Genomic DNA, 117,552 nt, shown 5'->3' on the forward strand with positions numbered 1-117,552 from the left:
GGCCCGAGTTCCTGCAGCATGGCACAGACTGGTACGGAAAATTTTTGCTGGGAGGTTGATGTCCCAGGACTGGTTGGGAGCCAACGGTGCAGCGTTGTTGACAAAACCCAATCTTACAGCACAGTGTGTCCAGTGGGGACATTAGAGGAGAAAATGTGACCTCCTTTGATAGAACAGTTCAATCTGAGACCGTGGAAGTTACCTCTCAGAAATGCCACAGGTAATGAATTCCACCCACAGATTTTTCCATCATCCGTATGACCTTTTCTCATGTTCCTGGGTGAGGAGGCAACACCCAGCTTTCAGACAATATGTCAGTTGTAATATATTACCAGCAGCACGACAAAACACCCATAAATAGGACTGCCGTGTCATGCACGCAGGGCGATCTGTAAGACTGCCAGGTACCTGCAGTGTGTACAGCTTGACATGTGATTAACAAACTGTCACGGTTGGCATGTTATTTTTGTAATGCGGCCTCGGTTTAATCCAAGTCAACAGGAAAGGCTTGTTCTGCCTTTGAGTGGCGGATTGAAGTGTTTTCATTAAATAAAAAGCCGTGGCTCAGAGGAGATTTTTGTTATGATACTAAAAACTGTGTTGTTTCACATGAGAAGTGAGTTGACACTGTGAGTGAAGCTTTTGTTTCTGACTGACTGCACATGGGACAAAGAAAATGTGGATCTTTTGGGGCAGCGGTCAACAACCTGTGGGTCATGATTCCCATAAGGGGTCATGAGATAAATCTGATGTGTCATGGGATGACTACAAGAAAGGGAAGCAGAGGAGACATACTTCTGCAATGCAAAAGTACATTAGTTCCCACTAATAATTGCTTTTTAGCCTCAACATTGTCATTAATCTAAGGACCTAACTACTTGATGAATAGCAATAAGATTTTGGACAAACATTCAGATTTTCAAGAGGATTTTAGCAGCTTAAGACACGAGTTTGATTGAAAGGAGGTGAGATAAATGTCACTTTTAACTTTGTCATTTTCCTATACTTCCATACAACGTACTATAGTCTCATCAGTCCAAGAAACTGTAGCTATCTAAAAATTATTTAGAGGCACCATAATTCAAGTGAATACTACTGTATGTACTGTACAGGCAATGACTGAAGTAGAGCAAGTTAGAGTTGAGCTGTTTTCTTGTTCTTCAGACACACTGACTGTGATTTATCTGCCTGTGAAGCGCCGCATCTCCTCGAAATAACCTGTCAGGTAACTTAATCTGAGATTAAAACATCGATTCTATTTCTGGACTAGATTTACACCTCAGAGGAAATGATTTCAAAAGATCTTTTTTTCCCCCTTTCTTGTGAATCCAACCTGTATATATTTGATAAATATCATCCAAGGAGCGACAGATGAAAGAGCTTTCAGTGACAGATGAGGATAAAAAATAGATTTTAGCTTGTGCACATCAATCACACATCAAGGTAACCTTCGGTGCAGAAAGTGTAGGGATCATATCGATGTGGCTGATAATTCCCACTCGTCTTGTCGCTCTATTGTCTCTGCTCCATTTTGTCTTGTCTATTCGATGATCTGAATCCTCATTTAGACGCGAACAGCAGAGCTTTGGTGTTTGTTGTAGAGGATTTGATTGATGAGGATGCAAAGACACACCCAAAGAAGTGTGTGTCTTAATGCATATTAAAGCACTGAGGAAACCGGATAGAGGACACATAGCATTAACATGACTATCTGCTCATTATTGTGCAAACTGCTGAATAAACTCACTGTTTTGCAATGAGGTTTCCAAAGAAATAACAACTCCTGAGCTTCCTTCCTTTTTAACCTTTTCTCTCCTGCTCATCAATGCTCCTCGTTCCAGCATTCGTTGCCCGAATCTCTGCTGCCCATGTGCCATTGAAGATGTCATACAGACTTTACGTTGTTAGAGTTTTGACAGTCAGGATAAAGTAAGAGGATGTGGAGCCTCAGTGAAGCACAGCACAGCTAATGCTGCTGGAACAAACATGACGCACTGTAGTCTTAAAGTCCTTCACTGTGGTCTCACATCCCAACAAAATCAAGAGAAAACCCCACTGTTGACGGCCATTCTGTGGATGTAATGAAACCACTGATGGCACTCAGACTGTTATTTCTTTGTCCAGCCACTGTATAGTCAACAATGATCCACATAAACATCCTCATAATAATGTTTCCACTCTGAAGAGGTTTTGGTGGATGTCACCAGCCTGATTATTGAACTGACAAAGGGAAGTGTGTCACGCTACACTTTTCTTCCCCAAAACAAACAGATACTGTTTCTGCTGCACGCCAACTTAACAGCTCCTCTGCCTCCTCCCCGACCGGTTTGACGCCAGAAAAGCCACGCGTCTCTGTTGTCACTCACTCGACACTCATATGTCAATCGGCACTTTATTTGCTTCCTCTGCTCGGCCCAACTGGCTCACTGTCTGTCTGTGACAGTTTCTTCAGATGGAGGACGACACATGCCTGTCAAACTCAAACAGGTTGGCATCTGCGCCAGTACCACATAAACAAGTGGAGAATGTAGACTTTTGCAGTGAAAACCTCATGAAAACTGATTTAATTAAAGGAGATTGAAGTGTTTTCTGAATTACCAAACTGGCATTTACAGCTCATTGGTTGTACTGTAATGTGAGCTGGGCTGGATGAACCACTTGTGGCTTTTGCTGCTGTTAGACAGGAGCCAATTTTCAGATTTTTATTGACAGCAGCCAACAAAATCAATACAAAGGAAGGTCCTTCAAAACAAGAGTGTTGAAAGATGTGGTTTTCTCTGCTCACACGGTAGGAGTGGAGGAAGTAATAGGAGGAAGAAATGTGAGTTGTTGCTACAGAGAGGACACAGACACACCCAGGTGACCGTCCTAGTGGCACGTCACCTGGATAATCAACCTGACTGACACAGTCACACTGCATTCTCGCTCACACACACCTGAGTGTTGCAATTCCCTCTGAATTCACACTTTCAAGGTTTCACTCGAAACCTTGTAAGCAACGTCGCCAAACCTGGCTCTGACATGTGATGTTGTTTGTCTCCTCATTATGTAACAGTTCAATAGATCTGATCAAACACAAACTGCTGTTCAGGTGCAACAAGGATTCAAATAAACCAGCAGCTCATGAGACAAATAACCCCGAGAAGCAGAGATAAAATGTCTGATCTTTGACCTCTGGACTTTTGAAACGTTGACAGAGAGTAAACCAGCTTGGCGCATATTTGTCGCTTGTCTTTGATGTTTAAAACTGCACCAACAGAAGAAAGCACTGGTTCTAAACTGGACTTACGTGTTGTGACTATGTGCTCATTATGTGTGTTTCAGTAATTAGTGTTAATTGCTACGTGTTTGAGTATGTAGGCTATAAAGTGACTTAGCTTTTGGACTGAGGGCTTCCTGACAGTTCATTCTCACTCATGTGGCGCCACCTAGTGATGTTGTCTTTCTGGTAGCACCAAATGCACTGTGAGCTGTTTACCACTGGGGGTCATAGACAGTCTACTTGTAGAAAATCCTTGTGTCATCATGTATTCAGCTTCTGCCTCTGCAAACTCTCATATCAGCAGCAAACACACTGGAATGTAAGATAAAAGTTGTTTTTTTTCCTTTCTTTTCTTTCAGCACATCTATTCTCCAACCTTTGCAAATTTAATTGTGCTTTTCTGTTTCCAGGATACAAAGCACATACTTGCTTCAAATCAAGCATCGGTGGAGATACTATGAAGGAGAAAAAACAACCAAAAATGATAATAATCCAACTGTTTTCATTAAAAACATGCAAATTAGTATAAACTGTGTGTTTTTCTATTCCAGGGGCCCTGTAAAGCTTACATCGCCTGCTGCAGGATCTGGATTACCGCTTTCTGTATGTTTGATGCAGCAAAGATTGTGTACAAACCAAAGTCAAAACAACCTCAGTGAGTGATGAAAGTCTTTGTTTTGAACTGAACAGAGAATTAAATGTTTGTGGACAGTTCAGAGTGTGTCAGATAAGTCTGAGCTCACTTCCTTTGATTGTCTGACTCTCTCGTTGTGTTGCCCTGAAAGGCAAACACAACACCGCCTGACAGAGTAAAAACGAGGCTGGGGGTTGGCATAGCGAGGTGGGAGACCGACCTTGACCAAGAAAACCTGGCATCAATCTTTCGTGTCAGCAAGCGTCCAACCTGATGAATGTGTCGCTGAACAAGAGTGAGGCTGAACTCCTGCCAGCTCCAGAGGCGCTGTTCCGTAGCTGACCATGACCTGCAACCTTCCTGTGCAAAAACAAAACTCCCCACAGGGAATCCAAACATTAAACACCACATCAACACAACACATGTTACAGTCCCCGTAGTGAATCTCTAAAAGCTTTTATTAAAATCAACACAACAGAACCGCCACCCTCAGTCTCTTTCACCCAAAGCCTCCAGCATCAGGGCATCCCTATCAGCCAACCAGACAACCTCCACATCCCATATTTATTCACATTATCCAACACAACCTTTAGTCATTAAACCTCTAATCTCACATCGCTGTTGTTGTTGTTGCCAGTGAACAGCTTTCAAACAAATGCCACAAAAAGTATGTTTTTCTTTGAAATGTAACTTTAAAAAAAGATTGAAACTGCATAAAATTGAACTATCTAAATATCTAAAAATTGCACCACTTCTGCAAAGGAGTAAAATGGAGGAACTCTTCACTACTGAAAAGCACAAGGGGAGTAAACAAACTGAGCAATAAACACTACTGTCAAAAAGTTTGGGGTCACTTAGAATCATGCTTATTTTTGAAAGAAAAGCATTTTTTTCTATGAAGACAACATTAATCAGAAATCCAGTCTAGACATTGTTAATGTAAATGACTATTCTAGCTGGAAACGGATGATTTTAATGGAATATCTCCATAGAGGTACAGAGGAACATTTCCAGCAACCATCACTCCTGTGTTCTAATGCTACATTGTGTTAGCTGATGGTGTTGAAAGGTTAACTGATAATTAGAAAACCCTTGTGCAATTATGTTAGCACATGAATAAAAGTGGGAGTTTTCATTGAAAACATGCATGGGTAACCCAAAACCTTTGGACGGTAGTGTACATAAAGGTATTAACCAAGAGAAATTGCAAGTAACATCAAACAGCAAGCGTTTTAAACTGAGTAAGACTGTGTTTCAACTTTCAATTTGTAACTTTTTTGTAAGAGTAAGACTGTGCAGTTTCTTCTTTAAAAGTCACACAGCCTGTATCTTATAACGTGTGGTGGCTGTGAAGACCCAACAAGAACAACAAAAAGGATGACTGCGGAGAAAAATGTTTAACTGACAAAAGGTGAGACTGTTGTTAAAGAAACTGTGTTGTAGACAAAATAATTTGCAATAAAGTTTAACCTTATTTGTGGCATTGCACCAGCCTCAGTCACACGGTGCTAACTGGATGAGAAGATGGACTGGTGGCTGGTCAACTAACCTGAATGCTCTCCTATTGAACACTGGGTTCCCTCCATGCTGAAATGCAATCTAGCAACCAGACTATCAAATCTCTTACAGGTGTAACACAAATGAATAAGACCAGATGCACACACGCACACACATACACACACACTCGGTGAATGTGTCTCCAGGTTCCAGCTCTTGTTTCACTGACTGTGAAGCACAATCAACAGCAGGAAGGAAAGGCAATTTCAGGCTTCAGCGACGAGAACACTTGTCTGTATTTCAGTGTCATTCTTGTTTAGGGTGGATGGAGAAGTCAGACGTAGTGTGTGTGTGTGTGTGTGTGTGTGTGTGTGTGTGTGTGTGTGTGTGTGTGTGTGTGTGTGTGTGTGTGTGTGTGTGTGTGTGTGTGTGTGTGTGTGTGTGTGTGTGTGTGTGCTCGCTCGTGCATGTGTGTCTCATTTGTGCTGACTTACACCATTTCCCACCTCCTTCCATCATTTTGTCCGGCCATTTATTGGAAACACATGTTGCCGGCGCTGTCTGTGCATCAATACGCTGTCAAATCATTTCAGTGGAGTAATCTTTGCTGCCGACAATTGCTGCTGCTTTTGCATAACACTGATGCTGTGCGGAGGGCACGCTGACCTGACGGAGAGGGACTTCTTCATGTGCTTCTTTCATTTATCTACTTTTAAATGTAGCCACCCGAAGATTTGTCTGTTGCAACTTGTTTAGAAGCAAATTTATGCAGTAAAATGCACCATAATATCTCAATGCCATGGCCTAAAAACTTTTTTTCCCCTCAACAACTTCTCCAAGGTTGAGCCTCAAGATTAGATAACTCTGGTGTTGCCTTACAAGCCCCCGTATCATTTAAGTTTATAACGTGCTCTAGTGGAGCATGCAGTGTTAGACATTTTCAAATTATTAAATAGCTGCAAACTTTCCAAACAGTTAATTGTTGTTTCAGTTGAATCCATAATTTACCCAGAGTGCAAATGAAAAACATTGAATATATTTAACTCGAAAAAACATTCACACCCCAGACTATTCAGATTCTAGAGTACACCCGGGGCCGTATTTGTGGCATTAAAAGTTTATTACTGTGAATTTCCTTCTATGAGCTTTTGATAAAGCAGCAGAAAGCAACATTTAGTTACAAAGCTAAAAGAGGCAAATAATTATCTTTAAGAAAATGGAACCTGTTGTTTCTTTTGTTTAGGGAACATGAACATTTATTCTAGTGGGATGAGAGCAGTTATTTGACAAGGCGGTCATTTTTATGGCTGTTTATCAATATAATATCTCTGTTGTTTCTCTTAGTGCTTGGACCGCGCAGGAGTACAAATAGGGGAATGCAAAAAGACAACAACTGACCAGTCATGCTGTGACAAATGTTTGAGGATTTTCTTCCATGGATCAAAAAAGGAGAACCCTGCCGCTTGCCCAAAGTGTGAAAGTTGGCAGCTCTGCATCATCTGTCACAGTTTGTGCCAACGGAGCAAAGGAGGAGGACAGACTTAACCAGGCAGGAACAGTTTGAGAGACAACTGCTGTTAAAAGAAAATTGTCAAGCAGGCAAACATGCTGCAGAGGAACACAGCTGGAGGGACAGGCAAATACACAAAACAGTCCAGCGGACGAGTGGGTTTAGAGAGGAGGTGGGGGCTGATTGGAAGATTGGGAGCAGGTGAGGTGGGTGTGTCAGACAGGTGACAGGGAGCAGAGTAGAAATCTGAGGACAGCTGGCGGGTGGACGAGATGATAGAGGAGGCAGTAGTGTGAAAACAATGAATACAAAACAGGACTCAAATTGACACCAAGAGATCATCAACTGGTGAGATTACTGTATGTATACAAACTGGGGTGTGCAGGTACAAGGCAGTGATTGGTCGAACAGCTGCAAGTCAGTAGATGACTGGTTCCTGGCTGATGACAGTCTATGGTCCAAAACATGGTGGGTGGGTGTGTGCATGTGTGTGTAATGTTTCTGGACAAAATCTGCTATGGTTTGATGAATGTCACTCACTGGATTGTGTGACACCCAAAAGGATATTAAAACCAGAATATGTGTATATCCCCAGAACGTCCACAGCGCCAGAATGTGTGTATGTGTATGTCCCCATAATGTACAAAATATCAGAATTTGTGTATGTCCCAATAACGTCACTGACACTAGTATGACATACGTCACTGGTATGTCCCCGGAACATGTGCACTGCTGAAGCTGGTCCCAGCTCATGAAGCTCGTCTATAGAGACTCTAGGTTGTATCAGTGTCCCCAGTTGATGCACTGTACAGAAAAAAAAATAGAACAGATTATTCACCTGTTACCTGTGTGTGTGTGTGTGTGTGTGTGTGTGTGTGTGTGTGTGTGTGTGTGTGTGTGTGTGTGTGTGTGTGGTTGGGGGTGGCTATGTGCATTTGTGTGTTATCCTTTAGGTCAAAATCTGTTGTCATTTACTCGCTGAAACAAGAATGTGTGTGTGTGCTTGCATAAATGTAAGACAGAGATGTTTAATTGAGTTAGAGGATCCAGCTACAATCCTGGATTAATGTCCCAGTGGACCATATAAGAGGCAACAGAGGGGTTTGACCCAGTTAGACACACACACACTCGGCAGACGCAACAGCACACAGACTAAATTACACAAAACTGCAGCATAAATTGATGAAGAAGTCTGTGTGGGTATTACTGCTTTGGTGATTGATTAATAGAAACAACAGAACCAGGTGTCCAGTCAGCAGGGAACAACTAATGACTAAGTGGAAGTCTGTGTGTGTCTGTGTGTAAATATGTGTGTATGCATATGAGGGAGTTTGTGAATCCACTTGTTACCTTAACTTCAAACTCAGCGATGCATGTTCCTGTGAGATCTGCATTGCAGCAGTTGCCCCTCTAAAACACACACATGCACACACACACACACACACACACACACACACACACACACACACGCACACACACACACACACACAGTCTTACATCATCATACCTGGTTGAATAACCAATGATGCAGTTAGTGAACTGGTTAATGGGAACAAGCACCGTACTTCACTGGAGATTCATCTATTTTTATGAGGAAGCAAAAAGCCGTCAGCTTTAATTACGGGGGTCTGTGAGGAGATCTCACATTACACAGAAACCTATTAAACATCAGAGGAGGAATCTTATGGAGCTGAGTAGGTGTCAAAAATGTCAGGATATTCCTCTTCTAAAAGTCATATTTCTGAGTCGTCCATGTTTTTAATGTGTGTGTTGTTGCTCTGAAAGAGAAGGTCAGTCAGCCTCCAGGCTTGAAATTAACGCGATTCTGGACTTTACAGCACCGGAGAGACTTTTTTCTACTTTTTTCTTCCTGTATTCTCTTCTTTCCCCTGATTATGGCTGATGTAAGTTTTAATGGTGTTACAGTTTAGTGCTTGTTATGAGCCCAGGGTTGACCCAGGAGCTCCAATAAAAACATGAGTGCATTCTTTATGCACTCCCGGTCCTTCTCTTGTGCTTCCTGTGTGAAATACGAAGCACTGTGAAGACGAAATGATGTAGTCGTCCAGAGAGGTCATTTGGAGCCTTCAGCAGAGGAAAACACTTATAGGGTTCAGTGGAGGACATGGGAGGAACATGTTTTCCTTCTTTACACTGAAAAAAATCAAATGAAACATGCAGAACTCAACAAGAAGGGTTTTTATTTTATAAAGAGCAGCGTTCAAGTGGCTGATTTCCAACTGCTATTGAATAATCCCTAAATTACTGAGTGATGTTGTGTGACTGAGGTTGATTCACCTCAAATTATCTCCAAATTTCCCCCCTTTTGAGTGCCAATTAGAAATAAATGAGACAGAAGCCTAAAGCTCCCCCTCATTTTATTACAATCTTTGTTTCTGCATCCACACCCACTCCACCCCTTTCTTTGCAAATGCCAATCTCTTATGTAATCATGCCTCACTCACACACACACACGCATGCTTTAAATCATTTCTCAGGTCCTCACTGTAATAACAATTCAATATTTTTATAGCCTTCTGCTATTAAATAGCTCGAGCAGCCCTGGCCGACCCTGAGCTGTCAAAAAATAACTTCAGCCTTGCTGTCTCCGCTCGCCGTTATCCAACTCCTCTGGGAGAAGCTCCCGGTCTTTGCTTTTTTGATGGCAGGACACGGGCTGTTTAGAGCACACTGTGGACACCAAATAACAGGGAAGCTCAGAGAGAGAGAGATGCACTTGTTAAAAAAAAGAAAAAAGCAGAGGGGGTCAGGAAGAGGAGGATGGATGGAGAGCAGGGTTTATAGACTCTAAAAACAGATGCTCCCTTGACTGGCCCTGTCTCCCCACATTAGTGCAGTGTACCTCTTCCCTCTCCTCCTCCTCCTCTGCCAGCGCTTCCTCCTCTGGTTGTTTCTCTACCTCTCACATATACCGCTTACCTCCTGATGTAATCTCTATCTCTCAGTCACTTCTCCTTTCAATGATGCTGTTTTAACTTGCTCAAAACCATCATAAAACCACTCTCATAAAGACATAAGTGAAAAATCATGATGGTGTCACAATAATCTCAGCTTAAAATCCTACTAGTTTGTAGAACAAATCCCATGAAAAAGTCATGAAACTAATACAGGCTTTTTGTTGACATTTGATAGATAGATAGATAGATAGATAGATAGATAGATAGATAGATAGATAGATAGATAGATAGATAGATAGATAGATAGATAGATAGATAGATAGATAGATAGATAGATAGATAGATAGATAGATAGATAATTTAACCCCCTGGACAAATTGAAGCTCACACCTGTTAAATTCAAGATAGATCAATGAAACAATGTTCAAAAGAACATGCAACTAACATGCAAAATTGTGGTGGTTGAAGAAATATAAATAAGGTGTCAGAAATGCGAGTATTTACAATAAGGTACTATTAGAAGTACTTGGGTACTACTATTATAAACTATTAGATACATTGTTATGTATGTCAACACTTCTGCAGTAGTCAAGACTCCTGAGGGCAACACAGATCTCTTCTCCATAGACACCAGAGTACTTCAAGGAGACCCTCTAGCTCCTTTCCTCTTCATCATATGCTTAGACTATGCACCGAGGAATACAATCTTGCCCTCCGGTGCCCTGACCCGAAAGCATCGTCAAAGTAGAAGCACCCTGAAGAAGTTGTCTCAGAACTTGCATTCGCAGATGACCTTCTGCATTGGGTAGAGCGAGAAACAAGACAGATTGGACTCTTCCTGAATGCTGGAAAGACAAAGTTCATGCACCTTGACCCATGTACCAGACATTGCATGCACTAGATGTGTCAGAGATCCAAAAAGTTGGTGATTTCCTTATATCTTGGGGGCAACGCCAACACAGCACATGGTACAGAAACAAAAACTGGTAAAGCTTGGGATGCATTAAACTCTCCAATTAAATCGACAAACAAAATGAGAGTATTCAAGGTTTCAGTGGAATCCATCTTGCTCTGTGGATCTGACTCCTGGTCACTCAGACACTCTCAAAGAGAACTGATGGGACTTATACCAGAATGCTACAGATGGTACAAAACATCTGCTGGAAATCGCAACTCACTGACAAGTCGCTATATGGCTCATATCCACGCTTGTCAACCAGCATTAGGCAACGTAGACCAGCCCTGGATGGACATGTGGTGAGACACAATGAAGCAGCTGATCGTTGTTATGGAAACCTGATACTGTCAGAAGGGCTGGCAGGCCTAGCACAACATTAAGGAAGGTGCTAGAAGAAGACACTGGTCTGAAAGGCAGAGAACTTTCCTCTGCAATGCTGGACAGAGGAAGCTGGATGAAGAACTTTATTCATGTCACCGATTCTGTCGGATGCAACTGACTGACTGACTGACTGAGATCCATTGTGAACTTGGCCGCTTATTCGACAGATTTTGGCTTCCTGACTTTTCCTCTTCAGGCAGTCACCATTTTTGGCTTTTCACAAAACATCTCAAAAACTATCCAATGAAATGTTATCATCACAGTAACCATGGTTTCCAGACAGTGTATATTGACTCTGGTGATCTCATGCAGATGATGAGTCTGTTATCCACTGACTTTTCCTCCTACTCCACACTGATGTTGACATTTATCTTTTTGAGCAAAACATTCGTATTCCCACCGGGATAAGTTTTAATCATTTTCCTGATTCCCCTGACTATTATGTAGCACTATCGATAAATACCCACAAAACTAGTGACATTCCCATTAGTCTCAGCTGTACTTTGTGTTTCTGTTTAGTAAATGTGAGCATGCTGATATGATGAACTCCTGAAGGATGAATACGGTAAACATAATTACCTTATTAATATTGCATGTTATCATTAATGTTAGCATTTAGCTCAAAGCACACTTGTGCAAAAAGGAGCATAATTATGCTGCACATAAGAGTACATGAATATGGTGAAGTTTCTTTGTTTTGGGCGCAAATTGTCAGTTGCAGAAACAACATGGAACATGGTTCTGCTGCATTGCATGTGATCTAAAGAAAAGATTACAGGAATTAAATTAGAAAACACAGGCAAACAGTTAAAAGGAGGAAAGAGAAAATGAGTGAATAAATAAACAAAACTAACCTAAAGAGACAGGAAGTTATGGGGATGGGAATTCTTAAGTGTGCAGTTCTCAGCAGTCACACTTTAAACTTCCCATGAACTAGTGTGGAAGGAGTTGCAGCCTTTATTTTGGCAGATGATGAAGATGTTTCACGGAACATAACGTCCAGAAGCGCTTTCAGCCACTGTCATAGCAGCAGCATTTGTGGTAATATCCAAATTGAAGGAATCCGTTTCTTTGCAGCTGACATACCAGTCAATCATATTGATGTTTTTAACAGAAAAAAATTATTCTGCTGATTATTAAATGTTTAAACTCTTTGCCGGAGCTGATCTGAAACATACCAAAATCAATGTGCGGTTCAGAGTAAGTGTGCAAAAGTTGCTTGTTTTGTTGATGCATGCTCAAACGAACTAATAAAGCAGAAATATTTTCCTTTTGGACTTGTTTTTCCATGTGTTCTCTCACAATCCAGAAAGCCTGTATGTACGTGAAAGTGATGCATCTGCTGGCAATAATGATCTTAATCATGAATTAATTAACTGCAGGAAAATAATCTTTATCAAAGGTCAAGTATTTGGCTTCTTGTTCAAGAGAAGCACTTGTCTTTGGAGCCTCCTACTTGAAAGACTCTATTATTATAACACACTAACACGTTAAAAGACACACTCTGCTCATCCTTTCTCTGTGACAGACAAAGAAGCCCTTCGTGACTCACGCTGTGTTGTTCAGAGTTCAAGGACCCGCAACAACAACATTTATGGCCCCACTTCTGACACACTGTAGCATTACACACTGTCGATGGATGCCTGTGTGTGTTCATGCACATCTGTACAGTGTCTGAAGACAGTCACGGTGTTTGCATCACCTCGGCCAACTCAAACATTTCCACAGCTGCTGTTTTAAACTAAGACCCCACATTCTGTTTCCCACACATCTGTTTGATTTAAAGGAATATCTGCAGGAAGGAAACATTCTGTTCATGTAGTTGTAGTAGTAGTACTACTAGTAGACACACACACTAAAACAAACTCCTGGTCAAAGCACCGTTGTGTCTCCATGCTCTTGAAAGGTGTGGAGATAATTTAAGAGTTGTGCTCTCCTGCAGTAAAGTCCTTGACCTGTTTCGATATTAGAATCATGCTGGTAGTTTGATCTCACCATGGTGGCAGGAAGCAATAAGTCACCCACCATTAACATGTCACTGTTCAACCTTCATCATGTCTGATTTTGTGAGCACACTCAGGCGCGCATCCTGCAACTGCACTGGCAACCGTGTCATCAAAGTTGATGTAAAAGATGTGTATTATGGATTTATGATCCGATTCAGGTGAACAGATGAGTTAAAAGTCTCAAGACAAATGCATTTGGTTCTTATTCAGACATTTTAAAGGTCAGTAAACCTGGAATCCACCAAGGTCACTGAGGCACAAAATGTTATTATTCATGAAGTGCTGATGGCAATGAACAGGCCTGCAGAGTGTTAAACTACAACTGCTTGGCTGAATGTTACATAATTCTAGTTTTTTTTTTCTAAAATGTTCTCATTCATCATTTCTCAAATGTGCAGTAATCTCATCGTTAACCTGGAGGGATGGAACGTTTTCCTGCAGCTAGATTTACACAACATGACAGCGTGCTGCCCGCAGCCTTCGCCCGACCAAAATAACCATCTGCACTGAGTTCTTTGGGACACGTGCAGCATAATTCACTGGCACTTACCACTAACCAGTAATACAGACACACACATGCATGCTCTAATCTGGGTCACTACACTTACTATGAGAGAACGACATTATTTAATTTCATATAAAACGACAAAACATGAACCAACTGCAGCTCATTTGTTAACGTGTGAGTCAACTTCATCAGCTCGCATGTTTGCATGTAATTGCGGGTGCGTGTACGTGTGTTTGTGCTTGCGTGTGAGCAGTTGTGACACCAGTGACATTTATGAACGCTCCATGAGGAAAGGTTAGGTCATTTATGTCCTGTTTGCCCACCATGTATGTGATCTGTGAACAAACACGTCCAGAAGGCTACAGCACATAGACTCCACACTGAATACAGCGCTGCACTGTGTATCCACGAACACACAATGCAAGCAGAGGTGTGGGAGGAGAATAAAACTTGCGTAAGCATTTGAGATCAGGATGCTGTTGTGTGAGACACTTCAGTAACTTTGGTGACTCATATATCTCCATGTTTTTAAATGCACTATAACAAGTCAGGGTGTGTGTGTAAGGATGTGTTGTGTATTTGAACAGGGTGTAGGATTAATTCTGCTCAACCTGCAATCTGCCTTCTTATGTCACATAAAGAAATTAAACCTCCAACCTAAAAGCACTTATTCTGCGCTCACATGCAGCTTGTCCAAATACGTCTGTGGCAGTTCCTTTCTAGTCACTATGACATTTACTCACTGGTTTTTCCCATATCAATAATGCAGGATTATAATTGCTCCCCTTTGAAGTGGCTGTTTAAATAATCCAGGGAGGATTGCTCTTGGCATCCCATTTTCGGCTCAGCGAGAAAAATGAGCCGCTAGAGGAGAAAGAGGAAAAAAAATCCTGAATCTAGAGGTTGAGGCTGAGAAGACGTGTTAGCAGCTACTGGAGGTAGTTAGCTTTAATCTTGCTGCCTGGATATGTGCTCTGCTGTGATTAGTGCATACAGTGTGTTCACATCACTGGGAGGGTTACATAAAAAGAAAAGTTGGTTCATTGATCTGTGATGTTCGGTGCAGTCTACGAGTAGAACAGTAGGTGCTCTGGAGTTCAGTCTGAGCTCAACTTTAATGATTTTAGAATTACTTTCAGCAAAGTCCTTCGTCTATGCTGTATAATACACAATTCAGGTGGTGAAAGCAGTGAAAATAAGCATTTCAAATCTACATTGCATCTTGGTATGTTGAGATATTACAGTGGAATCTCTTCTGAGGTCAAATGTATAAATGTTTAAATAAAAATTCTCCTGTCAGTTCTAACTGTCAACAAAACCCGACCTTGACGTTTTTCTCTGCAGTCAGACCACACTGTACTGTAGCTGCACTTGAACTTCACACTCGATCACATCATTTATAGTTAACCAGACAGAAAAATGCACCTCCAAACTACAGAATAGATCCCTTCTGAGCTCAATATGCTTTGTTTTGTAGCATGCAGGCTGGAAAGGTTGAGAAACTCCATTCATGCTTACTTTCATGATACTCAAAACAAATCCCTTATCTGAAACCCTCAGGATTTTTCTAATTTTTCTCATTGGACATTGATGAGTAGAAAAGTCATGTTTTTGAGGTCTAGCTTTAATCCCTAAAGCATGTTATGTGTTGCATGAATATATCTCATGGGTATAAAGTTATCTCTCCAATATACAGGGGCCCTGTTGCGGTCAAAGTTCACATACAGTGCCAGTGTATGAGGGGATGGAGGAGCATATGGGATGCTAATTAAAATGTATGAAAGTGCATGAGGATGAGGAATGAAAGGAAGATCAAAGCAGTGACAGGCGACTGAATAAATGATCATCGTGTTGTTTTTTTTTTGTTGCACAGACTTACTCCTAATGAGCATGTGTGGAGTAGTGGTATTAAATAGTCATCCTCAGTGCGTCGTCTGAGTTTGCAGTGCCAGAGCTCTGACTACAGCAGCAGCATATAGTATTTTTACAGAATTAGAGAGAAACTGAGCTGTCAAATTGGTTTACAAGCCCAACCTTGACAGCAAAGAGATGAGAGGCTCAGAAAAGACAGCGGTATCAAAACAGAGCTGAAGCTGTTTTCTGCCCCAGTTCTCTGCCTCCCAACCACACTGATTCTACTCATAGACAAAGAATTCAATATTGGATGGGCTCGCGAGCGCAGACCAGAGCTGGAATCTGAGGGAATAAAGTGTTTCATGCTACGCTGCACTCTCCTGATTTGACCATTATAGAAATATGTAAATAAACCTCCGCAGAGGGCCGCCCATGCAGGAGGACTCTAATTGGGGACATGACAGAGATGTCACAGTGCTTGATGAATTTTTAAAGGGCCACAACAAAGATAATGACATTATTCAAAATCCCACGTTGTTGTTTTTCTCCTTTTTTTTGGCAGATTCTTCGAGCTTCATTGTTTATTGAACAGCTAAAATTCATCCACTTGACAAATGAGGCATGAACGATTCATGAGTCATTAAACACAAAGGTTGGACGAGTAAACGGTGCTTTATGTTGAAACTGAAGAAAACAAGAAATGCAGTAGAGGAATGTGGTCAGGTTCATGTGGATAATTTTAGAAGCGTGGCTGGAAGCTCTTTGACGTTTCTGAATCACGCCGGGGCTGAGGGTCGAGCTTTGGTCAGGTGTCTGGCGTTGGATGAAGACCCTGAAGGAACAGAGCATGTGTGAGTCATATGATCCAGGCTTTCGGTCCTTCACGCAGACATCCACAGACACACCAAGGCGGATTGGAAACAAAGGCTTGCAGTGTATTATTTCTGCTGAGGCATGACTGTGAGGAATTCTCCAATAATCTGTTTCATCTTGTTTTATGAAGCTGTTACACCAAACCATGCGTACACTGTGTCAGTTGAATTGTTTTTCAGAGTCCCCCCTCTGGGAACCCTGTGCCTGTTCCCACAGTGTCAGAGGTGCTGCTGGAGGCATATGTGTGCTCAACTAACACAGCTGTAGCACACACACTAGTACACTGTAGCCGACTGTAGCTGCTAACAAGGAGAAGCAAACACAGCTGAAGTCTGTCTGACGCCAGTAAAAGTCTGTTACATCATATTGATGCAAAGCTTTATTAGGAGCTGTTTAATCAGTACTTCAAAGATTTTAACATCTGCATGAACACACAGCTACTCTTAATAAGACTAAAGAGTCTGCAATCATGTCTACAGCTTTGAGGAAATTGCATGACAGTGACAATAGTAACTTGCTAATGTTAAGCAGGTGCAATGTTAATCATAGTTAATGTTTTGGGTTTGTGTGATGACAATATTTCTTAGCATGAAACTAGTCTGCCATAGCTGGACCATTCTGTAGCACAGAAGAGTCTGGCTGCACGTTATTATCATTCTACTATAGAGGGAAAAAGAAACACTGCAGTTTGTTTGTGTTTCTTTAAACCTATGACAATCAGCAGAGTGAAGCCCAGGTTGCAGCAGTGGTGTCCCCTCAAAACAATGACAGGGGAAAACTTACACACAATGTCATTTAAATGGTTGATTTACAGGGGGAAAAAGCTGACAGGTCTTAGGTAAGTCAGCTAGATAGTTTGCCGGTCGGAGATTGTTGTTGTTGTTTCCTATAGTAAAGAGGATTTTTAAAATGGCAACATGTAGGCAAGTACACAGCCAATGGCAGGGTTATATCTGCATACTGTTGAGTCATGCTAGTTAGTATGAGGCACAAAGTTGAGCTGAGACTGCTGACAATGAAATTCCATTTGTGGGTAATTATTCATAAACTAAATCTGATGCTAGCACTAAAAGAAAAGTGAGTAGATCACCAAAAGTTTCAGGATTTATCTTCTGGACACTGAGGCTATATGAGGGTACTTCAAAAAGTTCCCATTTTGGGGCATGCCTGTATACAGTAAAACCTTACTTCATTGTCCACAAAAACTCAGACATTTGAAGCAATCAAAGAAAAAGAAGAGGAAAGCTTTGATCTGGCTGCTGTTGCTCTAGGACAATGCACCCATCTACACAGCACAGGTAGCAGAAACACTCAAATGTGGCTTTAAAATGTTGCACGCACCAGCCGACCTGCATCGTCTAACTTCTGTTTCCCACACTGAAATTGTGTGGTCACCATTTTCAGAGTGATGATGACGTCATACATGCTGTTGAGGAGCATCTGTAAACTCAAGATGTGATGTTCTTCTAGAAGGCACAGCCAAGTTTAAACATCAGTGAACCAAATGCGTTAAAGCTAAAGAAGACTTAGTTGAACAAATAACACAAGAGAATTCTCCTTCTTTTGCGTCATGTTTTCTGTTGAGGTTGAAAACCTTCGTAAGTATGGCATTTCATTGCAATCCACGGACTCATTGTCAAAACTAAATGTTGCTAAACCACAAGGCGGTGCTCAGAAAAGTAGAATGAGGATGAGCAGTAGTCCTCTGAGGAACATTAGTGTCTGAACAAAGTTTCTTCACAACCCGTCCAGCAACCATTGAAACATTTCTGTCAAATGACTGACCATCATCCTTACAGTCTCACTGTTCACATTGTGAAACATATTTTAACAGAAATATGAGAAAAATACCCTGAGCAGGCGTTTTCTTTTGTTGCACAAGCAGCATCCTCCTCCCGGTGATTATGAAATAAACAGCCTTGTCTTGCACAAATCTCACCGGCTGCCGAGGGCAAGGACTTTTTTTTTTTTTTTTTTTAGAACCCACTCTTGAGCACACAGAGATCTGCGCTCACATTGCGACAACACACACATTCTTCGCATATTGTGTAACAAGACAATAAACCAGCGGGGCTTTAGTGATGCTGGAAAAATAAGTGATGCTCTACCCACAAACATCAAACCCAGAAAATGTTCTGCTTTAATCTTCTGCAGTTCGAATCAATAAAAAATACATAGGCCTGAATAAAAATCTCCACCCACTCTGCTCTCATGAAGTGGACTCAAATGGGAACCCACTGGGGATAAGGAGAGGCTGCAGCACATTTGCACGTTTCATTTCAGCTGGAAATCATATTAGCATTGCAGGCTGCCCAAGCCTGGAGTTGAAATGAACCATGGAGATGATTTAAAGGAGAAAGGGATTGAGGAAAGAAGGGCCGTGGTGGTGAATGGAGGTGGCAGAGGGAAGAGACAGAGTTCACATGTGGCGGTGGCTACAACAGGAGATGAGGTGGGGAGGTCGCTGGAGGGAGTCGGATTAGAGAGCAGAGGTGGCTGACAATCTGAAGAGAGAGAGATGAGCAAGAGGAGAGTCAGGGCAGAGGCGGAGGAAAGGTGGGGGTTACGTACTTGGCATTGGTGCAGGGAATAAATTGGTATGTTGTACGCAGAGGAGAAGAGGTCAGTTGGAGTTCAGCAGTGACAGGGCTCCAGAATATCCTTCTCCTCGGGCAGGAGAACATCAGACACAGGCATATTCTGTGGAGGCTGCAGCGCAATAAAACACCATCAAATAAAGGTCTTTAAAGGCAGATTTCTGTGCTCCTTTTTAGTTTACTTTGGTCATAATGTTGTAGACGACTGGTGAAGTCACATGAAAATTATAATGTTGCCCTGCAGAAGTATCCACCTTAATGAGCTCTTTAATGTCACGCTGAGTCATAAAATATTCTTAAAAGGAGCTTAAGTAATCAGTGGGAACCTGACGAAACATTTATCTTGAACCACAAGTATATTAGGGGCATTTTATAACTTTATAAGTAAATCAACAGAGGAGAGATCACAGTAAATGAAGGCAGTTCATGGTTGTTGCATAACTGTTTAGAGCCATTTTTTAAAAAATGGTAATAGAAATTAAATTCTTCTTATTAAATAAAAGCCCTGTTATGTGCTGGACTAATCTTTTCCCCCAATGTCAGCTGGAACAGGCTCCAGCTCCCCATGACCTTTTGCAGGATAAAGCAGCTAATGGAGAGATTATGAAATAAATTATTCCAAGACATTATGGAAGTTGGAAAACATTAAATTATCTTTTATTTTTAGCTTTCTTTTGCCCCTTTTTTTTTTTCTTTTTTCAGGCTGAAGACCTCGCGGACATCAATCCTTGCATTCTTCTAACAAATTAGGTCATTCAGGCGTTTCTGCAGCTCCTCTTTCATGGATGAATCAGGCAGGTGGCAGTCCATTGTGGTGAGAAGAGAAGAAACAGATTGTGTTTCCAGGGTGTGTGAGGCGACAGGAGGAAATGGGCGGAACTTCTCCACCTGAGAGTTCAAAGCAGGAGCTCACCTGTAAGCAGCTGCAAGTTTTAGACGGTATGCAGCAAGATTTTTGAAAACATTTGAATGATATTTTGTGTTTTATGCAAAAGTCAGACACTCATGCTTTTGCTCTTATGGACAATGCATGCTTTAATTTTTAAGTTTGCATATGTTTGGACTGCCAACGGACTCCAGGTACATACAGGAACAAAATGCACGAAATGTAAATGCCTTTCAGATGAAAGGACCAGTAAGATCTGAACTCCCTTTGATGTGTGGAGGATCACATGATAATCTAAGAGTGTGGCTCCACCTGAGATGATGAGACGAGATCCAAAGAGCAATCGCAGCAAAGAAAAAATAAATAGAAGCACTGTACAAGATTTTTTAAAAAGTTATCATGTAGGTCCTCAGGGTTTTAACCTCCTAGGGCCTGGCATCCACACAAGTGGACATCTTTTTTTTTAAAAGAGTGTATTGTTCATAATAATGCTAATAATAAAATAACTATAATAACTATAATATTAAAAATAACAACAAAAATAGTGACAATGTAAATATAATTAAATATAATAAGCAGATATTAGAAATTATCAGATTAATATATTTACTGGTTACTCCTTATCCCAGATGACTAGAAGAAATCTAAAATGCAAGTCCAACCAAAGCTCGGGTCTTAAGAGGTTAAACCCTCTTAAAACGAAACATCAGAAAGCAGATTAGTTGTTTAGTGTGACATTTAGTCTAGTTTATTTGTTTCGTTTTAACTGATTTTTAAAAAATGACATACTTACAAGTTGGAATTCACAAGTCATTGTTTACACACCTTTATATTTCCATTTTCTAAAGTTAAAATACAGGAGGAATAATCTTGAGAGGACTGTAAAGTTGGACTTCTTTTGTTGTCTGTGCTCACTAACTTTTACAAACTCCCTAATAACACAAGACGTTAAAAGGCACATATTTTATTTTGAAAAGAAGACATAACATAGACATAAAAGTTTGTCAAGGAATAGTAACTTTTGAAATTCTGAAAAATAAAAACAGCTGCTGTAACTACACAAAATAAGAACTGGAGTTTAAACAGTCGTTCTAATAAGAAACTAATACATGTAAAAATATATCAAATATGTGTGAAAAATGAATTTTAAAAAGTGCTGTTTATCTTCTGTTGTAGTTTCAATTTTATTTAATTTTGTTTTACTATTTTGTGCACAAAACATCACAAAACTCAATGTTAACAGAGAGATAGTAGCTCTGTATTTAAAATTAAGAACTATATCAGCATTTCAGCCAAATAAACCGCATGAATACGACATGTGACCCAACATGCACCCTCCTTTGTCTTTACAAACACAAAGTCTTCAGGCTCAGAAATGACCTCATCGGTGGTCGCAGCCCCCCCTGGCGGAGCCCCTGCCCTTCCTTCCGCGGACCTAAACCTTCTCCGTGCTGGATCAGAAGCGGAGCCCCGCCGGAGCAGCAGAGTGATCCGCCTCTCAGAGAGCAGACCGGGCTCTGCCGGTGACAGCAGCAAACGCACCGAGTCCGAGCAGCAGCAGCAGCAGATCAGCAGCAGATCCACAGAGCTGCTGAGGTCTGGACGGCTTCAAGGAGGGAAAACAAGCAGAACTACAGAAAGAAAAGAGGAATCCACATTTTTTTTCTTTTATGTTTTTTTTTTGACGTGTTTATGTTTTAGAAAAGTTGCATCTGAGCACAAAGACGCACCAGACTGTTGGAGGAGATACTGGCGGACGGAGTGTTTGGAAAGAACAGCTTGTTTGAGGTGAGTGGATCCCGCAGCGTGCAACAGTGATTAAGTGCATGTTGTGTGTTTGAACAGTGGACTTACTGGCTTTGTCATGAAACTGGTTTTAGTCAAGAATGGGGGTAACTTATTTCCTGTAATTTTCTGCAGAATATCATTAATATTAGTGGAGATTTGTGCCAAAATGTGTGTTTAGATTGCAGTTGTTTAGTCCAAAGGCATGTTTAACTGGGTATTGATAGTTTGATTTGTCTGAGTGACTAAAGTATTTGAGTGTAATCTGTACTTGATCCACTCAAAAGGTTGCTTTTTCCCCCCACTTTTTCCAACATTTGCCTCTTTTTTTTCCACTCTGAATTTACTTCTTGTTCCTCTAGAGCTGGTATGTAGTGTGTGTTTGAAGAGTGTAATTCCTATGAGAATGTCCAGAATAAGCGCTGCTCTGTTATCTCCATCCAGCTGTTTCAGTGAACGAGGGCTGCCCCTTTACAACTGGCACCACTGCAAACCACTTTTCTTGTTGTGACAGTTCCCCCCCCCTCTGTCTCGATATCCGCAGCTGTTTTTTGTTTGTACGTCAGAGACACAAGGAAGCGGATGGGGAGAGGATGAAGAGAATATGATGAAAAGGAAAGGTCAGTCTAACAGAGGGAGAGAGTGAGTAAAAGACCTCGGGGCCATTTGTTTTAGGCCTCCAAGGCCTCCTTTAATTTATGGATTGGCTCTGAGTTGAATTGGAAACACCCCGGATCTGATTGGGACCATAAATAATCCCCCCCACGAGAGCAGATCTAAACACTGAAGGAGCAGCGTGCCTGAGATTCTCTCCATCTCTTTCTCATCTGTGGTGAACTCCCTCCCCGCAGATGATCGATGGCTTTGGATGTCATGTTGTCACAGCTAGAAGACTTTGGCTGAATGCAAACATTAGGACAACCGCACACGAATGCTTAAAAATGTGAGCTGGCGAATGCTCCGCATCACGCTCCGTCCTCTCCAGCACAGAGTGAAAGCGTTGCGGCTCTGTGATGTTAACTCAGTGCTCCAGCATCACGCCACCTCGCCGGGAGACCCTAAATCATGCTGCCCCGTCAACACGGCACAGCTCGGGCGGAGGGAGGGAGAGGAGAGGAGGAGGACGTGATGCTGAAGGATGGTTTTTATCACATGGCTCCCTCACAGGACGAAAATCCCAGAGGGGGGCCGACATGTGAGGCAGCAGAGCGAGAACATGAACAAAGTCGTGGTCAGTGTGTTTCTGGCTGCAAGTCAACCCACAACAGTCCATTTTTTCCTCTCTCTTTTTAACACAATTAGGAAAATCTTTCTGCTTCTGCCATCATTGTTCAAGAGTTAACCGTCGTGTTGTCCTGCAGGTCAGACTGAGCAGTTTTACAGTTTGAAAATGCGGGAAAAAAATATTTTCACAGTGTAACTTCTGATGTCCACATTGTCAACATTTTTGGGGATTTTTTTGAACATTTTTCGGTGGAAAAAAAAGAAATGTTAAAAATATTTCTTTAAGAACATTCACAAAAAAATCTACCAAAATCCTGCGAAATTCGTTGGATTTTGGTTGATTTTTTGTGAATGCTCTTAAAGAAATATTAGAAGTTTTACTGATAAATATGGAATCACTTTAGATAATTTTTAGGATTTTTTGGGGAAGATTTTTACCCATTTTTTGAAAATATTTGCAAGAATTTTCTTGCCAAATTTGGGGGATTTTTTTAAAAATAAAACTTTCAAGGGAATTTTAAGGAATTATTGGAATTTTCTTCCCGAACGTTTAGCAAATTTTCAAAAATTGGGGGAATTTTTTTGCTGAACTTTTGGATTTTTTTCAGACAAGGAAACAATATTTTTTAGTGCCCATAAATGAGGACAACAGGAGGGTTAACAAGCAACAACTACAGCTGAAACATTCCAGACACGCCTACTGTCCAAAATGTTTTCCAGCTTAATTTGCTCATTAGATAATCTCAGCGGAACATACATGTGCACGCAGGGCCACATCTGTGCACGCAGAAGCGCTCTTACGTAACAAGCGAAGGAAAAATCCTCCATTGCGTTAAACTGATAGAAAGAAAGAGAGCAGCCGGATCCACACCTGTGCTGATCAGTTAGCTAAATGCATCTGCAGCCGTGTGGGGGTTGAAATGATAAAAGCAGCATGTCAGCATATTTAATTCATTGTCATCCATCATGATGTAACGCAAACCCCAAAAGCCTCACACAACAGAACTTCTCATACCACTGCATACCTCTTTTTTATTAAACAGGACTCCAGTGACGTTTGGGAGAAACTTTCAGTGAGGTTTTATGTGAAAAGTCTCGTGCGTGGAAGCATGGAATTAGGGAATGGGGCTCAACAGATTCTTGGTTTTACATGTCAGAGTGTCAAGTCTTTTTGATGTTAAGCTGTAGTTCAGTGTGTCGTTTTTAAACACAAATTCTAGATACGGTTCGTGGGAGTAATGTTGCTTCTAGGATTCAGATTCCCGTCAGCTGCGATGTGTCTAACAGCGGGCGCGTCGCTGAGATTTCCGTCAGAGTTTCTTGCTGTCAGCCCATTAAAACAGGACAAGAGCGAGAGCGCGGCAGGGGAGAGACAAGCTGTCAGTCAGACCAACACACACACACTCACACAGATGCACAAACACACAAACACAAAAGCTGCCCTTGTATGTGGGACTGTAATTAGTAGCTGCCTGGGCTTTCAGTGACCTTTTTTTTTCTGCTTTCAAAGGTCCGGTGTGGGCTTTAGCAACATCACTAATGGCTTTGCGTATACAGTCCGTTCATGCAGTTTTCACTTCCAAAGTCACTTCTTAAGCTATTAATCATCAGGTTAATTATTTGCACCAACGCTTTCAAGTGCAGTTTGAAGCTGTCTGCTTGTCGCGGATCTGTCAGGTCAGAGTGGGCAAACAATAAGTCCGCAGACTCTCAAGGCTGACAGTGAAAAAGGATCTCGAGTGTTATTTTTTTTACATGAGTCATTCTTATGTTGTTAATTTGTAAATGCATTTCATCGACTTGCATTCCAGAGATTTCACTGTGGCCAGAAATAAATAGAGCAGCATGGACTATTCATCTTGCAGAAAACACTGATTAATCATCTCTGTCGTGAAGATTGCTTTCAGAGTTTAGCATTTAGAATTTCCTCATGTTAGAATAATGTCTGCACTGTGAAAGCAGAGACAAACTGTTGCCATAAACAGATAGACGCTGTGTGCTGTCTAGGCTTCATACTGACATGTTTCTCATTGCTGTATGAAGTTCAGAGAAATTGGTTAATAAATCACATCAATTTTTAATGAGATTTTTATTATCGGCTGGTTTTACTCCGTGTTAAATGGCAGTGTGGGTTGTTTTTCTGTATCATACGTCTTCTTTTGAGTTAGTTCTCATGTCATTGATGTCTCCCATAACAAGAACTGCGCTTTTTTTCTTTTCCAGAGTACTGAGCACTTCACTGTTCTGAAATGAAACAACAGATTTAAGAACCTTCTCAGAGGCCCAACTGCAGCAAATCTGTAATATCATTTCATTTTCTCATTAAATATTTAAGGACTTCTGAAGGTCTTTCCACAGTTAACAAGTTTGATTCGATTTTGTGTACTTTTGAGTTATTGATTTGGTCGAATGATTGCAGTGTGTGGAGAAATGCTGTAATTGGTGAACAAAACTCCCATCAACAAGTGACACTGAATCAGAAAAACATGTGGCGACTGTTTTGGGTAAACAATGGAGAGAGAAATCCCAGTTTGCCATCACTGTGCTGTAAATTCTTTTGATTGAATTCTTGATTTGAAGCAATTTTTTAATCATTTGAAGCCATAATACCAATCGCCTAAGGGCTTATTTGAAATTTCTGACTCTACATGCCTGACAAAACAGCAAAAATTCTTACATCCTGCCATTTACACACTCTGCCATTTTCAGTCTGGGTTATTCAGACTTTTAACACTACGCAGACTGTAAAACGTGTTTCAATAGGTGAGTGATTGCAATATATGCCATAAATTGTTTAATTATTAGGTGTATTCTTCTGATTCAATCTCAAATGTAGCGACCTTTGTCTTGAATTGAAAAAGAAAGAGGGAAGAAAGGAAGGAAAGAAAGAAGTGTGTAACCAGGGGGCTTATTCTGTGTATAAAGTGGAGTCACAATTGGCTCCTCTGACTGCAACACTCCAAACATTTGTCAAGCCATGAATATGTGCAGGCAGCGTATCCATCAAGCCCCAGGAGGTAGGGTCAGGTCTGCAGGAGGACGTTAACCAGGTACTGCAGTGATTTACTATTACACTTGTATAAAGCTGCAGGAGTTGTTTGTAAAAAAAGAAGGTCAGAATGGAAGCTGCAGAGATGCACTGACATATTGTCTCTGGAATACTACACCCTTAAGTTGCCTCCTCCTCCCTCCTTTGCAACTCATTCACTCCTAATTAGACCATTTCTGCCTGATAAACAATGAAGAAATCTTCAGCCCAGTCCTAGATAACCTCGATCACATGACCCTTGCTTTTGTTTTGGACTTTGGAAAACTCCAGTGGCACAGGAGACAAGTGTTTCCACAGACTGAGACTGACTTTTGACCCCTTTAAGTTTGAGATGCTACAGGCGCTGACTTACACATCTGCACTGTCTATTTATCTGTGGCTGCACAGACTGGGATGGACGACTCCTGCTGTTGGTCTGTCATCGCCAAGCAGCCTCCAGCCTCAGCCTGTCATTACCTCCTTTGATTTTTGCTGAAAAAACACCTAAAAGCAGCCATAAGATGCCCCATGAACCTACACACTGCCTTAGTATTATCATGTGCCTGCAGAACCTATTCCACTGTGAAAGGAAGCTCAGTATGTGGTTTTTTTTTTTTGCACAAGTAAATTGCAGTTCAATTAAGTTGCCGTTGCAATCTGATAACTAAGATGGCACGCAGAGATGGGCTCTGAAAGCCCTCACGGTCTGTAAGAAGAGACGGAATCAATGCCGAGTGGAGCAAGTCTGGATATAATGGACATTAGTGGGCCGCGCTCTGGCACAGATCACATTAGAACCAGGAGTGTTGAAGTCCGCCAAGTGCTCCAAACATCCATTAGTAGGCCAAACAAAGTGTCTTTGCTCAACACTCACGTTTGTGATCATAATGTCCAGAGATTTTGCTTCTCTTAGCTGCTGAAGTTGCAGTTTGGAGTCTTGTTATTATGCATGTTGTCATGCCTTTGAAGGCATTAATAATTTCATAACAGTTAAAAGGTCGTGTTTTCATTGTCAGCTACCGATGTTAGCGACGTGTATCAGTTAGCTGTTGTATAAGCATACCACAGAGATGTTGATTTCATATGTATTTGTATGTTACAGTTACCACAAGTTCAAAAGATGCCTTCATTAACCCAAGAAAAGAAAGTCTTGTGTGTGGAGTATCTTTTGACGGTTCACCGGCTGTCTTGCAGAACAGTTACGTGTTATGAGGACAGCACAGTAAACAAACGAAAGAAAAAAGACGAGTAAAGACGTCTGAAGTAGAAGACGTCCTCTCAGCGGGTTCAAGCAACACTGAGCAAACATGAGTTTACGTTCAGGAAGAGACTATTTGAGAAACTATGAGCTGCAAAATGAAGCAGATGCAGAGCATTGTTCAGGCCGACCGTTGCACCAGCTAGGTGGTACAGGACGACCGTTGCACCAGCTAGGTGGTACAGGCCGACCGTTGCACCAGCTAGGTGCTACAGGACGACCGTTGCACCTGCTAGGTGGTACAGGACGACCGTGGGAGCAGCTAGGTGCTACAGGACGACCGTGGGAGCAGCTAGGTGCTACAGGACGACCGTTGCACCAGCTAGGTGCTACAGGATGACCGTTGCACCAGCTAGGTGCTACAGGACGACCGTTGCACCAGCTAGGTGCTACAGGATGACCGTTGCACCAGCTAGGTGCTACAGGACGACCGTTGCACCAGCTGAGTGCTACAGGACGACCGTTGCACCAGCTAGGTGCTACAGGACGACCGTTGCACCAGCTAGGTGCTACAGGACGACCGTTGCACCAGCTAGGTGCTACAGGACGACCGTTGCACCAGCTGAGTGCTACAGGACGACCGTTGCACCAGCTAGGTGCTACAGGACGACCGTGGGAGCAGCTAGGTGCTACAGGACGACCGTTGCACCAGCTAGGTGCTACAGGATGACCGTTGCACCAGCTAGGTGCTACAGGACGACCGTTGCACCAGCTAGGTGCTACAGGATGACCGTTGCACCAGCTAGGTGCTACAGGACGACCGTTGCACCAGCTGAGTGCTACAGGACGACCGTTGCACCAGCTAGGTGCTACAGGACGACCGTGGGAGCAGCTAGGTGCTACAGGACGACCGTGGCAGCAGCTAGGTGGTACAGGACGACCGTTGCACCAGCTAAGTGCTACAGGACGACCGTGGGAGCAGCTAGGTGCTACAGGACGACTGTTGCACCGGCTAGGTGCTACAGGACGACCGTTGCACCAGCTAGGTGCTACAGGACGACCGTTGCACCAGCTAGGTGCTACAGGACGACCGTTGCACCAGCTAGGTGCTACAGGACGACCGTTGCACCAGCTGAGTGCTACAGGACGACCGTGGGAGCAGCTAGGTGCTACAGGACGACCGTTGCACCAGCTAGGTGCTACAGGACGACCGTGGGAGCAGCTAGGTGGTACAGGACGACCGTTGCACCAGCTAGGTGCTACAGGACGACCGTTGCACCAGCTAAGTGCTACAGGACGACCGTGGGAGCAGCTAGGTGCTACAGGACGACCGTTGCACCAGCTAGGTGCTACAGGACGACCGTGGGAGCAGCTAGGTGCTACAGGACGACCGTGGGAGCAGCTAGGTGCTACAGGACGACCGTTGCACCGGCTAGGTGCTACAGGACGACCGTTGCACCAGCTGAGTGCTACAGGACGACCGTGGGAGCAGCTAGGTGCTACAGGACGACCGTTGCACCAGCTAGGTGCTACAGGCCGACCGTGGGAGCAGCTAGGTGGTACAGGACGACCGTTGCACCAGCTAGGTGCTACAGGACGACCGTGGGAGCAGCTAGGTGCTACAGGACGACCGTTGCACCAGCTAAGTGCTACAGGACGACCGTGGGAGCAGCTAGGTGGCACAGGACGACCGTGGGAGCAGCTAGGTGCTACAGGACGACCGTTGCACCAGCTAGGTGCTACAGGATGACCGTTGCACCAGCTAGGTGCTACAGGACGACCATGGGAGCAGCTAGGTGCTACAGGATGACCGTTGCACCAGCTAGGTGCTACAGGACGACCGTTGCACCAGCTAGGTGCTACAGGACGACCGTTGCACCAGCTAGGTGCTACAGGACGACCGTTGCACCAGCTGAGTGCTACAGGACGACCGTTGCACCAGCTAGGTGCTACAGGACGACCGTTGCACCAGCTAGGTGCTACAGGACGACCGTTGCACCAGCTAGGTGCTACAGGACGACCGTTGCACCAGCTAGGTGCTACAGGACGACCGTTGCACCAGCTAGGTGCTACAGGACGACCGTTGCACCAGCTGAGTGCTACAGGACGACCGTGGGAGCAGCTAGGTGCTACAGGACGACCGTTGCACCAGCTAGGTGCTACAGGCCGACCGTGGGAGCAGCTAGGTGGTACAGGACGACCGTTGCACCAGCTAGGTGCTACAGGACGACCGTTGCACCAGCTAAGTGCTACAGGACGACCGTGGGAGCAGCTAGGTGCTACAGGACGACCGTTGCACCAGCTAGGTGCTACAGGACGACCGTGGGAGCAGCTAGGTGCTACAGGACGACCGTGGGAGCAGCTAGGTGCTACAGGACGACCGTTGCACCGGCTAGGTGCTACAGGACGACCGTTGCACCAGCTGAGTGCTACAGGACGACCGTGGGAGCAGCTAGGTGCTACAGAACGACCGTTGCACCAGCTAGGTGCTACAGGCCGACCGTGGGAGCAGCTAGGTGGTACAGGACGACCGTTGCACCAGCTAGGTGCTACAGGACGACCGTGGGAGCAGCTAGGTGCTACAGGACGACCGTTGCACCAGCTAAGTGCTACAGGACGACCGTGGGAGCAGCTAGGTGGCACAGGACGACCGTGGGAGCAGCTAGGTGCTACAGGACGACCGTTGCACCAGCTAGGTGCTACAGGATGACCGTTGCACCAGCTAGGTGTTACAGGATGACCGTTGCACCAGCTAGGTGCTACAGGATGACCGTTGCACCAGCTAGGTGCTACAGGACGACCATAGGAGTAGCTAGGTGCTACAGGACGACCGTGGGAGCAGCTAGGTGCTACAGGACGACCGTTGCACCAGCTAAGTGCTACAGGACGACCGTTGCACCAGCTAAGTGCTACAGGACAACCGTCGGACATAGAGCAACCTCCACCACCACTAGATGCCGGGTCCAGGGCTACCAGTAGACGGTCCCATGCATCATCATCAGGGTCTTCAGCCGGTAAGGCCTACGCCAGAGCTCAAGCAGCCAAGGCTCAACTAGCATTTGCTGAAAAAGAGGCTAGCATAACAAAGCAAAGGGCCGAGTTAGATGCCAGCCTCCATATTCTGAAAGCTCAAAAAGCAGTGGCTGCAGCCGAAGCAGAGGTTGCTGCCTGTGAAGAAGTAGAGGACCCCTTACTGAAGCTGAGCCTCTTGATACAGTACAGCACACCAGTGTGAGTTACTCTTATCTGAAGCTTCAGACAGACCACAACAGCTGACTGAAATGAGAAACAGTCAGTCAGCTAACCAGCTGACAACTGCAACCCAGTATGTTCCTGCTCCAATGAAACCAGACATAAAACAAGAACAACAGCTACCTGATGGTACATACACCCATCTGTTGAACCCCCTAGCTCACATCTTTCAACCTACAAGCAACAACTTGACTGACACAAATGGAGCACAAGAATTTGCAAGGTATCTCATCTGCAAAGAACTAGTCAGTGCTGGCTTACTGCGTTTCACTGACAAACCTGAGAACTACTGGGCATGGAAAGCCTCATTTGTTAGTGCAACTAAAGACTTAAATCTGTCAGCTGGAGAAGAACTAGACCTGCTCACAAAGTGGTTAGGGCCAAAATCTTCAGAGCACGCCAAAAGGATGCATGCAGTACACACCCTCAATCCTTCTGCAGGTGTGAAGATGGTCTGGCAGCACCTTGAAGAGTGTTATGGCTCCTCAGAGGCCATTGAGGACGCACTCTTAAAAAAGATAGAGGACTTTCCAAGACTATCGCACAAAGACAATCATAGGTTAAGAGAACTTGGTGACCTCCTTTTAGAATTAAAGTGTGCCAAAACAGATGGTGCACTACCAGGTCTTGCGTATCTGGACACAGCTCGAGGGGTGAGACCAATAGTAGAGAAACTGCCCTTCAACCTACAGGAAAGGTGGACAACTGTGGAGACACAATACAAAGAAACTCATAGTGTGTCATTTCTGCCTTTTCCAGTTTTTGTGCAGTTTGTGCAACAACAAGCTAAAATGAGAAACAATCCAAGCTTCGCTACATCCAGCTGTAATTGTCAAGCTTCTACATGCACAGAAAAATCCACACCATACAATCGCAAAGCCACTGTGTCAGTACACAAAACAGATGCTGCAGATGAAACTCAAAGTGGTCCTGAGCAAAGGAGAATAGAGGAACCGGATCGACAGTGCGCAAAAAGCCACATCCGCTCAGAAAATGTATGTTTAGAGACAAACCTATCGAGGAACGACAAGCCTTTCTCAGAGAGCATCGCATTTGCTACAGGTGTTGTGGTTCAGTTCAGCATATTGCAAAAGATTGTACTGTGGCAGTTAAATGTATTGAGTGCAACAGTCCCAAGCACGTATCAGCACTTCATCCAGGTCCAGCTCATGTCCCCAAGGGTACCACATCAGAAAGTGACAAACAAAACAAAGGTGAGGAGCAAACAGAGAACTGTCCTCCTGTCACCTCCAAGTGCACAGACGTATGTGGTCAAAGTAACAGCCCACGTTCTTGTTCTAAGATCTGTTTAGTGAAAGCCTATCCAGAAGGTCACAAAGACAGAGCAATTAACATGTATTCAGTGATCGACGAACAAAGTAATAGGTCTCTGGCTAAGACGGAGTTCTTTAACCTGTTTGACATCAAAACCACGCCTGCTCCATATACACTGAAAACCTGTTCAGGAAAAGCAGAAACCACAGGAAGAAGAGCAGTGAACTTCTTCATACAATCCATGGACGGAAAAACAGATATCTGGCTAACTCAATGTTAGCAATGGAAGAAGTATTCAGATCCTTTACTCAAGTATAAGTACCAATATAGCAATGTATACATACTCCATGACAAGTAAGGGTCCTGATTTGGTCCCTCTAACTGATATATTATTATATATGACATAATTACATCATCACTGTGTCTGGAGCAGGTTACTGTCATATCTGTGGGAGTTTGGAGTATTTTATACACAGTGTTATATACAGGGAGAGGAGAGAAGTCTGAGGGGTGGTGGATGATTCATGTGAGAGGAAATGAGAAAAAAAGATTCAGGTTTTTGTACTTGATATTTGATTTTGTTGGGAGATTGGATCATTTGAATATTTATTGAAATGAAACCATGTGAGAAGTCTAGAGGACAAAAATCATGGTCAAGAACTCATAGAGATCTGAAATGTGATTTTGACTACACAGGAGCCAAAAAGGTTGGTAACCGCAGATTCAGTTTCCAACTATATGACATATTTAAAAGCTTGCTATAGTATCCATTTTGTAAAATCTTCATCTTAAATGCAACTTAAGCTGACAGATAAATGTAGTAGAGTAGAAAGTATTTATTTTCCCTCTGAAATGTAGTGGAGTAGAAGTATAAAGTTGCATGAAATTTAAATAAAAATACTTCAAAACTGTCTTTATGCACAGTACTTGAGTAAATGTTCTCGGTTACTTTGGAAGGTATGCCTGCCATCATCATACAAGGCAACAGTTTTCATCTGTCTGAGCACACTGCTGCGTTCCTGCCTTTCTCTTTCTGAAGAGAAGGTAAAGTGGCCTCATATGTCACAAAGCATCACTTCAATGCTGTCAGGAGTTTGATGTATGAGGACCGAAATGGCCAGTGCTGAAACAGCAGACCACACACACACAAAGATACACACAAAACACAAGGTTGATGGATGACACGAGTATTAGGTCCAGAATTGAGACTCATTGCCTGCTGGCAGACGAGTGATTTTGGGAATGTGGGAGGTGATGACCTGCAGCTGCGACAATTAGATGTTTTTATTGGTAGTAAAAAAGCCAATTCTGGCGTCTCTGGGTTGTTGTGTCAGAAGATGTCCCTCTCTTCGCTGGAAATCAGAGCAGAATCCGATTTCAATTCAATTTACTTCAAAGGGGCTTTATTGGAATGAAAGTTTCCAAGATGGAATGTTGCCAAAGCATCGAAATACAACATGTCCAAATACTTAAACAGTACACAATAACAGAATTATGAACAATAATACAGCTTTAAAGTACATTTATTTGAGTTAAATATGCGCAGTGGTTATATGCATTTATGTGTCTGCTTGTTGATGCATGTGTGTGCTGGAGGGGTCGACTAACAGGATGATTTCTGGGCCAATGCACCAATTATTAGTAACCATGGAGACCGATCAGTATTTATATGAGGAAACAATTTTTACAGATTTGTAGTACAAATGAAAATCTTGGAGACACAATTTAGAACAATACAAATTCCAGCATAAAGTTTACGTGTCCGTTTATTTGTATTTTAAATATGTTAAATTAACTAGCCATTCAATTTTGCTGTTTTTTGCTCCTGTCATGTTTTATATAAGGTCCTCATCTCGATGCAAAGCACGGCTAGAAGTAGCTAAATCTAGTTGGAGCTAACATTTTATTTTGGTAAATCTGTACAGGATTCACATAGAATAGAGTGATGTAATATCATGACTTTAAGTTTAAGCTTGGTTAAGTTTTCTGATGGAACAGCATGTCACAGTTGTGTAGTTTGAGGACCATTGGAAAGTTGAAATTCTGACATTTCTTTCTGTTTTTACACTTTGTTGCTTTTCTGTCTGAATCAAAAATTACTCTTGTAACTTGATAAATATTAATGCACCTTATTTCATTATTTTACATTATAGTAAGAAGGATGTCTCTGTCTCAACCTCACTTGTCCAACTGTAGCAGCTTGTTTTTGTTTCTTTTCTGGTAAATGTTTGTGTCTTCCTCCTTCTCTTGTGAGTTTGTGCTCTCTGAGCCCTGCACTTCGTTCAGATCCATCTCTGTTTTCTGTCCCCGACTGTTGAGAGATATTCTGCCAATTTCTAATCTCTTTTTGGGGCTAGATAACATTCTAATCTGCTTTCTTCTTTCCAGTGTTCCAGACAGGATTTTTTTTTTCTACGCTGTTATAATTTGGTTTACTCTGATTGGTGTTTGGAAAGGAGTGTTGTTGTGATCCTGGACAGAAAGTGTGTCTGAGCAGGGGGCAGTTAGTCTTTGCTCCAACTGACACTGGCGACTCTTTTCTGGGTGATTTAAGGTGATTAAAAAATGTGAGCGCTCTCTTTTGAATGTTAAATAACAGTGGGAATCTAGTTCTAGTTCTGCTTTATGTGCATTTATTTGTCTTTTTCTGTGCACAATGGACTCGGTGACACTATCAAATATGTGAAGCCAGAGTTTACTTGGAATCTTGAAATAGAGAAGATCTCTAAATTACAGTCCTCTCTGTCCTCTGTCAGAGTAGAACTTTTAGTGTGACTAACAAAGCCCTGCTTCCTTACAACTGTGAAAGCCATTGATTACGCTGCTGGTTGATTTGCCTCTATTGGAAAGCTGATTTGTGCCTGCGAGGGAAACAAAACATGAGTCATTGATCCGGTATAAAAGCTCATCAGGCCCTGCTGGTGTGGTTGAGCTGCAGTTTCTTCAGTAGCTGCAGAGGAGATATGATTGTGTCTTGACAAACACAGCACTATTTTTTTGCCAAACAACTACATCAGTGGAATTGAATCAGCGAGTTTTTGGGCACGTCACAGTGGGACACCTCTGAGCTAATAACGTAAGCAAAGATCTGTTGACATCCAGTTGTTTGGACATGAGTTTGATTTATAGATTAGAGTTCCTCCACCCTCTTGGCCAGCTTCTTCCCCTCTGTGTGTGTGTGTTTGCTTGGCGGAGTGAAGCCAACTCGGAGGATGCATCTGCCAGATGACCCCTCTGCAGAACCATGCAACACCCCACCCCCTTCCTGCATCAGCTGGCTAGCCTGGGTAAACTATGGTCGGCTTGTCTCGTGGAAGCGGACATGAGAGGAAGATGGGGGGCTGGGATGTATTAACCATGACAAAAGTGTTTACATCATGACCCCAGTGCATACTGCATCTTTCTGGTGTAACCTTGGGATCGATGCCTCCGTGTAATTGGTGACAGATGTCCCCTCATGCCTCCATCGTTTTCCTTCTCATACACACATGTTGGGCCCCCTCTGTTCCCAGAATTCTTCCGGGAACCTCTGGGACGCCATCCCAAATGTTGGTAACATAACTCCCTCCACCCTCCGGTCCGAGCCAGCCCTCATCCCTCAGTTTGTGAAGCTGTCCCGTCACAAGTGGATTGCCAGTACTCAGCTGGCCTGGAAGCTGTCCTGCGCTTATGAAACATTTGGCAGGTTTTAAACTTAGTTGCAGTTTTTACGGAGGGATGCTGTCGGCCGGTTTGAGCTCAGTCGGGGCTCAGACTGACGAGAGCCGAATCCTGGAGGTGTTTGCCTTTTGTGCTGCGGCGTCTTTGTCTGCTCTGCATTATCCTGCAGAGAATTGGTTATGGAGGATTGTGTCCATCTGCTAAATGAGATTTCTTGGAAACGAGAGACACGGTGCGGATAAAAAAGAAGAAGGACGGGGTTTGTCTTGTGGCTGATCAGCGGAAGAGTGAAACCAAGTCCTCAGCATGAGATATACAGTGTGTGTGCGTGTGTGTGTGTGTGTGTGTGTGTGTGTGTGTGTGCGCCCGGCTGAATTTTTAATGTACTGTATCAAACAATAAGACCAGTCTTTCTTTCTTTCTTTCACATGCACGCGTCCTCAAGCCTCCCTCAGCTTCCCTCTGTGAGTTGACATTCAAAAGAGGTATTGTCCAAATAAGCCTTTGATATTCATATTAATATTAACAGGCTGGATCAGCGTGAAGCTCGCTGTGTTCGGGGTCTCGATGCCCCCCTGGCCCCCTCTCAGGGCCCAGACTGACGGCAGACAGAAGTAGGTCAAAGTTTAGTGGAGCGTCCTGTCTGAGCAGTAGGATTGGAGAGGTGGAGGGGGGTAGAGGGTCCTGTTGGTACCAGGGACCTCCTTCCTACATGGTGAGGTCGGTTCTCTGTTTAACATCAACGCTCAGCAGAGCTCAGTGAAGTTTAACCTTTTCAAAGTAACAGCCTCAAAACTTAGAAAGGGTTAAATTGTGAGTTAAACTTAATAAATGCTAATAAAACAGCTTACAAATACCCTACATATCAGAAATTAGCCTTTCTGATACATTAAATTGTGATTCGTGAAGCCGACATACAAATTCTGCCTTCAAGAAAAGTGTTTCATCATGTAAAACAAAAAAAAATGATTACAACCCATGAATGAAAGTAAAACCTGAAGGATGGCTGTTGTTTTTAGTACCATATTGGTTTAAATAGTCCACTCCCTAACAAGAAATTACAGAAAGAAAGCAACTACAGAAATGTTAAATATATGCTTCTTGTAATTCAAAAAGAGTGTCACTACTCCATATTAAAATGTGTAAATCCTTTATTATACGTATCTATTCTGATAATGAGGGAATAAAACCAAATGTCCCAGTGATTATAGGTGAGGGCTGCAATGTGGATGAACTGGACTCACCATAACAGTCCGGCACAATGAGACTGTCAGTATCAGTTGAGCTCTCAAAGACAACATACGTCAAACACAATGATCCTTTGCTAAAATGTGAGTTCATACACTTAAAACCCCAAATATCCTTTTTATTTATGTAGCTCAGACTCATGAATAAAGTGTAGATAAATCCTTAACCTTTTATTAAAGGCATAATAAACACCCTTTATGAAGTAACTCTGATAGTCATCCACAAAATACCACAACTTAGAGGGAACACATTTTATTTAAAGGTGCACTTTGTAAAGTTTAGTGGTACCTAGTGGTGAGGTTAGAAACTGCAACTAAACAAATACTGCTTTCTTTCTAATGGTGGGATTCACTTCAGTGTAAAAAGCGTGTCTAGAGCAAGTGTTTGGTTTATTGAAACAAGGTGGCACAACATGGTGTGCTAATGCTAATGCTAATGCTCGTACGAGTACAAAATATCTCCTCCCAAATCCTCCACACTGGTCCTTTTAACACTTGTGGCTTTGTGAGGCTCTAGGTTGCTTTGATCTAAACGCTAATGGTAGCACATTAACCTTCTGATCCCTGAAACCTGTTGGTGGGTTTCAAAAGCATGTTATCTTTAACAAAATCTGAAAAATTACAGTGAAGAATTGTTTTAACTTAAACTTAAAGTTTAAAGCTGTTACAATAAAATAAATTTATTGTGCATATTTCGTTTAAATATTTCCCAAAAACATTTGGCCTAACTGTGAAAAAAAAGATTCTGTACTAATTGGTGCAACTATGAATCATCAAGAGCCATGTGACAAAAATGAACTTTTTTGGCTGAACTGCAGGCTGTGTTTACACAGATTGGATAGAAGACAACATAACATTTTTTTCTAGTATTGTAAAATGAACAAGAAATTCAACTTTTTCTTTTTATAAACTTTAATGCACAAATGACTTTTTTGAGTTTTCTCTACTTCTCGTCATGGTTGTGCTGTTATCTTAGAGGTGCAGGACTTTATATCGCAATGAAAATGAGCCCGCAGTGAGTAAAAATGTAGCACAATGAACTCCCAGAAGCTGGAGTGTAGAAGGTTGACATCCTAGCATGCTTTTGTGAAACAGGTATAACAAAGTACAGAAGAAGTGATTTTAAACTGAAATCATTAATATGCTATGCAAAGACTTGCGCTTCCTTATGAGAAAATCAGGTCATGCTTATGTGCTATATGCTTCCCAGCATTAATTAAGTTCACTCTACTGGTCATGCTGACCCCTGTGAACAAAGCATACTTCGACAGATTAGGATGTCTGGATGACTGAGTTGAGGAAAGGTCAGACAGTTGGGTTAGAACTGAGAAGAGAGGAGCTGCAGAGGGGATTTGGGGAGTTTCAGGCCTTTGTTTTGAGTCTAAATTCAAAGTACTGCATTATAATGTCTGACATGTCACTGTTGCACCATCTTTACAACACAAGAGTCTGGCATCTGATACCAGAGAGTATCTGGAATATTTATAGTTGTGAGTTGTCGGGTTTTTTTTTTTTTTGAAGAGGAATATGCCCTGATTCTTTTGTTTTCTTTCTCCCTGTCCTGGTTGGCTTGCGTTACATAAGAGAGCTTTCGAAAATCGGATGCTATCGTTGATGCGAGGTAAAGGAAGAGGAAGGGATGCAGTTGTTCTGGGAGTATCTTCACAATTAAACCGTGAATTATATAATGGCTCATCTGCCATGTCCCAAACTTCCCTCTTCATTGTCAGCATGCTGGGATTTGCTGGTGTGCGGAGTTTAAAGACGTAGCTCCAGTCTGCTGTCAGAGATCAAATGGATAGATTAAGGTGGAGACGGAGCGGTTCGGAGAGGTAGCGGCGGCAGATGCAGGGATGAACGGATGAAATGAGGCCACTGTCATCCTGTCTCATTTACTATGCAGGGTTGGGAGGGGATTAGCCTCACTTACATAACTCCATCTCCCCCCTCATCATCCCCCACCACCACCCTCCACCTCCCACCCTTAACTAGCCTATCTCCCCCTTTTCCCCACCCCTCCACGCTCTCCCCCCTTCTCTTCTGAGATCACAAGATTGGTGTTGGCCTATTTGTTATTCCAATGTTTTTTTTTTCTGTCTCTTCAAGACAAGACAAGGAGACTGAAAATGGTGAGACCACAAGGAGGGGAGGTGATGGAGAGAAGGGTAAAGATCGGGGGAATGGAAGGAAATAGAAAACAAAGGCAGACCTTTATTGTCAGCTATGGTAATAAAGGTCTCCAGATAAAGCGAAAGGAAAAGAGGAAAAAAGGGGGATGGGGAGCGTTTGGAGTGGATGAGATAGTCTATTTATAGTTTATCCCTGCTGTTGGGTTAGACCGCCTGTCCCAGTGCAGCGCAACTCAGCATCCATGTCAGTCTCCTTTAGCGCTACACACACACACACACACACACACACACACACACACACACACACACACACACACACACACACACGAACATTTACCTTTAGGGTGTAAATACAGGCTGTCACAGAAACGTGTGCGCTGACCTTTGCTCCTGAAGTTAAAGAAAATTACACACAACAACTGTGTGTGGAGGTGCTAGAGTTAAATAGCATCTGACATAAACATGGGTGAAATCACACGTGTCTTTTCAACCCATTCGTACACTTTTAAGAGCAACACACAGAGTCCCAGAATGACTTTACTACTTAAATTAACCGCACCATCTCCCTTGTCCTTCAAGTTCCTTCTTCTTGTTCGCACATCATATTTGCATATCAGTGCGCCTCCTTTTTTTTTTGTCCTCTCTCAAAGCGCATGCGCAGGTGAAGGCTTGAGAGAGAAGAAACGTGTTCACTCGAATCAGTCTACGACTCTGAGGACAGCCTTGTTTGTTGTACCTGCTGCAGGCAAACGCAAACACGTAAAATTCCACTCACATAGTGAGTCACAGGAATTTTGTGTTTAATTTTAAACTAGGAGCTCAGTGTTTCTGCAAATATTTTTAGGGTCTGAGCACCAAGGGGCGAAGGACCCTCTTGGAACCCATGGGTTTCTTCTTTTTATTTTTTCTTCCATTTTTTTGAATCGTAATGGTTAAGGCCGAAAAATACTTGAAAACACGTGAAACTTCACACACACATCAGGACCAGTGAAAAATTTTATATTTTATGGAACTTGCATAGGTGAGAGCCAAAATGGCTCAATAGCGCCACCTGGAAAATTTCAAACAGGCTCTACGAGCAGTACGTGTCACCTACAGTTATGAAATTTGGTAGGTATAAGTAACTCGTCAAGATGCCCAAAAATGTAACTGACACCCGTGCCCAAAACGCAACAGGAAGTTGGCCATTTTGAATTATGGGTCAAATTTTGGATGATTTTGGACCAATTTTTGCACATTTTTAAAAGCTATAAACTCAAACAGGGTAACTCTGACAGCTGAAATTTGACCAGGATGTACACCAGTCATGGGTGATCAAAAGTTATCAAAATGCTCCACAAAAGTCAGAGGTTGTGGAAATGGTGGCTGATGGAATTTCGACATTTCGCCATGAAACAGGAAATGCTATATAACTAGCCTGTACATGCTCCAATCTGCCTCAGACTTTACATGTGTGATCCGAATCCAGCCCTTATGACATCCGTGGACCAATATACAGTCACGGTGATAGCGCCACCTGGTCGGCAGTTTTGATATGTCGCCATCAAAAAGGCCATAGGTCAAAATACACCTGCGCCACCTGGTGGACATGTTTTTTTCATGTTTTTTTCTGTTTTTTGCAGTAGCATTAGAGTTTCATTTTCATGCTTTTTTTGGTGCAACTACACAAAAACAGCTCTTATTTTCTAATACATTTTTGAACACTGGTGACTCATTTGTCTGCAAATTTGTTGTAAAACCAAATGTAATCTTTTTTTTTTTTTTTATAAAATCAGCCGATTGTGGGAAACGTTGCATGGGAAGTTATTAACATTGAACTGAAGGCTGGCTACTGTATGAGTTCCTGGATGATTCATGGAACAGTCTCTGGGTTGCACAGGACCTCGTTTGTTTCTGCTGTTCCTGCCCCTGGCTCACCCCGTTCCAATAACACACTTGCTGTGGCCGTGGCAGAGGACATACATTCATGAACGTGCATAAATGCAAGCATTCACTGCACGCACGTGTGCAGGCGTCTCTAGAGACACTGACAATATATAATCACTCGTGCATTTTCAGTCCTGCCTCATACTGTGGAGTCAGAGCTAGGAAAACATCTCTTTTTCCTTCAAGTTTTATTTTTAACATGAAAATCTTTCCGTCTCCTGCAGCCAACATGGCAGCAGCAGCAGCTCTCATGCTGTTTGCATTTCAGCATTCTCTGCATTTCAGGTTAATGCGCAGATCAAGTGCAACCAGATGCTGACAGGTGCTTGAATGTGTTTCTGTGGAATATGTGCAGATCTCTCGTTGCCCTGCAGCAACTTTTCCATGCTCACCACTGCTTTTGAGTTGAGAAAGAGGAGATCTGTGCATAGAAATATGTTTGAAATAATAGGAAAGGAGCTAAAGACAGAGAGGCAGAGAATAATAAGAGGGAAGAGAAAGTGAGTGAATGAAAAGCGATGATCCACATCCTCCAGACAGACAAATTGTTACAACAACCGTGGCAAGCTGACAGAGCTGGAAAAAGACAAAAGCCAAGACAAAGCTTTTTGGCTCACGCTGCGGTTGAAGCGCTGAAAGAGGAAAATGAAAATGTTCCTACAGTCTTTGTTTCTCATTCGGTAATTTTCCCCAGCTCACTTTAATTCCTCGGCGCGATCACCTTTCGCTCCTCCTGCCCACGTCTCGCTGTCTCCCCACAGAGCGCCCTCATTAGTTATCAGCTGTCCGCAAACATGCAAGCTCATCGCTTTTTTTATTTTGTAGGGAGATTTCATAGCAGAGGTTGATTGTGTGCAGCTGTGGCCGAGCGTCAGCTGCTGCTCTTAAGATCGGTTACAGAGATAGACTTTACTCACCGCTGCTGCTGCTGTTCCCCCCCCATCACAATCTCATGTCAGCTCATCTAATCTGGCCACCAAGGAAGACGGCTTAAGATCTTACAGGAACATTACAGGGCAGAGAGAGGTCGAGAAATGAGAGCTGGACAGGAGTGTATCAATTAGCCATTAGACTTCAGGGAGGATGAGTACTGTACACAATGAGGTCATTCTCCTCTGGGAACGGTGGACAGTAACTAAATATTACTGATATAATTCATTTTTCCATTTCAAATTGCGTTATACCTCAGCTTCCTTACATTTCATAAGTAACTCTTGTACTTTTACCTAGTTAGTATTTATTTTTTATGCCACACACACACACAAACTGATTAAATAATGACTTTCCATCCGTTTCGGCTCGTAACCTTTGCAAAAAATTCTGTCTGTTTGGGGATTCTGGTCACATTTGACTTGAGTGGTTTTCCCTCTAAGCTTCTCAGATGGTTTCATTTGAATAACTTTTCAACACCCAAAGAGATAGAAATTGTGATTTTTTTTTCACTGTTAAAGCAAAGATTAGAGCAAAGTTTTATAAAATAAACACAAATTTGCGTAGCAGATCTTTGTGTTTGCTTCTTGCCACCTCTCATTAGTCGTCTTTTAAACCCTTAGATTTATCTTGTAAACCACATGGAACGTCCTACTGGGTTGGGAATGACTGGACTGAACAATTAAATCACAGTCTGTATTTAAAACAGATAAACTAGTTCCCCTTCAAGCAGAATGCTGCATCAGTATTAACACTTCTAATGATGTGATATATAATCATATTACATTTTTCTGCAGAGTGGTTATTTTTTGCTAATAATCCTTTTTTTCTTTTACTGAAGCACAGGACATTTAATTGTAATGTGGAATTGTCATACTGATGTTTAAGGACTTTTATTACTCAGCAAAGGAGCGTGGCGGAGTTATGTGACGATCGGCGTTGTTTTGTCCGTCTGTTTTCTGTCTGTTAGCAACATTGCTCAAAAACAGGAAAATGGATTTTATACAGTTAATAGAAAACAAGTGTAGAAACACACTAAAAATCTTTTTTTCCCTTATATTGGCTGCACCTGTGGAAAAATGTTGGACATACTGATTCGATTTTATTTTGTTGTTGCATTTTTTTGTAAAGTTTTTAGCTTTATTTTAAATTGAATTGAAATCTTTTTTTTTTTTTTTAATTCATTGTACCGGCATCATATTGCTCAAGAGACACTTTTGATTTCTCTCTGCTTCTAACTGTGGTTGTGTTGTTTCCATAGATGTGCAGGACTTTATATTGTACTGAAAAATGACCCCCACAGTGAGTAAAAATGTGACAGGAGCAGAAACACCAAAAGTCTGTTTGGGGTTCATAGGGTTAAGCAGAAGATCTCAATACTTCTTCCACTGCCATCCTCTGATCTCGGTTCCTGCTTCTCTTCAAGGTAAAAGGCTGGATGAAAGGGAAGCACATAATTTAATCAAATAATTAAATCAAAGCAGGAAGATCCAGTTGTTTACAAGAGGTACAAAAATAGGTTTATCCAGAACAACCACAGTGTCACATCAGTTTCATGAGAACAGTCACTATTAGAGCTGCAACACTCAGACAGGCTGCCCTCTAGTGAACAGTGTTGGATCTACGCTGAGCCTGACCTGAGCTCCTTGATCAGAAAGTGAAGTGCAAACTAACAAGACTGGAGTTTAATATATACAGCAGATAGACCCATCAGAGCAGCACGGGCAAACACAGTTCCCACCGGTTTTTTCTTAACCTATGAGATGAATGGCCGTAATTAATCATGCCCATTTGTCTTCAGTTGTAAGTCTGGAGGTCAGTGATTAAACCTTGCTCTCTGTATCGTAGCCAAGTCTTTCTCTCTCGCCCTCTTCCTCCCTCGCTCAAAGGATCAGAGGGAGAGTTGCATTTCTTTGCTGCTCTGCTCTGCTTTTCATGGCTCTGATGTTGTCTGCCACCAAATCCCAGCTGAATAAAAGTCAGAAATTGAGGCAGCAAATCATGTTTTATGTATGTGTGCTTACACAATGAAAGCAGGCTGGAAAGTGGGCCAAGCATCACACAGGGCATATTATGGCAACAAAGCAGCTTTCCACTTTCTTGGAAAAATGACAGCGGCAGCTGGCAGAGTGCCGGGCACCAACTATGATATGAGTGTTCAGTTAATGACAGCGTGAATGGAAAGAGATACATAGAAACTGCATTACCTGGCTGCTCTGTTCCTGAGTGTTTTACTGTTCCCATTGGTTCTATTCTGGTGTGACTTTTCTGTTGACTTGTCAACTCCATTATTACATAGATACATCTGAGATTGAGCAATAATGATAATAATACTGTGAAATGATAGAAATTATCCAGATTTTTTTTAGATTATATTGAATTTAAAATGTCACATTGTCTCAGACCTTTTACTATCACATTATTCTGGTTAGTATTTACTTGAATATTAATTACGTGACTCCAAAAAGTGTCTCACCAGCAGTCGAAAATCCCGAAAATAGTCATTTTGCAATCTTACTGAGAACATGAAGTGAGTGAGGACAATATTTTCTAGTGACACATTTCTAATCATTTGTTTCAGTCTTATATTATGATTAGTATGGGCAATGATGCAAATAATGGGCAAGATTAGCTTTAGGGAAGTATCACTTTTACTGAGTTTTTGCATCATTGTCATAAAGTATTGAGATTTATGTGGTATGTAATTGACTTTAGACAAAAACAGACATTCTCATCTAAAGGGCTATTACTGAGTCAAAAGAAAATAAAAATTGCAACAATTTTAATACACTTTATAAATTTAATTTATGTGAGTTCAAGAAAATATATGTGTAAACTTCCTGTTCATTATATATTTAATATCTTTGTGTTTTGTACAGTTGGTCAAACTCTTAAAAATGCCAAGTATGAGCCAGGAAAATGAACATGGCTCTTTATAAACACCATGCCACATTGATTTACCTGTGTTTGTCAGATTGTTTGTTTGCAAATTACAGCAAATCAAGCAGCAAAATGCTATTACATGCAACAAAGCAAACTTTTCTTCCCTGTTCTCCCTCCCATCCCCTCTTCCCATCACCAAATAAGTATGAGAAAAATGTGTTAAAACAATAAAAAATAAGATGAAAGTAAAGTTACCAAAAACAACAAACACAAAAATTGCAACAGTTTTAATACATTTTGTAAATTTAATGTATGTGATTTCAAGAAAATACATGTGCACACTTCCTGTTCATTGTAAACTTTGTACAGTTGGTCAGACTCTTAAAAAGGCAAAATATGACCCAGGAAAATGAAGATGGCTCTTTATAAACAACTTGCCAAATTGATTTACCTAAGAAATAATTGAAAGATTGCAAAAAATGACAATAATGCCAAAATCCTATGGTTAATGCAATGTAAAATGCCGTAAACCTTCCTGAATTGTTGCCACCCTCAGATCTGTCTAATGTGTGTGTTTCTGGACTGAGCTGAACACTTCTCTCTTTCTCGTTTCATTCTACAAGAGTCACCTTGGCAAAGATTTAACCACGCCTCCTGTGTGACGGCAGCTACTTTCCCCTTCACCCTCCTCTCCTCCTCCCTCATCATCATCATCAGCGTGCTGTACTGTAGCTCTCCGAAATAAGGAGGCACAGCAGAGACCCGGAGTAACCCAATAACTATCTCGCCAGAAGCGCCGTGATTAACAAAGTGAGCCAAAGGCGGCGATTCACACGAGCAGCACAACCTTAATGACACCCTCTGCAGAAGTGAATACTGCGGCACCCCGCGGGAGAGCAACCCTGAATCACAGCGTCATTGTCCTGACAGAGAGTGTCGTCCCTGCAGTGAGGGCATATGCTGCTGTTGCGATGTAATCTATCTATGGGCGATCTAAAGGCTTCATAATCTCTGTCTAATCTGCAGTCATTGGTTTACATCAGCCCATCATACAGAGTGAGATCTCATCTCCTGATTGCAGTGTATCGAGTGTGTGTGTGTGTGTGCGTGCGTGCGTGCGTGCGTGCGTGCGTGTGCATGGGCTCTGAGTGCAGCAGAGATCATTGCAGCATCACAGGTCATGTCTTTTGGCCTTGCAATGGATTTTATGAAAATTAAAAGGCAGACGGTGCCTCTGTGTGTACACATTTATGTGCATGCAGTACATTTCGTATGTCTGTATTTGCAAAGTGCCCTTTCTAATAATCTTTACTTGTTTTCAGCCGTGCAAGCGGCAGTTTTTCTATAGAATGGCATCAGGTTAAAGAGGATGCAACAACTGAATAAACCTAACCCCCACCCTGTTATCTCACAAATTTCACCTCCAACCCGACCCCCTGTGTCCCTCCAGGAAGGCCTTGACCCCCCTGTTACTATAGATTGATACCTCCCCCCCACTCTCCTGCTTTAGCTCACTCACAGCTGTTTTTGGCTTTCTGGCATTCACAGTAACAACTACAAGGCACATGGCCATCAAACCAGGTCTCAAATGGCTGAAAAACAATAATCATCTAATGGCAGAAATCCCAGAACCTGATTGCCACTTTAATCAGTCGTACCTTGGCCTGAAGCCTAACTGACCTCCAGATTTCATAGAAATCATTCATGAATTTGCCAGATTCACTGTTGACAGACAGAGCGACAAATGATTTAACTTCATGTTTGCTCCATATTGATAATATTTGAGCTTCAGCTACCTAAAAATCATAAGGAAATCTAAATGTTAATTAGTAATTGTGTGTTTTGGTGTCGTATATCAGAATGAAATGATTGATTTAAATTAAATTATGCATTGCGTTTGTTTTCCAACTTTTCTGATTTTGCCTGCATTGTATTGGACAGGAGATTTGATGCACTCTGATGTTTCTCTACCTTACAATCTGGGGGTAATTTCATTAATATTTAGGCACATATACCTCAAAGTTTGACCCGGATTGCTGATTTTCTTTCAGCCAAAACACAACATCAAACCCCAACTGACATGGTTTGTGGTGAAGATCTGTCAGAGTGTCTGTTCCTTTTCTTACCGTCTCTCTGTTAGCTGTGAAAGAACCCAGTCAGCATCTGTTAGTGGTTCCTGAAAGCAGCTCTGAAGCTCAGCCAGGGAGCTGGCTGATGTGGCAGGACTGACCCCTGCGCTGGGACACCAGGGCCAAAATCAATAGTCGTATCACTTATCAGACAGTAACAAGCTGACTGATTACCTCATCGGCTAGAGAGTAGTGGTGTGGAGGAGGCAGAGAGAGAAAGGGTGAGATCAGAAGATTAAAAAGTGTAAATTAAAAAAAATAGGGAAAGGTTGAATGGATTCACATTGTTTGTAAAAGAAGATAAAAGTGCACAAACTTGAGAAAAGAGCTGATCTTTTCGGTTACTGGACACCAGAGTTTGTGCTGTGATGCGGGATTTGGCGTTTGTGAGGTAGCTGCAGGTTTAACCCTGAGTTTATAACAATGCTATTAAATTACCAATCAGTTCTCTTGGAAAGTGGCATCACCTTCTCTAGAAGATCCAGTGGAGCTCGGTGCATGGATATGTTGAATGTCTCCTAAGAGGGCAGGAGTTTTCAGAGCTGCAAGCCATTTCATTGTTCTACAGGCCTTTTACAGCGAAATAATCCTAAAACAGAGAATGATTAAAGCACCAAAGCCTTGTACTTGTTGACCTTATAAGATTTGGAAGTAAGCCTTCTTACCTGTGTGAAGGATGTTTTTATATTTGTTCTTTACTTGCTCCCAAGACCGTGTAACACCTCCGGGGTCAGAGCTGGAAGAATAAGGTTGAAATTGTTTTATACTTCATAAGATAGCATCTAAGTGACACATTAATTTAATGGAATACAAAATAGTAATTATAGGCAGACCTACTTGTGCGTTCTACAGGGCAGTGATATTAATAAGCCTATAAGCCTATCTAAACTGTTATCTTAAGATATTAATGCACAAGAAAATTTTGAGGGAAAAGCAGTAGTAATTTGCATATGATGAGGAATTTCTGGATTATGTCTCACATCTGAAGTCTAATAAGTTTAATACTGATGAAGTCATACCGCCCTTAAAACCAGTACAAGAGAGTTCAAGCTGTTTTAAGATATTAGATAAAATATGAAGATTTTATTAGTATGCTCTACTGTTTTGTGACATTTTTCTTTAACAACTTTCTGCTTCTTTTTTTTCCTCATGTCATTTCTATGAGTGGCGGTGTAGTCATTATTGGCTTTCTGCAGTTTGTAACCTTATTTAGAAGCAGGAAACACATGCAAGAACTCAGTCTCACATTCCTACATGTTCACTGTGCCAGATTAGAATTTGCATTTAAAAAAAACAAAATATTTTCATTTTTATGATAGAATTTGGGTCTCTGTTCAGAGGTTTCTCTCACAAAGACAGGCTTTACCTTCCTGAATTAAAGATTCCTTCAGATATCTAAATCCATCACCTGCCCAAACCTGCCCAAGTACTGACTATCTGAAGCAGAACTGGGTTCCTGAGAATTCTTGGTAAATTAAGACTTCTAAAGAGATGCATAGTTTACCAAGTAACTTTGGCTCTCTTCACTCAGTTAGAAAAAAAAATGACCTCCTGGAATAATTGAGCTTTTACAAGGTTATTTTTGTGGGAAAATTCAGCGTAGACTGTAAATGTCAGTGCAGCAGAGTTTAGATGGTTTGACTTCAGAAAGCTTTATCGCAAGTTTTATTTCACTGTATTGTTTAACCCGTAAACACCAAAACCTGTCAGTGGGTTTGAAAGTCATGTTATCTTTAAAAAAAAAAAAAACAACAACAATTTAAAGTACACCATTTAACAGAGCAAACAACTGTAAAAACAGAAAAACATTTTTAGATTTTCAACTTTACAAAGGTCATCAAACTAATTATAAATGAAAAATAATCAGACCTAACCTTTAAATCATGGTATTTCACCAAAATGACTTTATTCTAGCTCTCTATTTTAGATAAAAATGTTCACATTTACCAGGTTTTGTAAAACGGAGACAACACAGAAGCCATTAGCAACTGAGATGTGACCAACAGTCATTTCACCAATATTCAGGGACTATCTGGGTGAATAGGTTGTGTTTACCCAAGCTGATAGAAGACAAGAATGGTAACAAATTAAAAATGTAAGTATTAAAATATCTATATTATCTAGAGCCACCATTTTCCCAGTATTAGTAGTTTTATCAACTTTTTTTTCCCCTTTTTAATGATTCATGCAAGTATGACTTAACAAATTACATTTTCCAGTTCTGTTTACTTCTAGCCATAAATAGTGCTGTTTTTGTAGAGAAGTGGGACTTTAAAGCAAAAATAACTAAATTAAATCAATCGGAAATACAGTCTAGACATTGTTAATGTGGTAAATGACTATTCTAGCTGGAAACAGTTGATTTTTAATGGAATATCTCCATAGAGGTACAGAGGAACATTTCCAGCAACCATCACTCCTGTGTTCTAATGCTACATTGTGTTAGCTAATGGTGTTGAAAGGCTCATTGATGATTAGAAAACCCTTGTGCAGTTATGTTAGCACATGAATAAAAGTGTGAGTTTTGATGGAAAACATGAAATTGCCTGGGTGACCCCAAACCTTTGACCAGTAGTGTATGTGCAAGTAGCATACAGCTGATTTAGTCAGTGAAATAGTAAAAATTGTGTCCAGAAAACTAAAAAAAAGTCAGCTGAAAGTCACTTTAGACTTCTTTGTAGCTTCATTAATTGTGTTTTCAACAGGACCAAGTGCTGTGAAAAATTAGCGCACAGAAAGTGAAAATGTGAAATGAGCAAAAAAAAAAAAGTGTTTGGGATTTGGAGGGTTAACTCAATATACTGCCTCGGTTTACTCCCACCAACTGTATACCAACAACCCAGCATCAAACGGCAGACAGACAGTTAGTAGTTGGTGTACAAGGCAGAGCATTTGCAGGCATTTATTGTAGGTTTAACGCATTTTAAATGTTGCGAAAATCTGTGTAATTTTGATTTCACGTGGTAACATTAATGCTCTGTGTTTCCCCTCAGGACAGAGCGCAGAGGAAGTGGCCCAGAGAGCAGCGAGGTCCTGGGATGAGAGCTCTCTGCTGTTTCCTTGTTTCCTTCAGACCTCCAGGAGGAGTAAACTGGGCGACACACTGAGGTAAAGAACCACACCAAAAAATAAAACCCCCTCTGCAGACAAAAGCCTTCTCTGATGACGTTGACCTTCAATATTTGCTGACTCAGGCATCCCCCCACTCCTCCTACCGCTCTTGTTCCTTCTCTCTTTCTCGCTCTCCATTGCAGTTTAGTTCATTTTACCTCCCGTCTTGTAGGGAACTGGATGCTGATCAATGGCCTGACTTGATTTAGGCTCAGTTTAGAGTGACCTGCTGTGGTCACTTTGTCACACAGACACACTTTTATGGAGATAGAGGTCTTGGCCTCTTTGAAGTGTCTGGTTAGGGATTAGCTTTGGAGATGGATAGCGGTGGGAGTGTGTGACACAGAGGGAGGAGGGGACGAGGGGTCAAGAGGTCATAAATTTGTGGCTGAGTCCATGTTGTTCCATATGGCAGCCGGGTGACATAAGGCGAGGAAGGTGTGTCTGTTTACATCTGTCGCAAATCAAATCATCCTGACCAGAAAACACAATTTTCTCTGCACCTTTTTTCCTACAAGCTTATTATAAAACAATAAGAGTTATGACAGCCTGCAACGATGTTTGTTGGTGTTGTTTCTCGGTGACCAGCAGTCACACAACGCTGCATCCTGACATTATCTCCTGATCATTTCTATCAGCTCAAGGCCTCGCAGTAAAGGGCAGAGTTTGTAAGATATGTGGAGTGATAATAATGTGTGGTCAACACAGCAGCAGCTGTCTTCTCCTCTCCTTTCCTCCATATCCATTACATTCTGCTGTCTCCTCTGCACTTTGTTTTCCTCCAGTCCAGCTCAGCTTGTCCCAGCCCAGCTGTCCCCTTCCTTCATTATCTGTCCCGCAGCACTGCTCACCACCTGCGTTGGAAGGTTACTTTCAAAATACAGAGGATTCAGTTTAAGTCCTACTCAGTGCTTTATTTTTGTTGGAACGTTTCTTTAAAGCTATATTAATCTATGTCTTTACATTAACAATGGGTAAAATGACTACATGGAATATTAAAGGGGTATGATGAAACAGAAAACTGATTTTTTTACTACTAAAGTCTAAACGAGACTTTAATGAAATATCACAATTTTTAGTTTAGGTTTTGTCAAGCTTTCCAACAGAACTGCACATCACAGATGAGTAGTTCAAGGATTGCTGGCAAGTTCAAAAAAACAGCTAAGTTTCTGGCTAGATTTTATTCTTAAATGGCAACATGTCTTTCAAACCTGCCAGGAGATTAGGTTTGCGTGGGTTAACTTCCAATGACTGTGCTGAACTTAAGTTAAAACTCTCAGTGCAGATCCATTCATACAATCTACATTTAATTTCTCAAAACCTAAAATACACCCTTATTAGGAAGTCATGTGGCCTGACAAAACAGCACCCACAGCACAAATCAAATTAAAACCAGTCTGTCAGTGTAACTTCTAGTAACTGTATTTAGACGAGCTCAATGTGTGTCTCAGCAGTGCATGAGCTTGATCTCTCATTTTTCACAACCACTCTGCCTGATAAAACATAATTTACTCAAACTTAGGTGAATTTCTTAAAACTGTATGTAGAAGAGTTTGTTGACATCTAGTGTGCACAGCAAAATGAGCAAGGAACAATCCCTGAAAAGAAAGATTTGACTGCAAAACGAAACGCATATTTCGGCTACAGGATGCATGATATTGACCATAAACAGATACTCTGTTGGCAGTGTTTTGCGAATGTTGCACGGCTAATTTGTTGGACCAGTTAGTAAGTCACCATAAACTCTGCATGACAAGTTCAAAGCCAGATCTGAATGTCATCTGAAGGAAGAAAAAGTATTTTAAATGTTTTTGCCAGTTTTACACCATATAAGAAAGCTTCCAAATGACTTTTTGTTTCTACTTTGATGCAGATGCAGGTCCCTACAAAGTCACCTCAGTAATTCTAGAATAATAAATTCTTTTCAAAATTGTTCTGCCAAGGAACAGGGCGGAGTTATGTGACGATCGGCGTAGGTTTGTCTGTTTGTCTGTCTGTTGCCAACATTACTCAAAAACTGAATAACAGATTTGGATGAAATTGTCAGGGAAGGTCAGAAATGACACAAAGACCACCTGATTAGACTTTGGCGGTGATGCGGCTTATAGTCTGGATCAACGAATTTGTTGAAGATTTCTGTATCATTGCGAGATAGCAACACGGCATCACTGTAACTATGACAAGTGAACCCTACATCAGCTGCCTGCTGACAACCACATGATTGCGATCCTACTACAAATCCACTGCTGCAGACATATCAGGACTTATCCGTCAGAAATCATACAAGGACTGAGCAGCCTTAGCGTTTTGTGCTTTCCTTGTTATTTGAGCTATCTGGTGAAAAATACAGTGTTTTTTCATATTGCAGTGTAAGTTGTAGAAAAACAAAACATCGTCAGTTTGGGTTTAGGGTGACTTTGGTTTCTTCCAGCTGTGTTTGTGTGATGTACTTGACCATGGAAAGTGTGTTACCTGCAGTAGATCATGGTTGGCACACCTCCAGTTTGTAGAAGCAGGCAGAAGGACCAGCATGTAAACTAAGAACAATGAACAGCTATAGAGGGGTCAGCAGCAAAATGTAAAAAAAGAAAGACCCTGCTGAGTTTAAGCACGTTATATTTACAATATTTGCAGTGTTCTACCTTTTTGTTAGACTGCCCTCTCCAACCATGAAGTGAAGGTTTTATTTTGCTCTATGCCCTCTTCAAAGCTACCAGACTCCATTGACAAAAACAGTAATTTTACCTTGTATAAAACAGGAGCTGCTGGTCTGCTGCTGCCTTGATTGATCAGTTAGTTTGTATTGTTGTGTGAGTTTTTGTTGCAGACTCCTTCCACAGCAGTACACTGCTTTCCTCCTGTGCCGGTTCTCCAGTCTGCTGCTCCAAACTAGGGTCATGCTGATGGCAGTCCACTCTGCATCAGTCCCTCATACGACCCCACTTCAAAGAAACCATATCAATTTAACATGTTACACTGAGCTGATGCACATGGGTTATTATTACCTGTTTGGAGGCTGAAACAGAAACTCTTGCTGACTCACACACACACACCGACTCAGCGTTACACACACATATAAAAGACTGAAAAGCTTTCTGGTGTGTATTTTCAGCCTGGAGAGGTGGGCTGTGTTAATGGCAGTAAAGTGCCAAGTCAGAGAGCACAAGTGAACTCACTTCTCTGTTGTTGTAGCACCGTGGGACTCAGAGGGAGGTACAGAGAAGTTCCAGTAAGGAGAGAGCGAGAACACACACACTGACACACACACACTTCTGCAGCATTACTCAGTCCTCCTACCAGTTTTCCATGGCAGCACACAACAATAAACCAAGAGCGGTAAGTGTTGTGTCCCACACAACAGAGCAGTGTGATCTGTAAATTAATTAGTGCTGTAACAGTTAGTGGATTAATTATTGATTAAGTGCTGAACTGATGGAAAAAATAAGTGAACAGTTTAGCTGCTTGCTGGTGGCTCTGTGAGGCTGGACAGTAGTGCTCTGAAGCAAACATGAAAGTGTAGCGAGGCTATGTTTACCATGTTCACCATCTTAGTTTGACAGGGAAATTTGCACTCAACACTTTCATGGATGTGCACATAAAGACACATATGGCGTCGGAAAAGGAAAATTAGGAGACCATGAAAGATATTAAGATTCATTTTATCTGCATATTAGGTACCAAACTGAATGAAAATGTAATTTTTGAGATATTTCAGGTTGCACTTTTCAGTCAGAAATCAAAACTTATCTACACTACGCACTGAGGCTGAGAGGTCACAAGTAGCTTTAGCTTCATCTAAAGGGGTCAGAAGCCAAAAAGCTCCACTCCAACGTACTGAACATATAATCAGTTGTAGAAATAATCATTCTCTGACAATGAAAACAATCTTTATCTACAGCCTTAATATAGCTGCGCTATGCCGCTCTTCTTTTTCATTTCACCTCCAGCACATCACTCCACACACAGAAGTCTATTTGATTCGACTTTCCACTGATTCTTTCTTTCCATCGCCTGCTGAATAAAACTCACCTTCATGTGCACAAGAGCAGTGTACACAAAGTACACAAAGATATGTAGAAACATGTTATGTAATTTACCCCTTTTGAGTTAATGGACACGCTCCCTTCCTCCGTTTGTTGCAGCCGCAGTTCTTGATGTATTCAATGTTGTTTAATAATTACACAATTGGGTGTAACTTCATTGTTATTTAGCCCGAAGGGTAGATGCTGAGAACTGTTTGGGAAGGAGGTGTTCCCCTGACACCCGTGGGCACATTCTGCCTTGCACGCCCGTCCCATGTGCAAAAATAGTAACAAAAAATTTCCATAAATGTTAAATCTGACGCAGGATTGTGTTGATGCAGAGGATATGTGTGAAAGAGTAGGGGTGGATGACTCTAAAAAGAGAAGGGGGAGGAGAGTAGTGTGGCTGCTAAAAGAAGGAAACTGGAGGCAGAGGGGCTGGCTGATAAAAAAAGTGGGAGAGGGGAGGGAAGGATAAGGAGGAGGAGTGGGAGGCGGTGCTAAGGCAGACGGCAGGGAAGGAAAACTGAGAAGAGGAACACTGGAGTGAAGAGAGAGGAGGAGGAGAGGACAGGACAGGAAAATAAGGGGGCTTCCATTTGAAAGTCCTCGTGTCGGGATGCGAAGTCTGCAGATGCAACGGCAGGAAGCTGGAATGTTGTAGGGAAGAGATAGACAACAAGGGAGAGAAGAGAGGAGGACAATCTGAGGAGACCTGAGTGATCTTTGAAATTTCTTTTTTTTTTTTTCGCAAGAGAGACAAGTGGAGGCAGCGATGCAGTGCTCTCACTGGGGTGAGTGTGTGCTGTTGCATGTGTCTGGATAAGTGAAATGTGAGTGCATGTGTGTCTTAGATTCTCCAAAGTCAGGCTTCCCTTTAGCCTGCTTTCTTCTCCAGTTTGGCTTCATTTACATGGATACAAATTTGCTTGACACTTGACATTCACCTTGAGTCAGTGTGAAATCATTTACGAGCGTGTCAGAAATTTAAGGAGATAAAGGTTGTTTGACTCTTTCACACAGGAACATAGATTTTAGGATGACTGGAAACTCGTTTAGCGAAAAAGTTGGTGATGACTTCTAAAACCTCAATGATCAGATAATGGTACCTGGTAGATTTAAGGTGACTGGATGATTAAGCTGACTGGCACTAGCTTGTGGTTAGTTTTCTGAGTTTTGTAAAGAGTTTTGTTCAGGAACAAACAGAACCATGGATTTGTTAAGATCAAATGTTGAGTTTTTGGAGGTGTCTGAGCCCAAGTTTTCCTAATCCTGACATGGGGTAATCTCCTCATTACAGACTGTTGAGGTATTGATTGGAAATTTCAGCCTTTAGAAAAGCTGTTCCACCCTCTGGACAGTTGGCCTAAAGGAGGAGGAGGAGGAGGAGGAGGGGGGTGTTATTCAATCTGTCTGAACACACACTCACATTGAAGCAAAGAAAGAGCATGAGGCAGCATATACACTTCTACCAAAGCAGTCGATTTGGACCGCATCTCAGAAGTGTGACCCGTGCAAAACATGTTTTCATCCGCAGGACTCAAAGGGAATCTTTGTGTTGCTTTTGATGACAAAGCACTCTGGGAAACAGAGGCTTCTCCTCTTATGTCTTCCCTATGCGTGTAATTATAAGACTCCTTGTGTGCCTTGGGCCACATATTGTAGTTTCTCATCAAGTTTGTTTTGGCCCGAGAGTGATGTGTCAGCAGCACCGTTTATAGACGGAGGGCCGTCCGTTCTCGCTGCTCTTTGTAGTATCTGTCTGTTTGACCCAATCATGTGAAGGTTTCATTTGAGGGCACGCTGGGAGAAGACTGTAATTACCCAGACGGGATATTTTGGCAGAGTTAGTGGGAGTGACGTTTCACTCCTACTATAAATGTGTGAGGTTTAATTTGAGTTGGAGGGGAGTGAGAGTGGGGACGGTGGGTTACCTCATCGGCTCTGAGCAAAACAAATGAGGTAAACGTGTGTCACATGTTACAGGTTACATACGTAACCCTTTCCAGCCATGTTGACTCATGCTTCCCGGTTTGCGAACAGTACTGAAAAGATAGTAAGGTAGTGAGGCCTTTTCTTGCTCTCCTTCTCCTCTGGATGTCTTTCACTTTGATCCAATTAAATTCAGATAGCTGGTTCCATTTTGGATCTGGTTCCAATTTGGGTGAAAGACTTGGACGTGTTAAACTCCACAGCCAACAAATACCTCAGCTAATTTATCATTCACAAGCTCTTTCAGGAGGTCTCTTGTGTTGCTTTTTCGTACCACAGGCACCTGCAAAGACAGGAAAAAAACTGGTGACGTATAGAATCCCCATGCCAAGTCAGTGACACAAGAAGATGGCAAATTTAAATGTTCCAAAGTCAGTCAAATAAATGCAAAACTCGATATTTGCAGGAGAGGAAATCTAACTTGAGTGTTCCACCTATTGTCCTGGTGTTACACTGTGATCTGTGACCTGAAGCAGAGTAGCAGGACTTCAGGTGATGATAGGTGCATCCTTTTAGATTTGCTGAATGAGAGAAGAATTGTTGTTTTTCACGTTTGCAGCTGTAGCAGAGCAAATGCTGTTTTCCCTCGCAGCACTAGGACAAAATCCGTGGTGAAATCTGAGTCTCTGGGGTGTAGCTATGATAGCGAACCAAATAAAAACATTCACTAAAAAAGATTCAATAAAGGATTTGTAAGGATTCAGATATGATACAAATGTTATCAAACTCCATCCCGACTTCCTATCCTCAGCTCCTTCTTTTTTTTTCTCCCCCAGCAATCCTGTTGAACTAAATCTCATGCCAGGTGTTTATGTAAAGCCTCTGGTTGAGGAGCATTGGTGAAACACTGGGAGAGACAGAAACGCAGGAAGACAGAGAGACAGCAAGAGATCAGAAGTCGGCCTGGCTTCAGTTCAGTTTGCTGAATGAGTATTTTCCACGTCAGTCCGTCCCCTCCTCCACAACCCCTCTGTCTTTCTCAGGTTTACAGCAGCACGGACAGTATGTCTGCTCATGTGCGTCTTTGCCATGTCAGATATTTTCTCAGATGAGTGGAAGTGAATTATACATCGAAGCTGGCACAGTTAAACTGAGGCCTTGTTGCTTATGTAATAGCTGCTGTGGAACTCATTTGCCTTGCTGTATTTAGTAGCACTTGGTGTGTGTGGAGGGGCGGCATTGTGTGTGTTTTACTCTGCCTCAGCTATGATCAGTGACTTCACACTAATGCTGTGACACTTTTAGTGAAATCTTAAAAAAAAAAAAGCTAAGCTATTTCAGATATCACGGCCTACTTTTCCGCATTGAAGGATGCTAGTAAGGAAATTGCTCTTCTCTGATAATAAAAAGTGACTGCCGCGTCTTCGTTCCGCCTCACATTATGGGTCACGTTGTCAGTCAAAGTGTGGTTGCTTTCAGTGTAAGATAACAGGCCCTTTCTCTCTGCTCTCTGGCCTCTGGTAAACTGAAACAATGGAGCTCCACTGTTCATGCAGCCAAAGCAGCAGGGGGGGAGGAAGGGAGGTTTAGGAGGGAAAACTTTACTCTGGGACAATGAGAAGTCAGACCGTGTTAACAGAAATCTTAGCCGCCCTCTGAGTACTGTATTAAGTGAAAGAGTTGAGCTTGAACCGGTCAATGATCCCGGCAAACGGTAGTCCACCGGCCACATTAATCCCTGTGTCTCTCCACTGGCATTCTCGGTATTTCCAGTGTCTGTGGGTCTGACCGCTGACCACCGCTGGATAACTTTCAGTGGCTGGAAAACCTCCTGGAAAATCTCAGATTTGGAGTGGAACGGGAATGTCAGCCATCTTCCCCCTTTTTCACATACTGTTACCTCAATTTCCTCCGGTGTCAGCTGACTGTCATGCCGTTAAATGTGACCCACAGCATTTAATACTTAACCCCAAGTAGTTTCTGGGTGCCCATGTCACACTTTTTACTCACTGTAGGCTCATTTTTCACTGCAATATAAAATTTACACCTTTATGGAAACAACACAAGAAATATAAGAAGCAGAGAGAAATCCCAAATGTATTTTGTACCGTATGACATAGCTATAATGCCATGAATCATAAAAAATGAAAAAAGAAAATTGAATTTCTTTGATTATTATATTTTACAAAAGTTTAATCTTGGATCAACATGTGCAACATTTTTCCAAGTTCCCTCAGGTGCTGCTAAAAATGGAAATAAAAATGTGGCTTTACACACTATAAATATTTCAATGCTTACATTTTTAATTTGTTTCCATAGTTGCCTCCAATCTGCCCTGTCTAAACACTTCCCTGCAGTTCAACCGAAGAGTTTTTATTGTGTGACTGTTGATCACAGCTGAGTCAATCATGGCTTCTCAGTTGTGCCAGGAAGTGCAGAGTTTGAAGTTCTTTAATAGAATCTGGTTACTGCAGATGGTTAATTGTGTCTCATTTTAAAATGAGACATGTAGAATAAAATTATTTTGATTAAATAGCATAATTTTAACCCAGGATTTAATGAATTTTCCAGATGAAACCAAAATGCACACATAGTGAGTTCAAGAAACTTTGTAAAGCTGAAAATCTGGTGATTTTTTTCTGTTTTCCAGTTTCTTTCTAATTAATTGGTGCAATTTTGGGGACTTTCTAAAATATAAAAATACACCTTTCCAACCCTACCAGCAAGTTTAAGGGTTCAGAGGGCTTAAATTCATCATCTTATTAATATTTGATCAGATAGATTTTCCCAATTTTGGGTGATTGGAATCAGGAAATGGTTTTTGTGTTTAGAAAACATGTTACCTGTAAGGTTGTTAATCAGCACAGACTCCAGGATGTTACAGTTGCTGATCAACAAATGGTCTGACAGATCAAATCCATTGTGTACATTTTCCATTTTCAATAGATTCAACCCTCACAGACACTCTGTGAGTTTCTCTGCACTACAAAGTGGGAGATTCCGGGCTTCAGTCGTCCAACTCTTATGGCCGAATTGAGGCCAGATGCTTTGAGATGCTAAAGAGCCAACCTGTCTGCTGTCAGAGTGTCAGACACACACAAAACACACTCCCTCATTCACCCACTCACTCACTCTCTCTGCTCCTTCCTCTTCCCTCTCTTCCTGTCTTGCTATCTCATTTCACCCTGCACATGAAAAATGTGGGCCTCCGCTGCCATGGCGACTCTCCCAAACAGAGGGAGAGGCTACAGTCTGCAACAGCAACAAGTTGGTTGTAAAAGGAGAGGAGGGGGAAAAAAGCTGGACTAAGGGAGGACCTGCTGCCAATTACTCCTGCACAGTCTCACTTTTCTTTTTCTTTTTTAAGGAAACCTTATTTCTCCATTTGTTTCACCACAGAAAACCTGCTCTAATGAAGTCAGAGCTCTGCGGCAGCCTGGACGCAACAAGTTTTGTTCAAAGTCGCCATGTTACTTTGCCAAAGAGGACAATATCGCTCTGGGGTTGAGTGAAAAGAGATTTGGCACCGAGGCGAGGGGTTAATGAGGACTGAGAAAGTTTGCATGCATTCAGCAATCTCCAATACACACACACTGTTAGACCTTAAAGCCGAGCCATGTGGGGGAAGGTGACAGTGAGCCACCACTCAGACAGACAGTCATTGTGCTGGAATGGAGGCATAATATAACCTCGGGTCTTCTGGCAAAACATTAAAAGACTCCTCTCATTTTACAGTGGAGTCAGCTGACTTCATTATAATACCATTTTCTTGGCTGTTTGAAGTTTTATTGTGGAGTAGATGCGTGACAAATAAATGGGAGAGGAGATTAGGTGTGGACTGATTGCCTTGCTGAGGCATTGTGCATGTCAGTGTGCTGCTGCCTTGTCTGTACTTGTGGATTTTCTTTTCTTAGCAGCCATCAAGGATTCATATGACTCACCTAGCCTGTTGGTTTTCTCTCCGTCTCCATCCACTGGGATCACTGGTCTCAGGATTAATCAAGCCCACCCAAGTTCTGTGCACCGAAGTGGCATATTTCTGCTCTCAACTTCACAACACACTCCTGCTTTACTTTGGAAAGTATTTGAGCACCTCAGACTACTGTTTTTGTGAACGGTGACCACCCATCAAAGCAGAGCGAGGCATTTTTTATGAATGGTTCCTATTACCACTCGCATACTGATACTTTTGCCCTCGTCCATACAGTGCCGACTCTGATCTGACAAGTTTATTCTTTCCACCTGTTGCTCTCATCTTTGCCTTTGGTTAGTCACGCTGTGGTGTTGCAGTTGAGGAACGGGCAGATGAAAATCTAGCCGGGGTATGAAAGTAGGGGGGTGGGGTGGAAAAGAGAGAGTGACAGGAGAGCAGTGGAGCAACAATCCAGAGCAGGAAGCAAAGAAGGAAGGATATAGGTGACAATGAGCGGGAACAGGAAAGAGGATGAAAGTGGAGGAAGGAAGGCGTAAGACTCTGAAAACATGATGCTTTATCAGAAAGCTGTCACATTTAGAAATAATTAAAGCTGCACTCATCAGTATTATTTGTGTTAACAATGGATTAAACCTTGAGTTCAGCTGTTTTCATTGAACTCATTAGCTTCATGGCACTAAACAGCAGACTAATGCTGTTAGTGAGTTGCTGGTGACACTAAATATTAAGATATTTCCCTCTGTACTTGGTGACGACCAAGGTTTACTGAAATATAGATTCAAGCAAACACACAGGCAGAAAATATCCCACAATTTTAGGTTATTTATCAAATATAAATGGTTGTTTCAGCCTCTCCCATGTTAGGATTTGCAGTTTTTTGCAGTTTTTTTCTCATTGTAAATTAAAAACATTTGGGCATATCTTCAAAATAGGCTATTATTCAGTTTTCTATCATCTGTACATTAAAGCATTAACTAAACATCAGTGAAAATAAGCATTTATTTCAACCCTACTTTTTTCATTATGTTTAGGTGTAATAGATGCATTTACCATGATTAGGGAACATGCTGCTATTGAGAAACCAGTTTGTCACAGTGTCCCAGTTCAAAACAAAGACAGCAAACTGGAACCATTTGGTTTTTGTGTCTTCGTGATTGACATTTTGTAAGTTTCCAGACTTGCACGCAAGTATCCACAACAAATCTGCAGCCTTTGCTTTGCTTTAGATCCTCCGTCGCTACAAGTTATGACAACGTGCATCCTCCTGATTTTACTGATGCTCTTGGTTTGTTTTTACACTCGGCCCAGCTGTAGTCAAAAGACCACAGTGTAGATTTCAGTTGTAATTTCTCTGCTATCTTTTTGCAATCTCTAAAATAGGCAAACCCATGAAAGAAAGATGAGAAAAGAGAAAACAAAAAACTCCCTCGAGCTGGCAAGAGCAATATGTTTGGGACTCAGCGGTAGAGGACATAGTTTTGATAAGACACGATGTCTCCCTTCACATTTGATTTTGGTACGAAATGTTAAGTTCCTCAGACCTCGGTGTGTCAGAGCTTGCCAAGTAGTGATCAAACAGGATTATAGATGCCTGCTTTTCCCAAGAGCTCAGACCTCTTTGGAGCCTCTTTTTGGACTACCTGTTATTGGAAAATCCCCTAAAACCCCATCCATCACCCAGCCTGCCTTTGTGTCGCTGCCCCTAAACCCTCTTCTTTTTCTTCCTCCTCATTCTCACTTCTCTAACTCGGTGTTGAGCCCAGCAGAGTCTCCGGAACAGCTCGGAGGTTGCGTGTGATTGCAAGGGGCGATCTGCTGCTGCAGAATAATGGGCTTCCTCTCCTGGGCAATAGTGGCATTATTAACGGGCTTATCATAACGGGATTATTTCCCTGTCACAGAACCCACTTCTGGATCTTGTTAGAGAGCTACCTGGGAACTTCTTTCTTCTGTCAGTCCTGCTCTTACTCATCCTGGGCCAGTTGGTGCCATGAGGAGGGTAAACTCTCACAACCACTCTGTGTATTTCCAGTGGCTGTCAGAAGCAGGGAGGCTGCCTTAAAGCTATTCAGCATCATTTAGTAGTTTTAGAGTGTCAGGATGCGGTGTAAAGTGCCCCTGGGTTGACCCCGTAATAGCTGGCTGCTACACTATTGGAGTTTATTTTTGAACATCGACTCAAGTGCCTCGCCGAGAGAAACGCCTCATGAAAGACTATCAGAATGATTTCAGGCACTTGACAAGTTTTCTATTTTTAGTGTTGATGACTGGTTTTTCTCTGCCTGTCTTGTGCCTCTGACAGCAGAGGAGGATGCGTGTAATGAGGAAGGTGGAGGAAGCGGTGAGGGTAGATGGAGGGATGATGGAAATATTTTCACTTTCTCACAGGAGTGCAACTGCCAAGGAGTCGAGGGCTTAAGTAACTTGAAGAAACGACCAGTGAGCAACATCAGAGGGGGAAATTAGCTTTTGAGATTTGTTGCCCGAGTAGCCAGAACAAAACCTTCCCTTGGAGGTCACAGGGGGTGAGAGGGGGTAGAATCAGACCAGTTCCCCTCCACTCATCAGGGGGTCACAGGGTGAGAGCGAGGGGGGTCACGGTTGACGGTCGCAGAGGGTTGTTAATTCTATTATCCCTGCCTGAGAGGTCCTTGTCAGGGCCGGGAGTGAAGAGGAGGCGGGGCGGCTGGATGAAAGGTGAAAGGAGGTTGTGAGGCGTGATTATTTCGCCATGGGAAGTGATCACATACCACACATATCTTGATCTTTTTGACTCATGCACACTCACGAAGTCTGTCCCTTCTCTTAAGTCCCCATCACACCCCGTCACATAGTCGGAACTGAAACACCCTGCAGACTGATCATCAGCGAAGTATCCACTGACTTCCAATAAATATAATGACAAATATTTTCTAACATGTCAATGCCTGGTACTTCATGTCTCCTGGTGGCTTACTTTCACTAGCCTAGATTTAGAATTTCTGAACTTTTGCTTCGTTTTAATCAATCATCCCATGCATACAAATTGCCAGTTTACTATCCATGAAACTAAATGATTTGTACAACATGTTGTCCTTCTATCTAAAGAATGAAAGTGTTTCTACTTGGCCAAACTCAGAGGCAGATAATCAGAGCATTTTCAGACAGACTTTAACCTTCTAAATCCCAAGCAGTTTTTTGCTCCTGTCACATTTTTACTCACTGTGGGCTCATTTTTCATTAAAATAAAAAAAAAGTGTACCTCCTTGGAAACAGCATGCCATGGCAAGAAGTTGAGAGACCTCAAAAGTTCTTTTTTTTTTGCAGTGTAATACAGTTATAAAGCCATAAATCATAAAAAGTGGAAAAAAAACAGAAGTTTAATTTCTTGGATTAACCTGGAAAAACCTGGATTCAACATGTATAGGATTTTTCCACATCACGTTAGGTATCATGAACACTGAAAAAATAAATGATGACTGTGCATATAAGAGATGTTTTACATCTTACATATTCTGTTTGTTTCCATGCTTGTCTCCTATCTGCTTTGTGGAGACACAGCCTGCAGTTCAACCCAGTTAGGCCAAAAACTTGGTCACAGATGAATCACTGAATGTTTTTTATTTGTTTTTTTACAGAAGCTGGCCTGAGCAAACAAATTAGAGTGTAGAATAAAATAATTTTGATGAAATATCTTAATTTTAAGGTTAGATTAGGTTAGGTTTTTAATGAAACGACACATCACAGATGAGCGTATAGTTTAAGAACCTTCGTAAAGTTGAAATCTAATGACTCTTTCAGTTTTTAGAGTTTCTGACTCTGACAATTGGTGTATCTTTGGCCATTCTTTTAAAGATAATATGCCCTGCAGACCTGATGGCAGCTTTTGGTGCTCACGGGGTTAAGACATTAATGGTTTTGCTTTGGGTAGCAGTTCCAATCCTGTGTAGTCTCTCACCTCTTCACACCTGATCAGTCACTACGTACAGCAGATATGGTTGTTGGAGTAACTGTTTCAGAAATTTGCAAAAATGTTCAGACTAGAGGCTCTATATGCTCCAAAGCCTGTGAAGCTCACTCCCCTGAAAGCTTTGCAATTTCAGAAGTCAAGGCAATGCATTCAAGAGTTTTCTATTAAGAAGGAAATAAAGCAGAGTTTCTACTTCTCGCTCAAGCTTTTGCACCTACCTTGTTCACATATTGTGTGAACAATTGAGTTCAACACTGTGAATTTCTTCAAGGCAACACTGTTCAAAACTTCTACTTTACTTTTTTGCTTGTTTGTGGATGTGAAAGTGTTTTTGTGTTCCAAGATACATCAATTAAAACCTTGTGGTACAAAAACCACCCCCTAACCATCAGGCCCCAGACAAGAGGCCTCTTTGTTTGTATTATCTTCGAGGAATCTAGCAAAACCCAACTGTTTATTTACTTAGATTTATTTACTTTTTTCTCACTCTCTCCTGGTATTGGCATTTATTGTATTCCCGAGACTCTAACCTTCAAGTGGGAGATGACTGATGTGCACCTTAATGCAGCTATTTTGTGTGAATGTCCTGCATGCTTATGAATGTCGTTCTGTATGGTTGTGTTAGTCCTGGCAGACTGTGTGCAGCCGCAGCACCAAAGGATTATTCCACTTGGCCAGACGGACTCGAGCTTGGCACAACAGGCCGGGGATATGTGTCCCCTCTGTGTCCCCCTGGGCTACTAACACTGATAATACTATCTGCAAATGGAAGGCTTAATCTGCTGCCACTTGTTGTGTTAGTAATATCCATCCATGTTTCACTTCCTCAGTATAGTGCAGCGTCCAAGTGAGGCTAATGTTCACATCTTCAAAGAATTTTTGATAGGCGTGAGCATTGTGGACGTTGAGGAAAATCACAGCTGCAGAGGGTGATGACTGTGACTCATCTCCTCTCCCTCTGCCTATCTTGTCCTCAGCCTCTGCTAAATTCATCCCTCCCCCCTTTTTTTTTACCTCATCCTGCCCCGTTAATGACATCGGCAATTAGTTGTAGCATCACTAGAGATCTACAGTATATTTAATGAGGGATGAGCTTCAGCTGGGAGGAGCCGGGAGGGGTGTCTGGCACAGCGATTCCCCATGAGAAATGTCTCAAAGAAACAGCTGTAAGGTGGCTAATGAGTTCTGTGAATGGAAGCGGGACTAAAATCAATAAATAACTTGGCTTCATTGTTGCAAAGAGGTTTTTAATTGTAATAAGTTTGTCTGTGAAGTAAATCTTTTACAATCAACGTAAGTAGTAAAGAATATGCATTTCATATTTTTAATATGAGCACATTCATGATAATGATATTGTGATTAGCTCTATAATTCAAAGTGGACAGTAAACTTATTAACACATAATGAGTCTTACTCAGATTTTTTTTTCACAACTGTACTGAGCACAAAACCTATTAGTGACTGTCAGCACTTTACAAGAACTCTGGTAATTATGTTTCATGTTTAAAGCTGGACTGCGGAACTTTTACATAGAAATGAACATCTGTTACGTTCAAGCCAAACGAGTTCACACAATGCCGATTAAGCCTTTTGCTGACAGTTAAATCTCTCTGCATTTACAGTGGTACTAGAGGTATAAATCTGTTTTTTGTGGTGACGTTCCCACACTGGTGCAATGGTCACGATGCGTTTTGCATCAGGCAGCGATTATTGGGTTGCCAGAGCTGAAGAGGGAAGAAACTGTAGTGATGGAGACAGAGTAGGCTGCAGTATGGTGAAAACTCTAATGCTCCAGATAAAAATAAGTATGTATCTGTGTGAAAATGTGTTGTTTGCCTTGTGTGTGTACATGAGAGAAGAATTTATGCATGGTGAGATGTATTTTACCAGTACTATACTGGTAACTATACGTGTCCAAAATGAATTTCCTTTGGGAAAATAATGTTTATCTTGCCTTTATCATAAAGAAACTCTACATTCAGTTTTTAAAAAGAGAGCAATTGGTAGTGCACGTCACAAGCACGTGTTTGTTTTTGTAAGTACTCTCACTGCCAGAAGGGGGAGACAAAAATTCCACATTGCAGGTTTACATTTAAACACGTTAAATCTACAGAGGAAAGACTAATAGGGCTGCTGAAATTTGCTAATACATTACAAGGATTACCCAACCCACAGCCCCTAATAATGATAAAGTGAGCTTTTTTGGACTTTTTTTTAACCTTTGTTTTTATCCACCGATTATGTCGCTAATGACACTAATCTCATTCAATATTTGCATATTAACACAAGCCATTGTCAGTGTGAGTGTCATTGCTTTCCCAGGTATTTATTCATACACCCACCAACCAAAATAGCATGACTCCAGTTTTATTAAACACCTAACCTTAATCTACGTAAATAAACAAATTGAAGAAACAAAGGGCAAGTTATACATCAAAAAAATATGATTGTCTATAAAATGAATATTATATATATTATATACTAAATATTATTTATAGTAACATTAATGTGAATTTATGTAGTTGTTACTTCTAGGTAATATGTGATTTCGAGACAGCAGACATTTTGACATAAAGGGAGAGTACTTATGTAACTAATAATCTTAGTGAAGGTCTGTTCCTCTCATGTGTCACGGGAAAATACTGAAACTGGAACATTCAGATAAAATCCAGCTGATAATTAAATTATTAATTACCCTCGTGTTTGATGAGTTTGATGTGTAGAAAGATGTATTAAGGTGACTTTCGGTGTTGTAGTGGTCACTCTTTGGAAATACAGTACATAAAAACAAAGAATGATACAACTCGCTAATAAAGCCTGAACAATATATTGGTTGGTTAATGTTATTGGCCGATATCGGTCTGTCAAAGACATATCGGTACTGGCATGTTGTCCGACATGCACTGAAATGAAATTTTTTTTTTTGTTCAGAGCACAATGCAGAAAAGGTTACTTAGGCTAATTTAGAAATGGTGTCATTACATAGTTTATCAAGCAGAGTGCGCTCTTTCTCAGTTCCTTACAACACTCAGTGCTGTCTGCAGCACATGTAGCAGAGTAGGTATCACAGCTGAGCAGATGGTGGTGCAGAGAATATCAGCTGATATACTGATACTGGAACTTCATACTCTCTAAAAATCAGAACTATCCCCAAAAATCAAGTGTCCATTGGGCTCTACTCAATAGTAACCTCAGTTTGTAAACTTTCATGAGTAAAACCAGTCAGTGGTACGGAGCAGCTCAGAATTTATACTCCCTCTCTTTCTTGTGTCTTAAATGAAACTGTCTACACATTTTTTTTTACTGCCTAGTAAAAAAAAAAAATCGATGTCTGAGAGTTAATCACAATGAGAGCTAATTACCGAAGACCTCGACCATTCAGCCTGGTCTCCGGTGTCTGTGCACTCTGGTGACAGATTTAGAATATATTTTTCCAGGAAGTGTCAGTTTTCATCATATCAGCTCTTTGTCTTTATGTGTGGCTGTGCAGCTCCAGTTCTCTGTGCTGTAGTGGATTTCACTTGTTTGCCCACAGTGCACCTCTGTGCAGCAGACTTGCTTGGTCCTCGTGCCAGTCTTTTTGTGCATGATGGGAATGCATCTCAGTTTTTTGGAATGAAAGGCAAAAGAAATTTTTGGGAGGACCGTGTTAAATCCAAGTCAAAACTGGTTGTCACATCACTGGAAGTTTGAAGAAAGTTTTGTCTTTTGAGTATTAAATGGAACAACCTTGTAGCCCCAAACATAGCACATGTAGTAGTCACCTCTGTTACATTATAGGATAAAATTTAAATTTTGTCCTCATTTTCTCTCTCTCTTCAGAGTGTGTGGTGTGTCTGACGCCGTCAGGCTGCCATGGCTCTGGTTCAGGCACTACCTGTGACCGTGAGTGACCACCCCAACCCGGGTCTCGACGTCCAGCAGTGCCGGCCGCTATCATCGTCCCACTCCCCCTCAGGTCCCTGCTCTGGCCCCTGTGGGCCCTGCAGCACTGAGACAGCCATGGGTTCTGTCAGCAGTCTCATATCAGGCCGGACGTACCAGGAGAGACACTGCAGGGCTGCCAGTGAATTCCCCACTAAGCCACGACGCTCCACGCAGGCGACCAGCTGCTTCCGGCTCCAGGATAACACCCTCCGCAGTGGTAGCTCCCTGGAGCAGCTGCTGGTCATCAGCAACCAGGCGCCGCCTCAGGCCCAGGTTCAGCCTCCACCTCTGCCTACCAAGAAGCAACCGCGACCTGGAAACTCTGCTGGGGCAAGTGGAGGTGGAGCTGTTGTTGGAGCAGTAGGTGGCGGCACTAATGGGAACTTTGGGTATGTGAGTGATGAGGTGGTGGCTGGAGACTGGAATGACAATGTGGTGCTGACAGCTGCAAGCCCCTGCAGCGACTCCGAGGACCAAAGGGACAACAGAACTCTGAACGGCAACATAGGTGGCCCTCCTCCCAAACTCATCCCAGTGTCAGGACAGTTAGAGAAGGTGAGGAGAAATTTGTAGAAGCATTACAGATATTTCATGTGTATATGTTGCTTATGAGTAACACAAACTTGCTGTACAGAAGTGTAAAAATGAAAAAGATTTTTAAATCTCTTTCATCTCAGCCTCAAAACTCTTTCATGTTGCACTTGATATTAATATTGAATGTGACATATTCGCCGATAGGGCGGTGTACAAAGGAGAAACACTACCTTACTGGAAATCTTTAAGCGCCCTTCAGCGTGACACTGAATCCCCACCAGCTCTGTAAGTGCCGTTGTGTAGTTGACCGTGACCTCTGTCCTATTTATAGGACAATGTCTTCTTCAATTACAGCTCAAGATTACATGCTGGGACATTAAATATCATAGAGAGGACACTTTTTTTCATCTGTTCTCCCTGGAATACAAACTGTACTCATGAAACACTAAAGTAGACACAAGCATTTCTGCTGCCTGTGTGGACGTGTTTTACAGCAGATTACCTCAGCTGTCTAATTGGCTATTTATTTCCATCGATCCGGCGGGAAGCTTAATCACTGGCCTGACAGGCTCAGATGGATCATTTGACAGCCACTCACCTTGCAGACACATCATGATCAATGTCAGAGCTCACTTACATCCAGTGACGTATTCGGTGAACTCTGAGGAAGATCATTAAGGAAATGCTTACAGAACAGAAGAAGCTTTCACAGCCACTGTCTTTGTCTCGTCTCTTCCTCCACCCTCCCTTTTGTTTCTATGCCCTTTAATCAGATTTTCCCCATCCTCTCCTCCTCTTTCTCCCTGTCTAAGCTGTCTCTCTATCTTAGATGATAGGAATATCATTAAGAAAATTGCTTAATGAAGCCCATGAATATCAATTATATCAGTTCAAACTAATCAGGGCCTGGTGGGGTGACCTGCCATCATATCACTCACCCCTCTCTAATGAATTTTATTCAGCCGCTGCTAATGAGCACAGCCTAACTTTCATTAGTCATCAATGCTGTTTTTTGTACTTTCAGAACATGGAGAAAGTGTTGATCCGTCCGACAGCATTCAAACCTGTTGTTCCCAAGAATCGCCACTCTGTACAGTACCTGTCCCCACGGCCAGGGGGCAGCAGTCTGTCAGAGAGCCAGGCCAGCCTCAACCTCCTGCTGCCCCTCGGAGGGTCCAGCAGCGCCAGCGGCACAAACGGCAACGGTGGAAGCAGCAGTTCCAGCTGCGAAGGGAAGCGTAACTCCTACAGCGGAGGTCGCAATGCTCGGAGCAGCCAGTCCTGCTCCATGTCGGATTCAGGGAGGAACTCCCTCTCCAGCCTCCCAACTCACAGCAGCACAGGCTACAGTTTGGCCCCCAGCGAGGGCTCCAGCTCCGGGTCAGCCTCTGGGGGCCAGTTGGAGCCTGTGTCGGGCCTGGGCCGAAACACTTCAGGTGGAAGTGGGAGCCACGGTCACAGTAACTCAGACAGTGGACGTTCCTCGTCCAGCAAGAGCACAGGCTCGGGGTCGCTAAGTGGGCGCGGGCAGCCCCTGTCGGACAGCGGGTCCTGTGGACACTCACCGCCACCTGTGGAGGGCTACGAGGCCGTGGTGAGGGAGCTGGAGGAGAAGCTGAGGGAGCGAGACTTGGAGCTGCAGCAGCTCCGAGAAAATCTGGATGAGAATGAAGCTGCCATCTGCCAGGTGAGAGAAGGTCACCTCACCTCACCACATGGACAGGCCTTCTTTCAGAATGCCAAATTAAAATGCCAGCACACACCAGGACACTAAATTCTACACACTTATTAATACTGAATTTTATCTGAATTAAGTCTGGTCCTGATTATTGGGCAGCCAAAACTTAATGTGACCTCTGACCCCTCTGTTTCTCTGTGAAAGGTGTATGAAGAGAAGCAGCGTCGCTGTGAAAGAGAGATGGAGGAGCTGAGACAGAGCTGTGCCACTAAGATGAAACAGGCCTCTCAGAAGGCTCAGAGAGCACAGCAGGTGCTACAGCTGCAGGTATGCTAACTGCTTAAAGGGCTTTTATGTGGGGAAAGTGACAATATGAAAATATATTTAATCAAGGAGTGCAGTATTTTGTTTTGACTTTGTTCCTATCTTTGTGCCTTTTTTTACACATATAATTTAATAGTAAACCCTCTACCTTCCTGCAGATCTGTGCAGATCTATTGCTTCCCAAGTGTCATGCTTTAGCGACGAATTTATAGGTTCTCTCTTTGAACATGTGTGACTTATTTTAGATTGGCTTATTCATCCTAGTATGTACAATAGTTAATGTACATCTTTGCGTGCCATCAGGTATTTCAACTACAGCAAGAGAAGAAGAAGCTGCAGGAGGACTTTGCCTCTCTGCTGCAGGACAGAGAGACGCTGGAAAGGAGGTGTGCCACCATCCAGAGGGAACAAACCCAGATGGGGCCACGTCTGGAAGAGACAAAGTGGGAGGTGGGTGAGAGTCAGATGCTGGAGAGGTGTTAGGTTTGGGACAACGTAGTGATTTAAGGTACCGAAAGTGAACTGCAATGTCCCTGTTTGAATCTGGCAGCGGACATTTGAATTTCAAATGGAGGCGTTCTCTGATTTTCTGTTTCTTTCTCTATGGTTTATGCACTGCTAAAAGCCTAAAATGCACCAAAAATATAGCTGACAGTTACTAGTTTAAATGATCCCCATAGGCTTTTAGGCTTGAAAGAATTTAAGACTTGCTTTTAGAGAGCGAGCAAATGCAAAATGTCAGTCTGCAATCTGCCGTAAGACACAATTTGTTCTGTATTTTTAGCATTTCCACCTTTCTCTAACTCCTTTTCCACTTCAGGTGTGTCAGAAGTCAGGAGAGATCTCCCTCCTGAAGCAGCAGCTGAAGGAGATCCAGTCGGAGCTCAGCCAGAAGGCAGGAGACATCGTGGTCCTGAAAGCCCAGCTGAGAGAAGCTCGCTCTGAGCTGCAAGCGAGTCAGGTTCGAACCCAGGAGGCCCAGGCGGCCCTACGGACACGATCTCTGGAGCTGGAAGTCTGCGAGAACGAACTCCAGAGGCGCAAGAGTGAAGCAGAGCTGCTCCGGGAGAAAGTGGGCCGATTGGAAGAGGAGTTGGCCCGGCTCCGTGACACTCTGTCCAGTCACAGCGGAAGCATGAAGGGTCAGTGCATGAGCCTCTCCCTGCAGCAGGGCAGAGGTGTGGCAGGAAGAGGGGGTCCCAGTCCCTCTGTGTACCGCGATGGAGAGGAGACTCATCTGGTCTGGGGAGGAGAGAGCGACGAAGCCAAGGCACAGAGGCAGAATGCAGAAACGTTGTTGGGCCTCAGACAACAGGTACATGTTTTTTATGCACCTTATCGAGGTGGGCAGGAGTAACCTAAGTAACAAACAGCTGTAGATGGAAACAACAGCAAAAAGGTATTTTAGCCATCTAAAAAACATCCAGCCAAAAAAATCTATGTCACTGTTTATGCTGATTTAGATTTCTATCTATCTATTATCTTGCAATCAAACAGCTCTTTCAGATTGGACAATAAAGCCATTTTCTTGATCTAATCTCTCCTCAAAGCCACCAGACTCCATGGACTAAAACAGTAATTTTACCTCACAAAGCCTGGGAGTGGCTGGCTTGCTTAGTTTGTTTGTGCTCTTGTGTGACTTTGCTGTCTCTTTACACATTCAGATTAGAATTAGCATCTCAAAACACAAACAAAGTCACTCAGCAGTCAAACAGCAGGTCCAGTGTTCTACAAGTTAAATTACTGTTTTTGTGAATGGAGTCTGGTGGCTTTAGAGAAAGCGATATTAAGTGCTTTAGTTACCAGTCGGAAAAGGCTCTGTGACAAGGTAAAGTGGTAGAAATACTCTAAATATAGCGTACACTTAAAATAATATATGTTTCGATGCTGCCCCCGTCCGCTGCAGTTTATTGCTTGGCTTCCTTGCAGGTATTTTTGTCTGCTTTTCCAAACTGGGTGCATGCTGACTGTGATCTATTGTGGGTAATATATGGCTAGATAAAAACCTCATAGAATCACACTTCAAAGGCCTTAAACTATCCCTTTAATGTATGTATATATTGATGAGTTTGTATTTTGTGCTGCCTACTTTGGTTGTTTTCTGTAGTGAAAAGGCTCATTAGCTTTGGAATATAAGAATTTCAATGAAGAAAAGTTCACAGTGGAATATTTTTACAATGTTGTATTGCTGATTTAACAGATGTATAGGAGCTGTATTTTAACACTGTATTTTCTCAGGTGGACAGGCTGAAGGCTGAGCTAATGTACGAGAGGAGAACCAGTGAGGAGCAACTATCTCGGTTTGAGGACGAGAGGAGGATCTGGCATGAGGAGAAGGAAAAGGTAAAAACACTTCTTGGTGACTGGTTGTTAACCTTCATTTTCATTTAATCTGTCAAACATCAAGATAGGTTTGAAAGCTTTCTCTGATCCTCTTTACCTCTTAACTTAAATACCGTTTCTCCCTCACACCAGGTAATCCGCTACCAGAAGCAGCTGCAGCAGAACTACATCCAGATGTACCGTCGCAACCGCGATCTGGAGCGAGTGATGAGGGAGCTGAGTCTGGAGCTGGAGAACAGGGACATGGAGGACTATGAGGTTCGTAGCGGCAGCAATGACATCCACTTTGAGGAAATCACTGCCACAGAGATCTAAACACACACGCTTACAGTAATATGTGCACAGAAACATGGAAACATGACTCACAAAAGACTCTGATGGTGTAAACCAAACGTTGAACTGGGCCAAATACTGCACTATCTCCAACATGGCTTTACCTGGACCACTAAGTGAGCTTTCAACCGCTCGCCACTGTCAAAAGGGAGCTCTCCCAAAGGTGCATTCTTATTTCCTGCTAGTGGAGAGGCTCTCCAATAAATCCTTATAAGGTGCCTCCCATGGCGCTTTTAAGGGGGTTTTATTCCACTACAAAGCCAGCACAAAGACTTCTTTCCTTCTGTGGGAGCAAAAGCAGTGAAAAAGTGTTTCTTTCTCAGACCACGTTCGAATCAGGGTGTTGAAAATCGATGGGAATTTAAAGCAAAAAATGTTACTTCACATGGAGCAATCTGGTCGACAACTTTCTTGGTAGCACACGATGTTAAACACCCGGCCACCAGCATGCGTGTAAATCATGCATCGAGAGAGCAGTTCAATCAGTCACCACCACCGCTGGCTATTAATGACCGCATCACCTGTTCAGCTGTGCTCATTGGCGACACAAACGACCACAGCACCACTACTATCATCTGCTATTTGCTTTTAATGGTATAACAATCGTTCATTTTACAAATAATTAAAAGGGGGTTTATTTGAAAAGGAATGTATTGTGACGTATCACGTCAGAGGAATGCAGTTTAAATGGTCATCACCTGCAATGGGAAACGTAGTATTATGTTGCACAGCTTTCCATCTCTCTTCGGATCATTTTGGGATACAGCAGTTTTCTCATGAGGCAAATCAACTAAAACGAAGCAGTTTTAGCGTGCGGCTCTTGGTTTGCTTACACGTGGACATCCTCTTCTGTCATTTCTCCAAACCACCGAGGACACACAAACCAAACGCTCAGAGGAAACGCTTCATTTGAACTCTGCTCGTGTTTTCTAGACCACCAACAGTCGCGCCGTTGCTCTCGATCAACTCTTTCAAATGGTGCAGTGAGCTCTGACATAAACATTTACATTTTACAATTAGCACTAGGAAGCAGACCGTAGCATGGCACCATATTTCACTGTCTTTTTCTGGCTTTCTGTCTCCTCTCTCTCTCTTGTTCTCTTCTTACTCAACTATTTTTATAACGACAAAAAGCACCTCGGCGGATGGTATCAGGAAACTAAAAATAGAGCATATTACAGTTCGGTCGTGACGTCACAGAGATTTAAGCCAGTGTTTTAACAGTAGGCATGCTTATTCAGAGTTTCCATTTATTCCCTTCCACTCCCATTAGTGCTCTTTATTTAGCTCCTGGCGACCCGAAGCCAAATACCACTTTTTAAAATCTTCACTGACTGCTATACAGGTAGTGAGACTGGCATGTCTGCATGTCTTTGTTATATGAGATTTCAGAGGAAGCTGGTGCAGGTCAAGTCGAGATGAGAGTTTGCAGAAGCAGTAGCTCCAGAGCTGAATGTCCTCAAGGCAGGTCTGCTTTTAAAGGCCCCTAAATATAACCGGGTGAGGGGCACGTTAACATTCGAAGCTGTATGTTGCTCTGCTCTGTTTTCTCACAGTATACGCAGGGCTGTGTATAACACTGAGCATGGGCTGCTGAGAACTTTTATTTTGCAAAGAGTCTATATGGAGGAATAATAGTTAAATGGAAATCTATATAATGGAGGAGAAGTTGTATATTTTTATATATATATATAGCACCCGAAGATATTTTGTTGTAGTACTGGTATAAGTGTGGGTTAATGTATATCACATACCAATGTTTCAAATGACGGATCAATTGCAAATGGAGGCGGCAGCATAAAAAGAGTGCACCTAATACTGTAATGCATGAAAACTTAATGTTTACATTATATAATCTGTGTGGAAAGCATTCTAATGACCAAACTTTTTGCAGGTGATGAAACAGAGGGGAGCTTTTTATTTTAGGCTAATTTTCGGCCTGTTGTCTCTCCATTTTGATTGATCTTTCACTTGATTTTCAGTATCATATTATCACACCGGTTCATGTCGTCATCGTTGGGTTTTGTCGTTCATTTGTAAATGCATGTCATTTCGAGAGACTTCTTCGTTAAGCTGAGGTCAGACCTGATGCAAACCGAGAAGGTGTTATGTTTCCTATACTTGGAAATTCAGTTGAATTTGATCAGTCCATTTGATCGGGCTACATTTTGCATGACATTACCACATTCACTGTGGGTTTTAGAGATTATTAAAAATCTGCACTGTGCATATATTGTTAAAGTAAAGCCATGGCAAGTGACTTTGAAAGGAACAAGCTGTGTTTCTCCAACCACATTCACTTTGTTAACCAGACCTAGACTGTTACTTACTCACCCACAGGTACATATTAACAACAAGCACAGCTGCTGCAAAACAAACAGACTCACTCACTCAAAAGCACTGTGTGCATCTTGGACTTTTCATTGTTTTTTTTCCCCTCATATCTCAGTTCTCTTCATTGTTACATAACCGTTTTCTGTGTAAATATGTAAAACACTAAATAGTATAACAGAGTGACATTGTCTTTTATTTAGACAAAATATCTATTTCAAATGTAGCCACTGTGACTAGACCAAAGCAACGTAACACTTTTCTTTTTTTTCTTTTGTGGCATTTTTCCCCATCCTTGTGCTCATTTTTTTGTGTGTGTTTGCTTACGTTGTGTCTTCATTAATTCATAAAGTATGTAGTTGTCTCTGTATATTTTTATGTGTACATTTCTTGTACAAATGACTGTGTTTTTAATTAAAGAACAAGTTGTCACACCTTAAAGTGATTGTTTGTATCTTTTTTTAAGAGAAACAAAGTACGGTGAATGTGCTGAATTTCTTCATGTTGCAGTCCATTATCAGATGTATTTTGTAATGACTCAAAGGCACACACACACACACACTCAGGTTTGTTTTTAACATTTAATAGCATGCCAGAATAAAAACCTTTCACCTTGAGTTTTTCTACGGCTTATTAAAACCAAGTTTAAATAACATTTTTATATATTTTCCCCTGCTGGCTGTCTGCAAAAGTAAGGCACTATGCACACTACATTCTCCTGCCCATATCTCCTCTATCCCCCGCTTTGATTTAAAATGTGCCACCGGCCTCCACGTCCTGCATTTCTCATTGACATGTTTTTCCAGCTCCTCCACATGTCTGCATAAGCTCCATCCACAGCATGGTGTAATTAAGCCTCTAAAGTGGCGGATGGCTCCAGAGCACAAGCACTTGTGCCAGTAAAATACAGCACAAAAATACTGAGCAGCAATTTGGAATAATCCCCCCCAGACATCCTCTAAACCCAAACTATCAGTTTTGACATAATACAGGGGTTTAATCTGGGTATAAATCTATAAATCTCATAACACAAGCCGGGGTAATCTCCCTCTGGCAGGCCTGCAGGGCTGCTGGACTGAGATGCTCCAAGTGAAAAGTGCAGACCACTGGCTCCACAATGGGAGGTCACGACAGGGTTGCCACACGTTGAACGGTGGCACAATTCAACCAAGGACGAGTTCACGAATCACATATTCTCAGCATAAAACACCTTTTAGAAAACAATGCATTAATTACTTTAAGTGGAGTTGATGTGCAACGTATGCATTTAGTAAAATGTTTGCTAAAAACACTAAGAATGTTAGAAAAGTCATACACTTGTAACATTTGGGCTTACATTACATAGCAAAAAATATTTATAACAATCTTTGTTTTGATAAATATGCTGGTGAATCAGTTGTAAAAGCCAGTCCCAACCTTTGTTTCTGACATATTTCCTCATATGTCTTGTCAAAACTCTTGCCCTTGATCCTCTCTACTGTTACGGGAGCTTTACCCGTCCAAAGTTTCCTCTTCTGGAGGTGAATCCTGTACTTTATTCAGTCCCATGGGAGCTGCAGGTTTTGTTGTCCTTCATGCTCCAGCAGCAGTCTGGCTGTGAGGCACACAAAGTTTAGTCAGCAGGTCTCCTGGGGCTGGTGGGCACCTTAGGGACCTTGACCACAAAAACCATGGGGTCTTTGGCCTTGTTGCTGAAGGAACGGCGAATTACATCCACGGCGTACTGATGAGTTGCTCCCTGCAGACTTTCCCCGTCCACGGAGAGCAGCTCATATCCTGCCTGCAAATTCAAACACACATAAAAGGATAAGTTCAGCATGAAAAAACACAGGAAACAACAAAGTGTTGGTATTTCATGATTATTTATATCTTTGTATGCTTTTCACCTTCTCTTTATTTCCTTTTCTGTAGCAGCCTGTCTTTTTCAAAAGCACCATATAGACAGTTTCCATAAATCTGCTGTGATTGTGTCCCTTAGTGAGGATGTAATTTATGCCACAGAGAATTGGGGCTCTCCTATTACTTTAATATATTCACACAGAAGGCTGTCACTAGTGCACATATAAAGTTTCCCCTTCAGCACAAGGTTATTGAGGAAAGAACATACACTGAGACAACCACACGCACACAGTTTGGACCATTTGCCTGCTGTTTCCTGCAGGATGCGAGCACAGAGTGGCAAATCTTTGGAGCCCTGAGGAGAGGAACTTCCCCTGATGTCATGAGCGTTTGCTGAGGATGCACCTGCCTAATGTGTTCAACCTCAGTGAAGGTTAGCAACACACAAAGGCCGACGGCCATTGTTGTATCTCCACCAATCACATCTTTTTTTTCTTTCCCTTTTCCTTTCCAGTCATTAGACACAAATAGATTATATTCTCCTCCATTCTGCACCCACCTGTCCTTTTTATTGTGCTCCAAACATATGTGCCTCATATAGGAAGCAGTTAGATCAGTGCTGCCCTGTTTGTCTGACAGGTTTTCTTGTAGCTCACCAGACAGTCTGGTGTCCACCAATAACCTTATAGCCTTCTGTGCAAACAGTATCAAAAGATTTAGATCCATTTAACCAAAGAGGAGATTATAAAGTGCTTTTTCATTTTCGAAAAGTAATTTATCTGAATTAAATAGATCACAACCTAATCTGCCCCATCCTCTTTACGACCATTTATGGAGCGCATTCATGAGGTCCCCTCTTTTCTAGCCAATGGACATCATGGTCCAAAAATAACATGGCTTGTAAAAATTACTGCTTGCATGGAAGGATCTGTGGTCAAATAAATTCAGCTACAATATTTGGCTAAAGAGAGTAGACATATTGGCTCTCTGTATTATTTATTATAAAATAAATTTCAATAGTCCATCTCATGTTAAAATTAGAAGTAAATCTGCTTAAAACATATACTGTAGTTTACCTTTGATTGTATCTAGACAAACTGGCAGTTGTTTCTCTCAAGTTTTGATGTGCCTGTCCTTAAAATGTTTGTTGAAACTCCAATATAATTTTTTGTCAAGTGTTTAAAAATGTACCATCATAGTTCTTATATATGTAAACTTTTACACCCTAATGATGATGCTCAGCTGACAGGAGTGTCTGCAGTTTTGCAGATATAAATTCGACTGTTTTACGAGGCTCTCTTAGACGTGACTCGTGTCCAGACTTCCGCTGTTAAAGGCAGCGGTCTGCTGAACAGGAAAGTATGCACACGTGAACACACAGATATATATACACACACACACACACACACACACACAAAACAACATTCTTCAGTCGTGTTATTCTAGGGAGACAGGATGCATGTTAATACCGAGCTGCCCTGCTCCTGCTTCCTCCTGCAGAGTAGTGGGGAGATAGCACTGAGCCTTGGAGCTGATATGTTCCAGCTGACATGCCTCGTTGTGAGGTGTGAGGTAGAGACAATAGATAGCACTGGGGTGCTGGCGGGTGGCCATACATCTGTATCTGAGCCTTCCAACCAACAACTTCTGTTTTTAATCATGTTAGGTGGCAAAAGAAAGGGGTTGGTATCTTGTTTCAATCCACCACTTTGGTCCTGACTGAGATATCTACAGTTATTAGATAGATTATAATGATATTTGGTACAGTCATTCATGGACCCTAGAAGAAAAATGTTGTTGACTTTGGTGATCCCCTGACTTTTTCTCTAGCGCCACCATGAGGTTGACATTTGTGGTCTTTGATAAAATGTCTCAACAACTATTGGGTGTATTGTCATGAAATATCATATAGACATGCATGTTTTCCTCAAGATGAACTGTGATTACTTTGGTGATCCCTGTGAAGTTCTGGTCTAATCTTAAATTTGTTCAAACTTCAGTATTGGACTAAAAACATAACTACATCCTCAAAGTATTTTCCTAGCCACATCTGCCAGAGCACATCCAAAACAGGAAACCCTAAGAAGTCAAAAGGATCTTTGCCACTGTCCTGGTGCCAGAAACCGCAGGATGCTCAATTAGTTGCTTTGGCGGCACAAGGCGAATCTACATAATATCGGGCAGGTGGTTTTAATGTTGTGGTACACTGGTGTATTAGCATACTAATGCTGATCTTTTTCAAAGCATCACTTTTACAATGTGCAACCTCACAGAGCTGCAAACACAGCTGTATACTTCTAGTCTGTCTCTCTTTGTCACGTGCTGGTTTTTACACATCTTTGCCATTCCTGACATTTTTGTCTTCATATTCTTCTTGTTCCAAGACTGGGTGGATAGCATGTGTCAGCATGTGGTGTTTCTGTAAATGAGAGTGCAGCTGTCTGTATGCACTGAGGGACCATCAGAGGGAAGCTCTTCAAATTAGAAATACTGAGGTGATACCGGATCCCCCTGATGTTTGACACTCTAATCAGTCATTAGACCTGAGTAGTCAATTGATAGCCTGCAGTTAGGAAACACAAATTGCAAATGGTCCCACATGTACAGATTGGTAACCTATTATTGTAGGTGCTGCATATGTTCTGTTTCAGACACTTTCAACCTTGACTTAACACACACACACTTTGTTTCAGTTGTCTTTAATCTGTTGTTTGACCACTGTATGTTTGACTGTAATGTGTCAAACATCATCCTGTGGTTAAATGTGATGTGTCTCTGTGGATCACGTGTGTTTAACGGAACCAGACCAAGATTACCACCGAATGTTAAGTTACTGCGCAGGCAATATATTACCAATACATTAGCAGAACAGCAACGGTGTACCTCATCAATAATGGAGGTGATGGGCTACTTGAGATGGCTCTCCACTCATCTCTCCACTCCTCATTGCACACCTTCAGCCTCTCTGTCATGGACATGCTTACTAATAGCAGCAACAGCTCATAACTACAGGACACAGTTCTGACTGATACTTACAATTCACTAAGACCGGATGAACCTCTGACACACTTTAAAATCCGGGTGTTATAAAGTTCATTCTTAATATTTACAGCAGAAAAGTCTGGCTATGTTAAGTTTGCTACCTTTTGCTTAGACTTCAAAACTAAAAATCTGAATATTCCATTTTTTTCCATTTAACCAAACCCATTTGGTAAAATATTGTGGTCTTATATACGCCCACCTTTAAAGCCTCATTTGTAGATGCAGCTCCTCCTGGGAAGATTTTCTCAATCTTTATCATGGGCTGGACCTTGGACTCCATACCTCCAGAGATACTAATACCTGTAAACACACAGAGAATTAAAAAATAATAAACTAAGGCATTGCTTGACAGAACCAGACTCCTGTATTCTAACTAGTTTTACAATGTATGTCATCCCTTTGGTCCTTTTCAGCTTAAACATTAAAGTATTTAACTCTTTCAAATACTTTTGGTTTGTGGTGCCCTGACCTCTACTGGTGGTGTAATGGACAGTCATTCAGCAGCCTGTAGTCTACGCAAGTATATTTAACTAACAGATTAGTCAATTTTACATTCTGTCAATAAGAAATTCCTGTAATAAATTGTTAAATGAAAATGTAAAATATGAAAGTTTTTTGTATTGTATTTACCTAGTGACTGCTTGGCCTTGGAGATAGTCAAAGTAGTGATTTCATACTCCTCAGGTGGTAGAGTTGGCCTTCTTTTCACTCCATGACCATTTAGTGCTTGTCCATTTACACGTTGACTGCTCCCTCTACTTGTGGATGGGCTCCTCTCTCTCTGGGGATCAAATACATCCGCCAGAGGAGTTCTGCCTCTCCGCTGTGAAGGAACTTGTACGCTGACCTCCGTGTAGCCCTCCTGCCTGCTCAGTCTGCCATCCATGCTGTCAGGACTCCCCTCCCGCCTCCCTCTGCTGGGGCCGTTCCTCACAGGTGACCTTCCTCGTTCAGGAAAAACATCTCCTCGGTCAGACACGGACAGCAGGGAGACACTGTCATAACGTGACTCCCCGTTCTCTCTCCTGTTTGGGGAGCGATGAGGCTGGCGCCCACGATGGGTGCCGTGTGACGATTCAGGGAGGAGGAAGCTGTGAATGGGCGAGGGGCTCGGGGAACGGGAGCGAACAGTGGAGGAGGCGTAGCTGTCTACAGGCACGTCCAGCAGAGGGGTGAAGGCACGAGATGGTGGCAGGTGGCCTGACTGCTGGCCGGACAAACGAAGGCTCTCCAACTCTTCAAACAGCTGACGCTCCCGCAGTGTGTCGTGGACCGGCTGGAGGTGGAATCCACCCCTGTAGTCTGGACAAATATAAAAACAGCAAGCTGACTTTTAATCCTGCTGGTAGTAGACAGTAAAGTTTAATTCACATGAGGATAGATAGATAGATAGATAGATAGATAGATAGATAGATAGATAGATAGATAGATAGATAGATAGATAGATAGATAGATAGATAGATAGATAGATAGATAGATAGATAGATAGATAGATAGATAGATAGATAGATAGATAGATAGATAGATAGATAGATAGATAGATAGATAGATAGATAGATCACCCAATTGAAGTGCAACTCGCATGCTGGTATTTACAAAAAAGGTGCAATATTGTTGGTATTTACAATAAAATAGAGTATGAGGAAAGTATTAAAAAAAAAACTACAGTGTAAAAATAAAACTGATAATAAGTTTATAGGAGGGATGATGTGGTCCTGGTGCATCAGGGTTATTAATTTTATTGAACAGTTGAAGTTGCTGGAGTGTAGCAGCCATAGTGACATGAAGAGTACTCCAATAGATGGAGTGATAGAGTTTTATTCCTTGTGTTCTTCCTCCTTGTCAAACCCTGCAACTGGCAACTACATTACCCACAATGCAACTCAACCTCCAACTTTTTCAAAGCTTTGGGTGTGTTATGTGAGCAGGAACCAGTACAACCTCGAGCTACTGGCCTGAAGCACAGATAAGAACCAAGATACAGAGAACTGACGCCTTGATGCCGCCTGTCAGCTTCCTTCTGCTTTTATAATGTTGACCCTTTAACCCCTGACCTGTGACCTTAGAAAGTGAGATGGCAGCAGTCAGGCTGAAGTGAGACGGTATTGATTGTGTCTCAATGACTCTTGAATGAGGTAAATGCTCAAAGCATCTTTGCATTGTTGAAGTGTCACTTGCCAGTGCAGCACGCCTCAGTCCTTTCTGTGGGCCACAGAGATGTAACACAAGCCTCTGCTTCAGCGCAGGGACAGGAAACCTTAGATATTTTCTGCATGCTGCTGCTGTGTGTGTGTGTGTGTAAGACTGCTTTATATGAGGTTGTGTGTTGGCACTTGTGAACAGTCTGCCAGGGACAGGATATAGACTGTGTGTATGCAGGTGTTTTAATTTGATGCCATATAAATGAGATGAGGCAGGAAAGAAGTGACACAAGGTAGGAAAAGTAGAGACAAAAGGTGAGAAGTTTATGTCTCTATGTATCTCATATCCCTGTGGAAGAGAAAAGCCATCAACCAGACAGAGAGAGAGTTAGAAGAGGTGAGGTCAAGGGAGAGAAAGGGTGAGAGGAAGTCGTACCTGGGATTGGGGTGATGAGGTGACGGCGAGGAGTTCCACTGCGAGGGGATCGCAGAGCTGGAGATCGTACTGAAAAGAAACAATTGACTGAAGATGCCACAGATTTTCCATGAAGTAGTGTACTTTTTGTCATCTGCTTTTCCTTCTATATTTCTTACTCTTTTTTTATTCTGTAATTCAGATGAGACATTGTGTATTTACATTAAGCTGAGGGGATGAAAAGAAAAATCTGAAAAGTGATTTTAGGTGCATGCTTCTGCTTACTAGAGCGACTCTTGAGAACATCGTAGGCCTCCAGCTCAAAAGGCATGACCATGCTGTCAAAGCGGCCCAACTCAGAAGTAGGTATCAGCATTCTGCAGAGGATAGAAAGTCAGTCGAATTTATTCACGTGCAAATTTAAACACTCAGTATGTACATATACACTGCCTGGCATCGTGTAAACTTGCTTGGAACATTGCACGGGCTAAAAAGCCGTACAATGAAGGGGAGTTCATTAAAACATCCCTCAGTGACATTGTTGTCTTGTCTCCTGAAAACGACAAACTAAAAAATATGGTATCAGACATCCAACTGTCCCGCCACACGGTTGAACACAGAATATCGGACATTAACATGGCTATTGAATCACAGTTGCACTCCAACCTTCAAGCCTGTGAGTATTTTACATACAAGAAAACCCTCAGCTGGCAATATTTGTGTGATCTGTGTCAAAAGACTGTGTGATCAAAGAAGAACTCCTTGATATTGTGCCATTAAAAGACAGAACCCGTGGCATAGATGTGAAAGAAACAATGATGGCTGCATTTGTGAAAGCAAATCTGCCAGTACGGATAGAGCACCAGCCATGATCGGATCTGTGGACGGGCTTGTGGGGCTGTGCAAAGCTGACCAAACTTTTCCAGAGTTTTGGAATTTCCACTGCATCATCCACATGGAGCAACTTGTGTCTAAATCATTGAATTTAGACAACGTTGTGAAGCCTGTGATGGAAATCGTCAACTACATCCGCACACATGCGCTTAACCACAGAAAATTCAACAATCTCATGGCTGAGCTGGACCAGGGGCTTCCAGGTGACCTGCCGCTGCACTGCGCTGTGAGGTAGCTGTCAAAAGGCAAGGTGCTTTCTCGCTTCTTTGAGCTTTTGGATGCCGTGAAACTGTTCATGGAAGAGAAGGACAATCACTATCCCGAGCTCTCAGATATCAAGTGGATTATGGATCTGGCTTTTTTGGTCGACATGCTGTGTCACTTGGACAGACTGAACCTGACCCTGCAGGGTAAGTCAAAAATACTGCCTGACCTAGTGCAAAGGGTGTTTGCGTTTGTCAACAAATTGAAGCTGTTCAAGACGCATATTCAAAAGAGAGATTTAACTCATTTTCCCACTCTGCTAATAGCCAGTGGGCAAGTCACCATCGCTGTCCTGAATAAGCAAACAGCCAGATATGCAACACTGGTTGAAAACCTGCACGACAGCTGTGTGACCCGGTTCCGTGATCTTCAACTGAAAAGGCCACAGATTACGTTCCTCGTGGACCCGTTTATTGCAGAGATGGGCTGTTTGAAAACCCCGCTGGTCACAGATAAGGCTGAGGCTGAGTTGGACATGATCGATCTTTGTAAAGCGGACCAACTGAAACCTGCTTTGACTGAAGGGACCATTGGACCATCTGGAAAAGTGTGCCAATGGAAAAGTACCCAAATGTCAAACGGGCTGCGCCGAAGATACTGTCAATGTTTGGGTCAACATACGTCTGCGGGTCTGTTTTTTCTACCCTGAAACATGTGAAATCAAAGCATCGATCTGTTCTGACAGACACACGGAAAGGAATTGCTTTGGGTTTATAAATTGGATTATAATCAGTTGGCAATGTGATAGTCATGAATAAACACCAAGACAGCTATAACAACTTGAATGTATGTGATAGTATGAATAGGCAAAGAGACAGTTATACCAACTGACTAGGATCTTGTACAAGAGGTTAAAATATTCCTCTCATATGGGTTAAAAAGACTTCAGAAAATGTTAAATATGTTGTTAAAACTGTTAAATGTGTTGTTGTTAAAAATGGTAAAAGCTTAAAGAACTGTTAAAGAATGTTAAAGATCTGTGGGTTGAGAAATTGTCAGGATCTGTGATCCACTTGTTCGGACTTATGGTCATGATTGATTGCTCATGCCTGCGCAAGCCGGAAGGGGGAGCTCTCCACCGCTATGCTTCATTCGGACTGGAGCTGCCGAGGAAGCATTGGGTATTGTGAGCGTGCTCTTTTTCATCCTCTTCTTCAGGTATGATTTCCATGAAATATAGTTTTCAGGGTGTTTATATGAATTGTGTTAATGTACTATGTTAATTGCGTGTGTGTTTCGGAGCATTATTTTGCGGATTATAGAGACAAAAGGTTTGAATGAGCTGTCTGTCTAGCTAGCTAAAAGTGCTTCGTAGCCGCGACCAGCACGTACGCGTCACATGGACGACAGTGGTATGTTGCCGTTTGGGACTGTGTTTTATATGTTTTAGGATTTATGTATTGTTTATGAACTTGTTATTTGAATATTCATGTTAAGAGATTTTTCTTTGTATATATGTTTATTCCTTGTAATAAATTCGGACTGGAGCTGCCGAGGAAGCATTGCATATTGTGAGCGTGCTTTTTTTCATCCTCTTCTTCAGGCCGTAACAGCTGATTATAAACCAGATTTGAAAAGGATTGTTGAGGGCAAGGAATGCCAGAAGTCCCACTAAGCAACATGCGTGGTAAGAGAAAAAATGCAGTTGTAAATGATTATATTTTTGTTTGTAGACATGAACTGAACATTGAACTGAGTTTGTTTGTGAGATGGTGCACACAGTGATCACTGTTGAAAATGACTGGCCTGTGGTCTTAGTTCTGTGGGACTCAATTTTTGTCATTATCATGTTGATGTGTGACATTTACAGTAAATCTGGCTGAGCAGAAGTCTCTGTGTAAGAGAGAGCAAGAGAGTGAGGGATGGGGGCAGTTCATGTGTGCCCATGTGTATGATGTGGCTCTTAGCCTCTGACTGGTTGGCCACCCCTGTCTTAGAGAACAAATGTGGTCGGTCATGTGGTCTGATGAGTCCAGATTTACCTTGTTCCAAAGTGATGGGTGCATCAGGGTAAGAAGAGAGGTGGATGAAGTGATGCACTCATAATGGTTAGTGCCTACAAGTCTGTGGGGGTTTAGGGTTATGATCTGGGGTTGGTCAGGTTCAGCAATGTTATGTTCCCAAAGAATGAAGTCAGCTGACTACCTGAATATACTGAATGACCAGGTCTTTCCATCAATGGAGTTTACTTCCCTGATGTACATGGGCATGTTTTAAGATGACGATGCCAGGATTGATGGGGCTCACATTGTGAATGAGTGGATCAGGAAGCATGAGACGTCATTTTCATGCATGGATTGGCCTCCACAGAGTCCAGACCTCAGCCGAATTGAGAATCTTTGAGATGTACTAGAGAAGACTTTGCACACCAGTCCGACTCTCCCATCATCAATACAAGATCTTGGTGAAAAATTAATGCATCTCTGGACAGAAATAAATGCTGTGACATTGCAGAAGTTTATCGAAACGATGCCACAGCAAACACTCAAAGCTAAAGGCAGTCGAACAAAACATTAGAATGTGTGGCTTTTTTTTTTTGGCCGGGCAGTGTATATACTGTATATAAAACAGTATTACACTCTTTGTATCTCACCTTATTTCTCTGACGAGCAGCAGTTTCTCTGGCCTGTCCAGGATTGCCAGAAGTGGACGCACTAAATCCTCAATCACATTGTCAGACAGAAACTGTTGGAAAGATTTGATTTGTACACCAATTAGAGGAGAAGAACACTAAGAGTAGCTGTCTAAATAGACAGATCACCGATTTTACACATGAAGGTCAGTTTACTCTTTCAACAGCTCATCTAGACTTTTAATAGAAACCTGTGCTGCAAACAGAGAGCGTGATATTTGAAAGAAATGTGCATTTATAGCACAAGGCTGAAGCAGTTTGATAAAAGACACTGACTAGGTGCATTATGGGACATGTAGGATCCAGTTTTTTTGTTTGAGACTAAAAGTCAGGATGTGATCCAAACAACAGTGCATTTCCATGATTGGTAGTTGAGTTGTCTTCTGATATCTTACATGTACATTAAATATTCACTGATCCAGGAACATCCTTACACTCCTGTGTTCAGTTGTAGGTGTTTAATTACTGTATTAACAGGTAAGTCACACTGTGCTCTAAGTAGATTCAAGAAGCAAAAGGCTTGCCAAGAAGAAGGATTCTAAGATGGGCTGAGAAACACTAAAGGGTCAGGATGGCTGTTATTTGATCCTAACCATAAATGACAGGCCGAATCCATCTTTTGTCACAGCTGCTACCAGACACATCTATCACTAGAGGATACTGAAAACACAGAGAACAATACCACACACTTAAAACTACAAAGAGTCCAGCTGAGAAGCACACAGACGAGAGCATCTCTGAGGTGTTAGAGATATTAGTGTCTCATCATGAACTCACCCGCTGACAGTGTCTCATCACAGCAGCCACTTCATCCTGGCTGAGCAGCTTCTTTGCCATGTCCTCCACGTGCTGCAGGGTCTCCAGTCGGGGCAGTGGGCTGCCGGCGCGGGACTCCCTCGGGGAGGTCAGCAGCTGGAACGGACGACCTCGCTCCTTATCTGAGGAATTAAGGCGACGACAGAAATAATATGCTAACAGGAGAATGTACAGATGGCATGAAATAGCTTCCATTGGCATGAAGTATTTGCTACAAAGGTTATTTTTGGAGCATGTGCCAATGACAGTGCCATGAGTTTGTGAGAAGCGTGTGGTTAGTTAGTCAGGTGTGTACTTATAGTGCCTATAGGACACCACAAATACTGCTCAAGTGATGAAACATTTGTCAGAAAAGAGCATGCCTCCTTATACTACTTGCATTACATTACAATTGAAGAACTTTTACTTTGACTGATTAATCTATGAAGAAAATCTGCTGCAAAAAATGCTGTCTTCCTGCAATGCAACTGAAGAGAAATTAATTACATTTTGCAGAAAATTAGCTCACAGATTAAAATATAATCCGATGACTTTTGTTGTTGTTGTTCATGAGACATTACGTTTGTGTTTTGGGTTTTTCTACCAAACAACAACAAACCATCTTTCCTGACAGAATGAATGAGAATGAATCTGTGCTGTTACACTCTTACCTTTTTTGAAAACTAGGTAAATTAATTCACATGCTATAAAGCTATCATTTATTTAGTCAGGAAGGTTCAAGCGGTATGTGCCTAAATCTTTGTAGCAGAGCTGTGCAAAAGCTGAATAATCCCACATCCATGTCAGTTGTACCACTAATGTCCATGACTGATGTAAACTTATGAACCCCTAGAAATGAGTGTGATAGACTTTGTTACAATTCTCCAATGAAACAAAATGCTAATTCACCCCTAACCATATTCATTACTTGGCTGAATGCAGAATCTGAAAGACAAAAAAAAACATCCTGTGACTGTTCTCACCTTTGTCAGCGTGGCGAGACGGTGACTTAGAGCGGCTCTTCTCTTTACGGTCTTTCTTAAAAAACAAGTTGACAAAGGTTTTAGAGCGCTGCAGGCTGGTTTTACCCTCTGCTGAGCTCTTCTTACTCTGTTGCTTCTTCTTCTTCTGTCTGTCCTCTAAAGGTGGGGGAAAAAAAAACATAACAAAATTGTCTCATACAGTATGTGGCCAATGCAGAGACATTTTTCCAACCAGCTGCTATTTAATATAACAGAATTTAACAGCCGGCACAGACCTTCACCTGCTAAATTATGTAAATGAACACAAATAAGTAATTAAATTAGAAAAGCTTCACTAAACCTCGTGTCACCTTTCGTGCAGTTATCTGTGCGTGGTGTTGAAAACATAATTCATTAGCCTTTGTGCTGCTCCATGCTTAACTGTTAGCCAATAACACTTGGGTGATACACACTCTCCGCTATGAGCACAGACTGTTCATTTCTCTTCCAGTCAGCTCCTCTGTTCTCTGCAGTAAATCTGCCACTGTGGAAAGTAACACAGTAGTACTGATGAATTGCAGCTACAGCAACCTGAACACACCCCCATCTATTGAGAGCACTACAGGGAAGTGCCTCAGCTTACATAACAAATGTCCAATCAGCCCCAGGCATTGCCCCGAGGCCTGGCCAGGTATGAGTGAGCCGGATAAATTGAAAAGGGAAGGCTAATAACTCAACAGCCCCGCCAAGAATTGGATGGATATTTCTCCATATGCTTGTTCTTATTCATTTCTCTCAGGTACAACAACTGAGAGTAAAGGGCAGAGATTAATCATGAGTCTGTGTCAACTTTTTGCTTATGGATAAATTCTTTTTTGAGCTTAAATCAGCCACGTGGAAGCTGGAGGTTCTTGTTTACATCCTGCAGTGATGGAGGGATGAGAGTATAGCCTGAATGGGTCTTTGAGGCCGGTTTCGGGAGTAGAGGTATTACTCCAACACTTTCCAGACTGAAATATCTTTAAAACAACTGTGGTAGAAATCACTGAGATGTATTTTTGAATTGTTAAGCTATCATTACAACCTTGGAAGAAGATTCAGACTGTCCAGAGGGGAATGTTGTTGTTTCACTGTAAACTGTTCTTACTGGAATTTGTTTTTTCAAAGAGAAAAGACAACTGTGACCTTGTCCTCATTGCTGTTTGTTATAACAAGCTGGTAGGAGGGAGGAGTAGCAGATTTTATACTGTTTCTGATATGGAGTCTTTTTCCTGGGCCCAGACTGAATACATTCAGGTAAAGACAAAAGAGACTGACCAGAGAGGGATTCTATATTCATCAAACTGTGTGGCTTGGTATGAATATCTGCACAGTCATGGTTGCTGTGATCTTCTTCAGTGATCCTCTCACTCTTCATTTATCATTTACTATCAGCCTCATCTGTGCTGTCTGTTTAGTGCCACTTTGAGCTGATGAAAACATCGGTCATGTTCAAGTGAGCAGAACGGACAACCAGTGTCAAACATATACTATATTTAGTTTGGCTCTAATTGTTCAGGGAAAAATAATTCCTTATAGTATTGTTCCCAACCCTAAATATGATGTAAAATCTCTCAAGTGACCTTAAATTGACCTTTCTGCCTACGTCATCTTTAATGCCATACCTTCATGAACGAGTATCTGAGAGAGTATATGAACACTTTAAAGCAAATTTTTCTTCTGGCTAGCAACTGTTCAGATTGGAAATAGAACTAGGTATTACAATCCTATAGATCACCACTACTTTTGAATAAGCAAGTTGTGATGATAGGTGGAAAGTTGACCAACACAGGATCCTATTTGGAACACATTTTAAATTGTGCATTTTCCACCTTCTACTCAAAATGCACCCTTTGCTGTGGCAAATCCGCACGAAACAACCTGAGAACTGTTTTTCTTTGCAATAAGCATTAAATCCTCATAGAGCTACTTGGTTTGCTGTGCTGTAGACTCTTAATCTTATTTCTACATAGGCACTAAAATTAGTTTTTTTCTAAACAAAGGTGGCCAAGGTATCTTCTTTACATTTTGCGGCTGAGAAACAAACTTGCCAGTGTTCTCTGTTGGACAAACTAAGTTTATAGATCAAACTTACATCTACACTGAGCCTGCAGAGCTCACCTGACGCAGTGATGTGGCTCTGGGAACGTCTGATTGGCTTCCGTGGTCTGCTCAGGGCCATCAGCGCTGCCGTCTTAGGCGAGTGTTTCTCTACTTCCTGCTCCCCGACTGACAGCGTCCTCACTCGTCCGCGTCCTCCTTCCTTTGCTGCTCCCGTCTCCCTCGGCCCTTCCCCTTTCCCACGTATGACGGTGTCTTTCAGCAGCATTGTTGCACCTACAGTCCTGCTGGTTTCTGTGGTGACCAGCATGTCGGGGTGCGAGCCGTTAGACGAAGGGCGGTCCCAGTAGTTTGGAACTTGGGGGTCAGTCTGTATGGCCGTGTCAGCAGTTCGCTCAGCACCGCTTGGACGTCGGGAACGGTCCTCTGTGGAGATGGCGACGTCCACCATCTCAGAGCCAAAGATAGGAGGGAAAAGGACCTGGGAGAGACCACTGAGGGAGCTGAGAGGGGTGCTGGAGGACAACGAGGAGGCGGAGGAGTTGGAGTCTGAACCCTGAGAGGATGGTGCAGGGCCCCCATTGGCTACTGTAGAAATACAAGTATGGAGATTGTTTAAAATATTACTGTGAAAGTGCAACAGCTTATGAAACTTTCAAGCTGCTCTATGTGGGCTCAAACACACATACACAAAAGGTTATACTGAATACATTTTGCACAGGAAGCTTGATTTTTAAACAGCCAGCTTTGGATGAAACCCGACTGCCCTCATACCCTGATAATCCTGCCTTTGAATGACAGAACATGAACCAGGAGTTTTTCTGTTTCTTTTTTGTTGTTCTAATAAAACTAAGAATTAACTCAGATGTGTCTGTTCCAGAAGACTGGACTGCCTTTGAGTAGTCTGTGTTCTGAAATACTTGTATCAAACAGAAAAACAAGGTTTAAGCCTTGTTACAAAATTGAATGACAGGGTTTAAGTACAAGCAGGCTACATGTGGTTCGTGCTCCACATGTTTCTGTAAAGGTTTCCAAGTACAATCCAACATGTGGCTTTGCAAACAGAAAGGAGAATGTTAAATTCAAAATCACCAGATCTTGTGAGTGCAACTCTTCTCACTGTACTGTTCTTGTCTTTGTCTCTTAAAAGCTCTTCCTATCTGGGTCTTGTGAAATTGTATTTTGTGATAAACACACTTGATGATCAACATACATTTGTCCAGCCAGCCATATTCTGCCACCATCTCCTTGTATGCAGGGTATCTTCCAGCCTCCTGTTGAAGTGAGAGGGAAAAAAAATCATCAGGAACACGAAACAAGCAAAATGACCATACTAGGAAACTGGGTGCTTAAAAAGTAGAATCTCTTATGTTTCCTTTATCATTGGCAAGAAAATTCAAGCTTTAAGACATTTCTTCTCCTGTATGTTTTTATTATTGCAGTTTTTCCTACTTGTGAGGCACAGATACCCACATTGTTTTCACAGTCATTAGTTGCAACCAGCTATGCGAGGCTTTGCTTGATAAATGTAAACATGTTCACATGTTAAAATGTGGATGTCAAATAGAATGTTAACTTTAGCATCAGCTCATTTGCACAAAACACAAAGTTCAGCTGAGGTGGACTGTAATGTTTTTATTTTTTCAGGTATTTTATGTGTGATGATGCTGCTAAATGAAAACTTATGGATCACCAAAGTTATTATAATTATCCTGAAAGGAACGTGAGTGTCTATATCGCATTTCATGGCAGTCCATTCACTAATTGTTAAGATATTTCACACAAAACAATAAATATAAAGCTTGTCATAGAGGCCAGGAAATCAGGAAAGTCTTTAGGATTCATCCTCAGAGCACCATTACTGAACCAAATAATGGAGATTTCTGCAACAAGCACTGAAATGTTTAAGTGAACAGTAAGTCAGGATCGGTGGTGGACTCTCCATTTAAGTCACAAGCAGTTATTTGTCTGTCAGAGACAGGCATCTAAAAAGTGGTGTCATGGTTTATAAGGTTCGTAAAACATTGCCGGAGGAAATGTTTTTTCAGAGGAAGTAGCCATGTTCCATCAAGATCAGTGTACAATAGCCTCTCCAGTCTACTTTAAGGGATTGTCTCATCAATACACGGCTTAAGGTCAACGAGAAGGCACTCAAGGTTTATTTCCGAAAAAGCCTTAGGTACCGTGATGTGAGGGAGTTTAGTGACTTAAAATTAATCCTTGATCCACTATGTCTGTCTCTGATCCGTAAATGGGTCTAATACAGGTCAGAAGGAAGGCATAAAATTAGGCTTTCTGTTGATTATAACCTGATCCCAGACTGCCTTTGAATAATGAACGTCGTCCCTGGCTGTTTTTCACACGTGGAACCTGAGATCAGAGGAGTAAAATGAGCATGCAGCAATGTCAGGGAGCTAAGAGAGAGCACATACGCACACTCAAACACACTGCACAACACACATACACACACACATGTCCTTTATCTAGAAATGACACAGGTTAAGTGCCGCGGTCTTGCACACATGCATGCATACAAAGACACACATAAGGAATTCAAGGGCTGTAAGCCAGCTGTCTGCTCTGCTGTGCAGGCTCAGTGAGAGGAGCTGGTGTTGTTTAACATGCTAACATTTATTATTGTGTCAGCACTTCAAGCTCCAATCAATTGTTACATTTAAACCTGAGGAAATGCTTAACACTACACCATGGATGCACAAGGGACTAAAGGAAGACGCTTCTGAAATCGGATTTTAACGTGCAGTGACTGATTTTCAGGAGGGCGACAAGATGTATGAACTATACTGCTATTGTGTATTACCACATTATAGTTTAGCCACATAACTAATGTTGCTCATTTCTATAACAAACAGACACTGAGCAGCATCAGCATTTATTTGAAGGATTGTTTTTGCTAATAGGATGGATAGAAGCCGATATTTATGCTCCTTTTTGCTTGTTTTTGTTCTCCAGCTGCTGGGGGAAATGTATGGTTCTTTAGCTGCACATATTCTGTGTGTTTGCTGTGTGATGCTGGGCAGCTAGTGTACAGATGATGTAGCACAACTTTTTGGCTGATTATACACTTGATGAGAGTGGTTTTGAGTCAACCAAAACTCTTTAAAAATGACCTTAAAGAGACCAAAACCCCCTGTAGAGCTGTCTTATTAATATAAAAACTGTTGATTAGTGCAACTTTACATTTGATTTCCAGTTTATCTGTTAAAGTGTCTCTCACCCTGATGGTCAACATGACGTGAGTGTGGCTCTTCAGGACCTCGACTGCATTACTGTGAGTGATGTCATCAAAGCTCACCCCATTGGCCGCGAGGATTTGATCGCCCATTTTGATGCCATGCTGCTCTGCAAGCCCTCCTGGATCCAACCTGAACAGAAGATGTATAAAGAGACACACACACAGAAGTCACAAACAAGGTTAGCAGTTTAACAAAAGTATGACTGAGCAAACTGTACACTCAGCATGCGTTACACCTGACTTCTTTGATTAACCGACCCTTTAATTTTATTTTCTACTCAGCATTTCATTCTGATATGAAGCGTTTTGTTGCATTTTGCATTTATTGGATTTATTTTTTTGTCTCGTTCATTATTAGTTGTGTCTGTTGCGTTTAATGTTGCAGCACAAGCAGACTACTCAATCATTTAGCTGAAGCCCAGTTGCTTTGATCTAATACACAGAGCTGCAAATGAGGTTATTCTGTGATTTTTAATTATTGCGGTACCCCTACCTCTTTCTAGCTCAGGGATGCTTCAGCACTAAAGGTTTAGCCTTATACTGCACCACCCTGCCAAATTAGTTAACAAGAATCAAATAAGTTAGTTTGTCATGATTTCTTTTGTTCGTACTTAGAGACATAAATTCCCAGTCCAAACTCTTTGCCTCCTCTGATGTTGAAGCCCAGACAGTAGTCATCTGATGTGGTGAAGAGATGCACGATCCTGCGTAGAGCGCTGTCTGAACTGGCCTCTGATGGCGTACGACCGTTTTCCTCCACCACCATCCGCCGATGAATCAGGTCCACCCTACACAAACACACACATGGAAGAGCACAGATATGCATTCATGACAACAATCACATACGCCACTTTCTTCTCCTCCACTGAACTCCTGCCTGTCAGTATTGGTTAATCAAATAGCCATAAAGGTCAGAGCAGTAATCCATCCACTGCTGCCACATGAAACCAAGATACAGTATATCCCAAAAGAAAGATAACCAGTGTGGGCTACAGTCAAGTGACAAGATTACACAAAGCAGGAGCCATGCAAAGGTCAGTGGTGGTAGTGATAAGATTGTAGTCTTTACTTGACATAATAATATATCCAGCTAACTGTATTTAGTCATACATTCAGTCGGGGTTAGGTTAAGGTAAAGTTGTTAAATTAACCGTAGCTGGTAAATATTTAAGTGTAGATGTAGAATGTGATTTTGGTAGCTGTATGTGATCGGCCTCACCATGTGGTCTTCTCCTTGGAGTAGCGGATGCCGGGGATCTTGCCCACCCGCCTCACCACCATCCTCAGCCTGTTGTTGCCTGTCAGGACCTTCACAGCGCTGCTCATGGTGATGCTCTCCAGGCTGACCCCGTTCACCTCCACCAGCTTATCGCCCACAGTCAGCCCAGCCTGCGCTGCAGACACAGGTGGAACTCGGCATGATAAACAAGAGCTAAATGCCACGTAAACAGAGGACCACATGTAAGCACACTGAAAAATAAGCTTGCCATCACAGCGACTAACCCACTCGCTTAAACTGATAAAGCTCACGCACACTCCTTCCTAACCTGCAGAGCTGTCGTCCTCCACCTTGCTGACAAATATGCCGAGCCCATGTTCAGAGCCCCCGCGGACACTGAAGCCCAGACGCCCATCTGGACTCTTATCTACTGTCACCGTGTGAATGTCTTCGCTGTCGTCCCCTCCTGCAAACACACAGAACACACTGACATGTACTCGCCGTAAATGTCTGCACAGTGTGACAGCCAACTATCGACAGGGACTGTGACGATAACAAGAAAATACGGCTCGTAGAAGAACAGCGAGTCCTGCAACAGATGGTGGGGCCCCACAGAGTTCTGATCTCATCATCATGGAGTCAGTCTGCTATCACATGAAGAGACAGGAGACGCTGAGACAGACTGTGGCAAGATCTCCATGATACTGGGACAAACCTACCAGTTGGGTACCTAAAGGTGCTTGGGGCAAGAATTAGTGTTGTTATTAAGTAAGCACACAGATTTTGGGCCATAAGTTTACATACATAGGAAAATGTATAATGTATATTTTTTTATGCTTCAGATACCCTAGAAGATGCATTTGATGCTATCTTTGGGGGCACTTGAAGGCCATGGTGTATCAGGTGAAGATATGAGACATAAATCATCTCAAGGAACGTATCACAAACACCATAACAAGCATAACTTCAACTGTGCTACCGCAAGTTCATCAACAGTGGAAAATACATATTAATATGTGTTTTTGAAACAATGGTAATCATATAGAGCACATTACATAAATAAAAATGGTTGTCCAACATAAAAGGTTTATTTTTCCTATGTGTGGAAAGTTATGGCCCACCCTGTATATTGATTTCCTCTGAACTGAGCTAAACTTGGACTAATGACTGAATGACTGTCCTGACCCTGCGTCTGCTGCCGTGGCCACAGTATATGTTACCATGGTAACAGAGGACCGTTAAGGCTCCGGAGCTCACCATCAACAGGAGCATTGATGAGAATGACCCTGCCCATCGGCGAGGACGACCTGCGTCTGTGGCGCTGGTGTTTCTTCAGCATGTAGCGCGTGGTGCTGTGGGAACCCCCGTGGTGGCCTCCGTTGTTGAAGTGGGGGTGCCCGCCTCCATTCGTCATCTCCCTCCAGGCAGGGGGCTGAAAGGAGTGAGCCATGCTATGTGCCTGGAAACTCTTCCCTCAATCATCCAGGCAGGAGGATATCTGGGGTCGGCTGTCAGGACGGAGGCATGCTAATTGGGATTTGGGGAACAGCGGTGAGGGACAAGTATGATGGAGAACCTGCTGGTCCAGAGTCTCCACTGCTGCAGGAAACTTAAAAAGCTTTTGGTAGCATCCCTTAGCTCCACTGAAATCAGTTTCAGACCACAAATAAAGCTTCATAAAATGGAAAAACATACAAAAAGTCAAAGTTAAGCTGAAGCCACAAAGGTGAAAAAACACACTACATTTACAAAAGATGGCAAAAAGTAGTTCCCCATGACTGGAATTCCAATGTTCTTATCCCAGGATAGTATTTCTGTGAGTTAAAGAAGTTGATATAATCCACGAGTCGCCTTCACATTCATCTCCATAGAGTACATGGGGCCAGTTTTCTCCTGCTTCACCTGAGAGGCTGGACTGGTCTGCAGAGGAGTCAGCGGTGCATGGTGATTCCCCTCGGGTCATGTTTAATTAAACGGATATCTGCTGTGAGAAGAATATGCTCTGATGAGTAATGCTGGCTCAGAAGTTGCAGACGAGACAATAAAACTCAATAATTTTGACCAACAACCTGAGATCTTGAGTAGAATAAAATACAATACAGTAGAAGGCACAGTATCTTTATTTAACTGGTGTAAACAAAAGCTGCCGTCATTGAAGTCCGGTGACTTTCTATTAATCAGCACCACGGACAGCGACTAGAGATCTCACATAAACAACAGGCCTCATTTAGGCAGTAAATTATCTTCTGTTCATTAACTCTGACTAAATTTCTGGACCACTTGTTGACATATGCTATAAACAACACAAACACCTAACACAGGAAGTGCATCTAATGAATCTAAACTGACTCCTAAACTGACACCTTGAGCTGTGAAATGTTCCACATAATGACGTGTTGAAAATAAAGTGAGCAGAGCAGCTTTACCTACCCGCTGCGTCCTTGTTGTCCTGGATGAGCTCGGACAGGCGCGCACTGGTCCGCCTCACTGACGCATTAACGGACACCTCGGGAGAATTAGCGCCACCTCATTTGTTCTCCCGGTGACCATTATTGTCTTAAGAGCTGTAAGCCTTTTACATAAGCCCCTTGCAGCTGTGCAGCCATTAGCGCCCGGACAAGTGATGATTAAGTGCGACTAATTGCACAAATATTTAAGTTAAACTTACTGGACTCCATCGCAGCTTGTCCTTGGTGAAGTTATTAATGTGATAATGAAGTCCGTGTTTTTCGGAAAAGCTGCAGAAAAGTGAGGAGTGGATGGAAAAAACTGAGCTGTGGATCTTCCAGCCTGTGAAGCCTGAATTCAGCAGTCAGGTGGGTGAACAACCCCACCCCGTGGACACATCACTACATACATGCAGGTCTCACTTATTGGTACATTCATAACATATGGATTTAAATTAAGTAAAATTACAAGACATGAATGACAAAAACTGCAATATTTGTTTATTTGTTTTGGTAGCACCTTCTTCGTTGTTATTATTTTATTTCCTTGTTGAACATCTATTTCTTTAATTATATCAAAGTCAAAGTCAGCTTTATTGTCAATTCTTCAATATGTAAATGACATACCAAGGATCGAAATTTCGTTACTCTCTCTTCGTGCAACAGTAGACATTAAATAAAGACTTAAAAAATAAGATATTAAAGGGCAAAAAGACACTACAATGTGTAAGAGTGAAGTTATTGATGAATATCTTTCCAACTTTACTGAACTTGGGGCCACTACCACCTAAGGAGTGATATATTTAATTCTGAAAAAAGCATTTAGCCATACTTAAAGCTTTAAGTGCTTTATTAACACAGAACTAAAAATTTTGTCTGAAAAGAGGTGGCATCATTTTAAACAGTGAAATCAAACTAATAAAATGTAATGACCAACCAGTGAGCAATACTGGATTCTGCAAAAACATAAACAACTTTTTTAAAAAAAATCTAAATCTTATCTTAACACAGTTAATGTATTAACTTATTTTTGTGTGTATGCATGTATTTATTGATTTATTTAGTACTGTTAACATATCAGAGTTCTGAGTGAATTTTTCTTAAGATAGGCAAAGGCCATTTATTGATTACATATAGGCTATTAAATATTTATTAAAAACTAAAAAGCATTTTAAAAAAACAACTTAGGCATTTATTGAGTCACTAAAATACTGTAGAGTACAGACCACATCAGCATGATTATAAGCATCCTCTGGTAAATGAACAACCAGATACTGATGTCTCTCACCATATGGACTTCAGGAGATGATTAGATGATGATAAACTGTGACCTACTGGTTGGGTTCTCTCTGTTCTCATGTTTCTTACATGTTTGTCCCCTGACAGCCGGGTCCTAATGTTTTTTGAGCAACACACCATACTATGACATTTTTACAATGATGGTTCTACTATGGAACCAGTTTGACATGTTCAGGTGTTCTTTGTGGGAAAACTCAGAGATTTCAGATATCAGAAGGTGGTTTTCAACTTTCTTTGTTAACTTTCTGCTTCAACTTTAAATTAAATTTCCTTCACTAACCCAGCCCTCTGGACTTTCAGGAAGCTGTGTTCCTATTGGCTGTCCTGGTGGCTGCTTGGTGTTATTAGGAACACCTGAGCAGCTCAGTGTCTTCCTGCTTTATTTAGCTGCAGACAAACATTTCCTCTGCTTCTCTCCACCAGTGAACTGGGTTCGGCTCCATTGCTTTAATTTGTTCTTTAGGCGTTGGTTTGCAGCTTCCAGCAGTAAAATCGCCTTTAATGTGTTTCTTGGTGTGTTTTAGGGCTTTGTACTGGATAGTTGTCTTGGTAAATGTGGTTCTTTAGCCACAGTTAGCACATGGTGCTAATGTTTGCAGTGATTAGTGGATTTGATGCAGCTGAGTTGTGTCTTTATCTTGGCTGTAGTGAGTCTTCAGAGGTTTTTGGTCAGACACATTCTGTGTTCTTGTTTGTGAACTAAGGTTGGTTGTCCACAAGGTAAGAGTTCCTGTCCTGATTCTCTGTTCTCAGAGGTTCTCTGGTAGGCTGCAGGAGACTTTAGCGTTTGGGTTGTGCTAGTTTGGTTTTTGTATGGTTTCATTTGGACGACTATCTTGAGGCCCCTCCATGTGGTTTAGTGAGGTTTTCTGGAACAGTTCTACATAGCAACCTGCAGCAGAAGAGCCTTTGAGAGTTTTTAGGAAGTTCTGGAGACCAGACTTTAGAGCAGCAGAAACATTTGTCAGCAGTTTGAGCAGGAGAAGTTGAGCTTCAGAGTAGAAATGAGACGTAAACCTTCTTGACCCGTGTGGTGAGGTCCTGTACCAAGAGTTTGAGCAGGTTGTGAAGAGTCTGTAGTTCTTTGATCTGAAAGCACAAGAAGAGTCGACTCATTAAATGAGAAAACAGGAGATATTGTTGGTTCTTCTGTCGCTCTGCAGTTTCCAGTTTCCTTAGACTGAATATCAAGTTTATATTTTAAATGATTTCCCATGTGAGCCCAAGAAGACTTCAATAATGTATTGTATCTTGTTGAATGATCTCATTCCATATTTTGTCTGTTTAATAGAGTTAAACATTAAATTACATTAAATTATATTAAACAGACAAAATATGGAATGAGATCATTCAACATGATACAATACATGTCATTATGAAATTAAACAAAATTTTTAAAATACAAATATCAGAAATTACAGATAAAGTATTTTCCATCATTAAACATTTAAAAAATACAATTAAACAAGAAGAATGTTAAACATTTTTAAAAATGCAAAACATTTAATCAGATTATTAAACCCTTAAAAAGACAAAACACAGATACCCATATAGCTCAATGGGTTAAGCGGGTGACCCATGTACAAGAGCTGGTCCCTGACGCAGCGTCGCGGGTTCGAGTCCCGCTAGCAGCCCTTTGCTGCAAGTCTTCCCCCGACTTTTCTCCCCCGTTTCCTGTCTGTCTCTCACTACACCTATCCAATAAAAGGCCAAAAAAGACAAAACATTTAATTAAAAAATTAAATGTTTAATTAGAAAATTATATCTTAAAGACAATAAAAGTTCAAATAGGAATTACACTGAAAATACAATGAAGGATTTAAAAAGAAAATTAAACATTAAAAGGTGGTAAAACTTTTAAAAAGAAAAACCTTAAAGATTTAATCGAAACATTAACAGACTGTCTGAAGGTTCAAACTAACAGAGAACTACTCAAGAACTTTTAAGATTTCAGTCCTCAGACTGTGTGAAGGTTCAAACTAACAGAGAAGTACTCAGGAACTTAGAAGATATCAGTCCTTGGACTGTCTGGAAGTTCAATCTAACAGAGAACTACTGTGGGACTTAGAAAATTTCAGCCCTCAGACTGTGTGAAAGCTCAGGTCCTGAGGACTCGGGAGGTGTGGAGGCTTGGAAAGTCTTGGAACTGAGGGTTCAACCCTCCAGCACAAAGGCTAAAGTCCAACCTCCTGAGAAAAACGATCGAGTCGAGACTCAAGTTAAAAAAAACTCGAAAATGGCAAAAAAAATAGATGATAAATGCGCAAAAACAAAAAAAAAAAGTATCGCGCGCAGCTTAGAGGGAACAGTGGTCCCAAAACTGTTGATAAATTATTTCTCAATAAAACCTCATAACCAGTTACATAAGCACACCCTCTTTACTGACCTCTTTACCAATAAACCCCAAGACATACTTTGCCAAAATCTATAATAATCCATAAAATCTTCATTTGCACCAGCCCCATGTGAAAATTACATCAGTCTGTATTTGTAGAGCATCTCATGAATGTAGCAGCACCGTTTAAATGTTTCATAACACAGAATATAAGCAAAGAGTATATAGGGATACAGACAAACATGGGAAATAAGAAACGTGCTCTTCAATAGTTATTGTCATTATTATTACTAGTAATATTATTTTTGTGTCCACTACAACCCATACAATCATCTAGTGTAGTCAAACAGGAACGTGTGCATGGCGAATCAAATCCAAAACAATCCATGAACCGACCACGTCTTGATTGCACTTCATATTATTGACCACTAGATGTCCTACTCGAGCACTGTGTGTCATTGAGGCCTCGAGTAATGAACCATGTTTTGAATGAAGTGTCGAAGCTTCAACAAAGCCTCGATCAGCCATCACTACCCAGAGGTTTTTTTTTTTTTTTTTTTTATTATTGAATGTTCATAATAACATTACATTTATCATGCCAGGGGTTTTAACTTAAAACAAAACAGTGAGAAACAATAATGTTCAACAAATAAATAAAAATAATATAAAGACAATAAAAAATACAATCAGCTGTTATATTGCATGAAACCTTCCAATGTTTTCACAGCTTTGGGATTTGAAGAGTATTGAATAGAATCTTTGTACTGTGCCAGTTCAAGCAAGTATAGTTTAAAAAGGGGTTTTTTAGCAGTGAATTTACACTTATGAATATGAAATTTTGCAAAGATTAGTAATAAGTTAATCATGTAATATTCCTTTGTTTTGGGGCTACTTATGTTATAAAAACCAAAAAGCACATTGGGATAGGTAAGAGAAAAGTTAATGAAGATATTGGTCCGGACATAGAGAATGAAGTCTTTCCAAAATTTCACAGTTAAGGGGCATTTCCAGAACAGATGTATGACAGTCTCAGAGTCATGAGTACAGAAAGAGCAATTGTAGTCTGTGTCCTTGTGTAAGGATTGCTTGGCTGGGTAGCATCTGTGGAGCAATTTGAAACACACATCCCGTAGTATGTTCGTAATGAGATATTTAGAGGGAAGAGTCCATACAACATTCCAATTGATATCAGGAACAAATTGTCTCCAATAATGAGTAACATGAGGCACAGTGGCAAAGTTTTTCTGTAGTAAAGCTCTAATGTTTTTATTTCTCGTGGCAGGACTTGATGCAAAACATATTTTGCCAGTCACTGTTTCAAAAACTGATGAAGATTTTATTGGTGGCCTCCCATTAGCTGAAAAATCTTCTCCTCTAAAGAGCATCATTACGCCCTGAGGAATAGCGTCCATTACAATAGCGTACTCCTTAGGTGTAACTGGTATTTGATAGGATGATAAAAATTCAGAATATGACATCAGTAATCCTTCAGAGTTGAAAAGTTGTTTGACTAAAATTATATTATTATTGAACCAATTGGAGAAAAAAAATGGTTTTGTTTTTATACAGAATATTACTGTTGTTCCCAATCTGGAATGTGTGGGGAGAGAAAGAGTGTTTATAAATAAGGGACCAAGCAAGGAGCATTTGTTTGTGGTAGTTCGCCAGTTTTATAGGCAATTTTTCAATTTGGAAGTTTGATCTTAGAAATCACTACCCAGAGGTTTCCAGCTAGTCACGTCCTCCAATGACGTCACCGCTCCCCGGTGTTTCAATGCACGGTGTTGCTTTCAAAGGCTACTCAAAAGCTCCGTTTTTTTTATCATTCAACTTTTATGCTATTGATTTTACTGCGTTTAATCGACTTCTCTTAAATCCGACGAGAAAGTACAGAAAATAATAGGTCACCAACATTTCTTTGCATTCATTGAAGAAATAACACGAAACACCGCACATTTTTGGCAACAGATCATATATAACCGTGAATGTTCTTGATTTTTAAGATATTTCGTCAGGCCGACATTGTTAAATGCATCAGTTAATCTTTGCTAGGCATGGAATCTGTATTTTGCATTTCAAAGGCTTTCGATATAACTTAAATATATAATATAAAATATATTTTCCCGCTTACATTAGAGCCTCTTATATACCTTTACCATGCTTCCAGGAGTTCATGAAGGCAGCATAGGTCCACCCGGTGGTGCTGTGATATTGAGAGGTCATACATTTTCAAAAAACAGAAGAAATCAGAGCAGGTATGTTTTACTGCTAACTGCAATGAGTTATTAAATCAATTAAAGTCACAACCAGACTTATTTAACATTTATTCTGCCTCGATACGTGTCCTCGCAGCGCTAACTGAAGTGCTAGCGTAGTTGTTAGCGTGTAAACTGGCTGGCTAGCTAACTGGCTAACGTTAGTTTATGAAGTTGTTTGTTTTGTTGACATGAATACGCTGTTTATTATCCTGTATATATTAGCATTTGGTATTACGGGAACTTAGTTTTGTTTTAATTGCCTCTGTGACTATTTCCGTACTCTACTATGTGAGCTTCAGGGGCAGTACCGGCTACCTTGCTAGCTAGTTGGCTACATTGGTTAGCCTGCCTGCTGACAGAACACCGGCAGCGTGTCGTGACTTCCTCAGTCCCATCTGTCACTGTGTGTGTCGCGCTATTTCTCTGATCAGCTAAGTTGCAATGAGACACATCTTTACGTGGATGTTTGGCTAGTTGAATGATGTGACTATCGTGTCCGTTTCTCAGCAGCAAAGCAGCAGCCCTGTCTTGTTTGTGTGTTTACCCATTTATCCAGCGGTTAACCTTGAATCAGCGATATCAGCTATCTTGCTCCTGTATGTCCTGTACTCATTTACTTTATCTAATTCCAGCCTGTGGATTTTAGTGGAGGCGGTTATGTGACCTTGTTATGGCAAGTAAAAGCCAAGGTCTGTACACTGAGGTGTTTTTATTTATTTATGGCCTTTTTATGGCCTGAGCACTGGATGTGCTGTGTCGGTAAGGACTGTAGGAATGATGCAGAAATATGCACACACATTCTTGCCATAGTTTGGCTGTGCACTAGTACATAGGCAAGGAACTGAAACTGTTGGCTGATATTTAACCAGGCAAAGAAGAGTAATATGCAAATATTCTGATAATCAGTAAGTCAGATAAGTCTTATATCAAGGGAAAAATCCACATATAGCCTTGTTTCAGCTGATCAGATGTGATATTTGCTTGTGATAATAAGTTGGTGATACTTGGGTTGTGGCTAGCTCAATAAACCCCCCAAAAAACAAGAAGTTACTGTAGGCTTAACATTATACAAAAGCATTCATCACTGAAGAGAATAATCTGACAGAATAATCCATTGTAGAAAACCACAGTGGTGGTTTGTTTAACTGGTAAAACGCCAAAAAGTACCGACTTAGATCAGTTGTCCTATATCTTGTGCTCACAGCCACAGCTGATACAAGAAGTTTTGTTAGACCAGCCTCAACCTACTTTCAAAGAACCCACAAGCCTTGTAATCATTCATCAGTTCGATACAGTGAACAAATAGAACATCTTATCAAACATAAACTGTGTCATTTATATTTGAGGAAGTACTGAGAGGGTGAGTAAACAGAGTCAAATGTCTGCTTGGGGTTATTTTCTCACTGATTATTGTATGTAGTTCTACTGGATGTTATGCTGTTTAGTTGAGGGAGGAGTCCTCACCTCAAAGCTTTTATTGGAGCAGAGATCAGGGTTTAACTGTGATGCCAAGGTTTTTAATCATAATAATTTCACCTGTGCAGCTGGGGAGTCTGACCGTCATACTTATACGTGTCAATAGCACAAAGTGTTGAAAACAGTGCTCTCTGTCTATTATTATCTGGAGTGTTTTTTCTCTAAGCTTTGACCAAATAGATCTGATTCAAATAATACATTTGAATTTTAAAAAAATGGTTGAGACACACGTACGCTATAATTCTCAAATCAAAGTTCTTTAACATGTTTTCTATACCAAAATGCTGGTTATCTTTACAGTATTCATATCAAAAATGACCAACACTGCCCAACCTTTTAAAGTACAGCACTTAACACTACCTGATGTGAGATTTATTTGAAAATTTAATTCTGAGCCTAATGAATTTGTCTCATTGTGTGTGAGTACTTATTACAGTTTCTGCTTTTGACAGAAGAAAGCCAGGATGTCTGGAGAACTGTCCCTTAACATAAACATCAAGGAGCCAAGATGGGACCAAGGTACATTCATGGGGCGCGCCCAGCACTTCTTCATGGTCACAGATCCCAGGAACGTCCTGCTGTCCTCTGAGACTCTGGAGGAGGCCAGAGTAATCGTGCAGGACTACAGGTAGATGAGTATATATGATATGCAAGGGAGTCATGAACAGAAATTTGCATTGATATGACTGAGTGACATCGCTAGCTGTACATTACACACTGAAATGGAGATAGCAGTTGGAAAAATGTCCTTTCAAAAGTGCTGTAGCATCAGAACATCACATTTTATCCATATACATTTGTTTAACATGTAAGTAAGAAAGCTTGTCTTGTTACACAATAGATTCTTGTTAAAATACTCTATCTTTCTATTGTTTCGACTTCTTCAGAGCAGGCGTTGTGAAGCCTGGCCTGACAGAGGATGAGCTCTGGAGAGCAAAGTACGTCTATGACTCTGCCTTCCACCCCGACACCGGGGAGAAGATGTTTGTGATTGGTCGGATGTCTGCCCAGGTGCCAATGAACATGTCCATCACAGGCTGCATGCTTACCTTCTACAGGTACAGTGGAGGCTTCAATACATGCTTCCCTGCATGCTAAACAACATACTGAAAGCTATTTGTAAATTACAATCTAGAAATAGAAATGCATCATCACACAATATGATGAATGGATTTGACACAGTTTCTACATGACTGTAAGGTCAGCTTTAGTACAGAATACAGGCATGTTTAAAAATAGAAATTTTAATCCATGCACAGGGTGAAAATCCTCTTAAAGAATAAAAAAAAAATGTCACTCTTACTTATGAATACTGATAACTCACTAGGCTGTGATCGTTTTATACGTCACTTGATAGCCGTGCAGAAACAACTAATTGATCACTTACAGTTTTTATAATGTGCGTGATAACTTTAGATATTTATTTAAGTGCAAATGAACTGGTCACAGAAAATCTGAAAATATTGCATTTTAAAAATGTGTTGATATATTTCACAGTTTCTTGTCTATAGTTGTAAATATTCAGGAATGATTTATTATATTTCATATTTAACACTTAGAACCTCAATACTTTGCATTATTATTGTTTTACTGCTGAGGACTTTTGATTGGTAATCAGTGCACTGCTGTCTAACACAGTATTATTTTTGCCACTTGAGGGCACCAAAGTCTGAAATTTCTCCACAGAGTAGATTTAGTATAAACTGGGACAATTAACAAACACAGATAAGATTAAACATTGAGTGATCTATCAGATGAAACAACCCATGCAAGACCTTCAAGTCTATCTTTACTGAGTGATTAAAACACATCAGACAGAAGACCAACAGAATGCCAACATTTATGCAATTGAAAGGCCAAAATATCCAAAGCAGGAATTCAGTTCATATCTCTGTAACATCAACAAGAACTGAGGATATTCTGTGTTGTATGCTGTGCAGAGTGTAAACTCCTGAAACAAACGTTTGGCATCAAGTAAAATAAATAAACTTGACTTGACTTGTCAAGCATAACCCAAATAAGATGATTCAAACTGATGTCTTGATCTTTATCTCGCATGGGAACTTTAATCACAACTGCTGGATTGACTGAATATGTAAATAACTGGTAGCTGCAGGGTAGGATAAGTGCAAAATAAGGGCACGCTGTTAGGACTCAGTGCACCAGTAACACCTTATGTGCTCTACTTTTTCAATTGTACAACTAGAGCCAAAAAAACACAGTGTGAAATCTCACTTCCTCATACACATTCAACACACGTTCTTAATTTATGTGTGCAGGACTACTCCGGCAGTGGTGTTCTGGCAGTGGGTTAACCAGTCCTTCAACGCTGTCGTCAACTACACCAACCGCAGTGGAGATGCCCCCATGACTGTGAAGTAGGGAGGACTTCTCACTTCACTTCCACTCTAGATCATTCCTGTCCTTCCTCTAAAGTAGTGTCTGTAAGGAGGCTGTGGGAGCTGCTGTCATCTCCCTAACAGCGGTATTACGTTCCACTGATAAGCATGTTCAGCGTCATGTCACCATGAACTCATGCTGACATAGATTGTATGCTCCCGGTTGAAGTCAGGTCAACATGCATTTGCAGAATCTTTTCATGTTGCCACAATCTGCATCCTCCAAATGCTGCAGAAAGGCATCTAATGCATGCATTTATTACAATGTGTCAGTGAATATATATGAATTAAGCATGAAGTCAAGGTTAATTGTTATGGCATCTTTCTTTGCTTTATCATTATTTGTAAAGATGTTCCTGTTATTTTTCTTTTCATGTTTGTACATGCACATTTATTTAGTGCAGCTCAGCTTTGAAATGTCTCAGTTGAGTTTCTCTTAAAGACTCTCAGTTGTGGTCTTCATGTGGTGTGACATTAGTCTGCTATTTTTAAAGTGTGCAAATGCTGAAAAAGGAAGTGAGTGCTTAATGTGTGATGTGCATCTAACTTGTTTGTCTTCTTGCAGCCAGCTTGGCGCGGCCTACGTTAGTGCTACTACTGGTGCCGTAGTAACCGCCCTGGGACTCAAGTCCTTAGCTTCGGTAATGCATGTGTCTCACGTGAATAAAAATATTAAATCAAAACAAAGACATGCTGGTCTGAGATGTTATTCCAATCACCTAAATGTGTCTCTGACTCTCTGGCATCTTTTCAGCGTCTCCCTCCAATCGTCAGCCGGTTTGTCCCTTTTGCTGCTGTTGCTGCTGCCAACTGTATCAACATTCCCTTCATGAGACAGAGGTGAGAATACTAAAATATACTGATCAGTGACCTCTGCCTTGTCCACTCGAGCGCTTTTATGTATTGTGGCAGCTGCTACAACTGCCTTACATGACTTTTGTTCTTCTTTCTGCCAGGGAATTGAAGTACGGTATCCCTGTGACAGATGAGAACGACAACAGGTTAGGAGAGTCTGCCAGTGCTGCCAAACAGGCCATCGTGCAGGTGGTGGTGTCAAGGATCGGCATGGCAGTGCCTGCAATGGGTAATGGCAGCTTAAACCAATATTTTTAAGATGTCATTTGTGACCATGTGAAAAGGGTAGTTTTCACTTTTGATCATAGTGATCAATCTCCACAACTTTAAGGATATTGTGTTGCTGTCCGTCTTTATGTTTGCTATGGGCTCTCAGTGTTGTTTTTGGTTGCAGTAAGCAGCATTTTTCAGTGAAAAAACTCTAAAACACCACTGTAGACTAATTAAGTTAGTGGCTTGTTGGAAACAGTGCAGCATAACGCTAAAGACCCAGATAGAAGAAAGTGAATATTGAAGTTGAATTAGTGTGGGTACCAGAAGTCCCAAATGAAAGGTGATGTTGTTTTTAACAGTGTGCATCACTGATGACATGCAGCTGTTTAGACTTGTGCCATGTTGAGAGGGATTTGTAAATGTCACTAGGTATGAACCCGTAAGGTTTCCTTTGGGACTTTTTTAGAAAAAGTGGCTTTAGTCAGACAAGAAACCGACACATTCAGATGCAGTGAGGTTACTGGAAAGGAGTGTATGTCTGAATGCAGCTCCATATAAAAACTGATCGGCTCACTCTCAGTGTGAAAGCTAAAATTTCTCACCTTAAAGTCTGCAACTTCTAACCTCTAAAGTGTCAAGTTTTCTTCTTGCTTTGTTCGCTTATTTAGCACAAGACCTCACCTGAGCTGTTTTTACTTGTTACAGCCATTCCCCCTGTTATAATGAATGCTCTGGAGAAGAGGGCTTTCATGAAGGTAAGCAGAATGCACTCGTGAATGCCATGCTGTTGTTTTTTCTAGTCAGTGGATTTACTGGGTGTGGTGGTGTTTTGTGACGCTGAAGAGAGTCATGCCACATTCCACATGTTACACACACGTTCAATTCTTGTCTATTTTTACTTTTGTGTCTCTGTAGCGCTTTCCAATTCTAAATGCTCCAGTGCAGGTGGGGCTCGTGGGTCTGTGGTAAGTGAACCCTGGTTTATGCAATCACATGAAGCATCTGTGCCTAAAAAGTACAAAGTACAAGTACAAAATATCCATCTCTATCTTTTGTTTTCAGCCTGGTGTTTGCAACTCCTCTGTGCTGCGCCCTGTTCCCTCAGAAAAGGTACTGACAGCAACTTTCACCTCACCTTTACATTGTGCGTGAAGTGTTTTGTAACATGGCAACATTTTTCACCGTCGTCAACCGTCTCTTTGCAGCTCTATGAGTGTGAGCTCGCTGGAACCAGATCTGCAGGAGAGGATACGACAGATCAGTCCTCACACCACCACCGTCTACTTCAACAAGGGCCTGTAGGAGCAGCAACACTCATCTCCATGCATATGCACAAGACACGCAGACACTCACACATATAATGTATACCCTTTTGTACTCTGGGCACAAATGGGAGTACAAAACAAAATTTATTTATGTATTTTGTTTTGTTTGTGGGTATTGCGGCGTTTTTGTTTTTAATTTGACTGCATGGAGTTGCTCCAAGTCTGACAGTGGAAGGTTACTATTATTTGAAAAAGAAGATTCATTGAAGGGAAAATGACGAATTTTTAGAAGGAAGTTGGCAGACAGTTCTTTCTGTACATAGAAGGCACTCCTTAGGGGAGAAAAACTGACTTCAGATTTTTTTTGAATTATCGTGTTGTGGTGTGTTTTCTGTCTTCCGCCAGTCAAAACTGCATATTGGGTGGCAGTTCATGAAGTTAATGATTTTGTATTTGACTCACCAATATTTCGTTGCATTCAGGTTTACGTCCTGATAGATTTCTTGTAATTCCAGTTTAAAATTAAGGCCTGTGCTTGTAAGTTGTGTGTCTAATTGCTTCTGAATGTAACAATCTTTTTTTGCCTTGTGTCGCTGCTCTTTATTATTCTTGCTCAGTCATTGTCACATTATTCTTTTTTGAAAGGTGACATTGAAAAAAATTCACACCGACCATGGTAGATTAAATTGTTGCCCCGATTACTTTTCATCTACCATGTAGCTGCGCTGAAAAAAAGGAGCTCTAATTAGTCTGACTCTTCGTGAATTTTGTCCTGTTTTGTTGTGTTTTTGCCTCTTGTTAACCAACGCTGCTTCTTACTCTCTTCAAATCTCCTTTAAGTGTACTTATGCCCCTTCATATTCTTAGACCGGGTAATCAGGTGCTAGATACATGTGGCAGAAGAATATATGTAGAAGTTAAGCTGCAAAAACTCACAAAGCACAGCCAGAAGTAGTGAGAGTGGTTTCTATTAACATAAATAAGTACTGTGGCAGCCTGTTTTCCAAGATTTTTTTTTTTCATTTTAGGTGATGGTGCTTGTTTGGTGGTTGCGTCTGGTGGAAAGGAATATCCAATGTTGTCTGTATATTGTATTGCTAAGATGAAGGAAGAAGAAGAAATACTGTTATCTGCTCCTAAATTCCTTCCCAGTTTGACCGTTTTTATGTTTAAATGCAGTGCAGGCGATGATGTTTTATTGTTATCTTAAAACTTTCTGTTCACGTTTTGGTGGTTTTAATGTTTGCACGTGCCCTGAAGAATTACAAAAGCTGACCGAAAGAAGTCAGTTTCCCGTTCTTGAAAGTTAGAGACGCAGGGTTTTTATTTGAACCAGCTGCCTGCACAACTGCGCCATAGCCATTTATGTCCTGTTGTACCAAATGAAAGTAGTAAATGTTGCGTGGCAAAGTCATAATAATCAATCCCTATTCGTAGGTCAGGGAAGCAGGCGATTGTGTGCACAGTGTTTGATGTTGCTTTGTTGAAGTGGACAGTTTGGCTGAGTTTTAGCGTTTCTGATCAAATTCTTTCGCATTGTTGACCAAGCTCTCCAAACACACAACTGTCCAAGTGTGGTTAGATAGTAGTGATGTTGGTGTACGTAAGGACAGGCCATCTGTCTGGATTATAAAAAATAGGTATATTTTTCTGGAATATATTTATATATACAGTATATATATGATGTAAAGTATATGGAGCACATATGCATGAGGGATTTTAGAGATTTAAATGTATGCCTCTGTTAGTGAATCCACCAGATGGCCCCACATATGCACTGGAAAACAATGTCTGCTGCTCATATTGCAGGAGTCCAATTTATTGCAAATGAGTAAGTGCTCCTCTTGCTTTAGGGCTAATAAGTCCTCAGATTGGAAGAGTCTTTCTCTGGTTGGACTTATCTCAAAACAGAGAACACAGTCTCAAATAACCAACGATGATTCAATGTTAGTGTGAAGTGGTGTTTTTAACGTATGTTGCTTAAAACGTATAACCCACAGTAAGATTGTACAGACCATGTTTATGCTAAAATCCATCTCCGTCAAGTTACTTGGGTTTATGTTTTGGAAATTTGTTGCTGCACAATCATGCATTTAAAGCAAACAGATCGCATGTGTTGAGGGATTGTAACAACTGCTGCATTTTTATGATTGAACTTCTGTACAAACAGAAATGCACAGTAATTGTGGTTATGTGCGATCCTGAAGTTTAGCGATTTCATTGAAGATCACTTTTGGGAAATGTTGCCACCTGAAATTTACAAGAAAGTGAATGTCCTGTTACTTGTAAACATATCTTGTTTTGGAACGACACTCTTTTTCAGCTGCTTGCTTACACTCCATTGTAACTCATATTTTCATAGAAATATTTAAAGAGCCCATGTTATGCTTTTTGGGTTTGGCCCTGCAAACTTAGACAACCTCAAGTCCAGGCTTTTTTCTGTTATCTACAGCACTATGTAACACATTTGCGTAACACCTACCTAGCAGCTAGTTTGGGATGCCAAGACAGCTTCTCCCGCAGTCTGCCTATGCTCAGATCTGTACGTAGAACCAACATATTACCACGTTTCTGCCTTTAGTTGGCCATGTTGACCAATCAAAGCAGGCTGCTACAATGTACAATGTGGGAAAAAAATACTGTTTTTGAAAACTGAAGCTTCTAGTAGACCAGCAAAATGAAATAACACTCCTGTAAGTATGCATAACATGGGTTCTTTAATTCCCTTCTGTCTCATCCCTGTAAACACACACAGCGGTTACCGTTTGAGCCTCCAGGTGCTTGAATCAAACTCCTGATCACATGCGCTGCAGGACAGTGTTTCAGAATTAGCATCGTTACTGTATTACAATGTTTGGAGTGCTTGCGGTTCTGCTACAGTGCTGATGGTAGTTATTGCGTGTTCCGTTTGAGGTTTGCTGAGGGTAAAACTGCACTATTTAACCTTTGCTGTGCTGCTGTAGGAGCTAGCTAATTATGTGTTGCTATTTAAAAGGAGAAGTATATATTGAAGATTGTGATTCTTTATCATGCTGGATGCTAATTCATGTTTCGTTCATGGTCTGGCAGCTTTCAGTGCTCATAACCAAGTTGCTTACTTTATGCTTTTTTCTTCCTTTGTGTTTTTCTACTTTTGGAGTTATGGTGCGGAAATATCAAGAACAAAACTGAAGGGGTTGAGTCCGCACTCAGATGCAGTTGTAAACTTGCATCTCAGCTTGTGACTGTACTGTACCATCGTAACACGTCGCACCCACAGATCTAGCCAAAGATGAGACGGGTATGAATCGTGCAGGATTAAGAAGATGAAGAAGAAGTGTGTCGCTTTTCAAGTTTTTGTTTCAGCTTTAGCATAAGGACCTTTTGCCAGACTTTAATCATGCAAGAACGTGTTAGTTTTTTTACAAAGTGGTCCTAAACCTTGTCAGTGCAACACTCAACAGTACACCAAAATTTTCAAGAATGTCACAAAGAATTCTAAATACAAAGTTATGAGATTGATATAAATAAATCCCAACACTCTTTTTATCTCGTCATATTTTAACTGTTGATTTTATTCACATTACACTAAAATGTCATGATAAGCACACTTGTTCTAATTTACAACCTGAGTTGTGTACACCATGAAAATGTTACATGTCTGCATACTGAAGGTACAAATGTAAAGACAATCTGTGTTATTGTTACACTCCATGAATGTTTTGGTTGTTTCATGTACATACGACATCCATACATGTAGACCCGTCAGTATTGGTGCATAGTGTTTTCTCCCTCCGTTTTGTATTGTTTTGGAATATGTTTCCGTGATGTGAAATGTATTTAACTCAGAGCAATAGAATAAAATGTGTCCAAACCTGTCTGTGTAATGCAATAATATCAAACATTGTCTATTATTGTTACATTTAAAATATATATGAGGTCAACAAGAGAATATTACAATAGAGAGGCCTTGGGCTGACTAAAGCCTCAGGGATTTTTTTTGTTTGTTGTAGATGTCTCATGATAATAAAGTTAACAGGATTAGTTTTTTAAACATGATAACTGCTGAATTTAACATGTGGATCAATGCAAAGTTGTAAAACAAAAAGATATTTGCCATCATTGTTCAGCGTCCGTGTATTTATCTGGTAATTGGATTTTCCGTTCTGAAACGGGTATTGAATGACAAAAAAACGAGTGGTTATTTGATTTTCGTTTTAAAATACATAAATTAAAATTGAAATACAAGGCGTTTTTCCCTTTCATGATCAAAAAGGGATATACGATTTTTTTTAATGCTTTGATTTTCACTTTATATTTAGAATAATAAGAAACTAAAATCAGTAAGAGACAGAAACGAAAAAAGGTCAGGTTTTTCATTTTCTGAGACCGGAAGTGGTCATCAGCAAGTGTGGAGCCAAACAGAGTACGGTGCATAGACTTTTTTTTTTTCGTTAGTTTTCGTGGTCAGAACGAGAGATCAGGTGGCCGATCTTAAAATAAATCAATGTTGATTGTTTTTATAGAGCGTTAAAATTTTGCGAAGCCAGGGGGCGGGACTACTTGATTGACAACAGTCCGGTCTGGAATGATTGACAGGTCCTATGGAGGAAGCAGCAGAGACTCTGCTCTCCTCGTTTGGATTAACTCTGATATAATAACTGTTGGTTTATTTATCAGTGCAGCAGCAGAACATTTTCCACATACAGTTTTCCTGCCTGTTGGCTTGTTTTATCCAGTTTTCTACCTTCGGCTGATTCTACCAGCAGACACTGAAAGGACTCTGATAGTTCGGTAAGTAAATGTTTATTTTCGTATCGGTGCCGCTTTTAATGCACTTTATATGCAGCTTTAGTGTCAGATGTAATGTGTGCCATGCACTCCAGATGTTGGTGGAGTTTGTTTCAGTGTGTGTTGACCAGAGAAGAGAGTTAGCGTAGTAAATATTAGTTTTAATGTTAGCGATGCTAACCGAGCTAGCTGCTCAGTCGTAGCCTGATTAAAGCTACGGTAGGTGTTCAATACCGTTTGTTTATTTATTTATTTATTGAATCTCTTTTTTGTTGTTGTTGTTGTTTTTGTTTTGCTGTTTTATTGATGGGCAGTTAGTAGATGGGAATAACACACCACCTCACACTCTTTAATTGTAATAGCACCGCCTGTTAGTTTCTCTCCCTGTTCGTCCTGTTTCGTCCTGTCCAGTCTTTGTTTCCCCCACACATCACTGAGGTGTAGCACTGCCCTCCCTGGCTCAGAATAGGGAATTCTAAAAAAGAATGTCTACTTAGCTTTCAGGGAGGGCTGGTGATGGTCACACACATGCACTAAATATTAAAATATTTGGCTGCAAGACTCAATCTCATATGATGTTGACATCCCTTTTGTGGAGTTAAGCACTGAGAATAAATGCAGACAAAAAAAGCTACGGTAGCATTAAGCTAATGAAGTTTGTGTTGAGTTTCAAGTAAACAGTTGAAGTGTGTTGTGTTACTGTAATGTGGTTCATTAAGTTCATAAAACTGTGGCTGGTTGACTTTAATGTAACATTCAGGAAACTTAAATGTAATTAAAACAGTAACGTTAATGATCTAGTTGTCAGTAATCAGCTTTAATTTGACACTAAAACAGACTGATACTTTTAAATGATATCAGTTTCATTAATTTGTTGAAAATTGGCTCATTTGCTGTTGTGATGTTGCTGCTGATTCGTTAAAACCTGATGATCCGTGTTGAAGACACGTTTAGTTCTAGTATCAGAAGTACAAGAAGGAAAATGGAAGTTTAGTTCTGCTACGTCAAAGATTTCAGTAATAAAATAAATGTCTTTATGCCTCAAACTTTATTTTACAATAATGAAATAATGAAATAATCACAGATAATAAAAATATAAATAGCAGAGAAAACCTGAGAATAATTTCCTGAAAAGTCTGTGAAGGAAAAGCAGCTTTTTTATCCTGAAAGATCAGAATCAGCTCCAACATCTGCATCTGACAGCATCAAGTCAACCAGAAAGAAAAGAAAAAAGAAAATGACTTCTTTCTGATCACATCTGTTCCGCTGCTCACAGGCTGCTGCTGCTCACATTCTTCACATTTATAGTCCACTTTTAAATGTTCAGCAGACGGGTGCTCTTCTTTGGAGTGTGATGATGTCATCGGTGATGTGGAGAGTGAAGTTTCCATTTCACCCACAGCGTGCTTTAGGACACCCGGGTCGGACTTGATGTTTGAAATACTGACCGACAGCTCAGATTTAACTGTCTGTAGTTCAGTGTTGATGGATGTTAAATTTTCAATCAAAGCCACCAGGAGCTGGGTCTTTAAAATAACCGCAGTCTCCTTACAGAGTGAAAGTAGCAATTCCTCCTTAAGGTCAGAGATTGCAGCATCTGAGGGCCTTTTCAAAAGAAGACGTAGTTGATGAAGGCGTTCTGGAGCAGGACCAGAAAGGCCACGACCAAGCAGCCTTGAGATCTTAGGCAGCGTCTCCCTCAGGTGGGTGTCGACGGTGTTCACGGTCAGGTCTGTGGTAATCCCGTCAAAAAACAAAACAGAAAAAAATCTAGATTATAAACCAACATGTAAGCAAAGCACTCTGTGTATAATGCCATAGTATAGGATGTAGTTCAGAAAATGTCAAAGTATAGTATACTTTTCAAGAATAACATAGTATGGCCTGTAGTTCATAGTATAGCATGTCGGCAAAAAAAAATCCATAGATTATTGTGGTTCAAAAAGCGCAAAATGATAGGATGTTCCCTAAAATTGTCATGTATGATATGTGGTTCAAAAAATGTCATAGTGCAGTATATTGTCAAAATAGTATGTTATTCAAGAAAACATCAGAGTATAATATGTCGTCTAAAAAATGCCATAGAATATTTCATTGCACAAATAAAAGTATAGTAATTTTTAAAACTGTTCAAATTCTTATAATATGTTGCTAAAGAACAACAAAAAAACTAAAACAAAAAAGTCATAGTTATGTCAATTGAAAAAGCCTATAGTATAGTGTGTCGCCCAACAAAGATCATAGAATAGCATGTCATCCAAAAAACGTCATAGTATAGCATGTCGTCCAAAAAACATCATACTATACCATGTCATCCAAAAAACGTCATAGTGTGGCATGTCGCTCTAAAAACATGATAGTATAGCACGTCACTCTAAAAGCATCATAGTTTAGCATGTCGCTCTAAAAGCGTCATAGTTTAGCATGTCGCTCTAAAAACGTCATAGTATAGCATGCCGCTCTAAAAAGTCATAGTATAGCATGTCGCTCTAAAAACGTCATAGTATAGCATGTCGCTCTAAAAACGTCATTGTATAGCGTGTCGCTCTAAAAACATAATTTAGCATGTCGATTTTTTTTTCAAAGAAACCCTTTCTGGAGTGTTTTTCACGGCCTCCTTTACATTATTTCATCATATGGCACGTTTTTACAACATGTTGAAAAATCGTATATTTTTTTCGACATAGTATACTATGGCGTTTTTTTGCGCCAAAATTCATGTTGATTTTTTTTTCAAAGAAAACCTTTCTGGAGTGTTTTTCACGGCCTCCTTTACATTATTTCATCATATGGCACGTTTTTACAACATGTTTGAAAAATCGCATTTTTTTTCGACATAGTATAGTAAGGCGTTTTTTTGCGCCAAAATTCATGATGATTTTTTTTTCAAAGAAAACCTTTCTGGAGTGTTTTTCACGGCCTCCTTTACATTATTTCATCATATGGCACGTTTTTACAACATGTTTGAAAAATCGCATTTTTTTTCGACATAGTATAGTAAGGCGTTTTTTTGCGCCAAAATTCATGATGATTTTTTTTTCAAAGAAAACCTTTCTGGAGTGTTTTTCAAGGCCTCCTTTACATTATTTCATCATATGGCACGTTTTTACAACATGTTTGAAAAATCTAATTTTTTTTGACATAGTATAGTAAGGCGTTTTTTTGCGCCAAAATTCATGATGATTTTTTTTTCAAAGAAAACCTTTCTGGAGTGTTTTTCACGGCCTCCTTCACATTATTTCATCATATGGCACGTTTTTACAACATGTTTGAAAAATCTTATTTTTTTTCGACATAGTATAGTAAGGCGTTTTTTTGCGCCAAAATTCATGATGATTTTTTTTTTCAAAGAAAACCTTTCTGGAGTGTTTTTCACGGCCTCCTTCACATTATTTCATCATATGGCACGTTTTTACAACATGTTTGAAAAATGCATTTTTTTTTCGACATAGTATAGTAAGGCGTTTTTTTGCGCCAAAATTCATGATGATTTTTTTTTTCAAAGAAAACCTTTCTGGAGTGTTTTTCACGGCCTCCTTCACATTATTTCATCATATGGCACGTTTTTACAACATGTTTGAAAAATCGCATTTTTTTTCGACATAGTATAGTAAGGCGTTTTTTTGCGCCAAAATTCATGATGATTTTTTTTTTCAAAGAAAACCTTTCTGGAGTGTTTTTCACGGCCTCCTTCACATTATTTCATCATAT

At 41.4% G+C, this 117,552-nt stretch overlaps 3 protein-coding genes and 1 long non-coding RNA gene across 7 annotated transcripts; 3 read left to right on the forward strand and 1 right to left on the reverse strand.

Annotated features, from left to right (window-relative positions):
- Positions 1–21,393: 21,393 nt before the first annotated feature.
- Positions 21,394–75,409, forward strand: lzts2a (leucine zipper, putative tumor suppressor 2a). Of its 3 annotated transcripts, none has more exons than XM_023263901.3 (9): positions 21,394–21,672; positions 49,544–49,658; positions 67,321–67,980; positions 68,984–69,646; positions 69,842–69,964; positions 70,265–70,411; positions 70,782–71,276; positions 72,200–72,304; positions 72,437–75,409. In XM_023263901.3, the coding sequence occupies exons 3-9, from the start codon at positions 67,354–67,356 to the stop codon at positions 72,617–72,619; spliced, it is 2,343 nt and encodes a 780-aa protein (XP_023119669.2). In that variant the 5' UTR covers positions 21,394–21,672; positions 49,544–49,658; positions 67,321–67,353; the 3' UTR covers positions 72,620–75,409. The 3 variants fall into 3 exon arrangements, with proteins under 3 accessions (XP_023119669.2, XP_035801187.2, XP_023119670.2); XM_035945294.2 differs by having other exon boundaries at positions 49,549–49,658; XM_023263902.3 differs by lacking the exons at positions 21,394–21,672; positions 49,544–49,658 and adding an exon at positions 54,230–54,477.
- A 132-nt stretch (positions 75,410–75,541) lies between these two features.
- On the reverse strand, positions 75,542–95,974 carry pdzd7a (PDZ domain containing 7a). 2 transcript variants are annotated; one of them, XM_023263950.3, is made up of 15 exons: positions 95,782–95,974; positions 94,853–94,990; positions 94,525–94,699; positions 93,917–94,093; positions 93,288–93,435; positions 91,266–91,326; positions 90,113–90,640; positions 87,974–88,129; positions 86,973–87,133; positions 86,157–86,248; positions 82,691–82,782; positions 82,427–82,495; positions 80,480–81,151; positions 80,049–80,149; positions 75,542–76,748 (listed from the first exon to the last, which is right to left on the reverse strand). In XM_023263950.3, the coding sequence occupies exons 1-15, from the start codon at positions 95,972–95,974 to the stop codon at positions 76,581–76,583; spliced, it is 2,931 nt and encodes a 976-aa protein (XP_023119718.1). In that variant the 3' UTR covers positions 75,542–76,580. The 2 variants fall into 2 exon arrangements, with proteins under 2 accessions (XP_023119718.1, XP_035801164.1); XM_035945271.2 differs by having other exon boundaries at positions 94,525–94,694; positions 95,782–95,919.
- LOC118469863 (uncharacterized) lies at positions 93,356–95,818 on the forward strand. Its single transcript, XR_008604341.1, has 3 exons — positions 93,356–93,484; positions 93,921–94,766; positions 94,859–95,818. It is a non-coding gene; the product is annotated as an uncharacterized LOC118469863 (long non-coding RNA).
- Positions 95,975–102,769: 6,795 nt separating the features above from the next.
- Positions 102,770–112,928, forward strand: sfxn3 (sideroflexin 3). Its single transcript, XM_023263916.3, has 11 exons — positions 102,770–102,860; positions 104,792–104,967; positions 105,227–105,397; positions 106,619–106,717; positions 107,304–107,379; positions 107,493–107,578; positions 107,695–107,822; positions 108,512–108,561; positions 108,722–108,771; positions 108,869–108,916; positions 109,012–112,928. Exons 2-11 carry the CDS (start codon positions 104,804–104,806, stop codon positions 109,106–109,108), a joined length of 969 nt encoding a protein of 322 aa, XP_023119684.1. The 5' UTR covers positions 102,770–102,860; positions 104,792–104,803; the 3' UTR covers positions 109,109–112,928.
- The last annotated feature ends 4,624 nt before the right edge of the window (positions 112,929–117,552 follow it).

The sequence above is a fragment of the Amphiprion ocellaris genome, chromosome 16 (assembly GCF_022539595.1).
Source record: "Amphiprion ocellaris isolate individual 3 ecotype Okinawa chromosome 16, ASM2253959v1, whole genome shotgun sequence".
Classification (NCBI taxonomy): domain Eukaryota; kingdom Metazoa; phylum Chordata; class Actinopteri; family Pomacentridae; genus Amphiprion; species Amphiprion ocellaris.

What these genes read in the sequence shown, in the direction of transcription:
- sfxn3 (XM_023263916.3), top strand. Translation starts at nt 104,804, where the DNA reads ATGTCTGGAGAACTGTCCCTTAACATAAACATCAAGGAGCCAAGATGG. An exon ending in ATTCCCTTCATGAGACAGAG is followed by an intron (nt 107,579 to 107,694) that starts GTGAGAATACTA and finishes TCTTTCTGCCAG; the next exon opens with GGAATTGAAGTACGGTATCC. An exon ending in GTGGGGCTCGTGGGTCTGTG is followed by an intron (nt 108,772 to 108,868) that starts GTAAGTGAACCC and finishes TTTTGTTTTCAG; the next exon opens with CCTGGTGTTTGCAACTCCTC.
- lzts2a (XM_023263901.3), top strand. Translation starts at nt 67,354, where the DNA reads ATGGCTCTGGTTCAGGCACTACCTGTGACCGTGAGTGACCACCCCAAC. An exon ending in ATGAAGCTGCCATCTGCCAG is followed by an intron (nt 69,647 to 69,841) that starts GTGAGAGAAGGT and finishes TCTCTGTGAAAG; the next exon opens with GTGTATGAAGAGAAGCAGCG. An exon ending in AGCAGGTGCTACAGCTGCAG is followed by an intron (nt 69,965 to 70,264) that starts GTATGCTAACTG and finishes GCGTGCCATCAG; the next exon opens with GTATTTCAACTACAGCAAGA.
- pdzd7a (XM_023263950.3), bottom strand. Translation starts at nt 95,974, where the DNA reads ATGGCTCACTCCTTTCAGCCCCCTGCCTGGAGGGAGATGACGAATGGA. An exon ending in ATATGGCTGGCTGGACAAAT is followed by an intron (nt 90,641 to 91,265) that starts GTATGTTGATCA and finishes GTATTTCTACAG; the next exon opens with TAGCCAATGGGGGCCCTGCA. An exon ending in GAGCCACATCACTGCGTCAG is followed by an intron (nt 88,130 to 90,112) that starts GTGAGCTCTGCA and finishes CCCCACCTTTAG; the next exon opens with AGGACAGACAGAAGAAGAAG.